Raw genomic sequence first — 144,179 nt, 5'->3', positions numbered from 1 at the left:
ATGTTCATATTTGTGCTATCTTCATATAAAGATGACTTACATTTTGTTTCCAGTCTTTGTGTTTTCTGATTCTTTTTCTTGTTTTATCGCATAGTCTAGCACCTCCAGTCAGTACAGCCATCCTGGCCTGCTACTGATCTCAAGGGAAAATACTACACTTTCATTATTATGCATGGTATAATAAAGGCTCCAGAGCTTTGTACTGAAATTTTTTTCTTTTCTTCCCAGGTTTTTACTACTTTCCATATTCTGTGTGTGCCAAATATTGTCCAATGATTTTATACAACTCTTAAAGCAATCATTATATGTTCCTTGGCTTCACTGGGAATATTGTGAAGAATGTTGACTGCTTTTTTGAGGACAAAAAAATCCTGCACCTTAGCAAAATCTCAGGAATGTTCCCAACATGACAGCACATTGTAACAATTTTACCTCCATTCATGACATAAACTGGCATGTATTTTCCTTATATTTTCTTTATGTCAGTTCACATCACATCATCACAGCAATAGTTCCTTTTTTCTGTCTCACAAAAACATTTACATGTTAGATATTTAATTGAATTTGCTCATTGAAACATTTAGGTATTAAGTTATGATTATTGATACTTTTAATTTCTTTACATCTATTCTAGCAAGTTATACATTTCAAATATTTTATCTATTTCATCTCAGTTATTTAAATTATTGGCATTAATGGGCTGGAGAGATGGCTCTACAGTTAAGAGCACTTGCTGTTCTTGCAGAGGACCCTGTTTTGGTTCCCAGCACCCATATGTTGACTCACAGCCATCTATAACTACAGTTCCAAGGAATCTGATACCTCCCCTGGTCTCCTAAGGTACCAGGCACACACACAGTATACACACATACACTCAGGCAAAACCTACATATAAAATACAAATATGTATTTTAGTTATTGGAACTAAGATTGTCAAGATAGTGTGTTAGTAGTTCTCACCACTCCTGTGGTATTTGGACCCGGATCCTCAAGTGCACAAGGCAAGCACACTACCTTAGCATATCCTGTTAATGATACCAATGCCTTTGTATTTTGAGGGAGAGCCTCAATTAGGTGGTCAAACAGTTCTTGAATGCTCCCTGTAGCCAGGCAGGCCTTGAACTTGGGGTCCTCCTGCCTCAGCCTACTGAGGAATTACAAACCAGGGCCACCTTTTGCACATCTACAGATCTTTTGTGGTGTCTTGTGACATTTGAGTGTCTGCAGGCTCTGGGGTAAGAGCTTCTCTTTGTTGACTCTCACTTGGGAGACAGTCCCAGGCACCTCTTTGACCAAGCAATGCAGGGGTCTCACACACCACATTGATGGAGAACAAACTGGTTTCCTTTCACTTCTACTTCACGGGTCTGTGTTTGCTGTCCTGTTGCCTGTTGCTCCTTTGATGGCCTTCTTTTTGCTTATTTAAGGTTTTAATTCATTTGTTCTTCTGCTTCTGTTTTTTTGCTCTTGTTCTGTTTAGTTTGAGGGGAGGGTGTAGAGTCTAGCTATGTACCAGGTTTGGTCTGGTGCTCCTGACTCAGCCTGAATGTTGGGATTTGAGGTGTACACCCCCATGCCCAGGTTCCGCTTTCTTAAGGTTGAGTCTTGGGGCTTTTATTTTATGTCTTTTCTTTAATAGAAATGCCTAAAAGCATTTACCTCCAAATACCTTAAAACTTAGACTTTTTATGTTTCCTTTCTATCCTATTTCCATTCAAAATATTGTTTCCTTTCTTTATGACTCCTCTTTGACCCATGAATTATTTGAACAGTTTTATTTTACCTCCAAACAGTAGCAGACTCCACACCTACACACACACACACACACACACACACACACACACACACACAGAGTTTCATCATCCTTTCCTCGTTTCTCATTATTGCAGCCACTTTTTCTTCATGTAGTTGGAAGGCGTGGTTAGGTTCACAGAACTGCTGTCATCTCAGCAAACCCACCATTGGAACCCTGCAATCTCAGGTGTCATCGGTTTCCTCCTCTGGCGAGATCACAGCCTCTGCATTCACTTGCCCTTGGCTTCCATGCTCTAACCTGTTCATCCTCCGATTTTGCCCATCTATTTCTTCTTGGAACACTGGGATCGCCACCTTTCAATTGGAGTGCCCTGCCCTCTTAGAACTGACAAAGGTGTGCTTGCATTTAAATCCACCCCATTGTAATTTCTTTCATATTGACTCCCTCTCTTCTTTGTTCTGTCCCCCTCTCTCCCACCTCCATCTGGGTTGATGAGTATTTTTCCTACAAGTCAGATATCCCTAATCAAAAAATCCAAAATGCTTCAAAAATCCACAGATCCTTGAGCCCAGTACCCTGAGTGGAGAATTACAGGCACATCACAAAGCTTGGTCTCACGAACAAAAGGTATTTTTTAAGATGTCGCCCAAGCCATATGTAAAATTCCTGTTCTGACTTGGATGACATCCCTGGGATATCTGACACACTTTACACAGATACACATCCTCTAGAACCCAATGACATCTTAAATACCAGCACTTCTAGTCCCAAATATTTCAGATAACCCAGCTATATCTGTTTCATCAGCAGACCACTCTTACTACCTCTGTTTCCTCAGTTTATTCCTGGTTATTTTCTTGGGACTTAGAGCATGGCTCTGTAAACTCCATGTAGCCTAGTGTAACTTTATACGCACCTTTCCCGGACTTCCCTCCCTGCATCATTTGTATTATCTTGCTGTATATTTCATTTCTACTGCTATCAGCCTTCCATAGATTGATATTTATCAGCCAATTATCACTTATCAGCAACGTAAATTGTATAGCAGATTTCTCCATGCTTGAAACATTCCCTCCCGCAGGGGAACTCCTTAAAGTAAAAAGTAAACAATTCAAAACAGGTTCAGGAAGTCCCTGAAACTGACCAGATTCAGTAGACTCCTCCCCGCACCCCGCTGCCCAGTAATAAACAGTAAAGTTTTCCGAGAGTCATATTCAGACCTTCAATCAAAGCAAGCTGAAAAGGAGACTCTCAGATGAGCCAAGCTGCCTGGAAAAAAGCAGGAATCAGATGAGTTGCCTGGAAAGGCTTCGGACTGGCCAAGCTGCTCAGAAAAGACGCTCTCCAACCTGTGCAGCTGTCTGCAGGCTGTGCAGGGTGCTCCAGGCTCCCAACCATGTGAGCCATCCATGCTAGGGTGGGCTTTGGTGATACAGCTGTCTTTGAGTTATTCTACTCCTGTAAGTGACCTCTCATCCACATTCCTATAAGTAATCCTAATAAAGCTTATTAGTTCACCAAGCTGAACTTCAGTGGTATCTGCTATGAACTCTCTACTTGGAGTGAATAGGTGTGTGTGTTTGTCTGTCTGTCTGTGTTTGTTTGACCCTCGTTAGCACAGGCCTGCTGGTGACAAATTTTCTTGTTTCTTGACAGATAGAAAAAGTCTTTATTTCACTTTTTGGAAGATTTCCTTTGGGATATAAAATTCTAAGTAGTCAAGATTAGATTTTCTATTTCCCCTTTCACACTTGACATGAACGGTTCCTGAGAGAAGCCAGAGACATTGTTCATCTGAACTCTCCCTTGTGGTCTCTCCTTCTCCATGGAAAGCATATAGGTTTTTTCTCTTTGTTGTTGGCTAATAAGAAAGATTCAGAATCACACATAGGCTGATGATCCGTACTGCAGATAGAATACTAAAACCCTAAACCTCCATGTGACTGCGTTTGGAGACAAATCCTGAGGAGATGGTGAAGATCAAATGAAGTGGGAAGGGTGAGGATGATACTCTCCTGAGGAGAGATATCCAAGGCTGAAGAAGTGACTCCACAGTTAAGAGCACTGGCTGCTCTTGCAGAGGACCCAGGTTCGAGTTTCAGCACCTACAATTGCAATTGTAGGATTACAATTACCTATAATTCCAGTTCCAAGTGATGCCTCCTTTTGGTCTCCACAGTTCCCAGGTTCACATGCAATACACAGACATGCATTCAGATGAAACATCCATGCACACGAGAAATGTTGAAATAATAATTTCTTTTTTTAAAAAAAAAGAGATATCAGTTATCTGTGTGTGTCTGTCTATGTCTCTCTGCATGTGTTGTATGTGTCTGTGTCATATTTATCATTATATATGTGCATGTCATTGTTTCTGTGCCTTTCTCTAAGTACATGGGTGTGTGTTTTTCTATCTAGCCATTTATCTCCTTTTTAGATTCATACAAAAGAAGCCATGTATTCACACAGTACAAAGGTGACATGCACAAACCCATCTTATTAGAAACCTCCCTGGACCGCTTCCACATTTCAATATTTCCAAATAAATGTACATGAGTATACCTCTCTGAGTTGAAATATTCCTACATTGTCTGGGTTTTTACATGTAAAGATTTCTTTATAACTCAGTTTTGTATATTTATTTTCCCTTATGATTTCCTCATTAGCCTGTGAAGTCTGCAAATTTTTCTTTTATATTTAATGTCTCCAAACAATGTGGAAGGGTTGTTGTTTACTATTAATATTTCAAGCTGTGCATGTGGTGAAAGGGTGTGGTTTATGTATTGACTACTCTTCTCATTGTTCTTAATGGTAAAGTACATTAAACTTACCTGTGAATAGTCAATGTATACTTAAGAATAATTATGTTCCTAAAGAACAGATTTCTATATGCATTCTTTCAGATTAGATTTGCTGTTTAGGTTTTTATTTGTTTAGGGCTGAGTTTTTGTTTTTGTTTTGTATTCTAATTTTTTGTTTTTCTCAAATAATCTTTCTCTGGAAGACTATGTAGCATAAAAACATCATTATTGCAGGTTTAATCAATTGCATCTGTCATTTTTGTCATAAATGCAAAGAGCTGTTGCTGCTCTTTGTATTTTAAAGTTCTATAGTTATCGCTTGTGTACACACTGGTGATTGGTATGTTCTTTTGGAGGGATTTTTTGAGACTGGGTTTCTCTGTGTAGTCCCAGCTATCCTGGAACTCACTCTGTAGACCAGGCTGGCCTCAAACTTGCAGAGATCCACCTGCCTCTACCTCCCAAGTGCAGGAATGAAAGGTGTGCACCACCACTCTATCTGAACACCACACTATCTGACCACCACACTTTTCATCAGTGTAAAACAGACCTTTCTAATTTAAATATTACTTGCAATGTTTTCATATTAAATTCTATATCTCCATCAATAAAGATATTAACTTCCTTTGGTTGGTAAATACCTTGTATATCCTCTTTACACTTCAATTTTCAAATATCATCATATACTTCTAAGATTTTAATGTAATCTGAAGTCTCTGTCTTTTAGTTGTGACTTTAACTTATTTACATTTATTCTATTTGCTAATATATATAGCTCTATCCCTTCATGATTCTTTTTTAGCTTTTTTGTATGCTTTTACTTATTATTTCTTTTGTTGATAAATTAAATTTTCTATATTAATTTGTTTTCTACTACTGATTTAAAAGTTATTCTTTGAGTTACTCCATATGTTTACATTTTAATTTTTATATTTTATTCCTTCTTTCTGGATTATTTTTGCTTGCTTGAGTATTTTATATAATCATTACATTAGGGATCGTATTGTGTAGTTTCTCTCCCATGTTCTGATTATCTAAAAATATTTTTTTGTTATTTTGGCCCTTAAACCATAGTTTTATTAGAATGTAATTGTATATTAATAGTTATTTTCTGTCAGCCACAAAGATGTATTTCTGTTTCTTTCTGGCATATGTTGCTGTTCTTGAGAAACTGGTTGGCAGTCTGACAGCTGTTTTGTGGAAAACAGTGTGTATTTCGTTCTCTGTGACCTGGCGACTTTCTCTTTACTCTTGATACTCTACAGTTTCACTAGGGGTGACTAGGTGTGAATCTTCACGGCCTTTGAAAAGTTCTCAGCTATTACAACTTTGCAGTTTACCTCACTGTCCACCACCCATCTTTCTTTATATATGTAAGAACTTATGCTACTTGATTTCTCTTTTGTATTTTCTTTTCTATTTAAATAATTTTCATCTTGTTAAGTTCATATGGGAGTTTTCATTTCGTATTCAACATCACTGGATTTTATTCAAAGTTGCTATTTCTGTTATCTTAACTGTCTATTCCACATAATAAAAGACCTCATTTTGACTTAAGTTCTGCTTTCTATTTTCTGTGTCTTTAATTATTTTTATTCTAGGGATTGAACTCAGAGCCTCATGCACATTAGGCTACAGCTCCACCGCTACACTGCACCTGAGAACTTTTTTTTAAAACAAGGTCTCATTGTGTGGTTTAGGTTGGCCTTGTGATTCTCCTGCCCCTGCTTCAGAAGTCATGTCTTGAACAATGTGTGCCTTCAAGTTTATCCTAGAGTTGGGAAGATTCACTATTTTAATTCATGTGGTCTTCTCCCAGTTGTGTCTGGTTGAACGCCTATGTTTACTGAAGTTATACTTCCTTTCTGTTTCGTTCTAGTTTGATTTCTATTGCTATAAAACACAATAACTCAAGGCAGCTTGGGAGGAAAGTGCTTATTTCAGCTTATGGGAAGGGAAGTTAAGCAGGAACCTAGAGGCTGGAACTGATACAGAGGCCATGGAGAAGCAGGACTTAGGCGTGCTCCCCAAAGTTTGCTCAAACTGCTTTCTTATACAGCTCAGGACCACCTTCCCAGGGATGGCACCACATCCATCACTAATCAAGAAAACGCCCCCACAGACTTGCTTACAAGCCAATAAGATAAAAGAGTTTTCTCAATCAAGTTCCTTCTTCCAAGGTGACCCAAAATGTGTGTCGAGTTCATAAAAAAATTAACCAGCACATATTTCAATGCCTATCATTACTCTTTCTCTTACCTAAAATGCAGGTACCTCTCATTACAATACTTCTTATTTTAAAGCACTTTTCTATTATATATGTATACAGTGCACTGTTTGTCTGTCTGACAGTCTGACACATGGTCTTGTTCTGCTATTCTGGCTAGCCTGGAACTTAATATGGAAACCAGGCTGTTCTCAAACTTGTAGGAATCCACCTGTCTTTGTCTCCTGAGCGTTGGGATTACAGGCACCACAACACCCAGTTATTTCTCTTTCTCTTTGTAAAATCTCATTGCTACTGTTCTCTGGCCCTTTGGTAGAACATATGATACATGGGATGTCATTTGCATGATTTACATTTATGGAGAAGAAGGCCACAGCAAAAGTTCCTGAAACATGATCTAACTTCTGCAAGGTGAGCACTTCTTCTTCTGGCCTCTTCTGCTAGGAGATTCAGGTCCATTGATGACTTTCAGGGGAAGGAATTCGAGGGAAAACTATGTGCATGGAAAAGGGTGTTGGGGTGCCAGGACGACACGCTCAAGGCTGCAGAGAGCATCCAACATGTGACTGTGGAAGAACTGTCAGCCAAAATGTCTGGTACCCCCTCATTCTAAAGCAGGACTCGTGTGTCATCTGCAGAGCCCAGAGCAAAAAGAAACCTTGCGGCCCCTTGCTCAAAATGGTTAAGAATTTCAATACTGAATGATCAGAGCATTGAACTTAAATCAGGCCCAGAGACAGAGCTTGGTGGTAAAGAACTTGCTGTGTGTGAAACCAGAGTTCAATTCCCAGCACTGAAAAAAGTTCTGGGGACCGTCTATGGGTTCACTTGTCTATTATTCAGGGTTCTGTAGAGTAACCGAACTTATAGAAAGAAGTGTGTGTGTGTGTGTGTGTGTGTGTGTGTGTGTGTGTGCGTGTGTGTGTGTGTTTGGGAATATATATAGGATTTATTAGACTGTTTTACAGGCTGTGGTTCATGTAGTCCAACAATGGATGTCTACCAACAGAAGGTTCAAGAATCCCTAGTTGTTCTGTCCACAAGTTAAATTCCTGAACAAGTCTTTAGTATACTCTGGAATCCCAAAGAAGTAGATCTAATGCAATGAAGGAGTGGACTCGCCAGTGAGCGCGAGAGCAAGCAGGCAAAGAGAGCAAGCTTTCTTCCGTGTCCTGATACAGGCTTCCCTCACACAGTGTGGCCTAGATTAAAGGTGGGTCTTCCCACCTCAAAGATCCCTATTTGAAGTGGGCCTTCCCATTTCAAATAATTTAATTAAGAAATACCCTTTGCAGGTCTGTCCAGCCATTTCGGTTTTACATCCCAGATGTAGTCAAGTTGATAAACAATAATAACAATACAACTTTATAATACCACCCAGGTCAGGCAACCCCTCCAAAAATATAAGATCTGATCACAGTGGCGTAGGATTGTGGGAACCCCATAACTTCTTTTGCCTAGAAGGACCCACTGGTCTCTGATACCCAAATCCCTCCTTCAGTTCCATCAGCCCTTGTTCTGGTTAATTTTGCTATCAACGGGATATAACTTAGCGTCACTTGGAAAGAGAAACCCTCAACTGAGGAATTTCCCAGGTCAAATTGACCTGTAGCCATGTCTCTAAGAGACTGTCTTGATTGATGATTGACATGAGAGGGCCCAGCCCACTGTTGGCAGCACCATTCCTAGGCAGAAGGTTGGGGGCTATGTGAGCCAAAGTCATTGAGCAAGCCAGAAAGCAGAGATTGCCCCCATGGCCTCAGCCTCAGTTCCTGCATCCGGGTTCCTGTGCTAGCTCCCTTAGTGATGGAATATGAGCTGTAAGGTGAAATAAACCCTTTCCTCTCCAAGTTGCTTTTGATCCAAATGTTCAATTGTAGAAACAGAAAAGCACTTTAGAAAGAGCCCGGCATCTTTGCCTGCCTCTGATGCCTTTGACATTTTGCATCAAGGCTCCTAAGAGAATCCATGAGTTGTCCCGTTGCAGAATCTCTGTGTTCCTCTGAAACCCAGGGTTCCTATGCACACCTCCAGGAACACAGCATTTAAAAGAGAAAAGGTGTGAAGAGCGTCATCCAAGCCCTGAGTACACGGTAAGCTTTAAATACAGTTTTTCTTCGCACGCAGTACAGAGGTCTGGCTGTGACCTTCACCGCCACGCAGGCAGGAGAACCACGGGTGTGTTTGCTGAGTTTGCAGTTCGCCTCCACCTGGAAGCAGATGGGCTGGAAGAGGGAGTCAGCTGTCCCTCAGTGTGGGCCCTGGAGTAGTTCCATGTAACATCTCCGGCTTCAGAAGCCAAAAGGCCCACAGTCCTTCTGGGGGAACCAAGATCTGCCCCCAGCTGATCAGCGCCCGTCTTGTAAGATTTGCCTCTTGAGTCAACACACGGCAGTGTTCCAGGCCATATTTCTGCTTCCTGCTTCCTGGACCACATCCCTTCTTGGGTTTTCCCTACTCCCTGGTATGATCTCCAGGGTTCTGCCTGTGTCAGGAGCCCCCCACTTGTCAACACAGACACATGAGGATGTCTTTCTACCACAGCTGCTATGCACACGGGAATGTCATTGACTCTTGTCTAGTAAGTCATTCCTTGAGCTGCTATGGGAAGAGAGACGGTGCCTTCCAGAAGAACAGGTCCTCAGGAGCCAAAATCAAGCGAAGCTTTCGAAAGAATAGAAGCCCAGCGTGAAAAAGGAAGCCAGAGTCAACGGCTGAGTGTGACCAGGTCGGCCCTAGCAGAAAAATCCTAAACTAGGTCAGCCCATTGAATCCCAGCTGGAGAGATTTAGGTTCTGTAGGTCCAAGAAATGGAGCCAGGACCTCACAGAACTACTCACACACCCAATGGATGGGGAAGCTAAGACTTAACCAACAACTGAAGGGCCCATATTTCCAAGTGAAAAGTAGTCCATATATTAAGTTTTAGCCACACTGCCCTTGGTACCTTTGAACAGTCACTGGATGTAATTACATTTCCTATCTACAGTTAAGACGCAGGATGCTCCAGGGCAGCAAGGGTCAGCGTGGACCAGGTCGTTGAGGATTTATTCTCCTGACACCTGTCACTGAAATAAAAGCTCAGCTCCCTGTGAGTCAGAGTTCATCTCGTAAACTCTTCGTAGGCGCTGCACCCACAGACAGGCTGTCCCTCGGGTCCTGCTCCGTGGACACGACCTCTGACCTAGGAAATAAGGACTGGCTTTGGGAGAGTGAGGAGACAGCTCAGTCAGTAAAGTACATGCTACACAAACAGACAGATCTGAGTTTAATCTCTAACGCTCATGTTGAAAATAAGCAAAAAGAAACCCATAGTCAGGCATGGCAGCCTGTTCTGTAAGCCAGTGCTAGGGGCGGGAGGAGGCAAGTGGTTCTCTGGGGCTAGCTGCCAACGACCTAGTCAATGGGTGACCTTCACGATGTGAGAGACCCTGTCTCAAAAAAAAACTGAGGATGACACCTTGCATGAAGCTATGTCTCATGTGCTCATGAGGGGAGAGAAAAGGGCAGGCAGGAGGCAGAGACCTGGAGCTCAGGGTCAAGTAGTAAGCTATGGAGCTGAATGAGCTGCCTCAGCCCAGAAATGTCAGGTTTCATCCAAGGGGTGATGAGCATCCCTCTTCTCAAGGTTCCTTTTTGCCTTTGACGGGACACTCAACACTCCTCCTGGGAAGGCATACTTTGCTGAAAGGAGCAGTAGCCTCAGGACCAAACCCAGAAGAACCAGGTTCAAGTCCCAGTTTCACTGATGACTGGAGATATGACATCATTTCAAGGTTCCCCACAGGTACCCATGCATACTGCCCCAGGGGCTAAGCTAAGAGACCACAGGCTAGGAAGCAAGTCTTAATGGGGGGGCACTAACAGAAGGTGGGGTTACCCTGAATATCAGCACCCATTTTCCACCTTCTGGAAGGTTCTGATGGCCACCATCTGGAGGAAGAGAGCTGGACCTGGGGCTGTGGGCCAAGAAGCACGCTCGTGTGGGAGCCTCCTGGGAGCCAGGCAGCAGCATGTGTCTGAGCAGTACCATTTACGCCCAGGAGCCCGCTATTTGGAAAACAGAGCTGGTACCAAGCCTGCCATCTGTGGCCAAGATTTCCCGGCCCGTCACACCATATTGTGGAAGGCGCTGGCTGAAGGAAACAACGTCCCCTGTCGCGCAGTGTTTGTTTGGTTTGGGGCTTTTGTTGGGTTTTTTTGTTTTGTTTTGTTTTTTGTTTTTTTTAACAAATTCAAATGTGGCTTCCTCAGTTAGTAAAGCAGGCTGACTGGCCCCATGGAGTTGCCGAAGGAAGAAGGGAGTTGACGCCATGTGTGATCTGTACACTGGCACTAGGTGCATTGTCGCACCCGACACACTCCGGGGGGTGTTCTGTCAGGCGCTTGGCTAAGCGTGGCATACTTCACACATATCCTATGTGTGCTCCCTGTCGTTTGCACCACCACCTTATGTGGCATCTACCATTGCTATTCCATTCTATAGAAGTGTAGACAGGGGCACAGAGAGACTGAAAAACTTGCTTGTGTCCACACAACAAGCAATAGCGGATGCCAATGGAGCTGCGTTCGGTCCATTACCACCTGGTTGGTATCTGGAACCTCTTGCTGACGTCATTTAGCCCCTCCCTTTCACCCATCCTTCTGTACTTTCTTCTCTGCGTATTGGTCGGCTATGAAATTGCCATCCTTATTAGTTTGGTTGTGGCTTGTGCTCCCCTCACCAGAATGCCATTTCCAAACGGGAAGGGCTCCTGTTTGCCTTGCCACCCAGGGATTCCTGGAGTCCAGCATGGAGCCTGGCGATCAGAGGGTATTTGTTGCCCATCCTAAGGTACTAGCATTCCAGCCTCGACGGTGGGCTTCAGACTGCATCTCCAGCAGACACAGATGTGAGCTGGAGCTGAGACTCAGCTCCCTGCACTGTGAAATGAGGTGAAAACACCCAGGTGACCCGACTTGGGAGCCCACAGTGGCCCTTGCCAAGCACATACCCTGTGGGAGAATTTTCTGTTCTTGGTTGGCCCAACCTCAAGATTAGGACAGAGCCATGTCCAACTCCTCCGCTGCTTGGCTCTCACAGGTACATTTTTTATCATTGAACATTAAAGGGAACCCCGTTTTCATTTCCTTCTCTCAGCCTCAGTTTCCCCATCTAGGACATGGCGTAGTATTCTGGAAAGCCCTACATAGCTCTAACACCATTTGACCTCATTCCTCCAGTCAAGGTAAGAACCCCAAGTGCTTGACAGTGGGACAGGTGACCAAAGAGCTCAAGGCAGTGACCAGTCATATAGGACCAGGCCCAAAGTGCTGAGCAGAATCACTGACCAGAATCAGTCTCCTGGCAGCTTCCCTGGGGAGAAGCCACACATCGGGGAGCCATGCGTTATTTCATTAAGTGACCTGCGAGGAAGGTTTTGGAGAGTTTTGGGCAGGCGGGTAGACTTTGCTTCGGGAGTTCACGGTAAATGTGGGGCAATTAGCAGTGAGGGAACACACATTACAACCACAATTACGTTTGCTTGGCACTCCTGCCCGGTTGTTACAGGCCACCTTCTTTCTTCAGTTCCCCCCTCCCCCATGAAGGAAAAAAACACGCTCTTTGGGAACCGAAGGAAAATAAAAATGCCAAGAATTAAAAATGCAAATTCATCCAAGATGTTTTCTGCCCAAGACAGCATTGGCCACATGGCTCGATAACATTTTAAATGTTAAAAAATGGGTAATTTTGAGTAAAAAAAAAAATCAAATTTGCCAGAGCCCGAGTCTAAAGAAGTCCCGTATAGCATTTGGGCACCCAACCAATATTAATGAACAAGTCCCCGCAGAAGGGTATGTACTGTTAAAATGGGGCAAAAACACAGACTTCACATATGTAACTCTGGTCCTTGGCTGTAAATACAGCTCACAAGCCACAGCTTTGGACAGGTGTGGTGCCCACCCTATACATGGCTGCCCATCTGTACTCTGCACATGCATGACACCCACCTAGGTTTCCTAGGAAGCTGAGACCAGCAGAAATGCCAGAACACGGTACCCGGGTCTGTAGCTGGTTTTCTGTAGCTAGAAAGAAATGCACGAGAGTGGACAAGGCAGAAAGAAAACCAGGTTTGACTCCCGCCTTTGGTGCATTGCCTGCTTGGCTGCAGGTGAGGCTCTCAATGCAGCTTCAGCTCTGCAGGAAGTAGACGCAAGAGCTGCTGCCTGCAGAAGAGCACAGCAGACTCTGCGAGGGATGCATCCACTGGATGAGCTGTGACAAAGTGCCCGACAGAAAGCAGCCTCAGGGTGGAGGAGTTTCCTTCGGCTCAAGTCCCAGAGAGTACCACCCACTGTGGTAGGGAAGGCTTGGCATGGGGGTGTGAATGAACTGGCCACGTGGCATCTGCATCCAGGAAGCAAAGAGATATGAGTCGAGTCCCTGTGCCTCCTCCCTTCTGTACAGTCTGGGACCCCAGCCCACATGCAATTAAGGTGGGTCTTCCTGCCTCCATTAGCCTGACCCAGAAGCTCCCTCACAGATTTAACCAAAGGTGACGCTAGATTTTTACCATATTAACAGCCAATATTGACTATATCATGCCCAAGTTCAAGTAATCTAGTTCCAAGAGAGCCACATTAATCCCTTTCAGTTTTCCCATCGACAACACTGACGACTAAATTTCTCCTCTTTTCCAGATGGGTCTATGCAGCCCTGGATAGCCTGGGAGTCCTTATCCTCCTGCCTCAACTTCCCAAATGCTGGGATTGCAGGTATGAGCTCCCATACAGGTGGCCAGATTTCAAGAGGAATTTTGATGGAGATAAACCACATCCACGTCATAGCATCAATAAACATTAATTAAACATGCTTGCTAAATGGAGATTTTAAAAGGCAGCCCAAATACAACTTTTGCTCTGGGACATCATTCCCTTTTCTCTCCACTGAGGCAGGAATTGCATGAAGGCCAGGTCTGGGTAATGTGAGTTTATCTTAAGACCCAAGTTTCCAGAGGAGAGAGGAAGCAGCCACCCTGGCACCAATGTGGGAGCCCTGGAATTAGGGGAACACATCTCACTCTATTCATGGGAGATCCTGCCTCAGAAAGGGTAAGATCTGCCAAGGTCAGTCAGGTCAAATATGAACCCACCTCCTCACCTTAACTTGGTCTGTGGTGTGTCACCTGATACACAGAGCTGGTTGGATTCATGAGTAAATTGCAGGTCCTTTATCCTGTCTCTGTCATTTTAAAATGTACCTGCCAGGAAGAGCTAATATGGGCTATCTCGTGCTATCTCAATGCATTCTACACTTCCTGACTTCCCCCCTCTGCCCCTTTCCAGAGGGTCATCTCATGGGTATCTATGGATTCCTCCGTCTGTCTCCTCTACACCTGTCTAGAGGGCATGTCACCTGTGCTGGGACTTCTCCATCTCTCTCCTCAACAAAGCAATGCCTCTTATTCTGCTGACCAACAAGCCAGTCAACCAGCCTGTCTACTAGTTAATGGGTGGGTGAACTAGTTAGTTTGGTGGACTGGTTATTGGTTAATTGGTCAGTTTAGTAATTGACAGATCAGTGGGTAAGTTCGTTGACTAATGAGTTAACAAGCTGGTTGGTTAATTGGGCAGTTTTGATTGTTGATAGTTGGTTATTGTGTTGATTAATTGGTTTCTTGAATGGTTGGCTTGTTGACTGGCCAGTCGTTCACTGGAAGGATGGTTAGTAACCTATCCAATGGACAGTTGTTTGGTTGATTGGTTGGTCATTCTATTGGCTAATTTGTTAGTTGATTACTATGTTGGTTAATCATTTAGCTGGTTGGTTTGCTGGGCCACTGGTTGTTTTACATGAAATCACCATGATTTAGCACAGTGTCACGTCCATAACAGGTGTATGACAAACATTCAGAGGTCACTCCCATATCATTTCTCTCCTTGACTTTTCAGCACTTCAGTGTTCTGGGCAGGGAACTAAAAACCTTGGCTCAGAGAAGGCTGATGTTCATACATAATACCATATTCAGGAAGGGGCCAGGCATTCCCTAGGCCCCTGTAGCTAATTTAGTGTTTTGTATCTATCTCTCTGGGCTTCCCATCCTGCTGTTCCGTGAGGCCCAGATGGCCATGGCCAGGAGAAGGTACCAGAGCCTCATGGCAGGGGCTGTGCACTTCCTGAGCGGTTCTAAATTCAGGACCTTTGGTTCAAGTAGGACGGCTGCCTACTGAGCTGTGGCTCTAGCCAATGTCCCCAAGACTCCTTTGTAAGGACTTCTGGGAGGTGTACAAACCATGAGCTCCCAAGGCAGGGGGAAAACAAACAGGACATAGAAAACTTGAGCGGAAGGCAGGCACCCTCCACATGGCGGGCAGAGCCTACTCCAGAGCTCAAACATGTACACAATAGCCATGGAGAATGAGGCCAGGAGAAACCTTGGGGCTCTACATGAAAAGTCTTAGCCCTGCCAAGAACTCTTTACCCACCAGGCCACAGTGCCTGACCCCTTCTGGAACCCTCTAGGGTATAGTTAGAGGGACAGAGTGCTATAATTCCCTATAAAGACCAGATTCAGCCTGAACAGCCAGAGTTCAAATCCAACAAGTCAGGCCCAGTGCCAGGCATGGAACTAGGGAGTCCCTGGGCCCCTGGCACCACCCCCAGCCCACCCCAGACAGCCAGCCAAGCTCCTGGAGACTGTCAGCAGGCTCTCGCCTCTGATGAATGAGAGGAAACCCTCCATGGCAATGTCAAGAAAAAAAAGAGGGAAAATAGCATGTTTGTTCTCTATTACTAATTGTGCGGCCTTTGGGTTTTCTTAGTCTGTATTTTTGGTCCACTGGTTTTACATAAGCACATTACTCTCACACCGCTTTACAAATTCAGTTAGCAGGCCCTGTCTCCCCCACGGCCTTGCACGCTGCCGCCATGCTGTACAGGGTGCGTGTTGCTGGAGGATCATCTGTTTCAAATGCACGTGGGCCTATTAATTGATTAGTGCCCACCGCAAGGAACTCCCTATCACATTACCAGATAGGGGAGTGCCCTCTGCCCCACCTCCTGTTTATATAAAGCCCAGTGATCTTCAAAAGGCCACTGGCCACTGCCCTGCTCCTGCTCCAACTGCAAGGCAATGGCAGTGAGGGACCTCAGGAAGTGACTCCCTGACTATCAAGGAGTTCACCGACATCATAGAGTTCTGACCCATGTTCATCCAGTTCCTGGCCGATGGCCTTAACCAAGTCCCTTAACACAAATGGCCTCTGTAGAAATATGCAGAAGTCCCTTCATAGCATTTTGCAGGAAAAATATCTAGAGAGGGCTTAGCAAAGAACTGAGTGTGTTGTGTTACGTTGTATTAAGAACAAAGATTTATTTATGTTGACCATACTTCCCATTCGGGACCCTGTAAGGCCCTGTCGGCCTTCGTCTGTGACCAGCTTCAGCGTTAGCATCCTTGCTTACAAAGGAAAAAACAACAGATTCTAAGGACTGAGGAACTGGTACCGATTTCACGGTTGATGGGTGGAGGGCCAGGAGCACCGACCCAAGCAAGTACTGGTGGAGTGCCTATCCTTTGCCACTGCTCTACAAGTCCAGGGAGACAAGCTGCATGTGGTTGGGGTCATCCCTACCTTGAAGGTGGCAGCTGACACAGATGTCAGTCCCACTTGGGCATTTTAGCCTGACTTTGATGGAGGAGTCGGGTTCTCCCTCCTGGGCAATAGAGGGTCCCCGCCTCTGGCGTATTGCCTTAATAATGCCATCAATACATGAGGAAGCCTGGAGTTTGCAAAATCAACCCCAAAGCACGCTGTCTCAGTGGGGAAACCGTCAACAAAGACCTCCAAAGATTAGCTGCAGCCACTGAAGGACCCTGCCAAACCCAGCCACGCAGTTTCTGGATGAATGCAGGCATGCACACGCTCAGGACCTTGCCAAAGCCAGCCACCCAGCTTTCTGGAGGGACACAGGCATGCACACGCTCGCTCACTGCCACGACTTGCTTCCCCACTGTCCCATCAGGACAGGAAACTAATCCTTCACCTCTTTCCCCCAAGCACGCAGGCCAGAAATTCCCAGGCTGCTCCAAGGAGGGGTAATTCGCTAACTCCAGCCTGTTCCAAGATCAACAGAAAGCTCGTACTGCCGGGCTCCTCCCAGAGCCTGTGAAACTTGATGCGCGTTTTCTCTCTCACACTATGTGTACTTGTGCATGTGTGTGCTTAAATCATGTCTGTGAGTATGTGGTACATGTGTGTAAGTTGGGGGTAGAATGCACTAAACCCACATAGCCTCCCCATGTAACAGCACTGCCGAGAAGCAGACACACTGAAGAAATGCTTTCTGGTTGAATTACCACCAAAACTTCCTTCCACCCTGTCTATCCCTAAAACCAACAGGCAGAAAAGTACTGAGCCTCCCATGGTTGTATTGTGCCCAAGAAATAAAGCCACACTGGAGAAGCCTGTAGGAGGCGAAGTTCTCAGTACGGTGATGAAGATGGTGCCCTGGTTCGAGATAAATGCATCTTGCATCCTCCTTGGGGTTCATGACACTGAACTGCACAGTGGGCCCGAGCTGTAGGCCCATGATGCCGAGTCCAGTCTGTTACGTGGGAGGACGCCTATGGGGAGAGGGGTAGGCAACCCCAGCAGGCTGGGGTCCTTCGAGCTGTGGAGCATCCTGTCCGTGTGACAAGAGACTATTGCGTGACACTCGGGAAAGTATCCGCTGCTCCTCCACAGTCCTAAGAGCTAGGCAAGTGAAGGGACAATCAGAACCGCAGCCACTAGTGTAATGGTCTTCCTCACTCTGCAAGGCTTGCCGATCGGTCTCTGTCTCTCACCCACCACACGGCTCCCTGCCTGGGACTTGCTGCTCCTTGTGGCCCGCTGCCCACTGCTGCCACTTGGGAACCTGCGGTGTTTTAGTTTTACCATAACGGCTAGCTCCAAGTCTGTGGCCCCGGGTAGATGGTGTGGCTTTCCCTTCAGTGTGTGGTAAGGTGTGTGGAGCATCAAGTAGAGCAGAGCTTTTCATGTGGTGTCGCTGTGCTGGGCCAGCTCTTCCGTCAGGGTTAAGTCTGGACAGAGGACAACCTGGGAAAGGGTGCCACTGTCCCCTTCTTTACAAATGGTCCTGGGACGGAGTTTCCGGCTCTGTTTGGACTGGGCAGCTGCCAGCGCCCAGGCCATCTATGGCCTGTTGAGACGAGAAGGCCCCTGTGCAGCCCCTGGAACTTCAGCTCCTTCTAGACCTGAGTTTGACTGACAACCTCCCTGGAAGGCCACAACATAGAAAAGTTGGGGTCCTTTAAAGGGACAGAAGTCTCCTGCAGGGGAATGGAGGCAGCTGAAGTGAGAACCGTGGGGCCTTCTGCAGGGTCTGGCCCTGCCTCTGACCTCCGCCCCCAGCACATCTTTTCACCCTTTCCCGCTGTCCCTGTGAAATCCCCCTGTCCTGCCCCCACCCCCACTCGTGCCTCTCAGTCGTCAAGGCAGCCTCCAGCTTCAGGCTCTTCTGATCTCTTCTAGTTTCCCGTCTTCCCTGCCCCTCCAGGCTCTCTTCCCCTTCCCTGGAGCAGCTCCCCTCAAGCGCCTTTCCTCATCCTCACCACACAAGGGCTGGAGGGCATCGGCCTCGGCTTCAGAGTCAGGCTCCACTTACCCAGGCTTAGGCTGCCAGTGATCGCTGATCTCTGACCTCTGAGAGACAGCTTCCCATGCTGTAAAATGTCTCAGCAGACGCAGGGGAGGGGGGGGGGTGAGCCTGCAAGGTAGCATTCAGGAATCAGAATTGCTGTGACACAGATGTGGGGACAGGCATGAGGACATTCCTGGGCCCCGCCCTGCTCTCCTCTCCAGCTCAGCCTCCCGTGCCAAACTGTCCCGGAATTGTTCTTAGTCCCTCTTCTCCAGAAGCAGCTAGGCTGGAGCCCATTTGGCAGAAGGACGAGCCGGTAGACAGTTCTAGAAACAGAGCCTTTGCTGGGGAACAGAGAGACCCTTCTTTGCCTACTTGCCTAAGAACGGACAAAATTAAATAGCCACAATCTAGGAAAGAGTGGGTGGCACGCAAGCTTCTGGGTGGCAGGTGGGGTGAGAAGGAGGAGACAAGGTTCTGAGCAGCACTGTATGCCAAGAAGAGAGGGCAATGCTGACAACAGAGGACACAGCAGCAATGGTTTAGAAAGCATAGCATGGAGTGTGTTGGCACACGCCTGGAATCCAGCACTCGGCAGGCTAAAGGAAGGAGGATCATGACTTCAAGACCATCTTAGGTTATATAGTCTCTCTCTCTCTCTCTCTCTCTCTCTCTCTCTCTCTCTGTCTCTGTCTCTATCTCTCTCTCTCTGTCTCTCTCTCTCTCTCACACACACACACACACACACATCTCAGTAGAACAAAATGAAAAAGACTAAATAAAGATTTTTGGCTTAAATTGAAATGAACATTATAAGAAGATCTTTGTAGGTGATGTGTAATTAATTTATATAATGCATGTAAATTTATATGACAACATAGAGTTTATAAAAGTACACAGCTTATACCATGAATCTATAAATACATTTAAAGCCTATATAAATTTACAAAAGAGAATATTGCAATAATAGGAACTGTCTAGATATGTCACTGGCTACCTTGAAAAGTCGCGAGCTCCCCATCGTGGGAACGGTCTGGGCAGAGGTCACAGTCTACGGTGGGAGCCACTACGAAGAGTAAAGCACACAACTATGTTCACAGCAGCTTTGTTTGCCATAGCCAGAACCTGGAAACAGCCTACATGCACCTCAGCGATGAATGGATAAGAAAAATGTGGTACATTTACACAATGGAGTACTGCACAGCAGAAGAAAAGTAATGAATCTTGAGATTTGCAGGCAAATGGATGGATCTAGAAAACATCATGTTGAGTGAGGTAACTCAGACCCAGGAAGACAAACATCCTATGTACTCACTCACAAGAGGCTTTTAGACATAAAGCAAAGAAAACCAGCCTACAATTCATAATCTCAGAGAACCTAGACAACAATGAGGACCCTAACAGAGATATATGTGGATCTAATCTACATGGGAAGTAGAAAAAGACAAGATCTCCTGAGTAAACTGGGAGCATGGGGACCTTGGGGGAGAGTTGAAGGGGAAGGGAAAGGAAGAGAGGGGAGCAGAGAGAAATATAGAGTTCAATAAAATCAGTAAAAAATTTTAAAAAAAAGAGAGAGCACACGTACCAGGGGTCTAGGGTCTCATGCTCTCCGGCTGCAATTGAGATGCCTGGCAGGGAGCCAGCTCAGGTCCACATTGCAGGGTGGGTGGACAGAGGTCAGAGGTGATGTTAAGAGCAGCCAGTTTCCCTCTCCAGCTTTAATATGGGGTTATCAGGTGGTCCAGGGAACACAGCCAGGAAGTATGTGGTGCTCCGTGGGGATAAGAGAGGGTTGAGCGGGAGTGGGGCTTGGGGAAATGGCCCTGGCAAGAGGATGGGACAGCTCCGCTGCAGTTTCAGCATGTAGGGAAGATGCTGCAGACTTTGGGTTCTCCCTCTGTACCACCCAGCCCCGGAATCTGAACCAGAGAGACATGGCTCTAAATCCCAGCACTGAGCCCTCAGAGACACTTGGCCTGTCCTTCCTTTCTCTCTATCAAATGGACTTACATTAAGCGTCCGGTGATGTGGCAGACAGGGAGAGGAAATACCATCTACAGAGGGGTCAGCTCTGAGCCCTGCCCACTTGCCTGGGGAGGCCAGCAGGACTGTGTGAACTCTGTCCATACCTGAGTCCTATGACAAACTGAATCAGGAGACACTCTGACCCTAGGGCTAGTTCTGTCTGCCTCACAAGGTCCCTTTGCTTCTCCTCTGACAAATGGGGTCTTAGACCCAAGACTGACCAAAGACTACCACATTGGAATAAGCCCGTGACAAAGGAGATGTGCCGGGCATTGGGTACACATCCTAGGCATCACAAGGACCCATGACAGACAGAGACTAAGGAAATAAACCTCTGCTCAGATGGCGGTTCCAGAACGCATTTGCTTTTGCTTGGACAGCAATCCTGAGAGCCTGGAGCCTTGTACTTCTTCCCAAGTAGGGGAAACAGAGGCCACGTCCACTCAGGGTAACAGACTGCCTAGTTGTTTTGGTTTCACCTTCACTTATTTTTTCTGAAAAGAGATAAATGAAATAATCATAAAAGGCCATTGTTCAGGCAGCCCTCCCCACACTATAGGACCCCCCCACCCTGGCAGCAGCCCTCCCCACACTATAGGACCCCCCCATCCTAGCGGCAACACTCTCCACACTGTAGGACCCCCTGCCCCGATCCTGGTGGCAGCCTTCCCCACACTATAAGACCCTTCACCGGATCCCGATGGTCTTGTGTTTACATTTTCCCCTTCTTTCTGAGAATGGCAGAGGAGGACAGAGCCCTGAAGCATTCATGACTCTCTCCCTTGCCCCAGTCAGAGCTGGAAATATCTGAAATGAACCAAAGGAAGGAGCCACAATCAGAAGGGACTGGGAGGCAGGGGCTGCAGGTTTGACGGGAGGGGGCAGTCGGCCATCAAAGGATGACGTGGCCCTCTGTTTCTTCCCAAAGCAGTTTCATGTCTAGAAGTCTTTGCCTTGACTCTGATTGGACCAGCATTAGGTGTCCTTGGGAGAGAAAAGGAACTTGTCGCATTTCTGCCATAAGAGCATGTTCACATCGAGAACAAGGTGAGCTTCCAGCAGCAGTCTGGCCATCACCACGGATGGCAGCTGAGCTGAAGACTCTTCTCTGGGCGCGTTTTCCTGGTCTCCTATGAAGCGGCTGCTCTCTAGGGAAGGCAGATCTCACTGTCAGCACCGCAGCCTTGCAGCCAGCTCTCTGCCCTGTGACTGCTGCAGGTTTACAAGGCCCTGTTTCAGGAACGACAGTCTCCCCTCTGAGGGAAGACAGGAGAGCCAGGGCCACCGTCTTACAGAGCAGACTTCTTGGAAGCTGGGGGTAGGGGTGGGAGGTGGCAAAGTGGGGGGGCCCACAGTCAAAGTAGGACAGCAGTCCCCAGGAGGAGCCCAGCAAGATTCCACATGATCTTAATCAGGGAAGGGCACGCAGATGTCAGGCCTCCAACTACCAACCAGAGCCAGGCTTCATGTCTACAAAACATCCTGCCTTCCAGGTGTCCTTCCTGCTCCCTCCCAGGAGCCTCTCCTTGCTCCCGAGAGCCCACCTGACATGTATTCCATCCCTCACCATTCTGTTTTCCAAGGCCAGTTGTTTTCCAGAACATTCACACCTGGGTACAGTTTACAGCATGTCTGGTAGGTCTCCCAGTGCTGAACATGGAGTAATAAAACAGCATAGGCCCTAAGCTACTCCTGGGCTGCTGTTCCTGGGGGAACATTTCAAAGAGCTACACAGAAAATGACATGGCCCTGTTTGTACTCAGTAGGATCATGTTTCCAACCAGAATTCCCAGCAAGAAATCAAAGAAAGGAATTCTTCTATCAAGGGAAGGGTTTAGACACTTCTGACAGGAGACTGCAGAAGCAAGCCTCCACACTTAGGGGCTGGTGCCCGCAGGGGTAAGAGGCCGGGGTGATAGCTGCACTCAGTCCTGTAGCCTCCATCTCCTTGTGCACAGGACAAAGCTACGAGGACTTAGGGACTTTGGGGCACAAAGCTAAGGTGTAGGTGGCACAGTCCCAGGCTCGTAGTTCAAGCCACTGCAGCAGGCGCTGCCCCGGCAGGACTAGAGGAGTCTCCCTAAGCCTCCTAAGCTCCATAGTAGGGTTGGCCATCCAGATTTTCTATCCACATGTATCTGGAGCCAGTAGGGCCTCCATAACCCTGGTTGTGATTCACATCACAATGAGCAAGGCCAGATGGACAGACCACCTAGAGAGGCCCAGCTGAGCAAGTATCTCCGTTGATATTTAATCAATACATTACCACATGCTCATCCACAAAGCCCCTGAGTGCAGCTGCTCATAGAGCACCCTCCCACAGGTTCAGAGGGGGGAGCTTGACCTGTGCTCTTTCTCATCTTCAAGATCTGCCCTCCCAGGCCCCATCCCTTTGGTCCACCCGTGGTCAAAAGCAGCTTGGCCAAACGCCGTCAAAGGATGCATTCCACTGTGTGGGCTGAGGGACTCTGAGCTCCGGATTTCAGCACTCCGTGAGGTCCACAGACACCAGGGCGGTGCAGGGGCAGAGTGGACCGTGAAGATGAAGAGGTCCCCCTGCACCATCCGGCAGAGGTGAAAGCCTGTACGCAGCGTGGCGCTTCCCCTCTGGCACCAGAGGCTTCGGCTCAGGATTCCTCAGATCCACTTGCCAGCCCCTGTCTGCTCCTTCCCATACTGGGGCCTCACTCTGCAGGGCCACAGCACAGTAGGGTCCCTTCCTCTTTGAAATAAGCAGTGCCTGAAAGGTCAAGAGATGTCAGCAGGGCCAAGGGGAGCCTGGGCACTTAGATCAAGACCCTTAATCTTAACCTCATAACTGAGGGTAAGGGGTTGTTAAAAGGGACAAGGGGCCACTTTCCTAGAGAGCACCGATCAAACTCTCAAACTGTTCTGCCCAGACTATAGAGGTGAGAGTAAGGTGAGGTGGTCGGGGGTGGAAGGGCTTGCTCTTTGGTTAGCTGACCCATCGTAGAGTGCTGTGGAAGGGGGGCTTGCTTGTACGAGGCTCGGGACAGTGTGTTGGGTATACAGTGGAAACTAAAACCTGTCCTGTGATGTTTACAGTCTCCAGGGTTGTGGGACTGCCCGCTATTAGACAGGTAAACATAAGCCAGCAGTACTGTCTGTTAGGGTGAGACGGGTAAAGGTCCCAGGCCCCAAATATGGACACATGACAGGATAAAGTTACGTCCAGGAAGCCGGGGTGGCACTTCCGCGTGTGACATGCAGATAGGCTGGTGTCAAGAGAGGTATGTGGTCTCTGGGAAGGCGAATAACCCACGGAGCCTGGCTGGGTCATTCCACTGAGGACATGAGAAGAACCGCTCAGGGTAGCGCCCTCTGGGGCACAGGAACCTCCAACGCCTGGTATCTCCTGGGGGAATTTGGAAGGGAACACTCCATAAACCAGAACCCCCCACGACCCTGGGGACCCTGGGGCCCTGCTTCCTCCAGCCACCACAGGAGAGCTGGGAGCTCTTGGGTGGGCTTTCATTACCAAAAGACCAGAGTACCAGATACTCGGTGGCCCATGGGTAGCTGCCAAGATAAAGAGGCCCATTGTTGAGGGAGGATGGCTATGGTAGCCCCATCAAAGTCCCCTGCTTACCTGAGGGCTGGCAGGAACAAGGGGCCAGGCTCTGCTTTTAGCCCCAGACATTGTTCTAGGACCATAGCACATAAGCCCGCCTGTCAACAGTCCACAGGTGGGAAACTGTGAACCACAGATGGGTTCCTGTGGCTGCTTCCAGCGGATAGAGCCAGGCCACAGCTTTGGGTTCAGAAGCCGCCACTCTCATTGGTCACCTGAGCCTGCACCCGCCGGAGCAACATTCCACCAGTTCCCTACTTTTGGCATGAGAAAATGAGCATCGAATGACACACTGGCCCAGAGCGGAGCAGGACCATGTGCGGGGACCGGCTGAGCTCCAGAGATCAGCTCAAGCTGGTGGGTGGTCCAGCCAGCTGGGACCAGGCCCTCCCACCCAAGCAGTTCTCTGCCCCCTCTGCCACTGTGCCCAAGGCTATAAAGGTCTGAGCTCTCACTCACGCAGCATGGCCGGCCCACTGCCTGGAATTCCACAGACATGGCTATATCCGGGCCTGGGAGAATAGAGGCCACACACAGTCTGTCTGGGGAGCATCAGGGATGCCACAAAGGAACAGGGACAGGGCTGGACTTGACCTACATAGCAAGCAAAGAGAATGCACAGCAAAGACAACTGACAAGGAGGGAAGGATGGGGATGGACAGAACACAGACAGGGGCAGCACGACAAGGAAGCCAGAGTAGGAAGGCAGAGCTAGACACAGAGGAGGTGTCCATGGCCACGTTGAATCAGGAAGGTCCCCCCTCCAGTCAGTGACGGGGCTCTGACCAGAGCTAGGACATGGCCGTACTAGACTTTGCAAAGGAAAGCAAGGCGGCATGCAGCTGGCCCCCACAGCTCCCAGCCTGCCTGGCGCCAATCAATTCCCAGACCCCTCCCCCTCAGGAAGCAGGCCTAGGCTAGCTTGGAACAATCCCAAATCAATAATACATCTTAATCAAATAGTAGCAAATCTTTAATTGAAACCAATCACGAAATTGCCTTCTCCTCCCTTCCCCAGAGCGTGCTTTTGATTAGGCAGACAGAGAGTGGCATAATTTCCCTCCCAGGGACTTGGGGTCCTACTCAGGCCCCCTTCTCTGCTCACAGCTGGGAAAGATAAGCTCCACAGGGGTGGGGAAGTGGCGGCTGTGGGATCCCAGATAGGCCTGGGTCTGGGTCTGGGCCGCAAGTGTGGGTTTCCCTGTGTGGTCCCTGGAGTGTAGGAAACACTTGGGGACACCTCCTGTGATACCAGAGAAGATTCTAGATGCTACAAGATAGGCTATTTTTACCGGGCTACTAAGAGCTCCACTTAGTAGGGTCTAAAGAATGGCAGAATTCATGGGTAGCTGAGGACTGGAAGGGCCAAGAGTAATTTGCCTACCAATGGAGGTGAGGACTCAGACACAGTGCCAGTTTTCAATTCCTGTCTCTAGGCCACTGTCTAAATATAACCAGTATAGCCACCTCTTGCCCTGTCACATACAGCCAGCTTTGAACACCTAGTAGACCCCACTTTGTCAGATGAGTGGGCTAGACCTCAGTCCACTACTCATAGCTAGAGCACATTGAGACCACCATGCCTTTCACTCTGACTCTGCAAGGTGACCTACATCTACAGTCCTAAGCCCTATCTAGCTGTGTGCTGTGTTTGCACACCCAACCATGCCTCTGGTCCCCAGGAACTTGTGCCTGGCCTTGTGCCTCCCCACACCACATCACTCTGCCCTGTGTCCCTGACGCCAGACTCTTGCCTCTAACCCTCAGTGGGGTTCACCCAGGCCTCTAGAGTAGGCAGTGGTAGTTGTAAGCTGGTGCCGTGTGAATATCACACTCCCTTTCTGCCCACTCCTCCGGTTCCTTCGAGGATGTTCCAGCTCCATATGGTCCTGTTAAGACAGTCAGATCCTGTCTTCCACCCATGGCAGCAGCCAAGCTGCCAATCAGAGTACCCCACCCTAGCCACAGCGGCTTGTCCGGAAATGGACAGAGGAGCCCATACAAGAACAGTCGGAGGCTCCTGCTGAGCTTGAGACACCAGAACCATTTTACCTGCCAGATGAAGCCAAGGGGAGGTCAATAGGACCATGAGCTTCAAGATACAACTGCTGTTCCATAACATCATTCAAGGCTCCAAATCCAGCTCGACTCAAAGGCTTCCAGGAAATAATGAAATCCCTTTCAGTCCAGACCCATTTGAGTTTAACTCTGCCATTGTCATCAAACAATCCCTAACCAGGCTGCCGTGGGGCGGGGGCGGGGAGGGGGGACTCTTAACCTGGTGTTGATGGAAATGTCACAAGATCTGTGAGCGTCCTAGTCAGTGTGGAAACATCTGGCTAAAGATGGACAGGCATCACCACACTGACAAGGAATTCCAGAGTCAGTGGGTCTCAACCCTGCCCTTTCTGACACCCTCAAAGTTCACAAGTCCCAGCAAAATGATCCCTGACCCTCTGGTGTCCCTTGAAACTTTTTAAATGACATCGTTGGCTTCCGCCACAACAGTATTGGCCAGATAAAGCAGAGCATCCTCGCTTGCTGTCTGTGTTCTGTGATAAATCATGATCAAACCCAGCCTGGGAGGTGTCCTGGCTAGTTTTGTGTCAGCTTAACACAAGCTAAAGTCATCTGAGAAGAAAGAGCCTCAACTGAAAAAAAAATATTTTCATATGATTGGGCTATAGGCAGGCAAGTCCATAGGACTTTTTCTTAAGCTGTGATTGATGGAGGAGGGTTCAGCCTACTGTGGGTGGTGCCAATCCTGGGCAGGCAGTCCCGAGTAACGCAAGAAAGCAGGCTGAGCAAGCCATAAGGAGCAAGCCAGTAAGCAGCACCCCTCCATGCCCTCTGCATCAGCTCCTGCCTCCAGGTTCCTGCCCTGTTTGAGTTTCTGTTCTGACTGCCTTTGATGGTGAACCATAATGTGGAAATATAAGCAGAATAAACCCTTTCCTCCCCTAGTTGTTTTTGGTCATGGTGTTTCATCACAGTAATGGCCACCCTAAGACAGGGAGGGAAGGGTGAATAACCATCCCAGTTATAGTCCATTATTGAGGGAAAAGTCACAGCAGGACGCTAGAGGCAGGAACTGAAGCTGAGGTCATGGAGATTTTATGTTTTCTACCTCATTGCCTTGCTCAACTACCTTTCTTACACAGCCCAGAACCTCCTAGGTTCTAACCTTCTATGCCACAATGGACTGGGCTCTCCCACGTCAATCATGAACCATGAAAATGTCCCACAGATGTGCCCATAGGTCAATCTGATAGAGACAATTCCTCAGTTGAGGGTTCCCTCCTCCCAGGTGTGCCAAGCTGTCAGGAAAAGCTAATAAAACACAAAGAACCCTCCAGACACACTGAAGAATTGATAATTCAGCCCTGACAACTGTGTTCTAGAGAGTGGACATTAGAGGGAACTCTGGGCAGCAATGGTTATGGTATTAGCTTTCATCACTGTTACAGAGCTCTTGCGGAAAACATTTAGGGGGAGAAGGGATTCTTTTGCCTAGGGGTTTTAGAGACTTTGGTCATGGTTAGTAGGTTCTATGGCTTTGTGGCGTCTGGGCTCATGCCAGAGCCCTCTGGACCAATAGTGTCTCAATTCTCAATGGCTAGGAATCAAGCATTTAATACATGAGCTTGTGCCATGGATGGGGTTGGGGAGTCACTTCATATACCTATAACAATATTCAACAAGGTAGAACCTTTGTCTCCAATCCTGGGGCAAGGAAGCCACTCTGAAACTCCAGGTCCTGCCCTCAGAAAGTAGTAGTCACTCCAGCTGGGGAGCCAGGAGGCCATTTGACTCTCATCTTACTGCGCTCTCTTTCCAAAACCTATTCACTTTCTCCAAGAGCTCTATGACACCCTTGAACCCTGGGTCTGACCCAATCACCACAGACTAGCCTTAGGGATGCTATCTCCTGATCCAGCAGGGACGTGGGTCTAAGACATGCCTTCATGATCCCTGTCTTCTGCTGGACTGCAGCATGGTTGCCTTCCTTCACTCAATGCTGCTGGGACCGGCACATAAAAGCAAATACTACAACCATGATACAAACCTGAGACTTGGTCTAGCAAGCCAAGGCTTTCCCTCAACTGTGCTGGGCTCTTCCCTGGGAAGTGGTGTTTATTGAAGTAGAATTTTGTAGTGGGCTCTTGGGCACCGGTCTGGCTCTAGATTTTCTTGCTGAAGACAGTATAAACTGGAGGAGTGGTTGTTGGGGACTGTGGACCCCCAGACCCTGAATACCTTGTAAACAATTTGTTTTCCTCTGTTCTGAGCAGTCTGCAGCTGCTCTGAGCAAGAGACCCTGATGACAGGGGAGTGGGTTCTGGTGGCCCTGCAGCTAAAAGATCCCAAGAACTGGGGCATGGCCAGAGCCCTGTATAAGCTGATAATAAAGGGGCATTCTTGATTCAAGAATGACACCCTGCCCTGTGTGTGTGTGTGTGTGTGTGTGTGTGTGTGTGTGTGTGTGTGTGTCAATCTCTAGTCCCTTGCCCAGCTCACAAACCATACCATAGCACACAGTGCATGAACAGGCAGAGGGCTTCACAAGGGGAGTGCAAAAGGAGCAGCAGGTTGTGTCCCGCCACCTGGGAGGAGTGTGGGCCCTTTATTCCATCTGCATACCGCCGTCTGGCTTCCAGCCACCTGGTTAGCTAGCTTATACCCCGAAATAACAACACACAAATTGTATTCATTTAAACACTGTCTGGCCCATTAGTTCTAACCTCTTATTGGCTAACTCTTACATATTCTTTTAACCCATTTCTAATAATCTGTATCGCCACTTGACTGTAGCTTACCGGCATGAGTTTAACCAGCATCCATCTTGGGCCGGAGCTTTATGGTGTCTGCCTGACTCTGCTTTTCTTTCTCCCAGCATTCTGTTCTGTCTACTCCGCCTATCTAAGCTGCTGTCCTATCAAAGGCCAGGGCAGTCTCTTTATTTGACCAATGAAAGTAACACATAGACAGAAGACCCACCTATTCCAGTAGAGGCCCTCAGCAAGATCGGGAACTAGGAACACGCTGAGAGATCGCCCCCAGGAATGGCAAGGGTGGATTGAAGATGGGTATGTGGTCTATATGTGCTTTTTCTTTCCCAGACTTTTGCCCAATAGCGATTTCAGGTGATGCAGGCATCACAGCAGGAGGCACCACTGAGATCGGGAACTAGGGGTTCTCTGAGTGGTGCCGGAGAAACTAGGGGCTCTCTGAGAGACACCCTCCGGAAGACTGGACAGCAGGAAAGTAATAAAGAGGAGGCGGGAGGGTGAATTGAAGGCCTAGAAAAGAACGGAAGAAAAGGAGTGAGTCTTTAAGAGAGACAGAGTATAGATGGTCAGATTGTAAGGAGTAAGAAAAAATAGTAAGCAGCAAAGAGATGGAATAAGTACAGAGAATCTGGACTAGGTGTCTATGTGTTTTTTCATCCCCAGAGACGCTCTGAGGCATGCCCTCCAGAAAGCTGGCCAACAGGAAAGTAATAAAGAGGAGGCAGGAGAGTGAATTGGAGGCCTCGGAAAGATGGAATGTGCATTTTGCTGTGTTCTCGTTTGGTTTTTTTGACTAGATATTATTATGTTTTCTTTTTTGACTGGAGAGAGACATTTGATTCTGGGGACTGCTAAAGATGTGTTGCTTTGGAGGGGAGGTTCTGCTTTTGTTTCCACAGAAGATGAGAGCAGACTCCCTGAAGGTTGGCACAAAAAACCCCCAAAGATACTTCACCCAATAAACAGCAGGAAGTAGTTAAGAGAAACGACTTCCAAATTCCCTACTGGAGGTTGTGGAGCTAAGGGTGGGACACCCTAGGCTGTGGTGGTAACACCAGGAGCATCAGCAACCTTGGCAATAGTGCTGGAGCTGAGGCGAGTCAGAGCGGCTCAGACCCCGCTGGGCTGCCTGTCTGTGCAGCCCTGTCTGGAGAAGGCTGCAGCGGTCTCTGGCTCTGCGCACCCAAGAGTTTGCGGCACAAGTTTGCGGCTTTCCTGCAGGACCCAAGGGACCTGTGCAGCAGCCGCGGAAGGTCCCCGAGCCCACCTGCTGCCCCAGCTCCCAGCGGCGGTGGCGGGAGGCGCATCACCCTGGCCCAGTTGGTGCCTGGCCTGCCTGGTGGAGTCACCCAACTGAGAGAGACTTCGGGATCACTGTGGCTTGTAGTGGCTGCTGCCACTGCGGCCTCTTCCACAGCAGCCAGAATTGTCATCAGCCAGACGGCTGCTGTGACTATCTTGTAGCCAGCACCAGCATTTAATATCATTCATGTGGAACGTAGAAGGAGCATGTTCACTGGGGCATTTTCCAACTTATTGCTATCATATTTGTGCTACACCCATGCCAGTCCAGAACCTTGGTTTAATTATATAGAAAAGGGGGAGATGTTGGGGACTGTGGACCCCCAGACCCTAAATTTTCTGTAAACAACTTGTTATGCTTGCAGCTGCTCTAAGCAAAACAGCTTTGTTTTCCTGTGTTTGCAGCTGCTCTGAGACAGGAGGAGTGGTTTCTGGTGGCTTGCAGCTGAAGGATCCTGAGAGCTAGGGCGTGGCCGCTGGTCATGGAAGGCACTTTGTAAGCTGCCCTGGAGCACAATAAAGTCGGCATTCTTGGCATTCTTGTTTCAAGGATGCTCCCTGACACTGTTTCTATGTGTACGTGTGTGTTTAAATCTCCAGCCCCTTGCCAGGCTTGTGAGCAAACCTGTCTCATAGTGCAGGCACCGCACTACTGGCGTCGTACCGTAGAACACGTAGAACAGGCAGACGGTACCAGTGGGGGTTTATTTCTCTCCTTGCTTTGGTAGCTGGGAAGCTCAGCGCCAGAGTTCTAGCAAGAATAAATGAGTATGTTGTCATTTCACGCAAGTTTTTTGTTTCTTTTTTCTCCTTTTCTTTCCCTGATGACCTCCCCCCCATAGTCTTTCCTCTTACGCTGCCTGTGGCATTCCTTTAGAGTTCAAGGAGAAGGAAAACCACCTTAACAGTGACATGAAAACTTCACTGGAACTGGGATTAGAGGCCACTTCTGACCTCCACCCCCACCTCAGTGCCCTTCCCATGCCCACAACCCTCCTTCAAAGGCGCTAAAAGTCATAGGGATCTTGGTTGGTTGGTTGGTTGGTTGGTTGGTTGGTTGGTTGGTTGGTTGGTTGGCTGGTTGGTTAGAAACGAGTCTCACTCTATATCCCAGCCTAGCCTTGAAAACATGGCAATCCCCTTGCCTCAGCCTCCCGAGTGCTAAGATTACAGACAGGAACCAATGTTCCCAGATGCAAAGTACTTTGGAAGCTGATCTCACCACCTTCATGTTCCCCAAGCTTTGTAAACCTCTACAAGTACCTGCTTACATGTTTTCCCAGCATGCAACGAACATAAATGCTCCAGCCCCCACATCGCTTCCCAGCTCAACAGGAAGCAGCACCAATGCCTTGTTATGGTGAAGACAGTAGTGTGGGAGTGGGAAGGAGCAGATGGAGGGGGACAGCCCGCAGAGGTCAATAGCTTCTGACCTATTTGTGTTCATGGTAAACAGCAGCACCTCCCACAAATACCCAAATGTTATGGAGGGTAGAAGCGGCCCACGGGGCTGTTCTCTGTCACTTTACAGGGTGGTGATTAACTCGGGGCAGAGGGCTTGTCTGTCATTTGGTACCCTGTATTTTTTTTTATTTCAGTCTTCCTGGTTCTCCCTCTACAGCAGCTTGGGGGAGGGGGTCACAGGCTCCTCTCCTCACACAGCCCCGCCCATCCTTTAGGAAGCCATGCTGACCTCCACTCCCTGAAGTGTCTCACTTCAACCATCCCCAGCAGAAATGAAAATTCTTTCTCTGACACCCCCAAGCACCAGAGCAGATCCAGGCGGAGAGGTCCAGCCCAGGGCAACCAAGATCAGACCCAACCTCAGAACTGGTTAGGAGCCACCTCTGCAGCCCTCTTGCACCAGCACCGCTAGTGCCAAATGACCTGGAAATGACCCCAGTGTGCACCCAGAAAGCAAAAGTTCAGGAGTATGTTCTACTTTTGTACTAGCTGTTCGGATTCCCTGTCAGAGTTTATTTAACACACACGTACACGCACGCATGCACGCACACATGCACGCGCGCGCGCACACACACACACACACACACACACACGTATTTGATATTAAGTCTCCTGAGTGGATGGACTTAAAAAAGACCTTCCAGGGGAAATCATTGTGTAAGTCTGCTTATTACACAGAGGTGACATTCCCAGCAGGGGATGGACCTGTGGAAGGACCTCCCTGACCCATGGGTCCCTGCATTGTCATCAGCTGCTCTCCTGCAGCCCCTGACTCCGTCACACTCCCTCAATCAGACACACATGGACAGGGCCGCTTACCACCACTGCCGGGGCACCTCGCCAGCCTCCTGTGTTTCCTTTCGTTCTACCCTTAAACCCTGTCCACCCCCTCCTTTCGAGCTTGTCTTCTGTGCCCCGATCTCTATCAAGCCTATAACCTTGGTTCATCGACCAGGCCCGGGAGAGGTTTCGGGTTTGTAGACGGCTGTCTCCAAGTGAGGTAGTGTGCCAGCACACTGACCTTTCCTGCAGAGCAACACCCATCTTTCTCTGCTTTGGGGTGTACTGCTGTTCATTCCTCCATCAAGACTGCAGATTTACAGGTGAGAAGGCGACTGTCACCGTTGCCACCTGTCAGTCCACCGAGCCCACGCAGCGTATCAAAACAGGCCAGTGGGCTGAAATCATTGTCTTCATCCTGCACACAAAGCTTGTAAAAATAAACAATTATACAGTGTAAGAACATGCTTGTATTCCAGCCCAGGGTCACCCGTCTTCTGAGCCAAGCAGCAGGAACTAAGAGGTTTTCATGTCTCGTGTTGAATCCCAAAGAGCCCTGTGGCATCCAAGAGGGAGTCTTCTCTAATCATGGGTATACTTGAGACCCACTGTGGGGCCGGAGAACACAGATGAACCTTCTGGGCAGGGTGAGGATTCTGCACGTTTGTCCCGTGGCAGAAGTGTCACAGGTGACTCCGTCCGTTCAGCACAGTGGGTGCGGCTACAGAAATAAATGGGGAAGAACTTGAAAATGATGGCTGGGTAGGTGGGAGAAGGCAACCACCAATGAGTGGAGCTGACAGCTCATGTCGATGAAGCAGGAATGCCGGGAATCATTCCCAGTTTCCAAGTTCTTCCAGCAGCGTGCTCAGCCTGTAGCGTGAATTCTGGAGAGGCTAAAATCACCTGGACTCTTGTAGATGGCTGCTTCTCTGAGATGTGTACCCCTCCTGCTTTCCCAGAAATGTGCCAAGTTCATTTTAGGAGTTCTTTTTGGTAACCGCCTTCAGGGAGGTCTATTCAGTGAAATTCACCAATTGCAAGCGCACACACAGTTAGGGAATTTTGTGGCATGTTTTCAGGCCTGTAGCCACCATTATATGTGTGTGTGTGTGTGTGTGTGTGTGTGTGTATGTATATGTGTATATAAGTATATATATACATGCATACATATACACACACATATCCATATATAATATTCACCACAGAACACATTTCCATCGCCTCCAGTGTCCTTCTGAAGTCAGACCCCGCGCCGTATCTATCGATCTGCTTTCCAGTGCTCAGCTTTGCCCTCACCAAAGTTCTAAATGAATCCGATGATGTCGTCAGCATCTCTCGTGTAACGTCAGTGACTTTGAGAGCCAGCCGTGCCCCTGCACGAGCAAAGGGTCCCTTGCTTTTCGTGCCGACCAGTATCCCACCCTGTTCTTCATACATTTAACCATGGCCGCCATGGAGGAACAGTTGGGACGTTCTTGGGATTGAGGTTCTGTTCTGTGTGGTTGGCTAATTTTGAATAAAATGTTTTGCTTTTACTACCCTTCAGCAAGTGCTAAGGAGCGCTATTGCTGGTTCCTATGGTAAGGGCATGCTCTTAACTTCCTAAGACTCCACCACGCCGTTTTCTAGAACTCTGCCATCTTGCATTGGCCAGCAACCCCTGGGCGTCCCTGTTGCTTCCTGTCCTCCTCAGAACCTGTTACTGCCAGTCTTTTAGGCTCAGCAGTCAGCAGCTTGCGACTTCACTTTCTTTTTGCAGGTTGCCTTTTGCTAATGCCCCGTGGTTGGGAGCATCCTTTCATCCATATATTAATATCCATGGAACATCTTCACTGTCCTGATTTTTCACACCTTTTACCTGGTCTTTATGTTATTGTCTTTTTATCATTGAGTAGTCGGGGTTCTTTTTCATAGACTGCATCTCCCAGCTTGTGCCGGCCTTCCTAGTACAACGGTACCTAGGTTTATAGATGAAGTCAGGCTTGCGGAGGCAAGGATGGCTACAGTTGGGAAGCCACCTCTGACCACACTGCATCTCCAAGGAGTTTGGCTACTGGGGGACGCCTTGTGAATTCTACCGGAATGATTCTCGGAGTCTGGAGTCGCAGCAAACATGACATTGTAATCTCGGTTATGTTTTATGTATGGGGAGTGTCGCTGCAGCCAGGGTGTGTTAACAAACAAAGATGATTGCATCTGAGCCACTCTCCCTTCCTGAGGTAATTAACACAAAGTAATGCACCAGTTGTGGGGTGCAAAGAGAAGGCAGCCTTTTTTTCTCCCATAAGAAAATGTGATCTTCGGAACCCAGGCCAAAAGGGTGGGGGCAAGGGAAGTGGGGACACGTTTTATCTTCGGGTAAAGGTGCGTCATTAAAAGGCACTGGCATAAATTATTCTCCCTCTTTTTAAAAAAATCCATACAACATTAAGAAAACTACGGAGTATAAAATGTCAGGGGCAGAGATGTGTGGATTTGCAGCTGTTAGCAGAGTGGGCCGGGGGTCCCTGTGTATCTCGAACAGCATAAATTAAAAATATTGACGGCAACCCAAATAGCATTTGCAATCAGCTCAGTGTTGCAATGTGTTATACACACCATTTGCTTTTAAAAAAATTAAAATATGAATCAAACCTAGATGACAAAGAAGTTCAGCTTCTGGGGGAAAATCAAATATATCATCCAAAGGCCACAATTCATGGACAAATTGCTGTTAAAATTTATTACTTGTTTGCAAAATGTACTCTTGATCATTGGTAACTGCTAAATGCTTGGGCGCCTCTGACTAAATAAATAAATAAATATCACTCTCTGCATTTGTTATGGGGAAAATGTATGAAAAATACCTGGAATGTCTCAGCCCAGGTGGAAGAGGCAGAAAAGAGGGCTGTCAGGTTGGGTGAGAAAGAGGCAGGAGCACCCGGGAACTCAGGATGAATAAAAAGGAAATAACCCTGGGTAGGGCAGGCTCCTTCCTGCCCATTTGCATAACCCAAGCTATCCATTAATCTGTGTATTGCCACAATGCTGTGGTCTACCCTGAAAAGTTCTGGCATCCGTCTCCAGTGAGACTACATAGCTTCTCTCTGACTCCACCTTCTTTCTCCCATCATTCAGTTTAGTTTTCCCCACCTGCCTCTATTCTGCCCTGCAGAGGCACAAGACAGTCCTTTATTAGTCAATGATATTCACAGCATACAAAGGAGAATCAATCCCACATCACCTCCCCTTTCCTGTTTAAATAAAAAAAGGTTTTAACTTTAACATAGTAAAATTACATATAGCAAAACAGGTATCAAGCAAGAATTATATTTACAATGTTTATTTCTATTTTATCTTTTATCATAACTAAGGAAAACTATAACTGTAACTATATATTCTTCAACTCCATCAAAAACTCCAGATGGATATACTATTACCTAAGTAAACAGAAAGTGTGTTGTAAGCAATTTTCAAAATTCTAGAATTGACAGAGACATCTCACTGCCTGAATCCAAAAGTTCTTTTGTATTGTTGGAGTATTCATCTTTAGCCTACAGGCCCATAGTATCCAGTAGACTTTTCTTTACAAAGCAGGAAATTTGAAGAACTGTTCTGCCTTGTAATGGCAAAGTCCATCAGTTGTTTCTTTTGTGTCCTGCAGAATGTTTGGCAGACTCTTTCATGAAGCAGGAACCCTGAAGGACTGACTCATCTTTAGGTAAGTTCAGCAATCATTTTTTGTGGGTCCTGCATATCCAGTTCATACAGCATAACATCAAACAGTTCAGGCAAAAGCAGTTTCCTGACCAAATGGCTAACAAACTCCATAAGGAGCCTCTTTGCTGCCCCCCATCCTCTTGAAGTAATTGGTGCTGCCCAGAGCAGATGTATCTCATTGTCATGAAAATTCTTAAAACATTTTAAATGCCATATTCTGAGGTCTCTGAACTATTTGAAGAAAATCTTTCTAATTGAAATATATCTCTATATACCTAGAAATCCTAACCAACATGACTACAAACTTGACGATTACAGATGACCATCTATTAACCTATATTTCTTAAATATACATTATATTTTAAATGATCTTGATAAACACAATACCTTAATCAAGATCAGAAATACATATATACGATATAACAAAATTTACCTTAAATTTTTGTCAATAAACCAAAATCCATATCAATGCAACTCTTTATAGCATATCCCCCTTTAAATGTAAACAAACATTTATAACCAATATTTGGGGATTTGGGCATAGTTCTCTCCAAATTACTTCCTGCTGTATATGTGGCGAAGTATTTTGGGGGGTGTTCACGGAGACCTTTCAGGGAATCTTGGTCCATCAAACCACATTAGTCTGGAAGAAATCCACAGGTTCTCATCTTCTGTGAAAACAAAAGCAGAACCTCTTTTCCAAAACAACATATCCTTAGATCCAAATTTTGTAGTCAAGATACCTTTAGAGTATATATGCTGGTTTAGTTTGACAGTCTATACAATGAAATGTCTCTCTGAACTTAGCTCATTCACGGTTTAAAAATTCAAAGAAAACACAATAGTATACATAATCGAAACTCTGTGTATTTTCCATCTTTAAATGGCTTATTTTTCTTTATTTTTTTAATCTATGAATATTTGTACTCTGTCTCTTTGAAGACTTTGTTTTATTTTTTTAAATGATTTACTTCTTTTCCAACTCTCTATACTCTTTTTTCTTCTCTCACCCAAGTCTACGTACATTTGTCCAACACTGTGACCCATTTAGAGGTCTTTTCCATCTGAATTTATCTTTATTGTGTGCCTGTAATCCTTTTCTGACCAGGACTGCTTCTTAAAATGCTAAGCACTTCTTAAAAACCTAAGAGGCAGCATTGCTAGGGCAAATATGGCCCTGCTTGCTTGCTCTGCCCAGTCCAACATGGCAGAAGTCCGTTCACTGCCTCTGAGAAGACTGCTGAGTGGAAGCCACAATCATCACCTCAACTCTGATAACCAGGTAGCCCATGCTGCCACCAAGTAACTTGCAGCATGCTGCCCACAAATCCCATTTAAATGTTTGACCTCCTGAAAAAGCCAGAGTTCATGCTGGCAGCACAGCCCAAAAAGCTGCTGTTTCAAGACTGCACAGCTTTTTTTCTGCTACCACTGAATCAGGAAGACCTCTCCTAAAGGAGCTGCAGTAGGCCACCATCCAGGAAAAAAAAATGTGGCTAAACTGCGTATTTTAGTGTCTAGAATTCCTTTCCAAGCCTCCTCAGGTTTTATGTGGATTTAGCAAGCACACGTTGGAGCACAATTTGATGTAGGAGGGCTGCTTGTTTGTTCCCAGCTGCTCGGACCCAAAATAATCACACAGAAACCACATTATTTGCAATACTGTTTGGCCAATAGCTTAAGCGTATTTCTGGCTAACTCATATCTTAAATTAACCCATCTCCATTAGTCTGTGTATCACTACAAGGGTGTAGATTACAGGGTAAAGTTCCAGTGTCTATCTCTGGCATGGCTACATGGCTTCTCTCTGACTCTACCATCTTTCTCCCAGCATTCAGTTTAGTTTTCCCCACCTACCTCTATTCTGTCCTGCACAGGCCCAAGACAGTCCTTTATTAGCCAATGGTATTCGCAGTAGACAGAGGGGACCCCACATCAGGTAGGTCCTATGATTCATCACAGTTTGCAGATAATTAAACTGAGGCATAGAATGGTCACAGCGATTGGTAGGGGCTTAATGGGATTCTAAATGGGTTGATCTGCCTCCATAACCTGCGCTCTTGAATACATCCAGAGGAGAAGCAGTAGGCATCAACCCCCAGAGAATTGTTACTTGAGGTCATCTCAAAAGTGGGTTCCATACTAAGGAGCCAGGCATCGAGCATAGTTTCAGGGGTGTTGTGTGATGTTTTACTCTTTTGACTTTTTTAGTTTTGGAGGGCCCACTACCCAGCTCCCCCCACCCAAAAGAATCATACATGGAGGCTTATTCTTAGTTAAGAATGCCTGGCCTTAGCTTGACTTGTTTCTTACCAGCTTTTCTTAAGTTATCCCAACTACCTTTTACCTCTGGCTTTTCCCTTTTCTTACTTCTGTATATCTTACTTTCACTTTTACTCCATGGCTGGCTGAGTGGTTGGGTGGCTGAGTGGCTGGGTGGCTGGCCCCTGATATCCTCTTCCCCTTGTTTGTTATTGCTCCTCTTCTCATTCTCCTTCTATTTATACTCTCTGCCTGCCAACACCTCCTATCCTTGCTCTTACCTCCCTATTGGCCATTCAGCTCTTTATTAGACCATCAGGTGTTTTAGCCAGGAGAAGAATCACAGCTTCACAGAGTTAAACAAATGCAGCATAAACAAAAGTCACACACCTGGAAATAATATTCCCCAACAAAGGGACTCTAACTTCCCATTGTTTCAGACCCTGTGCTGTTTCACTACCAGAAGACCTGATTGTCTCGGCTGCATTACCCCTCAGGCAGGTGTTCCTGCCACCAGGCACAGGAGAGCACCTCCTCACACACACAGGCCCTCCAGGACCTGCTGTGCTAAAGGATGCAGGATGCTGCACGAGGGAAAGGTCCCCTGCTAGGGAAGCACCACACAGCCTGAGTGCGGGGGTCCAGGAGCCAGGGCAAGGGCAGTATTAGACAACAGGAGCAGGAGTTGGGCAAAGCATTTCCAGAGGATGGGGTCAGTGAGGGAAACCTGTGGGGCTCCAGGAATATCAGGGTTCATCTAAGGAGTGGCTGGCGGCAAATGCAGAGGCATGGGATGGGGGCCACCATCAGGTGGGTGGTTTATTTAATGCACCATCATCTTCTAAAGTTGGTTTAAAGGCATGAACTCTTCAGCTTACTTAATTGTGCATGATGTCATCAGTCCTGCCCACTGACAGCTTGTCCCCTCGATGAATTTGAAGAAAAGGGGACAAACCAAGAAATAGGGGGACATGTCCAGGTCACCCACAGGACAGGAAAAACAGAGCTGGGATTCTGTGATGGACTGAGGATCCCAAGCTCCACGTTTCATTTGCTACTTTACAGCTACCCTTGGCCTGAGCTGCAGGCCCACCCAGTGCCTCCCATTCTCTTCAGCCTCTGCCTGGTTGTAAGCAAGAGTGAGGGAATACCAGATCATAGGCTAGGACAGGAAAGCCCTAAAGACTGCTAGATACCATGCTTCTTTCTCACAACCCTTGAAAATCCCCTTCCTCAGAACCTTACAGGATTCATGTTTGAGGATACAATTACTCTACCTTGGGTGCTTCTATTCCAAGCATGGAAACCAGGAGTCTGCATTTACACACAGTCCACAGAAGATCCCTCTAGTTCAAGTGTGAGAGGTGCAGGGTGAAATCTGTGTCCTCGTCTTGCACACTTAGGACACCAATAGGCTTTTTCCCAGTGGCAGTAGCGCATCCAGACAGGGGCATGACCTTTCCTGGGGCTCTGAAAATGACTGGGACTGGCATAGACGGAGGATCAGGCTGCTGCCAGGGAGAATCTCATGACGGTGTACAAGAATCTGAGAATCAGGCAGTCCAGAGGATGGAGGCAGAGAGGATCTGGAAGAGATGAGGCCAGAATGTCAGGAGTGGCCCAGAAAGAGTCAGGGAGACCAGCCAGAGTAGAGACTATGGAGTTCTCAATGAGGCATAACCAGGCTAAGTGGAGAAAAGAGTGAAGGGAGAGGGGGCAGGGAATATATGAGAGCCACCATATGATACACATGGGGCTGGAGGGGAGAGAGCTACAGACACCAAGGACACCAGCAGGTGTCCAGGGCCTCTGGTCCTCAACAGTGGACCAGACAGTGTGTGTGTGTGTGTGTGTGTGTGTGTGTGTGTGTGTGTGTAAAACAATGGAAAAAGAAGCTGCCTGGGAGATTTGGGGGGTCTTTCTAGGGACTAACAAGAAAAGGAAAGACAGTGGGGTGTTCGGGGGCACTTCTCATGTACCACCTGCCCTGTCTACACTGGTCAGAGCCTCACAGGCATTCTGTAGGGATCCTTGTTCTCACATTGTACACGGGGAAACAGAGGCAGAGAGATTCCAGCCCTCGGGCACTTAGCTCGCAGACAAGAGATAAAGTTCCTACAAAAGTCAGGGTTGCTTAATTCTCCATCCCTTATTCTTGGTACTGAAGTGATGGCTCTGTGGGTAACAGCACTTGCTGCACAAGCGTGAGGACATGGATCCTGGCAACAGGAAACAGAAGTAGGCATGAGAACATACGGGCATCTGGAACTCAGCGCTGTGGGGAGAGGAGACTGGAGGAGGATTGCTGGTTGCCAGCCTAGCTCCAGTGAGAGACCCTGCCTTGGGGGAATCATGACAGAGCAGGACACCCAACTCCTCTGACCTCCGTGAGCATGCAGAGGCATGCACACCAGAATACATGTGTGTGCCTGCACCACACGTCCCTCACGCCATACACACACACAACAAATAAATCCCAGTTCTATCCCGGCAGATGTGTCTAACATTTGGTACTAATGTTCACACTTGAGAACCACATAATCACGTGAAAAAAAAAAAAAAACCCTTGCAAAAAGGAATGTCGTAAAATTTTCAGTCAGTTTATGTTTTTGTGCTGAGCTGAATTCATGGCTTTCCTCAGCCACATGTGGCCCAGGGACCACAGTTGGGACATGTCTGCTTTCACATTTCTCAGGTCTTCAGAGCACAAAGAACAATGCATAGAGTTTGGAAGCTGTGCTATTAGCAGTAGCAGAGCCGTGGCCCACTATCGCCACAGAGGGTTAGGTGGTAGACACAGCAGGAGCCTGGATGGGAGCAGACAGTGCAGACAGCATCCTGGATGGCTCTGTGGGGCACTGGGCATCATCTCTTTATTTATTAATAGTTCTTTATAAGAGTGTCTTCAATATTCATGAGCTTGCAATAAAATTACATAAAGAACAATCTTATCAAAATGCTGCATCACAAAGACTATAGAAAGAGGAATTTTTTAAAACCCGATATGAATACTTCTGATATTTTGATTGAACGTTAAATTTAACACTGAGCTTCCTGACAGTGGTGGCAAGAAATGTAAACTGCAGTTAGTTGTGTGAATTTGAATACAAAATGAAACGTTAAGGTATTAAGGGAGCATTTAGTCCCTATTGCTAAGTTCTCCTGGTCCCTAATAGAGACTTGCAGAGGAATAAAATATCTCCAATACTTACTATCCTATTTTATTTATGTGTATGCATTTATAAAAAATATAAATGCATATCTGAGTGATATATCATACACATGCATATATATATATAAAAAACACAATACATCTGTGCACATATATTCAATTCATGAACTTTAGAATCCATGAAAGTTAGAAAAATGAAAGTCAAATTGCTAATTGACTCACAACTTAAGGGTTTCAGACCCAGAAAGTAACGTAGGGACATGAGTTCTAATGCCTGTGTGGCTATACATATGGAACCCTGGTGCAGAAGAATTGTCTGTATTCTGTCAATCATGTTTTAAATAAATGCTGATTGGCCAAGCAGGAAGTATAGGTGGGTCAACCAGACAGGAAGTATAGGCAGGGCGATGAGAACAGAAGTATTCTGGAAAGAAGGAAGCTCCCTCCCCATTCCTGCCCAGACCACTGAAGAAGCAACATATGACCTGCCCCGCTGAGAAAGGTACTGAGCCATGTGGCTAACATAGATAAGAACATAAGCTTGGGAGAAAGAAGAAAAAGAGCAAAAGAGTATAGAAAAATAAGCCTTGTGAAGATGAAAAGTACACAGAAAGTCTGGATTGTGTATATTATTATGTTTTCTTTAAATTTTTTGACAGTGGAAGAACTAAGTACGAGAAATATTTCATTGTACGGGCTGCTAAGCTAAACCAGCATAAAGATATCTCAACTTCAGAATTTGGGTCTAAGAATATGTTGCTTTGAAAAAGAGGTTCTTCTTTTGTGTCCACAGAAGATGAGAACCTATGGATTGCTTCCAAATTAATATGGTTTGATGGACCAAGACCACCTGAAAGATCTCCATGAAAACCCCCAAAAAACACTTTGCCCAACAAAAAGCAGGAAGTAGTCTGGAGAGAACTATGCCCAAAATTCCCTTAATAAACATATTCACCAGGGCATTTTGCAACTTAACCTACAGATGACCCTTTTACAAGAGCAGTTAGATTTCCTACGGGATTTGCATATGGTTAGTTGCTCCCCTTCCTTCCATCATATTTGTGGCACACCCAGGCCAGTCAATAACCTTAGTGATAATGTCATTCAGTTGACTCATGTTCCTCCCACTTCCATAGATTCTCTAACTAAGGACATTCTTTATGGCCAGCTGAAGAGCTGGTCTGGGACTGTTGCCCTAGGAACTCTTGTAGCTGGAGGATATTTAGTGCTCTGTCTTTATAACAGGCATCAGCAGCAATAGCCGCAGAAATTTAATATTTGCTGCTAAGCAGCTAATGCTTGCCCAAGTAAGAGGGCTTTCTTCAAGCACAGTATGGGTCAACATGCTACAAGAAGGCCAGTGAGCAAGAGACAGGCAAGACAGGACCCTGTCACAATCAACCTAAGACAGAGGCCTTGCATGCTGGGGCAAGTGTTCTTGATGATGGGTAAGAAGTGAATTTGTGCTTCTGCAACATAAGACAAGCCTGGTCTAAGTATATAGAAAAGGGGAGTTGTTGGGAACTGCAGACCCTCAGACCCTGAACTTCCTATGGTGCCATGCCTGCTGGAATACGCAACTTGTTTTTCTCTGCATGCAGTTGCTCTGAGCACAAAACCCTCATGAGTTCCTGATAACAAGGAAGCGGTTTCTGGTGGGCTTTCAGTAGGAAATCCTGAGAGCTAGGGTGTGGCCACTAGTCAAGGAGAGCACTATATAAGCTGCCTTGGAACACCATAAAATTGGCATTCTTGTTTCAAGAGTGACCCACATCACTGTGTGTTCTTTAATCTCTAGGCCCTTGCCTGACCTCAGTTCAAGGTGGTACAGGCACAACAGTAGCAAAGTTCCACGACAAGGCCCTCCCTGAGGTAAGAACCAAGTGTCCCAGCACAGGCACTCGCTGGGAATATTACCCATTCAAATCGCAATGTTTCACTACCAGCTAAGGCCCCTAGGCAGCCTCAGACATGGCCATGAAAAGCACTGAAGTTTCTAAGGTGGTTTTCATAGCCAGGACATTGCAGATGCACTGGGGAGGAAGTTGCAGAGATGAGCTCACAGTCTGAAATCACAAACCAAGGAGTCAGATGGACAAGAGTCCTCAGAAGACAAAACCCTCTGAGGGGATGTAGGTGATGGAATGCCCTGAGCAAGACTACAGAACTTCTATGTTCCCTGCACAGCCAACAACTTGGTAGAGAGCTCCAACAAGCTTTCTTCCTGTCCGCAGAGTCAAAAGAACTACTGGATGGCAAGAATTCTTCTGGAATGACCTGGAACCAGCAGATAAAAACCCTAACACTACAGTGTACCTTGTTTCAGATGCTGATATGGGCAGAGCAAAGATTACACAACCTGAATCCTCCTCAGATCCCTCAGATTGTCATTTCCCTATTGTACAAATGAGGAAACAGGCAAAACCAGGTTGCACAATTGAATTCTGAGCCAACACCCTGCAAGTCCAGGGCTATAAGCTAGGATAGCCAGTTCCCAGCATGGCTTTCGCTCCTAGCTTGTCTTTCATTTTAACAGCCCTCATGAACTGTTGTTTGGCAGATAGAGACTCCTGAATGCCCCCAAGCAAGTCTGGTGAGGATGGTTTGTCAGCCTTTAACTATAAAGCTTTTTAACTTCCTGAATCAGAGTGGGCTCTGGACCTCCTTCCCTGACTTCCCATCATCTCCAGGCTTCTCCTGGGTCCATGGCTGGCTCTTTACCCTGCTGTTTCTATCCTTCACTCCCACGCTGCTTCAGTCTGTTTCTCTGCTGCTGTGATAAAATGCCATGATCAAAAACAAGTTGGGGAGGAAAGGATTTACAGCTTCCAGTCCATCATGAAGGACATCATGAAGGGCAGGAACCTGGAGGCAGGAACTAAAGCAGACGCTATGGATAAATGCTGCTTACTAGCTTGCTTCTCATGGCTTGCTCAGCTGTATCCTAGGGTTTCTATTGCTGTGAAGAGACACCATGACCACAGTAACTCTTACATAGGAAACCATTTAGTAGGATGTCTTAACAGTTGCAGAAGTTTTCCAGGTGGTAGTGGCACATACCTTTAATCCCAGGACTGAGGAGGCAGATGCAGGCAGATCTCTGTGAGTTCAAGGCCAACCTGGTCTACAGAGCTAGTTCCAGTACAGACAGGGCTACACAGAGTGACCCTGTCTCAAAAAAAAAAAAAAAAAGAAAGAAAAAGAGAAGAAAAGAAAAGAAAGAGAAAGACAACAGTTTCAGAGGTTACATCATGGTGGGACATGGTGGCATGCAGGCAAACGTGGTGCTAGAGAAGGAGCCAAGAGTTCTACATCTTGCAGGCAACAGGAAGTGAATTGAGACACTGGGTGGTATCTTGAGCATAAATGAGACTTCAAAGCCTACATCCACAGTGACACTCTTCCTCCAACAAGATCATACCTACTCCATCAAAGCCACATTGCCTAATAGTGCCACCCCTTTTGGGAGTCATTTTCTTTCAAAATACCACATTCCCCTCCCTGGTCCCCAAAGGCTTATAGCCATATCATAATGCAAAAATGAATTCAATCTAACTTCAAAAGTCCTGTAGTTTTAAACTTATTTAAAAGTCTAAAGTTCAAAGTTTCTTCTGAGATTTAGGCATTCTCTTAACTGTAATCACCTGAAAATCAAAATTAAAAAACATATCACATACTTCCAACATATAATGGCACAGGGTATAATTAGCATTCCAAAATATAGGGAAGGAATATGGTGAGAAAATATTGGACCAGAGTAAGATTGAAAACCAGTTAGGCAAACTCCAAACTCTGCATCTCCATGAAGAAGGTCAAATCTTCAGGTCTCCCACTCCTTTCAGCTTTGCTGACTGCAGCACACTTCTTTCTCTTGGGCTGGTTCTACCCCGTTAGCAGCTTTTCTCAGCAGGTATCCCATGGCTTTGGCATCTCCAGCAGTTGGGATATCTAAGGTGATCCAGATTTCAATGTCACTTCAGCTTCACAAAATGACCTCTCTAGGCCTCCCATTCAGGAACATTCCTGACACATGCCTGACCTCTGCGGTTTTTCTTAGTCACAGACACAAATTCCATAACCCCTTTCTTCTATCCTTTATTGTAAAGCCAGACCACATGTCTGAAGTTGCCAAGTTCTGCTGTTTGCTGAGGCTGGAACATGGCTCCCTTGTTCTATTACATCGTCACCGGCTTTCTGTTTTCCATGGTTTACTTCAGCCCCTAAGCTTGGCTGTCCTGGAACTTGATCTATAAACCAAGATGGACTCAAACTCAGAGATCTGCCACCTTCTGGGTGCTGGGATTAAATGTGTGCCCCACCACACCTGGCTCCAAGTTTTCCTTAATTCTGTTTCATAAGTTAGAAATTAAGCCCTGTAGGATCTTGTCCCAAAGTCACCACTCCCTTTGGTCCATTTCTTAATCTGTTTATCCCTTGAACACAGGACTAATGTCCATTCCTCCTCCTGATGTTTCTTTTCTCCTCAGCTTGCTCCTTTTCATTATAAATCTTTATAAGTGTGAATATTAGTAACCATACGAAAGAGTCTATACTAGGATGCTTTGAGATTTCCTCTGCCAAAGGAATTAATCCAGATCTCTTCACTTTAGTTTCAGGCAGGCTCTTTGAACAGGGGTAAAAAGCGGCCACTATTTTCACCAAAATATCACAAAAATAATCTCTAGGCAACATATGAAAATTATTCTTCTCTGAAATTCTTGATTCACAAACCTACAGTTCAGATCATTATCAACACCATTGTCTTCCATGTTCCTGCTAGTATGTCCTATTAAGCAGCACTTAAAACTTTCCTAACCCCAAGTACCAAAGTCCAAGCTCTTCCCAACAAAAGTACATGGCTAGTCCTAATACAGCAATACCCAAGTCTCTGATACTGACTTATCTTAGTTAGGATTTCTATTGCTGTGAAAAAAAAACATCACAACCATGGCAACTCTTATAAAAGAAAATATTTAGTGGGGTAGCTTACAGTTTCAGGGGTTTAGTTCATTGTCATCATGGCAAGACATAACGACATGCAGGCAGACAGTGCTGGAGCTGAGAGTCCTACATCATGATCAGCAGGAAATAGGAAGTAGTCTGAAACACCGTGTATGGCTTGAGCATATATGAGACCTCAAAGCCCACCTCCACAGTGACACACTTCCTCCAACAAGGTCACACCTACTCTGGCAAAGCCACACCTCCCAATAGTGCCAAACCCTTTTGGAGGCCAATTTTCTTTAAAATCACCACAGCCTGCTTTCTTCTAGAACCCTGAGGATTGGAGAGATGGCTCAGTGGTTAAAAGCACCAATTACTCTTCCAGAGGACCTGGGTTCAATTCCCAACACCCACTTGGAAGCTTACAACTGTCTGTAATTCCAGTTCCAGGGGATCCAACACCTATGGCAAAGCACCAATACACACTAGATAGAGAGATAGAGAGATAGAGAGATAGAGAGATAGAGAGATAGAGAGATAGAGAGATAGAGAGATAGAGAGATAGAGAGATAGAGAGATAGAGAGATAGAGAGATAGATAGATAGATAGATAGATAGATAGATAGATAGATAGATAGATAGATTGAATAAGCCCAGGACCACCAGCCCAGGGATGGTACCACATAGCATGGGCTGGGTCCTCCCACATCAACCATAAATTAAGAAAACGCCTGACAGACTTGTCTACAAGCCAATAAGATGGAAGAATTTTCTCACTTGAGGATTCCCTTCCCAGGTAGCCCTAGTTGAGTCAAGTTAACAACAAAACAAAAACAAAACAAAACAAAAATATCACTACCCAGAGCACTTATGCAGTCCAGTGGCAGATCCTAGAAGTTGGTCACCTATACCCAAGGAGATCTTAAACTAGAAATGTTATCATCTCACCTCTTTTGATTTGAGTCCAAGACACCATCCTGTCCTCTCCCTCTTAAACAGCTTTGGTGAATAAGTGCATGACTAGATCTTTGACTGGACTGCAGCTGCTTCAGGATAGTTATCTAGAAGAGAAGTCGTTGCAGGGAGTAATGAGAAAAGATGAGATGGTTCCTACTGTGGCAGGTACAGGGGGCGGAAGGCATTTGCATACTATCCACTGATGTGGGAGAAACTTCCTTACGTGTCTCCTTCTCCCAACCATCTGTGCCCAATCTACAGTCACACATTAAACTAGGAATCTTGCAATCATAGCACCCAAACATTCTCTAGCCTTTTATGTTTGTAAGATTTGTTTTGTCTTTACTTGTGTGCATTTATGTGTATCTGTGTATGGCTATGTGCACAGGTGAGTGCAGTGCCTGCAGAGGCCAGAAGAGGGTGTTGGAGACCAAAGAGTCGGTGCTGGAGGCAACTGTCAATCCCTCAACATGAGTTCTGGGAACTGAACTCAGTCCTCTCCAAGTATAGTGTGTGTTCTTAACCACTGAGCCCTCTCTCAGTCCTCTTTTCTAGCCTTTAAAAAGTCAACATTATCCCATACAGAGCTCCCATGTTATTACCAAAGTCTCTAGTCCCCTCCTTTCAGGTAGATGGAAATATTTCTTCATGAAAAAGCTCTTCTTCATTCGTTTACTCTTTTGTTGCCAATCAGGAAAGCTGCTGTTAAAACTTCCAGCATACATGTCATGAACAATGAGCATTCTCTCCTCATGCATAGTAAAGGGCATGCTTCTGTTCCTTTTTTCCCTTTGGCTGCTGGGAAGCTTACCTTCCGTTTATGGTTTAAGTACACAGTTCTGTTTTTGTGAGTGTGCACATTTATTTTATTTTCTAGTCTCTCAGGTCCTGGTGTTCTGCTGCTTATTTATGTTTTATATGTTTCTTACTGGCCTACTCAGACCCTTGGGAATCAAGGACAAGCACCAATTATTAATAAAGCATTTAACGCAGTGCTGTGACCATCCAGGCACCTAGCTTTTACCTCTACCTGAGAATCCCTAATTAGTACACCTAACATAGTTTTCAAGAATGGAATTGCCATCACCATATCAAACACTCAGATTTTCACTTAGGCTTTATATCCACACTAGCCCAGAGCCTTCCAGAGAGAAGAGGAACACATGGTTGAAATATAATACAGATGATTAAACCAGACAGACCCTCAACCACACTCCCAACACAGGCAAAGCACAGGGCCGTGCTCATTGTGGAAGGTGTTGGTGGGGCATGAGACTTCCTGACTACCTCTAGGCTTCCTGGGTTTATGTGGAACCCAACCACTGGGCATCCTCCTCCATGCTGCATAGGACATGGAGCAGATGCATCTACGCTACACAGGACATGGAGCACGCTTGTCCATGCTGCACAGGGCATGGAGCAGATGCATCCATGTTGCAAAGGACATGGAGCAGACACATCCATGCTGCATAGAACATGGAGCAGGCGTGTCCACACGGCACAGGGCATGGAGTAAACATATCCACGCTGCACAGGACATGGAGCATGCATGTCCACACTGCACAGGACATGGAGCATGCATGTCCACACTGCACAGGGCATGGAGCAAGCACTTGGCAGGATCTTGCCGATAGAGTAGAAGAGGCAGGTGAGTGGTGCTTTCCCTACCCAAGGTCTAATTTTTTGGATGAGATGCTAGCCAAGCCTTTGGAGACTAAAGTCTCTAGTGAATCAAAAAGTCTTCCTTGGACTGGTGCAAGGGCTACACAACATCACTTGGGATTTGAACAGATATATATCCCTCTACTTGTTCTAAACAGGGCCCCTAGGATCACAACTGTACTATGGCCTAAACCAGACATCTCCTATTTTACTGCTTTTTAATTATAAGAGGTTACAAAAATACGATTACCTTTTTATTGTGGTCTGAAAAATAATCCATGGTAAAGGGAGACATAAGTATGGGGGACTCTTGCTCCAGCTTCCCACTGAACCCTGTCAGTCAACATGACCTTCCCAGCTAAGACGCAGTGACTCCACAGCAGGCTGCATTGTCTGGCCTAGAAGTGCGGGCCACCAGGTGGGGACTCAAGAGAGTGAAAGGAATAAATGAGCAGGTAGGTGGACGGGTAGTTGGATGAGTGGATATCTGGAGAACCTGATCTGCCTGCTGAATAATTCCTGAAAGGCTAGAATTTTATTTACCGCTAACTTCCCTTAGTATCTGACACGGCACAGGCCTTTGATGTTTATACAGTGAACAAACTTGTGGGTGGGGGGATGAGATGTTTGGATGAGTGAACCCAGGGAGGTGGGTAAATGGATGGATGGGTGATTCGGTTGGTGAGTGGGTAGTGGATGAATGTTTAGATGGATGGTTATGTGGATGAATGCATGCATATGTGGATGTATTCAAGAATCAACGACTGGACGAGAGGTACTTTGGAGCTTTGGAGGCGGTTCCTATTCCTGTGCTCACTAGGAACCTACTAAATGACTTCCAAGGAGTCCAGTCAACTCTAGGATTCTGCTTCCCTTTGAACTTGACTATGTTCTTCCGGCCGCCATGAAATTTCTCCCTCATCCCATCTACTGTGTAGTGTCTACCCTCCGCAGACGCACCTGCTCTCCCTCTCTTGTCTTCACTTTCCTGCGGAACCCTCAATTATCTTGGGAGGAGCAGCCCGATTTCCCCAGCTCCCTGCCCCCTGGTTCATCTGCTTCTCCCTCTTTGTCACCACTTCATCCGTGGCCCACACTACCGAGTCCTAAAACCCTCCGTATCCTGCTTCTCTTCTTGAGAGCGAGAGACAAGCCGGAGACCTCCTTGTGGTCCCACTTTTGACATACATCCAGCTCAGTCCCGGCTTTGGGAATTAAATTGGTTTCCAGGTTCAGCCTGCTTTGACGTCTTTTAAGCATCCTCGATGGTTTGCAATCAGAATCCAATGAAGCCGTTTTGAAGAATATTCAGGGCAGGCAATTAGTGGCTCAGGCTTCACCTGCACAGAGAGTCAGCGTTTTCATCCTCCCCGGCTTGAAAGTTACATGAGATTCATTATGTATTTCCATCACATTAACATAAAAAGTCCCATTCATCTAGTTTTATCTCCAAAGCAGACAAGGAAATTTTCTCATTTTAATTGCTGGACCTTGCAGCTCAGAATGGGGTGACTAGAGGTGCCCAGAAACTTCACAGATGCCCAAACCACAACAGGATGGTTGGAAATGGCAGAGACCCCATGATTTATACCATGGAGGAAGCCTTCAAATCACAACCAGCAAGTAGGGTGTTCTGTTCTCGAGGGAGGGCTTTCTCTCCCTCCCAGTGTTTGGAGCCCAGGCAGCCCGCATCACCCTTGGGGGCTTTCTGTCTGAAGACAAAAATGGTTCCTTCCTGTTGTCTTAGCCCTTTGCTATACAGATAAAGGAACAGAGACCCTATGAAGGGAAGGGACTGACCTGAGATCATAAAGCCAGGTATCAAGGAAACTGGTAGGAAACAGATCAAGCCCTTCCATTGCCCTACTCTGTTCTCAATTTGTCCGTGGAAGCCAGCTACTCGCGAGCATTAGTTAACTTACTCATCGGAGGAATCTCTGTGACTCAGCCTGATCATTTGTTTCCATGACTCAAGGAAGAGGGTGTCTCTCCAAAAAGAGCTCACTCCGTGAGTTATTGGAAGACATTGGAGCATTTCAGTTTGGCTACTCACAGAGGTCTCTGGGTAGGAACCTGTTTCTAAGCCAACTGGGGGAAAGGCTACGGAAAAGGAAAACCTCTTCTCTGGAAATTGTCCCCTAAGCTCTAGACCCGGTTCCCCAACCCTAGTCACCCTCCATGCCACGTCCAATGCAACAGTTCAAACTGTTCTTCTGGTCCAGTCGGGTGACAGGTTCTTGGGAGGATGTTGACTTGCGAGGGGTGAAGACAGGATGGAAAGAAGCACAGTACCCTGTTCTCCTGTCATCTCCGCAGGTGGAACCCCCAGCGTACCTTGGCGACAAGGCACATCTATTTCCCTTCATTGCTCCCTCCCAGTGAACGCTCAGCTCATGACAGCCTGAAGGCTTGCAGGGTGGTTTCAGGTGAAGGTCCCTTGTCCCTTTGAGATCAGGAAACTTGAGAACACATCAGGAACCCAGGGGGCCCTTCTTTCTTCCCATGTAGCTCAGATGGGCCCTGGTCCTTGCTTATGGAGAAAACTCTGTGTTCATCCATGTAAACATGCCTAGAACTCTGCCTTCATCCATGCAGCTGCTCTGTGCTCGACCTGGGAGAGCCAAGGTAAAGGATCATTCGCTGCACAAGGCTTGACTTTGGTGAACCCCAAAGAGAGTTTCTTTCACTGTACTAACAACTAGCCTAAGAGAAGGGAAGGGAGACGTCCTATGAGACAGACAAGAGAGGCTGCCTGGGGGCTGGAGAGATGGCTCAGCGGTTAAGAGCACTGACTGCTCTTCCAGAGGACACGGGTTCAATTCCCAGCACCCACATGGCAGCTCACAACTGTCTGAAAATGCAGTTCCACGAGATCTGATGCCTTCACACCAATGCACATAAAATAAAGTTAAATAAATCATTAAAAAAATTTAAAAAAAAGAGAGAGAGAGGCTGCCTGGCCCAGAACCCTCATTCTGCGCTTGGAAAGCCAAAAGTATCTGCACAGAACAGCTGGGGGGGGGGGTGTCCTGTACACTGGTGTCCAGCTCCTGAGTGCACCTACCTGCCTGCCTGCCCACTCTCCTTCCCTCTCCCCTCCCCCTTTCTCTTTACTTCTCTCTCACACATGATCTTGCTGTGTAGCCCAAGCTATCCTGGAGCTCATTATTGGAAGCCAGGTTGGCCTCAAACTTGAGACCCTGCTGCTGCTGCTGCTGCTTCCAGAATGTTGGGCTCACAAGACCCCACCAGCAATTTCCAGTCAAATCAAATATAAGCCATTTCATGTGGTTCGACCTGGAATTGAACTGAGCTCAAGAGTCTTCAGGTGACCGGAAGAAGCTGCATCTACTAACCCCACCACAGGGTCCTTGGCCATGACTGAATAGAACTCATGGTACGGACAGCCCATCAAGATCAAAATTATCTTTGGCTGTCTTAAACTATGCTTCATAGCCACTTCTGTTTCCTGTTTTGTTTTGTTTTGCTTCAGATAAGGTCTCACTATGTGCACGCATAGTGTATAGCCAGGGCTTAGAACCTGGTTCCCAAACCTCACCGCTTCGCAAACTCCTTCTGGCCACGGGCTTAAGGTGTGGGTCAGGAGGGAAATGGAGAAAGACCTTCAGTCCCCCCTTAGAAATCAGCGGACCATTCCCCACCTTTAAAAGACACAGAAAAGGACAAGTTTGGAGATCAAGTTAAATGTCCCAATTTATTTTCATAACTTGAAACCAGAACAAACTTGGTCTTGAACAAGCGTACAAATGAAATGGCAGACACATGCTGAACTCAACATTGTGACATTAAGGGAAAAAAAGAGGCCCAAAATCTTGTACAGAGAAGAAAAGGAACAATCAATATTTTACTAAGCCATATTGAAATGACCTCCTGTCATCTCAACATTTTATCCATAATTAAAAAAAACAAGTGCCTGTTTTTTAAAGCAGAGCACAAATACCAAGCAATAATAAATAGCTCCAAACTTGTTGTAAGAGACAAACCCTCTAGGCAAACAACAAAAGCTCATACGATAAGTAATAGAAAAGGTAATAAAAATATTTCGCCTCGCCAGTACAAAAGCAAACAGCTGGAATCAATGTGCCTTTGCTATGCAGGGCTGATAGAGAGAGCACCAAAATCACGGATTCACCTGCGTTCAACAAAACCTCGGACGGAAGGGTCAGGTGGAAGGCTGTTCACCTCGGGGTTCACATTTTGCTTAAAGTAAGCCAGTCTGCTCTCCCCTCCCCCTCCCATGACGACCCTCCAATGGCAAGTGGCAGGTTCGAATTGGGGGCAACTTTGGGTAAAGTTGTGGCAGTGTGGAACCCGACCTGAGGTCGGTTGGCTCACCCATGCTACAGCCCTTGACTGGGTCACCTGCTCCGGGGAGGTTGGTGGGTTGGTTTTCTCTTTGACAAGAGAAGCAAAATTCTCTTCTCTCTGCACTTGGCAGAGACTGACAATCCTTGTGCTTTAGGATGGCTTAGTCCTGGCATTCTGGTGACAGGTGAGCTGGTGAGCGCCGGCTAGCTTTTATGAGCACAGGAGAACCACACAGAGGCTCCCAGGCAGCTAACAGGGCAGCGCAGGGGCAGGGAGGCAGAAGGACTGGGCCTTGGGGCAAGCATACAGGACACTGAGACCTAGGCGTGGCACCCCACTTGGTCCCCCATCCTTGAGCTGTGCAAAGGTAAGTCCAATGGGAGACAGTGAGACAGACTTTGCATTTGAAGGACCAGCCTGGAAAGATGCACGGCCATGCTTTCATAAGCTGAAATGATGGTTTCTTACATTTCCTGAAATTAAAAAAAAATGGCTTCCTGATATAGATATTTGTGTGTGAAAAGTGTATTATTCCCTCATCCAATAAACAACTGCTACTGGACTTTAGAAAAAGGGGGAGATGGATGGGGAGGGGACAAAGAGGGGGAGGAAAATTAAAGAGGAAACGAACAGATTAGAGGATTGGTGGAGACTGGAGGAGGGTGGAGAGGGAACACGGAAGGGGAGAATGATGGAAAGGCACAGAATTCCTTCATCCCAGGCCCTCACCATTCTGAAACAGATGGAATTGCAGAGAAAAGCAGCGAAGCCGAGAAGGAAAGCGAGCAAGCGGACACTCTCCGTGGAACAGAAGGACCCGCGTTCAAGGCCCTTCTCAGTCCCTCCCGCACCAGTCTCAGTGGCAGAGGCTCCCCTGGGCCCAGCTGCTCCTTCCAGAGGCTTCGCTCCATCCAGGTCTGCTCAAGGGCAAAGGCAGCTGTGGATTCTCTCTCTGCTCTTGAGGGTGGTTAGGGGGCGGAAGGAGCAGCCACAGTAGTCATAGCCGAGTAGGGAGGTGACCCTGTTCTCTCAACCCCTACCCCTGCCATCCCTTTATCTGCTTGTGGCTGCACCAAGGAGGCCTGAAGCAAAGTTCGAGCATTCAGATCCTGAAGCCAATAGTTTGAGTAGGCCAATTCGGACAGAATCTACACAACTAATAAAATGACTCATGAACCAGATTTGACTCTTTCCTTTTGTGTCTTTTTTTTTTCTTGAAGGTTGTCAAACAACCCTTTTTTTCTCCTGTACAAGAGGACTCAACAGACAAATGTGGGTGAGGTTTTTTGTTTTTGTTTTTTTTGTTTTGCAATATTTTATCCTGCCAAATTAAAAAAATATATTATGGCAGCCTGTTTGTTTTTGTCTTTTTTTTTTTCTTTTTATTTCCAAATTCACTAACAAAAAGGTACATTAAATCCCTTTAAAAGGACAAGCTTACAGTTAAAAAATTACAAGCTCCGGTAAAAATACAGCGAGCGCCTACATCATATGAACCGACCGATATATCCATTCCAGAGGGGGGGAGAGAAAAATAAGCACAGGTCAGAAATGGGATTTGTTTTCTGCAAAGCAGTAACAATATTAAGCACTTTTTTTTTTCTACATACTTTTTCTACACGGTGTAGCAATCCCCTTTTAATCCCCAAATACAAGTTTCTATACATTTGTTTTCGAAATAAAAATTCAACACCCAAGGCAGAAAAAAAGGTCCTAAAACTCCGACTTTACAGTTACCGTGACGACAGATTTCATAGACCCACCATTTAAAACTTACTGCAACGGTTTCAAGGAAAAGAAAAAGGACTTTTTTTTTCTCATTTTGTAAAATGCCCAGGCATTCTCAATTATTACAAATACTGGTCCACTTTGACAGTAATCAAGAAATTTCAATATATATAATGTATACTAAAACCCCGTCACCAAAAGAAAACAATATACACGTAGCCATTGTGGCATTTCTGTATAACCTATTAAGCAAACTTTGAAAATAAAATAAAATAAAAAAGATCGCTCCAACACACATACACACGATTTCTTTTACCCTTGTATGTATCCAATACTGTAAACGTGTTTTTAAGACAGAGTGCACTAAATTTAAATTTAGGAAAAAAAAAATTAGCCATTGTTCCTGAATTGTTTTTGTTGTTTGTTTTTTCATTCAACGATATCGGCTTGTGTCACTTGAGTTTTAATTCAGCAGTAAATCACCTCCACTCCACATCTAAGCAGCGTTGTCCCAAAAAGAAAAGGGGCTGAAAACAATTCTGCTAATGGATGTCCAGGGCTGTGCTGGGGTTATTTCTTCATTTGATTGGGTCTTATGGCATTTTCACGTCCTCTATCTTCAACCGGGATTTTTTTTTTTAATTTAAAGTAAATGTGGCTTTGTTTCTAAAGAATGTACTTTTCTTGTTTGCTTTTTAAAGTCTTTTCATCTCAAAAAAAAAAAAAGAGTTTTGCATTTGTCTCAAGAGACTCAAATAGGAAGATCAGTTTTCAAGGCACGCACATCAAATTGAATGGCAGTAGAGAAACTGTCCAATAAATTATTTAATTTTGTTCTTTATAGTGCCAGTATTGTGAATGCCACGCTTAGCAATACTGACACTCCATCTCAGCTGTCCCTTACAGTTTAACCCACCTCTGGGCCAAAGACAAGAATATGCTGCAATTTCTTGTTTAGAAGCCATTTAATTTAAATGCAAACAAAAGCTTTAAAGTGCGGGTCAACAGAATTCAAACATCAAATCCGAACAAGTCCAATGTATAGGATGTCCCAACTAATTGGAGGAAGGAAAAAAACAAAAATCAAAAAATGGAAGCAGCGTGGAGCACCTTGGAGGGTACTCCTCCCAGCTTCTCCAGCAAGAAACCAACAGGCAAGATTCCCCTGCCCAACAGTGCGGCCAGCACTAGCCGAGAGACCCTGGAGGTAACTCCCCTAGGTCATCGTCAGGGCCAGTTGTCTGCTTGGGACACGGCCAATTACCAACCACTGTAGCAATGGACATCTGGGATTTAGCTGTAGGCTGGGTAGTGAAAGAGAGAGAAGCCTAAACGAACATTGTTAGTCGCTTCCTGCCACCGCAGGCCACCACTGTCTACCCAGTAGGTACCCTCAGCCCATTTTATACAGCCAAATCTACAGTAAAGGGCAGAGATACACCAAGTTCCCCAGAAAAGGACAGTATCTCCTGGGAACACACAATTGCAGGAGGCTGGGGCTGTTCCTAGAGCCACCTGGGAAAGTTTCTCCGGGTCCCGAGTGCAGGAGAAGCTCGCTTGCCACACACCCCTCCCTCCAAGTTTTCCTTCCTAACATGAAAGTTGAATTCCACACAGTTATCTCTGCGACTCAGGAGGACATCAGTGCTAAGTCTCCAATCGGATGCTAAAACAAAGTGCTACAACGTTAAAGATTGTAATCCGCTGTACATCCACCTCCCAGAAAAAAAAGTTTTTGAAAGTCACCCCCTCCCCGAAAAAAAAAAAAAAAACCCACATGCCACTTTTTTTTTTTTTAATTTCAGGACAAAAGTAAATGATGAAAAGGCAAACAACTTCAAAAGTCATTTAAGTGTTGGCTTCTTGACAAGAAATTACACATGCTTAGCTTAAATTTCAAAAAAGCAGCACCCCCCCACACACACAAAAATTATAATTTAAAAGATAGCTTCCCTCTACATCACTTGCGAGTCATTGCTCAAACTACTACTGGGTTATTAAAAAATGAAGGGATGGATACCCAACAAAATCTTTTAAAGGAATTTAAACAGAAATAATAATAATAATAAGTACCTGCACATACATGCCAAAAAATTACAAAACCCAATAAATACAGAAATTATTGCACAGTTAAAAGGCTCCACAATTTTTTTTTTTAATTTTTACTGCCTTAATCAACCCTCAGGTTTCCATAGGACTTCGCAGACACAGGTTAGGTTGGACTGCCGCCTCCCTGGGCCCCGGGGACACAGAGGCCAGTCCGGTCACGGGTCCCATTGGCGATGATTGGCAATGGTCACGCTGTACAGACGCACGCGGTGCCCCCCTGCACACGCGCTTAGCTCCTCTCGGCCTGCTCGATTTTGACATCATTAGTCAGCAAGTGTTCACCGTGCCACTTTTTCATGTGTTTCTCCAGGGTGCTGTAGACGCTGAAGGGCATCTGGCAGATGTCGCAGCGGTACACCTCCTTGCCGATCTGCCCATGCGTCTTCATGTGGCGCGTGAGCTTGCTGCTCTGCGCACACGCGTAGTTGCACAGCTCGCACTTGTAAGGCCGCTCTCCGGTGTGGCTCCTCCGGTGCACCGTCAGGTTGCTACAGTTCTTGAAGACCTTGCCGCAGTACTCGCACGTGTCGCTGCGGCGGCCCTCCTTGGAGCTCGGCCGCCCAGGACCCGGGCCACCCAGGTGAGGCGTGCTGCCCCCGCTCGCTGTGCCGCTGCGCCCCGACAGCCCACCATCCAGCAGGTCCCCCGGCGGTGTGGAGAAACGCAGGCTACCGTTCTCGGACGAGTGCTCGGACGATGTGGCGAAAGGTGACTGGCGCGCGTCCGTGAAGCCCAGGAACGGGTCCTTCATGAAGTGGCGTGAAGCGGCGTAGCCCACGAGCCACTGCGAGTACACGTTCTCGGATGGGATGAGAGCAGCGGGAGGCAGCTCTAGGTCCTTCTCCACCTTGATGCGCTTGGCCGCGTGAAGCGCAGGGCCACCAAGCCCAGGGCTGGGCAATGGTGCAGGCTTGCGTGGGAAGAGAGCAGGAAAGGGCTCTGTGCCTGGTGCAAAGGCCCCACCACGCCCGTTCACCGCACCCGGTGCACCTGCGTCCCCGCAGCCACCAGCACCCGTATCACCCGCATCACCTGCACGCTTTAGGAAGGCGCCACGCTTCTCCCCATACTGTGGCAGAGCGCCCAGCCCCGCGTCCTCCATCACCTTGCCCAGTGCCAGGGCTTTCTCATCCGCCAGCGCCGCGGCTGCGGCACCCGCACCTGCCACGCCGGGCACGCCGCCCCCGTTTTCACGGCCACGGCCCAGCTCCGAGTCCATGCTGAAGCTCGACTCAGGCCGGCTCTCATTCTCCAGCAGCAGTTCCTCTTCTTCCTCCTCCTCGTCCTCATCGTCCTCAGGCTCGGGGCCCAGTGATGGATCGCTCTCGTGGTGACGGAAATCGCCATCGGCCGCTTTGAGGTCGCCAGGCAGTTCGCTGGTGCCTGGCTCTGGGGAGCTGGCAGCCGACAGTCCGTCATCAGAGCGGCCGGCCAGCGAACCGGCCTTGTGCATGTGCGTCTTCATGTGGCGCTTGAGCTTGCTCGCCTGCGAGCACGCGTGGTCGCACAGCTGGCACTTGTAGGGCTTCTCGCCCGTGTGGCTGCGCCGGTGCACGATGAGATTGCTCTGGAATTTGAAGGTCTTGCCGCAGAACTCACACGACTTGCTCTTGGCGGGCGGCTGTGGCGGCGGCGTGCCCGCGGGCATGGGTGGCAGCGGTGGCGTGCTGAGAAACGGGGACTTGGGGCTGGGCTGGAAAGGGTTCAGCAGCCGGTGCATAGGGTTGCCACGGCCTGGGGACACAGGTGGCGGCGTGGAGCTGTTGCCAGCCAGTTCTCGCAGCCGCCGCGAGAAGTCCATGGCGGGAGAGTCTATGGCCATGGGGTTCAGGCGCATGACTCGGTCGAAGGCACTGGGGTGCTGGGCCACGAGCCCCATCTCCTCTGCACTGAGGCGGTGTGGGTCCAGGTGATGGCGCGGCGGTGGGCTGAAAAGCGGCGGCGTACCTGGCAGGCGGCCCTCGCCGAAGCCGGGGTGGTCCCGCAGAATGGGGCCCGTCATGCGCAGCAGGTTGAAGGGGTTGCTGTCCCCAAGAAAATTCATGAGTGGGGACTGCGCTACGGCCTCCGGCCCAAGCGGAGGCGGGATGGTGAGCCTGGGCGTGAGCGAGCTGCTGGCCGGCCCGGGCTCCAGGTAGATGCGGAAGCCGTGCGTGTTCTGTGCATGCTGCAGCAGAAACCAGGCGCTGTTGAAGGGCTGCTTGCATGTTGTGCAAATGTAGCTGGAAGGCTCATCTTTACCTGGGGAAACACAAAGGAGAAAAGCAGGGCGTGAGCAGCTTTTGGGAAGCTGGGGTAGCCACAGGGTGGGCAGGCCTCACTGCCTCCGCACACGGCTGAGGACAAGATCTATGAACAGACCCAGGAAAGCCTTGGAGTCATTCGTGCAGCAGAGGGGTAGACAGGCCTCACTCTGACCACCCAGCCGGCAGGAAACAATGGGATCTATGAGTAGTCCCCGGGACTCCAGGGGATCACTTTTGCAGCCTAGGAGTGGACAGGCCTCACTGTCTCTACCCAGACGGCAAGGGACAACAGGATCTATGAGCAAACCCCGGCTCACCAGGGAATGGTTTGCATTCAATAGGCCGGGCTTTGCTCCCCTTAAAAAATGTTCTTATTTTCATCATTTTGGGGACCAGAGAGGAGGGAATGACAATGGTTACAGTATGTAAAAGACAGCCAAGGTAATAAACCTCACCCCTGCACCATCTAGACCAGGATTTTTGACTCAGTCACTGTTGACATATAGACCCCACCCTCATAATTCACTGCTGGGTGAAAAGGAGGTAGAAGGCCTCACATAGTAAATGCTGATATCCCCCACCCTCTACTGATGCACACAGGAAGGTATACACGTCATCAAAAGTCTCCTGTGGGATTAAAAACTCCACCTTATCCTCCCCACGGGGACTACTGACTCCACTGCTTTGCAAACTTAACTTTTTTTTTTTTGAACAGAAATCACTATGAAGCTCTGTGGCAGAATTTATGGATGAGGCCTTACATTCAATTCCCAGCGCTGCTAGAGACCGACATCCAGATAGCGCTATGATACCTTGCCTGCATTTGAGATCTCAGCCACAGGAAATTTCTGTGTCATGGGCCAGTATCTGTGCAGGAAATACCGTCCAATAGAAACCCAGATATGTGAAGCAAGACTAACGCAGTTCAGAAGTCTGTTGTTCTGTGAAAGCCACCCTTACCTATGGCCTCGCACACACCCACAGTGTGGAAATCAGCTCCACAGTCCCTGAGGAGAGCAGAAGGTGAGGGGGGGGGGGGCTCCAGCCTAAAAGAGTGGTTTGATGTCTTCCGCCAGAAGACAAAGGAATGAGAAGAGGTCGCCAAACGTGACAGCAGTCAGGACGGACAGCCACATGTGTTGATTTGTTACAACTGGCTCGGGTGACATCAGTAACAAATGCTAGTGGACATTAGTGGCCCCGAGCCAAAATACCATGCACATGTCAGTTACCGGGGCAGTCGTAAGATGGAGGCTGGACCTTTCGTCTGGAGTGGTTGACCTCGATGTGAGGCCGCATTCTGCCTGCCAGAACCTTCCTAATGCTTTAGATGAGTAAGACAGGCGTGGACAGGCCTGTCTGCCTTCATCGGATGCAGCGGCTCAGAGGGGGTAAGAATAGGCCTCTCATTCCAGACCTGGCACAAAGGATGGCAACCTCAGTCTCGAAAAGCCCCTCTCCTCTGTTTAAACTTGCCTGTATCAAAAAAGACACCAAGTCAAGAGTTTCAAACTCCCCAGCAGAGCCAAACATGAACAGTTACCACGCCCCGCAGCAGACAGCGCGGGCCAGAATGGACCTGACAAGCCCCCATCTTTGCTTACCTCAGCCTACCCAGGGACTTCTATAACCCTGGGTAGATAACACCTTCACTTCCACGAGCTAATTACATTTCCTAGTCGGTTGTATCCCTTGCTGTGTATCTACATTCTAAAGTCTGTCTCGGCCTCAGTTCCCAGTGTGTACCTAAGTCAGGCCTCCACGGCCCACAGAAAAGTACTAATGTCATCGTGGGGCAGGACTGAGATACCCTCTGACCATGGCATCGGCAGACCCAGAGTAAGCAGCACTGGAATCAGAGACATGCTTTTGCAAGGCAGGGATTATCCCATAATCCCCTGATAGTGTATCTGTGGGTTTGGCGTGGTAGGAAGTAAAGCAGAGAGAAGGAGGGGAATAAAAGAATCCTAAAGTCCAGCCTCTTTCTGCTGTATATGTGTATTCCTGTGTGCAGAGAAGTATGCATGTGCATATACATGCTTGTGGAAGCTAGCGGACAACTTTGGGTGTCGTTCCTTACCAAGTACCATCTTAGGCAGGGTCTCTCCTGGGGACCTGAGGCTCACAGACTAGGCGAGACCGACTGGCCAGTATGCCCCAGAGATCTTCCTCTGCCCACCTCCCCAGCACTGAGAATATGAGTGAATGGCTCCACCCCTTGCTTTGTATGTGTATTCTAGGGATTGGACCACCTCTCCAGGCCTCACCCCATTTTTGTAAACTGCCTCAGGAGCACTGGGGATACAGCGCGATGGTAGAGTGCTGGCCTAGAGGACATGAGCTCCTACGTACAATCCTCAGCCCCAGCCCCTCCGGGGAAACAAAGTAGCAGAAAAACAAAAAACCAATCAGGGAAAGCAGAGGCTATTGCCTTCTTCAGGTGTCCTAGCCTGTGTAGACGGGTCTGCACTCCACACAGGACCCCAAGTGTCACAGGCCTGGGCAGCCAAGATGCTCACAATCAGGGCCTTCCTTCAACTAACAGAGAAGCAGTGCCTCCCAAAGTCCTGACACTCCCCCCCCCCCCCAACCCCAGTGCTCAGTTTATTCTCTAATGTGCTTCAGGGACAGGATGCCCTGCCTCAGACAGCTCACACGGAGCTGACCAGAAGACAGGTTTAGACTCCTCACACCGTGTGTGTGTGTGTGTGTCTGTGTGTGTGTGTGTTTCATAAGAATACACGTCCCTTTCAGACACTTTGGAGCTACTAACACAAACGAAATACCACGTCCTAGGAGGTCACAGTTGTTTCTGCAGCCTTCTCTGGGCCCCAGCCACTCTAAGTAATGGATTTATGGCACATGGCTGCTGAGGTCTGGGGTGCTCTTAAGCTGGGCCCCATTGCTTCTCAGTGTCTCCATTTCCTCAAGTAGCTGTGAAGCACTTCCTGCCGCTTTATCTGGTGGCCACACATTTTCTAGATTGTTCTAAGGATACCAGTCAAGCAAAGGGCTAGCCAACAGATACAAAAGCCCAAAGCCGATTAGGTAGCCAAAATAACTGATCACATGCCCACATGTTCCAAAACTCAGACACCTCTTGAAGGTATGTAGGGGTGGATGTCACCTAACTGTGAGGAGGGAAAGAGGGCTGCTTGCTTGTCAAGTCAGATCTTAGGGCCGTTTGTCACCCCAGGGTGAGAGTTATCTTTATCGGAACCCCTAAATGTCAGTACATAGAACTCCAAGATTCACTGTAGGCAGCAGCCTCCCCAGTACCTGAAGGAGGAAAAAAAGTCTCCCAGCATTTGAAGGCCCTCCCTAAGACAACTCCCTTTCCAGCCACCCCCTTCTTGTTTTAAAATAAAAATGTTCATTTCCATATGATGACCTCATGGCTCTCTCTCTTGCCTCGAAATAGCCCTGAGCACAAGACTGCTCACTGTAAGAACGGAACCATGTCAGAGAGACTTTGACGAGCCACTTGGAACATCTCTCTCTTCGAGAACTGAGTAATGTTCCAGATGCAGCGCACTCACAGACGGCTGGCTTTTAGACGTGACAGGAGAGCCTTAGACAGCAGGCTGCTCTGACTCAGGGCTGGCCTCGGCTCATCCCGAACTTTCCCTCATTGTCCCCTCCTCTCATACTCACAGCCACCTGCCCACAGGTGTTCTGGATGTCGTGCAGCAGGAGGTGGCTGCTTTGTTAAGGAACTGGACAGGGTCCCCTGGCCTCACATGGCTGCTGTGGTAGCTGCTAAAGATCCCAAGTGCTGGGTCCTGATTACTTCTGAAGCACCGGTCCTGGCCTACAGACCTAGAAATGCCACTAAACCACACAGAGCAACCCAGAACCCAGGGCCCCGCCATGTCTGTCCTTGCTTCCTCCCTCCCTATTTTCATAGATCTGGAAAGCACACATGAAGCCTTCTCTGTTCTTGCAGCTACCAAGAGGCCATCTTATCATTTTCAAATGCAGACTCTTCCCCCAGATCTGTGCTGACCAGAGGCCCCCACACTCAGGAGCATCACTCAACACGTATGCTTCGCTCGCTAACAGGTCCACCAAACAAATGATGTCACTTCATTGAGTCTTGATTCCCAGTTACTAAAACAGAAAAAGTGCACCTGCCTCCTGGGGGGGGGGGGGGCGGGAGGCAGTGAGGTCCTTCCTGCCTCTGTAAACTGTGCATTGTTGTATAGATGTGGCAGTAGGCATCTTAGATTTTGGGTTTTGTCACCCATCCTTGTATGTAGCTAAGGGTGTTTCGGGGATGCCTTTTGGTTTAACTGTTGGTAAAAAGGCCTGGATGAACTGCAATGCAGCTTGCCTTAAAAATAGCAACTCCATTGAGAAGTCTACAGATGTCGGGGGGTGGGGTACTTCTGTCCACGCAGGAGAACTGGCCCGGGCCTCCTGGACCTGTCAGTAGGCCACAGCACCGCACAGCAGTTTGGCATTTCCACTGCCTCGGCTCATGCCATCCCGCCTCTGAGGGAAGCTGGGTGAGGATCATAAGCACGCTAGATCATGAGGACTTTCAGTTTAAAGAATCGAAGACACAGCCAGGAAGTGGCAGGACCACACCCTCACCATCTTCCCAAGCCCTGTACAGGACCCCAGTGGACTCCGTGCACAACCTGCCAACCACGGGGTCTGTCACCCTTTCCATACGTGTAGAGGTCAGTTTCACAATAACAGTGCTGTCTCAGGGAGGGACACTGATTGTCCTTGGATGGCTGCCCCGTTAGGCCTACTTTCACCCTAACCTGGACAAGCGGAGCCATTTTTCAGAGGAGCCATTTTTCAGAGGAGCCATTTTTCAGAGTCAGAGAGCCTACTGGGAGGCACATGCTACTTGGGGGCCTAGTGAAGGGACCACATGGCACTAAAATGGCTGAACGTGGGGCATGAAGTTTTACCCCGGATGCCTCTCAATGATTGTCCTCACCCAGTACCCAAGCAGTAGGCCAGTTTAGCCTCTACCACCACCAACAACAACTGTTAAGTGCTGTCTCCCTAGCTTCACAATGGCATTAAGTACAACCATTTTTCAGGTGACATATAGGCCCCATGTTCATTTAAAAACTGCTTCCCAGCTAGGTGGTGGTGGCGCACACCTTTAATCCCAGCACTCAGGAGACAAGAGGCAGGAAGATCTCTGTGAGTTCAAGGTCATCCTGGTCTGCAGAGTGAGTTCCAGGACTGACTCCATAGCTACTGAGAAACGCTATCTCGAGTTGTACTCCGATGACGGTAGCACACTGGCCTAGCATGCATGGAGCACATCCTGCCGGTTGCCAAGTCGCTCAATCAGCCCTCAGTCCTGGGAGGTGGAAAGCAGAGTGGAGGAATGACAGAGGGAGCCTCGGACAGTAGGAAATCCGCACCGTGAGCCAGGGATGAGCTAAGAACACCAGGGGCCTCACGCAAGACTCTCCCGGCTCAGAAAGCACAACCTGCCATCAGTGCCACTTCACAGATGACGAAACCGAGGCCTGGAAGAGATAAAGGGATCTGCCTGATGTCCCACAGCTGGCAAGTGGCAGGGAGATATTGTCCTGATAAAAGCTGCTCAAGAGAGAAGTGTCCAGAGCTCAGGAACCTAGGGTGGGGGATAGGGCCCCTATGTCTTCCATCCCAGCTTATGTGCAAATAAGAAAAGTCAAGATCTGTAGGTTTAGGCTATAATTATGGTACATGCGTTCGGCTGATTGGCTCATGAGAATGGAGCAGATCCACAAGCGACCCACAAGCAGGGTGTGACGGCATGGTAGCTGTGACAGCGGCTGTGGGGGTGGGGTTATGATCGCTGACACTTTGTGATGCCCTCAGTGGAACAGACAGATTCTTCTATTGGAATCCTCTTTGGCCTGTGTTTCAGACAGTCTTGAGCAAACACAGGGAGCCTGGGCCTCTCTGCTGCCTGTGGGTCCCAGCACACAAGAGCTCGAGCAGTGGGAACCGGACGGGGCAGGGCTGAAAACAGTCAAGCATAGATAAACCTTTCACTCAATGACAGGCGGGGCTGGTCGCCCTGTGCATGCTTGGTGCTCTTCCGGCAGCTAGATACATTCAGCTCTCAGTCCAAGGGGAGCTGGCGGTTACCTTGTAACTATTTCCTGAAAAGTATGAGTGATGGAGGTGGGGAGATGGCTCAGTCAGGAAAGTGCTTGCCTCTAACAAAATATCCAGGCTCAACGAGGCATGTTAGGAATCCCAGTGTGGGGAAGCAGAGTCCGGAGGCTCCCAGACGTCCATTCACCAGTTAGCCAGTTAGCCTACCCAGGTCGGCAGTTTCTAGGCTTGTCAAGAAAGTTTGAGAAGTAGATAATATTTGAGGTTGTCCTCTGGCCTCTAACACATATGCACCCATACACATGAGCGTGTGCACGCACACATACAAACACGGGGTTGTATGAATGGTGCTGGGGGAAATTTTAGGGCACTAACAGAAGATGCACGGGCTTGACTGCATTGGGGGGGGGGCTATAGAATCTGTATTGCACTGGATTCTGTCCTACACTCCCGTAATAATTGCACACTGTGACCAAATACAGAGGAAAACAAAGGCAATACAGGCACGCGACTAGCTTTGGACTATCTATGTAGACTCCATCTTGTGGCTGGATTCCAAGCTGAGGGCCGGGACTGCAACCCCCACAGTGGTGACCATCATAGGTGTGATTTAGCGTCTGCGCCTTGTGGCCCTGCGGTTCGCTGCAGCCTGGGACATTTCCTTAGTCTTTGCAAACAGAGCTCCTTCAGATCTGCGTGCAGTCAAGTTGATGGACATCAATCATGGAGGTTCGGGGTTCTCATTGGGAAAGGGGAAGCCTTGCTGGGGTTGTTTATTGTAGTCAACCGCCAGGACAGGGTCCTCTGCCCTGTACTTCCTGGGTACAGTACACAGCAGGCGACTCCGAGACACGGAAAAGGCACAGCCTACACCAGCCACCATATTCTGTGTGTTTTCTGTGTGTTTTCCCATGGTATGTGACACAGAAAATGTCACCACCAGGTTTCACGGAGTACCTGTCTTCTGTTCCCAACTGTGATTCCTCACAGTCAGGCCCACTTCATGCTGGTCACCATGCCGGATCCACATTCTCTGAACTCAGCCTTGCTATCTCAGAATCGTCACACGAAGAAGAAGAGTTTTGACCCAAATTCCTTAGGAAAAAAAAAATCAAATCTCGTCACAGGCCAACGGGCCCTACAATCACACAGCTTGTTAACTGGAAAGCCGGAATTCGCACTCAGATCCGTCTGAGCTGGGATCGCTCCGGGTCTTTATTCACAGCTAGCTGCCGCCTCACAAAAGAAGTGCCAACTCTACGGTCTCCAGTCCTGAAGGGGGCCTGGACCACTCAGTGTAGTCACTCCACCTATGCCAGCAAACACCAGACAGCTGGGCAGGCAGGGAAGCCTAGCAGTAAGGGTTGAAGTGCAGAAAAAGGTCAAGAAGAAAGAGGTGTGCCATTGAAGAGACTCTTGCTCTCTCTCCCCCTGTGTGGAACCAGTGTAGCAGAGATGACCATGTGGCTTCATCTACCAGGTGTTAACACACCCTGGGAGAAAAAGCTCTGTGCTCACCACTCTCACCACAGCGGCAAACCAACTGCCACACAGTCGACTCAACAGCCAAGTCTTACTGGAAATGGGACTCTCGCTCCCCTCCCTTCCAGGAGGCCACGGGCTGGGGCATGGGCATAGTGGCCAGCAAAGCATCAGACCCAGAAGACTGTCAGGCTGAGCTGAAGCTGTGAAAGGACTTCAGAGATACTGAGGGAAGACACAGAAAGATTCGGGCTGGGGCTGGAGGTGATAATCCAGCCACACCCGAGAGGATCAGAGGTGCTGAGGTGAGGGAGATGGAACTGCAAGGTAGACTTTGGGAGGACAGGCAGCCGTGATGGAGGACACAGCTCTGCCTGCTGGAGAATGAGAGGGAAGTGGGAGATGCCACAGCCACCCCACAGAATCCAGAAGTTTTACATTCCAGAGCCTTGGACGCAGGGCTGGCCCCACCCACCCACTCAGCCTCCCAAACCACACTAAATACCAAATGTTAAGAATCCGTCTGTTCCCAGGAGTTCCGTATCCAAGGTGGCACTAGGTCTGGAAACCCAGAAACTGTACCTATGTCCCCAGCACCCTTTATCCTTGTGCTGGCCCCTCCCTCTTGCTCTCTTTGCACTCTGCAGGCGTATAAAGGTGAGCCAGGATCCCCGAGCATCCAGACATGGGCTGCTTCCATGGAGATACTGTCCAGCAAGACCTTGGTGCTTATGGGATTCCCAACAAGCGTTCAAGCCACTGGTCCCTAATAAAGAGTGAGTCCTGCAGCTTGGGAGCCCCAGGGAAGACCCTCTGGGGACACCCTAACATTGGCTTTAGACAAGGGAGAAAGAACAGGCTGACAGAGGAAAATAAGAGCATGGGTATGGTACCTTTGATACAAAGAGAGGAATCCCTGGAGGTGTTAGGAAACACTAGAAAGGTTTGGAGCCCATCTGAGGAGAGACTGAAAATGTGTGCAAGCAAAGAAAAAAAGAAACTTAGCCAGATATAGAGTAAACTCCAACTTCTAAAAATCTCAGTGAAAACAGTCAGAGTAAAAAAGAAAAATATTTTTTTCAAGTCCATATGCAAGGCCTTCACACATCAAGAACTGTCTTGTCTAGCAAAACCTCACTATAGCAAAGAATGCCGGTGACGCCCTCGGACAGTTTTCCACTGGATGCCCCTCTACCTTCCCGACTTTGGAGGCAACAATAGAAACACAACATGGGGCCAATCTCTGAAGACCTCTAATGTAGGAGGGGGCTCTCTATCTGTCTCTCAAAAGGTCGATTATCCCAGAAAACCTTTCACTTGACAGCTGAGGGCCCGGAATCCACACCTTCAGGACCAGCGTGGTCTAGGCTAGGCACAGCAGAACGTCAGCTGCAGGCACCATGCGGCCCTATGTCCCAAAACAGCCTGTACTTCAACCGTTCAATTTTGTGGTCGGACCAGGTGCGCGCCGTCAGACTCGGGAAACAGACACCCAGCTCCAAAACAAAGAGAGATCTCGGACGAAGAGGCACATCCGACCGAGGAGGGCGAAAAACACTGGTGTTTGTCACCGACAGGAAGACTGCGGAGGGCAGGATGCACAAGGCACGGGAGGCAGATCCCATGAAATCTGCATGTTGGAGGCGTCTCGGAACCACGCCAACACTCCTCCAGTGGGACTGTCTCTCAGTGTGTGTGTCCTTGTGTGGGCAAGTGCACATGTGTCGGGAGGAGGTGGCCAGAGTGTGTGTGGAGGCCACCTAGGACACTACTCCTCCGGAGCCGTCCATCTTGCATCTGCTCTGTTTTGTTTGGCGACGGGGCCTCTCACTGGCCTGCAGCTTATTCAACAGGCTGGACTAGCTGGTTAGAGAGTTCCAGGCCTGTTTTGGCCTCCCCAGCCCTGAGATCACAGGTTCATGGCACCATGTTTGACTTGGCTTTTTAAAACATAGGTTCTAGGGATCGAAGGCAGGTCCTCAGGCTTGCAAGCAAGAGTTTCACCAAGGGTGCTACCCTCAGCCCCCTCCTGTGAGATGCGAGGTGCCGACGGGCAAATTCATCTGAGCAGTGTGCCATCCCATGCCACCCCCGCCCAGGGAGGGTCTTTCAAAAGCTCTGGAGCAGGAGTTGCATAGAGAATGTGCCAGAAACTGGTAAACCATACTTATCACTTTAATGGCCAAAAGGCAATGAATTCAGGAAACAAACAGAAAAGGCAGGGAGCCACTGCAAGTGTGTGGGGGCGCCCACGTGTGCACCCTGTACTCCCTCACGGCAGCCGAACCTCGCCCAGTGGATGTCCTTCCCTCCTAGGTGACACAGGAGCTCATGTGTCATGGCTTCCTTCCCAGGAAACTCTCCATCCTTCCTCCCTTTCCTTACATCCACAAAAATTTCCACTTTCTACCCCAAGAAGTATGACCAGGGCAGTAAATCTCGTTTTAATGGAGTGTACGTTTAGCTCTGAGGAGATAATTGACGTTATGGAGAGCCTTGACGCCGAGTTATATAGGTTAGCTAATGCAGAGGGGACTCATTACCGACACACTACAAACAAGTCGTAATATATGTATATTGTTCTGAGTGGTGTTATAGCGAAAGTGTTCCGGTCCACGGGGATTGATGAAGCACAAGAAAACAGCAGATCCGCACTTGTAAATTTGTCTCATTTGTCTCTGAAGTTAAAGGTTATTCCCTTGTTCTGAATTTGTAATAAAAACATGCTAGCCCAGGGTTTGTGGAGAATGTTTGAATATTTAAATTGTGTATAATGATAGGCAATTATAGGGTAAAAACTGGACCTTATGAATGGGGGGAGTGCCATGTGCCCCAGAGTGCTTACCCCCATGACTCTTTTATCGTCGATGCATTTTGTACGCACCCCCACCCCCACTCCCACCCCCCCCCCCGCTCCTCCCCCAAGGGTTGAGGTACACACCACATTCCACAGCCACTGAGCAGGGACCAGCTAGAGTCACGTTAGCCTGAGTAGGTGCCCCCCTTTCTCCATTTTGTTTCCTTTGGTATGCAGTGTGTCTCTCTAACCCCAGATGGAAGCTGAGGCAAAAGACTCTTCCTCAGAGCTGGTGTCAGGGCTGCTGTGTGGCTGAGGAGAAGGCAGCCTGGGTGCAAGAAGGGGCCCAACACGGGACATGTATGAATTCCCTCTGGCCCCCTTCCTCCGTGTTCCCACCCCCCCCCAGGAGAGGTTAGCAGAGAACCCCAGCTGTGCCCACAGCCCGGGGCGGGGACAGGGGTGGCGTTGTGGCTCTTCACTGCGGGCCCAGGTGCCCACCTGGTCCCAGCCGCCAGTCTACCCAGGTTAACCAACTACACTGGAAGAGTAACTCCAGCCAGCTTGTCACCAAGCACAAAAGTCATCAGCCAGTGACTGCTCTTTTTTGCACCACAATTAAGACGAATCAATACGACGTGCCACAAATGGTATTTTACTCTCAATAAGAACTGGAGCTGAGTTTATTCAGAATATTTTAGCGCTTCCCCGGGGGATTTTGGGCCGACGCAGATGGCAAATAAAGTACTCAGCCTAAGGCTACAGCACATTATGGTAATTCTGATGTCAGATGTACTTTAATATACAGCTCTATTTAATCACCCCATTATTTCACATTTCCATATGAAAAACCTGCGGCTCTGCTGCACAGCTTTCCCTCCGCCACCGTGCCAAGCTTCCTCCAGCCCTCTGCCGGCAGCCGGGCTGTGGTCATCCTCATCAGGCACGGCCCTCCAGCACTGGAGTTTCCGGGTACCCAGATGAACGATCAGAAAATCAGAGGACTCGGATGCAGGCCAACATCGCCACCGTGGAAGACAGAAGTTAAGCACACGTTCGCACAGAAAACTGAGGAATATGGGGTGACACCACACACACACACACACACACACACACACACACACACACACACACATAGACACACATGGACACACACACACGGACACACGGACACTGACAAGGAAAGAAATGAGTGTCAAACAGTGGTTACACTATGTTTACAACATCTCCTCCTTCAAACACTGACAGCCCTAGCATGGTGACCGCATGGCCAAGCATCCCAGTCCACCACAGCCTGTGACCCACACCAGCTGGACCAACTGGTCCTTTCAGCATCTTGCCCACCACTCTAGGATAGAAGGAAGAACACACAGGCAGCCAGGAGAGCTGGCCCAGTGACAAAGACAGTGGAGATTGGAAGGGGTAGAGCTGGGGAAGCACAGCCCAGAACTGTAAGGTCTGGGGCCAGAAGGTCCCTGGACCTGGATGCTGTAACAGAGAACAGGAAACCATGAAGCTCAGACCCCGGGAGAGGAGGGGTCCTGCGAATTCCACATGTCTGCAGAGCCTCAAGGCTGGCTGCCTGGCCAGCTGGCTGAGAGCTGTCAGAGGAAGCCAGAGTTTTGGCTGGGCCCAGGAAATCACTCTTGTGTAGCCACATGGCGTTCCAAAGAAGCTGGGCACAAACCCCATTGACCACCCAATTCTAGATTTCTTGAAGATGAGTCTGCTGAGAGGCAGTGACACCTGACACCTGGCTCTATAGAACCTCACAATGATAAGTTAATTTCAAGCCATAGAACATGATTATTGGAAATGGTTACAGCACGGGTCATTAGAGCAGGCATTTGCCTGGGAGCAGGCTGAGTTCTAAGAATGGGGGTGCAGAGGGGGTGAAGGACCTCCAAGGAAGGAGGGAAGTGGGGAGGGAGGAGAGTGGGGAAGGAGCAGGAAAGAAAGGAAAGACGGCAAAACCAAGCAAGTCCCAGAGAACATTCCATAGTCACCAGAAAATTCCTAAAAAGACTCTCTCACCAAGACAACTGTCAGAGCCAGGTGCTGGCTCATAACTGTAATCCCAGCACTTGGGAGGCAGGAGAGCTACTCTGAGTTAAAGACCAGCTTGGGCTACATAGTAAGTACAAGGGTAGCCTGGGTTAAAGGGACTTTGTCTCAAAAACAAACAAACAAACAAACAAACAAAACCTCCCAGCATTGTCTTAGGGGCTCAGAATGGGGAAGACTGTAGAGAAAACCAGCTTGATTACTTGAAGTTTCAGGAGCTGGCCTACCTGACCACACAAGTTCTTTGGGTGGTGTCTGGGACAGCCAACTAGCCACCTGGGACCCCTGCTGCCTGCATGGGACACATCAAAGTTACCCTTAAATCCCAGCCAATCATGTAGCATTAAAATGTGCTTTGGGGTAAAATTTGACAGTGGAATTCAATCTCCATTTCTAAGGTCTTAGATTCCTTCCTGTTGTTATTTTGCAACATAAAAAATGAATCTTCACATTCCTGGGCCATTTTCTAGTCTTGGAAAACAGGCTGGACTACTGGTTCTCAATTTCACCCCTTTAGGGGCCTTTGTCTGGAGACATTTTGATTGACACATCTAGAAGGAATGGAGGGAAGCTTCTGGCATCTCTTGGGCAAAGGCCTGGAAAGCCATGATGATGCGCAAGCCATTCCTCCTACACACGCAGTGTGCCCCAACCCCAACTGTCCAGCCCAGGGATGGGAGCAGTTCTGGGCTGTACTCTTCAGCTTCTAGACTGCCCCTTCACCCCACCTGCTGCCCATCTACCAGAAGAGACTTCAGAAAAAAGTGAGAGTAGGGGTGAAGAGGAGAGAGAAGGGAAGGAGAGGTTAGAAGGGACAGCAAGAGGAAGACAGGGTGAAAGAGATTACATTATCTCCCTTTGGTTGACAAAAATCTCAGAGCTGATGGCAGCCTTGAAATCCCATGCCTTGGAAAGGGGGTGGAAGTTTGAAAAGTAAAAGCAGGCAGAGACCCTGTCCCGTAGCCTGCCACCAAGTATCCAGAGCTCGGCGGCCACCAGGGCAGGGCAGGGCAGGGCAGCAAAGGCTGTCCTAGATTCGGCAGCTCAGCTGTGAGCCTTGCAGCGGCTGCTGCATGAGACGAAAACCCAAATACACTTCCTGAAGTCGAAGAGATAAAAATATAGTTTCTGCTGCGTAGACCACTCTTCGCGTTTCTGTGTTACATATGGGGAGGTGGGGGATGACCACGCAAGCATAAGTGATTAAAAAAAAAAATCTAGAGAGATTACATAAAAAGCACAATTAAGGGGCGCTCACCATCGTGGGGCCTTCCAGAGTGTGCCGCTTCTGGGCTATTTTTAGAACAATCACTGAAGTGATTCTTCTTAGTTGTAAAAACACTCCAAATCAGAAAGTCAATTTTTCCTCTATTTGCAGAAGTGAGCTGGCTCCTCTGGACGGAGCGCGCGTGTTTTGCTTGGCGCCTGTTCATAAGACTGTCTTGGCAGCGTTTCCTTGGAGCGCGCACGGTGAACCTGGCTCGCACACACAGTAGCACTTTCATTTGAAGCGCCCCAGCCACGCTTCCCTAATAACAGCCTGGGAACTGCAAAAAAAACGCCCGTGAGCCCAGCCCTTCAAATGGAGAACAGAGCAGGACTCTGGGGCCGGCTCACCACAACAGGGACTTAGGCTCGGGCCTTCAGTCCCGAAATAAGGCTCCCATTAAAAGCGGGAAAACAACGCCAGTAAACTACTTTCTGGCGATACCCACATGCTAACTCTCACCTCCTTACAAACACACACACACACACACACACACATATACAGGCCCACCCTGGCTGGTTCCTTACAGCATCCCACTAGCCCGACGGATGCCTGTGTTTCCAATCACATGGGGCGGACAGACCTGGCTCTCCAGCTTTCCTGCCTTAGCTGCATTTGAACGAGTCTCCTCAACCATGATGTGATTAATACCCTGGACTGAAGATGTAAGAAAGATGCCAGAAAAGGCATGTAAGGGGGTTACGTCTGGTCAGTGCTCTGCAGACACAGCCCCTAAAAGGTAAGACTACAAAGAATAAATGAGTGAGTGATTATAAGGGAATGAATGAGTGACTGAGTGAATAAGGAATGCATGAGCCAATTAGTGATTGACTGGGTGAATGATTAAGTGGTGAATGAATGAATGAATGAATGATTGAATGAGTGAGTAAGTGAATGAATGAATGTAAACCAATAGGACAAGGCTACCAGGTCCCATCTCACAACTACTTGTGAGCAAATTCCTCTCCATCACAGATCTTTTCGTGCCACTTGGCCCTGCAACTGGGAGCTGCCATTCAAAGGAGAACTCGCAGGTACAATTTCCAGTTCCACAGCATCAAGAAATGTAGCTATTTGGGCCTCTCGGAGCTGGCTCGTCACTACCGGCTCTGTTTCACACATTCCCCTTTCTTTCTCTCTCTGTGTTGTTTACAAAGGTTTCATTATGTTTTCAACTAATCAGAAAGGCCCCGCTAATACACAATTAACATGTGATTATAAAAAAAAATTAAAATAGCTTCCAGAAGAAGGAAACGTAATTAAGTAGAGAATGCTTTTCAATAAGAGCTTGCTTTAACCCATTGTCAGAACACAGTCTCCGTTCGTCCACAATGCCTGGAACAGATGCCAAGGGCAGAATGTTAAAAGCAAGTGAAAAAAAAAAAAAAAAGGACATTATTCTGGGGGAATAATAACCACCACTTGGCACAATGCGCCAGGGAACTCAGATTCCGGCAGCAGAGGGGCAACCTCCCCCAATCCACTTAAATGCTGCAAAAATACTTCCCTTCCACAGATGTAAAGGGAATGTCTGTGGCCAAGCCCAGGACAATTGGAACAAGTGTCCAAGGTGTAAGGACAATAGGGCACACACAGTCTTCGGAGCCCACTGCAAGCAGTAGTTCTAGTTCCTGGGAGAAGGGTGTGACTGAGGCATCCCATGCTTACTGCTGGTGACTATTTCCTTTTAAATAAGCTGGGTTCGACTTCCAGAAAGGCTCTGTCTCTCAAGCCAGGATGGATTTGAACAGGATCTTCCTAAGGTCAGTGGGCCGATCATCTCACCCTCTTTCCCTTCATCGCCAGAAATAGTTCTCTATGCCCCCAGATTCACTGGTCCTGAGGCAGGTTGATGGAGCTTCAGACCAGGTTGATGGAGCTTCATGCATTGGAATGCAGGATGGTCTCTGCCCATCCACATGGCCCCAAAAGCAAACTGGAAATCTGAATCCGACAGTTCTCAAAAAGATGTGGGTTTGTGAAAGCTGAGTAATGCCTGACCCGTGATGCATCTGGGGCTCATGGTGGTTCTCCCAAAATGATGGAAAAGAAGGATGCCCAGGGACCTGTCTTCCTTCTATGGAGGCTCAGCCTAGGGCTAGATCCAGGCTTGACCCTCTAGTTCCCCTGTACTGGTCTGGAGGTGATACTGGTGACAGTACCACCAGGAAGAGGCCCGGGGTGTGGTCAGCATGCCATCGTCCTATGTCTGCGCTCTGAGCCTCTCAGAACCCCAGTTCACGTTACCTACATGCTCAGGCAAGGACCCTAACACCACAGTTAAGTGAATGGGCAAGGCACCTAACTTCTCTCAGTCTGTCCCTGGTTGTGAGATTCCCTGTCTATCAAAGAGCCTTGGAGAAAAAAAAAAGATTCAAAGGGTTTCTGGGGGTCTAGTCCCAGGAGGAGGGAAGGAGGCAGCCAGATCCAGGCCTGGAGAATGCACTCAAGAGTCAGCCTTTAATCAAGGGGCATACAGCCTTCCATGGCAACAGCCCAAGGAGGAAGCTAATAGCCAGACACGAGGACGGGCATCTCATCATGTTCACATGGCAATCCCATCTTACCATGGCTCCCAAGGGGTGCGGCAGAGCTAGAGCACAAGAGTACAGCGTATTTTCCCACAAAGCCCCATTGACAGAGGGAGGGCATCTGGAAGGATAGCGCCCCACCCTTCCCACCCTAGCTGGCCTTGGCTCAGAGCCTCGGATGTCCAAGTCTGAGATCCCAGGCTACTGCCACACTAAGGTGAAGGAAAAACCAATGTCTCCTGAAGGTGATGCTCTCTGAAGTGTGCTGAGTGAGCCAGCCTGTGCTCCCTGACCTACACTTGCGAGTACTGTCCAGCAAACCCACCTTAGGTACCCACTGCGGCCAACTCTGACCCACAGCGACTCCCCAACACTCCCCTGGCTTCCTCTGTGGTACATTCCATCACACTTCCATCTCCCACAGTGGACTCAAAGGACGAACGCATTCCTGGCATCCTAACCTGGTTCCACTCTATCCCAGGACACTTCTCTAGGCTCGATACCCTCAACCATATCCTGTTCTCCTGAGGCTTGCTGAGCAGTTCGGAATGCCTTTAGCAATCCCAAGTGAGATTCAGCCACTCTGAATGACTGTCTGAGAATCCAAAGCCCCAAGACATAAAGCAACCTTCCAGAGGCCACACAGTTCACTCCTGTCCCAGGACTTCCGGCATTGAAGCACGTGAAACACGACATGAATACCATCCCTTTGTCTGCACCCCAAGGAGACTCTCATGGGCAGGAGATTGCCCTGCTCACCCCACAATCCTATCACCACACCGCACATAGTAGGTACTCAAGCAATTCTTGCTGGACTCGTCTGAGATGCTCTCCTCCTACCTACCACCCAGAAGAACCTGTTAAAATTCTGCAGTCAGCACCCGCCCCGTGCATCCACACCAGGCAGCAAGAACTGACAATTCTTCCTAGATAAATATCTGGAAAGAAGTCGAGAAACAATTAAAACTAGAAGCTAATAAATGATGAAGAAGCCCAGGAGCCAAGTCCTGGCCCACTTCCCAGTCTTCATTCATGCATCAAAAAAGCCCCAGCGGTCCGAGGCTTTGAGAGGGCAGCTGGGCAGTGGGGCTGTCCAGTGTAATATAAATGGGATGTGATATGATCGAAGGTACTCATTGATTCCCACAGCAGACACTATCTCCCAGTGCCCCCCATCGCCTGCCACATCTCCCCCAGCCAAGTCCCCCTCTCTGGGAACACGTGACAGATGATCTTGTAACCAGGCAACCAGGGGGACGAAAGGTTCCCAAGTTCCTCTACACGACCGAGCAAGCATGGCTGTGCTCTTTGCATGACGGCTACTGGCTGCAAATATCTCTTCTGGGTCTTAAAAAGCAGAGCAGGGACAACATTTAAACACCTCAACCTCCCTGTCAGCACCAGGTGGGCTGACCCATTCTGAAAGTGGCAGCTCCTTGTCCTCTCCAAACAGCTAGACCCCAAAGAGCTGGCAGACACAAGCCCAGGACACTGTCTTTCCAAAACAGCTCTCGCTCTGCAGGAACCCCTCCCTTTCCTGACCATGCTGGGCCCCAGCAGTGACCACAGGCGAGCACCCATCCTCAACATGACTGGGAGGATGACACCTAGTCAGAGTGTATGTACACACCCAGTAAGATGGCAGGTTCTGAAAGGGTCTGGAGGGTCTTATATTACAAGTAAATGAGAGTCCTCTAGAGTCGTGGTGTGCACCCACAACCTCAGAAACCATGACACATCTCGGAGCAGAGGAGACATCCCTGACTTTGGTACCTCAGCTCACCTACTCGGTGTTTTGGGGGTGTTCAGGTTCCTACCTTCAGAGAAGAGAGCTCACTATACTAACCATGGTGCTACAGAGGCTCTGGCTGGAAGTTGTAGAAAGAAAAAGAGCCTACTGTGTGCTGGAACCTTCACTCCTATCCTTGGGGATTTACTCTTACACATGGCAGTTCCCCTATTGCTTTGTTGTTGTTCACAGCTGGAAGAACCGAGATCCGGAACCAGAGCCGGGAGCCCTGGGCCTGCTCTTTTGCCTCCCTGGTCCTTGAGTCCGTGGGTACACAGCCCAGCCTCTGCTCACGGACACCTAATGTAGAGCACATTCTGGATAGAAAGCTTCTGACAGAGTCAGAAGCAAGGAGCAGGGATGTGGGAAGAAAAAGAGCCCCTGAGCAGAGGACACAGCATCAGGGACCCGGCGAGTACCACGCGCCACCCTGGAGGCTAGAGACCCAGTGGCCCCTCCTGCCAATCAGCAGAAGCCGCTATGCAAAGCAGGGTCCCACGCTTTGAATTCGCGGCAGAAATGTCATTTTCTCTCTCTCTCTCTCTAATATCCATAGTTCACCTAATAAAGAAAATGAGAGAAGATGAGAAATTGAAAATTGGAAAGAGAATAATTTTTTCTTTATGTGACAAGACTCTAGCCCCTCTGGGTGTCAGGAGGTGTCGAGGGGCATTCAAGAAGGAAATGAAGACCTTGCTGGTGGGTGGGGGCGGGGGATCACCTGCACAGCCTGGGAACCTCTTCTGATAACATGGCGAGGCCCAGCCGCTCTGGCCCCCACCCAGCCACATGCACAGACTAGATTATTACTACATCTATCTGAGTGTCAGTGGCCAAAGCCAGAGGCTGGTGAAAACTTCCGGTGGAGGAGACTCGGAAGCCATCCTTCAATTTGCCAGCAGCATGAAGGAACCCATCCTTAGAGAGCCGTCTCTCATCTATCCCTGCCCTGGGATCCAGGGCTCTGAGGGACTCTGGGCTCCTGCCTCCCCATTTGGAGCCCCCAGGGGGGTATGGAAATAACACGGGTAAACAGAAGGCACCCCCCAGGACCCAGGGGTGTGGAGCGGTGTTGGGAATCAATCAATCACAGCCCGCTGACACTTAGTATCTTCAGTGCATCCCCATTACTTCTAAGGGCGGAATGGTTTTCTGGGAAGAGAAAAGCAGAGCTAATGAAACCACAAGCTTGGCACAGGCTGCTGGCACAGGGTGCCCAGCCAGAAACTTTCTTTTCCCATCAGCAAAAGTTACTGAAACTCTGGGGGTTGAGGTCACTGAGTTTTCTGCTTTTCAAAGGTCAAATTCGTCTTGAAGGAAACATGAAAGATACAGACAAGGGTACGGGAGAGAACGTAGATGCTAGCATATGTTCTGTTAGACCCAGGAGCGGCCATTAGCTCTGGTGTCAGAACTACACCAGCTACATCCTCACGTGGCAGAATTTGAACCTATTCTTGTCCCTCTTGGCATTTCCCCCATGCCTGGAAATGCCTGTGGTGTTGCCATTTTTAATTGCTGTGTAATGTTCCTTCCTGTGCCTGCTTCCACTGTTCTCTTCTTATGGGAATCTACTGCCTTCCAGTTTCCCACTATCACAAGGATGCCACCAGACTATGTGTACTGATGCACCTCTATGGTCAGTCTTCACAGTGTCCTTGGAGGAGCATCCCTAAGACAATGGCACTGAGTGCTCTTATCACATGCGTCCAACTCTAGTGTACAGCTCCAGACACCCACCCTCAGGCCCCAAGAATACTGGCTTCCCCTAGCAAGGATCAGAACATCAGGAAAAATTTCCCCCTATGTCATGAATTACCCTAGAGAAACATTGTTCACCTAAGACCAGGAGGAGGTGGTCTCTCATTGTTCCTGCCAGGTTCATCGCCGTCTCCCAGGCTGCACTCCAGAAGCGTGCTAGCCCCAGCGACAAGCCTATATACCTCGCCCAGGCTCCCAAGTCACAAAACAATGCTTTGTCCACAAACAATCATGCTTTGAAAAACAAACAGAAAGAGCGTGGCTGGTACTTTCCCAATACTTTTCACTTCCTGGAAATGTGAGATAATGAATAAAAATGTTCATTACTGAATTATTCACTTTTCCTCCCCGACTCACATCCTGGTAATTACCGTGACCAGCCTAATAAAAACTGCTACAAACCGAGGGTCAACTGGCAGTTAGAAGTGTTCATTTTCATTTCAATGTATTCATCTCTGGCTCCTAATGGCCTCATTTTCTCCCATGCTCCTTAATAAATACCACTGAATTACAGGTTAAATAGCTAAATTAAATTATTGCAATTATAGCGTGCAGAGCCCTGAATCCGGGTTTACCTTTCCTAGTTCAATTAGAGGCGAAGTTTCAGCAGCCGCAGAATCCTGATTGCTGTCAATAATCTCAACGCTGAGAGTCTCGCCCAGATATTTGGTGGGGTTTTATTCTCCCTTCTCGTGTCTAAGGGGCTGATTGGAGCGCTCTCCAATGCAACCAAATCACACAATCAAAAGTGGTTTTTGGAAATCGACCACAAGACATAATTGGTTCTTTTCTACTGAAAAGAGAGAAGACTTAGCAGGGTTCTGGCTAGATGCATCGTGAGCGTGTGCGTGTGCGTGCGTGCGTGTGTATGTGTGTGTGTGTGTGTGTGTGTGTGTGTGTATACACAAGCCCCATTTTCTGTAGGAGGAAGTCCATTTCAACACATACAGACAGACCCTCTCTTTCTTGTGCCACCAGCCCAGAGCAATTTTTCTGGTCCACACTAAAGAACTTCTTCATTATTTCAATATATTCTTTGAATGCTTGTTGCTTTTACCTCTCCGCAGGATTAATTATCCAGCATCCCCTATAAGACAGAGTATCTTAATAATACCAAGTGCCTGAGAAGGAAGAAGGGGAAAAAAAACCCTGCCAGTTCTGTTTCCCCAAACTGCTGGCTATGGCAGTCTATTTCTTGTGTAACAGCTCCCCCTGACTTCTCCATCCCTCGGCTTCGGAGGCAACGAATTCTACCACAGACAGGGACTCTTGTCTTTTTTAAACAACAGCACTATGTGCACAAAGCACAAGTAGGTGGCAAAACCTCAAGAGCCACCAACAAGAGTATAGAGAGATCCAAATGTGGTAGGAGTCTCCAGCAGGAGAAGAGCCCTCAGTCCAGGCACTGAAGGCCTGGTCTGGCCAGGGCTAAAGAGACAGCAGATTCCCTGGCCACAAGAGCAGGGGACCCAGTGGAAGAAGCCCATGCCCCCTACACACACACACTGCTGAGTGCCAAGAGCCAGGACCCACTACCCAAGCCAAGGGGCATGAGCAGTTAGCATGATCCTCAGCATATGTGAAAAGCTATAGAAGTCTTCATGCCTGCCGAAGCTCAAAGCCTGTACCACCACCAAGCAGAAGAGGACACCTCCACTTGAGGTCTAGGAGAGGCAAGGCAAGGAGATGGTGCCCAGCCGTCCATGTGTTTAGAGCCACAGCCACAGTCCCTGATCCCTGCAGATCTGCTCCAAAACCTAAACTGCAGTCCCTTCCACACCCTCAGGGTCATATGTCCCTGGCCTAGGGCAAGAGGTTGGTACAGCTGTTGCTGGCCTACCACAGAGCAGGGCAGAAACTGTCAATGGGCCTGGAGTGACCAGAAGGTGACGTCTGTTCTCCATCGACCTCGAGGCTGGGGCCTCCCAGACCAGCACAGAACATACCAGCTCAAATACTGGTAAAGCACTGGCTGCAGAAGGCGTGGCTCCCAGGTCTCTCCTGGATCACACAGGATCACACATGGGACCATGGGCTCAGCCACCCCCAGCAGGCAGGGAGAAGGCAGAACACTGTAGCAAGGCAAGCCAAAAGGGTACATGCTACCCCAGGTTCCCAAAGGGTAAGGCAAGTGGCCAAGGGTCTACGCCAATATGTCTACCGGGAAAGCGACTCTGGTCAGGGATTTCTACCCTAAAGCAAGAGCTGCGCTATCGCTGAAGAAGATGAGGGAATCACATCAGCCAGTAGTTAAAGAGCTGTTACATACCAGGTACCACACAAACACTGATGGAAATGTGGAGGAAAGCATGAAAACATCACACACACACACACACACACACACACACACACATGTGCACTCACATCTAGATTCAGTCATGGCCACAAGCTGAGGAATGTACCAGCACCACCATTATAATCTGTGTCATGGTCCATCTGAGATGTTTCCTCTCCATTTAGAGCTGAGGAACCTCTAGGGCTCAGAGAGGTGAAGCAACGAACCTAGGATCACACAGCAGTACACCACTGAGTCCTTACAAAACAGGTTGTTCTCTGGGAAAGGAGCAACCCATCCTTACCACAGAGCAGTGGTCCTCAGCCTTCCTAATGCTGTGACCCTTTAATACAACTCCTCATGCTGTGGGGACCCCGCAACCACAGAATAGTTCATTGCTACTTCATAACTGTAATTTTGCTACTGTCGTGAGCTGTAATGTAAACATCTGTGTTTTCTAATGGTTTTAAGTGAGCCTGTGAAAGGATCATTCAACCCCAAAGGGGCTGAACCCCACAGGTCGAGAGACACTGCCTTAGAGCAATGTGTTTGCCTTCAGATGCTGCCAGAGGCCCAGGGAACCTTCCCTCTGCATTCCATCCTGGGCACTCTAAGAATGAGCATCGCTGGCTGATGACAGGTCTCAGGAGTCCCTCCTCCCTTGAACCCTGTGCTCTGGGTCTCCTCCAGCTGCTTTGCAGGGTATGAGATGTCTCTGTCCCTGCGAATGTGGCTTGGCACAGCACACAGCTCACTGTCTGCTGGTACCCACACCAAGGTCTCCAGGCAGATGACAGGGAGAAGTGGCAGTCTCAACCACACCAGAGCCCCTTGCTTGGCCTTGCCTAGTAGATCCTTTCCTCATTCCTAGACAATGCCTGACATAGAAGTACAGCAAGATGAGCTCATTCTGGCTCAGTGTCAAAGGAAGACAGTCTGCCGTGGTAGAAAAACATGGTGACAATGCATTCACGGTCAGGCAGCAGAGATGGACGTGGTTCCCAGCTCCCTTCCCAGGTTTTATTCACTCCAGAAGCCCGGCCCATGGGATAGTGCTGCTGCATTCTAGATAGGTCTTCCCTCTTCACTCAACCCTCTCTGAAGACACTGTGGGACACACCCAGAGATGTGTCTCCCCTAGGTGATTAAAGACATGGTCAGGCTGACAGGTATAAACCTTCACACTTGGCAACTCCTTGGACCAAAGAGGGAACTCAGGGGGGATTCATATGATAATTTTTTCCTCTGCAATACACTCGTCTAAGACTGAGGGATGGTGATCTCTCTCTCTGCTGACCACCTGCTGGAGTTTCCATCAGAGAAGGGGTCAAGTGGTGATTTGAATAGCTTCCCAAGGCATACCCAAGAATAGAGAAGCAGACAGCCCAGGCCTGCATAGGGAAGACCCCAGTGCAAGCTCCCTTCTAGAAGGGAACCTAAGAGGATGTCAGGGGTTCATGATACAGGAGGGCAAGGGCTACTCTCTGCTAGACACACACAGCTCAAGAGGCCTGTGGAGAAGGAAGAGGTTACCTCTTAGCTACTGGAGCCCAAATCCAACAGCACTCATGGGTACAGGGAGACTGAACCTCCCCAACATAGAATAACTCAACGTTTAAGACAATGAGATAGGTCTAAAGCTGGCAGAACAAGCCTGAGTCTCAGAGCTTTGGCCTAGCTCTTGTCGGGGAGAAGGTAGACCAGAAGTCTCTATAGCACCACCAAGAGAGTACCTCCCACTCAAGTGCTCTGGGGAAGGGACAGCTACTGAGAAACTATTTCCATGCAGGGCCAGTTCCTGTCCTAACATCTCTACCCTCAGTGGCCAACGCCTATCCCTGTCTGGCAGAATAAACAGCAGTCTTCTGAAGCCCCTACCATGCCAGGGCCGGCACAAGGCTGACTTCAGCCATGCGTGAGCTCAATGAATCCCCTGGAATGAACCCCAGAAGAGGATCCTGGGGATGGAGATGGGAAAGAGCTTCCAGCAGTGACCACTCCACTCCCATGCCAGGCTCTGTTCTTATCTTCTGAGACCTTAGAGGGCACCACGAAAGGCAGAAAGGGCACCAGCTCAGCCTGAATAGAGAAGATTCTAGGATGAGACATCCCCAAATAATGAAGACCTTTCTAGCAGCTGATGACGTCAGTCTAGGACAAGAGATTGCAGAATCCATGTCTTTCCTTTCTTAAAGCTTGGTTGGTGAAGTTAATGGGACAGAGTGAACACACTGGAGCCCTAATGACCGAGGCAAGGAAGAGGGTTTCTTTGCCAGCCCATTGACAGGACATGTATTTCCTGAGTACCTACTCTGTGCTGGACTCTGGGGAGTCCAGCGAAAGACCCTGCCACAGCAGTTCATTCCCATTTGGTGTCCATTCACTATCTGCTCCCTGCACAAATAGGTGGGCTAAGTACATCTTCAGGTCAGGGGTAGGGAGGGACATTAGAAAAGGGACTCCCCACCCCTTCACCCAAGATACCTATAAGGTGTTAACATGGAAGGGATAGAAAGCTGTGAGGCAAGCAAGGAAGTAGGCTCAGCATGTCAAGTCCCTGGGCCAGTATCTCAACTGATGAGCCTCACCAGGCTCTGAGCAGTACCCAGAAAGCCTTACTGCCTCCCATCCTTAACCTCTACAGATGGAAAGACTTTCTTCCTTCCTTCCTTCATTCCTTCCTTCCTTCCTTTCTTCCTTCCTTCGGACTCCCAGCCATTTGCTCAGCCCCAAAGCTTGGATACTCTTAGACTTCCCTGATTAGGCACCTACCTGCCTTAGAATGTAAGAGGCTGTCTTTCATACAATGACTCAGGGTTTCAGCCAAGGGAGCAGAGTCCTGGACCCAGACAACAGTTGTCCAAGGTGTCTAGCCATTCCCAGGAGGTCTCAAATGAAGGGAGGTGGGAGGGAGGTAGGAGGGAGGCCAGAAAACTTGAGACCACCACCACCCCCGTTAGCTAGCCACATCTGAGCTCAACATGTCTGCAGAAGCCAACAGCTATGAGTGAGGTGGGCTAGCCAGAGGGAGGATGCCAGAACGGGACCTCAGAACTCCACCCCTTCACACTGAATGCACACTCCCAAGCCAGTACTCCTGTGACACTCTGCAGTGTAACACAGTGACCGGCCAGCTTCCTCCACCAGCTGCCTCCTCAACTGCCAGGACCAGTGCCAGAATGTGGCGAGGGTCTAGGAACTTCTCCTTTCCTGCCACACACAGGCAGAGACCAACGAGGAAAGGAACACTTTAGACAGATCTGAGGCTCTTCATTCTTGGGTCCCCAGTGATGGCCAGGAAGAACCGTCAGCGTTCCATGTACAAAATACCAAAGCCGTATGGAAAAGCCCTGAACTTTGTCACCTACAGCCACATAAAGCAATCACAGTTTCCTGGTACACAGCCTACAGAAAGCCCACTGTGTGTCACCACTGGGATACAGCCTGTAGCACCGCCCTCCATCAAGGGCATACTTGACCAGATCTGCTAGGCCCCAGATCACCCGCCCATGGACACATGACTTCTCCAGGCAGATAATATACCAGCTACTTCCCAGTTACACCCCTCAGGGCAGGGACAGAGCAGGTTTCAGGTGATCTAGAAAGTCCCTAAGGATCTTGCTGGTGGTCAAGGGAACCCTGAAACTAGTCATGATCATGTTTTAATCCTGGGCTATTTCTTCAGAGCAGAGTGTCTAGTGGATCTGAACCCCCTAACAATCAACCTCTGAGGATACCCCAACTGAGTTGTCCTCACTCTGGGGATCCCCATGTTCTAGCAGGCACATACAACCTAAGGCCCTCAGGCAGCATGGGACCAAGGGTACTTAGTTATGAATGCAGCCCAAACCAAATACAGAATTCTGAGCTTAAAATAGCAAGAGATTTTTGCGGGGCATGGTGGCACATGCCTTTAATCCCAGCACTTGGGAGTCAGAGGCAGGCAGATCTCTGAGTTTGAGGCCAACCTGGTCTACATAGTGAATTCCATAATAGTAAGGGCTATATAGTGAGATCCTGTCTCGAAAGAGAGAGAGAAAAAATTTTTATGAGTATGATTTTTCTTATAACTCAATTTTGCAACTCCCAGGAAATCTCTTTGCCTATGGGAATTTCATTTTGCAATGGCAAGACGTTGAACAGGTCTGTACGTTCAGAGACACTCTGTGCTCCACCCAATGGCTACACTTGTTGCCCACTTCCAGTGTCAGTCAAGTGCAGCTGACAGCCAGGCTGGCTATAGCAGCACCTAGGGAGAGGGAGCAGTGGTGTGAAGGCTCTCCTGCCTGTCTGGCTTGTCCTGGGGAGGCTCAAGGCTACCTGGGATGAGTTTCCTATCCTGAGGAGGAATGATGTCAGTTACACTGCTGTACATCTTCCAGCCAGCAAGGGAGGGCAGAAAGTGGAGTATGTGAACTGAGTGAGAACACGGAGCCAGTGACTTCCCACCCCACAGCCTCTCTCCTCCCCCACCCCCCACCCCCGCCACCAAAGCAAAGGAAGCAGCAGCTCTCGTATCTCTTCCCAGAGCAGCTCAGGTCCCCCTACCAGAGCACATCCCAGATACTACTGACAAATGCCACGAGGCCCAATGTAGAAGGTCCTGGGGGAAGGTAGTGAAGGTCTCCTAGAACTCACCAGAGAGGATAAGACATAGGGAAGGGACACTGAGCCAATGGGCTTACCTAGTGATGCTCAGGATCAGTTTCCTAATTGACCTCCAGGCCCACTCTCTGGGACAGCCATGGAAGAAGGGGCCAGGGTGCAGGACAAGAGAGCAAAGCCTTCCACTTCAGAATGACTCTCAACTGCTGTCAAGATAGGCGTGTGTGTGTGTGCGTGTGTGTGTGTGTGTGTCTGTGTGTGCCATGTGTGTGTGAGAGAGAACACCATAGTCATCTACCACAGCCATGGTCATTATTCTTTACATGCGATCCACAAAGCACAGGCTGTGGACAGGCTGCATGCTTTTGTGGTTTACTGAGGTCATGCCGTGCCCGGGCTGGAGTCTGGAGGCTCTTAACTACAGTCAGGGGTTGAGCAGTCTGGCCCCGCAGAGCCTGAAACACACACTATCTGGATCTTTGACAGCGGCCCTTCTTTCCTTATCTAAAAAAACCTTCGGATGAAACCTCCAGCACTTAAGGCTGATGCACAAATCTTGCTCTCCGCAGCTCATCATTGCCAGCCATGTTTCCCAGTTTTTGCCACGGTTGTCAATAAGAGTCTGTATTCTACTGCAGGGCAGGCTATGGGGACACAGCTTTCCATCCCTTGAGTGTGTGTGTGTGTGTGTGTGTGTGTGTGTGTGGTGTGTGTCTGTATGTGTGTGTGTGTGTGTGTGTGTGTGTTTCTTCCTCAAACATTCAATTGTATGTTTGGAGATGCCCCTCTCTGAAGCACAGTAATTCAACTAGGCTGTCTGGGCAGCAAATCCCAGTGATCATCTTGTCCAAAGATGCTGAAGGCTTGACCCTAAGCTCCAGTCAAAACAAGACTTTGTTTCCCACAGACCAGCAGGTATACCTCACCTTTGGTGAGCCAGGCACAATGTTGATGTAGGGACAGAGATCATGATCCCTGGCCCTCAGTCAGGGTCGGCTTAGAAGAGGACCTCACAGACAGCCACATACAGAACATACTGGACTGCAGCCAGGACAGACACACAGACTGAAGCCCTCAAAAGGACAATGTTCTATTCAGTGCTGAGACACAGGGGTGGCAGTGAGAAGCTCTGACCAGCCCTGCCAGAGGAGGCACTGGCTGGCAAAGCTGGCACCATACAACGCATCTCTCGGAGGGGGGCCTTGACCTTCTAAGTCTCAGTTTACCCATCTCTAAGACAGTGGCCATCACTTCTGCAGGACCCAAAGAGGAGAAGAAGAAAGGAAGCGACCGAACCACGGGTGGAAGGAGGAGGCTCCCGTCGCTCTCTCAGCCCACATTCCTAGTGCACCCTAAGACTCCTTGTTGACACACAGCCTCTGCTGAGATCAGCAGAGAATTCCTGGGTGACTGGAGAACAGGCCATGGCCCTGGGGTGGAAACCCACAGAGACCACAGAGACCATGTGACAGAACAAGGCACAGCCAGTGCTAGGGCAGGATGAGGATAGGCCCTGCCCTGGATGTCATTCCAACGGAGCACCCGGGGAGCACGTGGGACCCCAAGGGAGGAGCAAGCATTTTTGCCGGATCACCATCCCAGCAAGATGCCTGGGCGCCTAGCCCCAGGTTGGGGAGACTCAGCCTCAGTGAGCCAGTTGCTACTTTCGAAGCAGCCAAGAGCCACCTGGAGGGACCCTGGCATTGCTAGTACTGGTGAGATGAGAACCCTGGGGTGGTCCTGGCTGATCCGCCATGCTTCTGCTTCTAAGTCTGGATTCCCCGGGTCAAAGCCTCCCTCCTCTGAGCTCTAAAGTCAAAAGCAAGAAACTGCAATCTATGCAAGCCTGGGGGGTCTGACTTTAACACACACCAGCTCTCGCCAGGGAAGCTATTGTCTAATGTGTCCCTCCCTCCATTCAGGAAAGCCCTGTCAAAGCAAAAGTGAGGCTTCAACTTCTGGCCAGGATGACCAATTATCACTGGCTGCTTGCCTGTCCTCTTGAGCTATCCAGGTCATAGAAGGTGGTGGTCACCTAGTAATGTCTGCCATGGTGCAGGAGGGAGCCGCTCAGACACAAACGTTGGGTGCATGCCTAGCTCAAACGCATCCTCGGCATCCTAGCTCCTTTCAGGAGAAATAAAAAGAGGAGACCAGACCTGGGGGGAAAAAAGGAAGGCTATTGAGCTGTTCCAAAAGAATGCCTGAAACCACTGAAGAAGGAGGGTTGACTAGCTACCCAGATCCCTGGACTCTGAGGGCCCAGTGCAAGCATACAGCTTTCTTAGCCATCTTGTGGGCATTAAGACCTTTGCAGATATCTTCTCTGGAGAGAAACCATTTCAAGGTCTCATTGTCCATCCAGTCACCTCCTAGTACCTTGCCTAGCTTTGTCTAGGTCCAAGAGGCTCCCAGATGAGTACAAGCAGCTCACACGAGGATGGAGAAGCCTACTGTCCAAAGTCAGCCACGACAAGGATTCTCCCTGCTCTGGTTTGGACAAAGTCTGATAAAACTGAGCGGTGGCTTAGGGAGGGCCTCACCCTGGCTGGATGGAGAGGAGGGCAGGCCTTCCCACTCGAGCACAAGGATGTCACTGACGAAAGGGTTTCCAAACCTCAACAAGCCCAGGGTCCCAAGGTGGGGCGCAGCCTTCCCATCATCCCTCAGCGAGGAGGTTGCTGCAGACTCATCAGAATATTACACACAAAACATCTTTATCCCACATATATGGACATTTACCACACAACAAGGTCAATCGTAGCCAGCCTTCCTGGAACCTACCATGTAGCAGCCTTATCCTGAGCCCTGCACACACATGGACTGGCATAACCATTACTTTCTTTGAGCAGAGAAGGAAACTGAGGCTGGAAAATGAAGGTGAAGAGTCACCCAGATTATAACATAGCAAAGCTGGGTCGGGTCAAGGCCCACCTTGCTCCCCCACCACACCCCACCTCAGGCGGTACCATGAGAGCATCAAGAGGTATGGACACCCACCCTGAGCCAGCATCCACTGAACTCCACTGAACCAGAGCAGGGTTGTACACTCTGGTGCTGTTTCTATATCCCACTTCTTTCTGATGCTGTGCATTTACGGCTCTGGACCCCCACTTGAAGGACCACAGCAGGTCCTTGGAGAGGAGCAGAGACATTCCTCATATGGTACATATTGTGCAGAATACATATAAAGACATGCAAACACATAGACAGCCTACACTTGCATCTGAATGCACAGGAGCACACTCTGTGCATGTGTGTACAAGCACATATAAACACACGTGCATAGTCGCATGTGTACACGTGAGCACAGACGTATATCCATACCTATACACTTTTACATCTGCTCATGTGTACATGACATACATAAAAGCATGTCTCTGCATGTTCACATGTTGCAGGTTTATATATGAACTACTAGTGTACCCACATGCTTACACGCATGTATATATACACACACACATCCCTCCTGGACACGCAGGCCCATTGTTTTTCCTTCCAAGGCCCACACATGATCCTGGCCTGCTGGTCCATTTCTCACTCTGAGCTCACATTGAACTTGTCCCCTCCCACCAAAGCGCCCTGCAGCTGGGCCCTCTATCCTAAATCTTTGTTTATTTTATGGAAATTTTAATGAGTAAACGAACTGCCTTTCTAGACTGTGTTTCTCATCACTTTCTTGGGCTTTTTCTTCTAACTCGTGAAAAAGAGGAAACTTCAGCTTAATACAAGTAAATAAAGTTGAACCCCTGCCCACCCCCGCTCCCCACATCCCAAAGAGAAGTGTTATTCCAAACTCAGAAACCACACTCTATATCCCATTCCAAACCCAAAGCCTTTTCCAGGGCAGTCACGGGCTTCATTCACTCATCCTCCCCACCACCACACCCATCTGCCCAAGGTGCCAGAACCTCCTCCTAGCCAAGGGTTCATGTGAGCAGCAGGTGAGCTGCAGCAACTCTCGGAATGAAGAGAAATGGAAGCATGCTCCCCTCCAACCTACAAAACTCAAAGGCTGCACCCAAAGCTGCAGAGACACAATTCGGGTCCAGTTGACAGCTGCACTTGCGGGGGCCAGCATTCAACAACAAGCTGTCCTTGTTCTGGGACAGCCAACACCATAGGAACCAGGTTCCTGACTGCATCTGACCAGGGGTGTCTGTCACAATGGGCTTCTGCTTTGACCTGGGCTCAAGAAGGCCCCAGAAACAATCTACTGCAGTCAGACATCAGCCTGGACATATGGGTTCCCCAGACAAATGAAACAGACCACAACTGGCAGTAACAGGGACTCACAAGGAAGGGGTAGTAGAGGGGACACCAACCTAGTGCCAGGATCAGTGGGAACTTCACTACCACAATCTGTAGCAATGGGTGAGCTTGGACCTGAGAGGTCACAGTAAAAGAAACACACAATTCAGAAACGTTGACATCATGGCCACAATAGTCTCCACATCCTCAGCAGCCTGGCTACTTCTTCCCAAAGTAGATCCACTCACCAGCGCCCCCTCCCCGCTGCTACCAGTGACACTTCTCTGCCTAGGTCCCTCTCTTGATCATCAGGGATGCCTGGGTCCACCCCCACCTGAGCAGAAAACCCCTTAGGGGGAGCAAATCCCCCCTAGTTCTGAGACAGAGCTGGACTCCCATCTCCTTAGAATTCACGTGAGCAGCCAGACATGGAACCTTATCAACCAGACATTAATCATCCACAGCAATTAGATACCCAAGACCACGCGCAGGGAATGTGATGAGCCCAGAGCAGAGGCAGCCTGAAGCGCTACACAGGACCCCCGGGTAAGCGACAGCGAAAGAGGCGAAGGCACAGCATATCCACAGCAGAGGGCTAGGCTACCAAGCGTGGATTACCCAGCAGTGAGGTATAATTGCAAGGACGAGCATGAATGTGATGCTTCCCTTCCAAAACAATTCGAGGAACGTCAAAACTATTCTCCTCTGGGCTGGTGTGACTCATGTTTTTAATAGAAGAACTTAATTTTACTCAGGAGGAATTTGGGCTCAGAAAAACATTGTCTAAGAAACACTCATTTTTATACCCCGGACAACAGGAAGTGTCAGCACCGCCCTGAAAGTAAAAATAAAGATCCTGAGCCAGTCTCCCAGACCTTGCCATGAGCCACGGGGTGTGTTCCCCCCACCAAACACTGAAACTAAGGGCAGTGAAATTCAAAGAGAAAGTGGAGAGTTAAGTCAGACCGGTCCTAGCTCAGCCCAGTGGCCCCCCGGCAAGTCCTGTCACCTCTCGGGGACACATCAGAGCGATACCTGTGGAAGAGACTTGGCAGTGATGCACAGGGGCGCCTGGACCACTCCCCAGAGGGACAGCCTACATGACCAAGTACACAGGCACCCAGCTAAGGTGGATCTTTCTCCTGGTCTCCAAGGAGAGGATGACACAGCTCTCCACATCTACTGACTAGAGACAAGCTGCTCAGTGTGGCCATCTGGAATTGTTCCGTCTAGAAGGGCAGGGTGAACAGGAACAGCACCACAGAGAGACTGAGCCCAGGAGACTGGCCCAGTCAGCCTACTCTGATTCTTAGATTCCAAAGATAGCCTAGGGAACTTGGGATCATGGATCACCATAGATTAGCTGCCTCTCCGGCAAAGGCGATGCAACGGCCCTCCCCGTAGGTTCCCAGTTGGTATGTGCAGAGACCCCAGAATGCACAGACTCCTAGCCTACCTACCTCTCCTTACCGGGACTCCAGCAAGTGACAAGGTTTCCACAAGATCTGAAACTAGGGTATGTGGGCTACAAGCTTCCCACAGGATACTACGGCATTTTCTGTCCCCTTTCCTTCCCAGTGGACCTTCTTATTCACATAGACCCAGCAGGTCCTAGTTGGTACTACCTGTCATCCCGAAGGAGAGGAGGGATCACGGGAGCTGAGTGGACCTGCAGGAGCCCAGGCACCTACCTCCACATGTAAGAGGACTCAGCAGGGGAGTTTCCTGTCTGAGGGTGCTGGGATGAAGGGTGCTATCAGATGTTGGTGTCATACATGCTGGGACTGAGTGTTACTGACCAAGGTCTCTCTGTCCCTGTCCCTCAGTCTCCAGCCCAGTGATGCTACCCTCCCCGCCCCCACCCTGCAATTAAGAACAGATATGCAAATGTCCCTCCCCAAATCTTCCCCAGCCCTGCCCCAGTCAAGGGAGAGGCACTAATTTATAAGTTGCAGATAATGTCACCGACCATTCATCCAAATGTGTCACTAACATCCCATTAGACTGTAATTATTTTTTAATTAAAACTAAGAAAACTGGCATGCCTGAGCCGACTTTATGCATCTGTTATGGGTTAAAATAGCTTTTAAAAAATGTTTCAGAGACCACAGTCTATTGTGGCCGCGGCCTCTGCCAAAGAAAACGCAAGCTTGCTTATTTTCTCCATGGGGCGCAACAGTGCCTGTGTGTGCCGGCACAGAATCGGCTGGCCGTGAAAAGAATTCTAAATAAAACACAAACATGGAATTTGGCAACGCCACAGAAGCAAGCTTAAGACTAATTCCAGCATGCGGACGACACTCACATAGTAAGTCTGGCTCCAGCATAAATGAAACCAGGCACTGTAAAATACCGCGGCAAGTCGGAGCCTCAGTTTAAAGAGACAGGATGCTGACTGCAGGTATCCGAGCTTAGAGAGCCGGCTCGCATTGCCTCCATAAATCCATAGGCTATTAGCTGTCCGCATCCAGCCAATCCCTTCTTAAAGAGATGCATGTTAAGGGAGAAAGGAAGGGTAGATCAAGGAATGAAAACCATCACTTTGCACTTGACTTTCAGCGCTGAGATTTCTGGGGGGGGGGAGTGGGGAGACTGTGCTCTTTATCTCAATTAGAGCAGAAAGGCCCTGAGACCCCAGGCACACAGACCCAAAATGGAAGAGAGGCAGCACGAAATGGGTAGGTGGAAGAGAAGATGCCTAGAAAGGACGGACAGGGCTGGAAGTCAGGGCTGGCTGGAGCCGCACCAGAGGAATATCTCCACCCAGGAAACGGCTGCTGTGACGCTAATTACAGTTATAACAACAATAAAACGTAACAGTGACACCAGGCCAGCTGCTGCTTGAGGCGGTGAGCCGCGTATCAGAGCCAGGGAAGATTCAGCAGGAACATTTCTAAAGTTACCACACCTCAGTTTCCCCATCTGTAAAGTGGGCGTGATAACAAAGCCTTCCTCACAGAGCAGGGCGAGAAATGCTGACGTGAAGCTAGGGGTAAGCGTGGGTCCTGTGATGGCCGACCGGACTCAGTTGGCACCATTCCTATCTTCCAGATGAGGACACAGGCTTGCTCACCCACCCACAATCACAATTTGTCACAGCCAGGACGAGAACTCAACATCCACTTCAAAGTCTTAGGTCTCCCTGTACACATACAGCCATGGGTGGCTAGACTCTGGACTGACCACCGGGTCTTGGCCTAGGTATGGTGATCTCCCCAGTAGGTACTGGGAAGAGAATCTGTCTTCAGAGACACACTCACACCAAGGTCACGGCAGGTTGCAGTGCTAAGCCATGTCAGCATGCACCACAACCCAGGAAGAACACGCCTGTATCAGAGACACATCAGACAGATGGTGCTGTCGTGACAATGTACACTACATTCACATGCAGAATCACAGTACACCTACAAACACCAATATCAACACACATTGGCATGCACACACGCATACAAACACAGACACAGCTACACACCTGCCTACAGGCGCAGGTATGAGCATGCGCATACATACACACCACACAGACACACAGGGCTTTTTATTACAGCGACTACGCCAGGCCCAACAACCCTGGCAGAGGCAATGGGAAAAACAGGGAGATGACATGAAGCAATGTTTGGCTCCCAACAAGAAGACTTAGAGCCCTTTCCCTCAGGCCCCAGTTATCCCTGCAGGTCTGCGAAGGTAGCAGACTGGACTGGTCTCACCACAAGCCCCCACCCACCTTCCCAACCCAGAGCTGAGCCAGCTGTCAACTGGCCAATGCGAGAGCTACCTGTCCAGCTGTGACCAGGATGTCCCTGGCTGCATCACCCATAGAAGCCACAGTCTGACTCTGAAGAACTATTCTTCCAGAAAACACACTTGGGAAGGTAGGGCTGAGGACAGGGCTCCCCAACGTCAGACCCTGCTCCCCCAGAGGCTGTCACCCAACATGGTGACATCACTACATTCTGGTGGGCTCTGAGATCGTCTTCCTGAGATGATGCCTGGCGTCCTAGAAGACATGGGCTAAAAATACTCCTGGCTTCTCAGAGCTGGTTTGCAAAAATAATTATGCTTTCTTAAAAAAAAATAGTTTATAAGCAAATGTGTGTCCAGCTATTTTTAGCTTCTATTCAACTCAGTTAATTTTTTCCTTATAATCATTACAGGCTTTTTGAACCCCCAACTCCAAATACAGCCGCACTCTCTCTAAACTCTTGACTTGACATGAAACTGGTGGGGACAGATGTGACCACACAGCTTGTCATAGAGCCTGAGGAGTACGTGACATTCCTGTGGCCATCTTATCAGGGACCCACTCTGGAGTCCAGCAGGGGAATATCACACAGTGTCTAGAACTGCCCCGGCAGACCTCAGCATCTCCCCAAAGGAACCAAAGTGGGGTTCCTGGCCTGGAGAGGCCTATAGTCCAACAACAAGGGGAATGCGAGGGGATTTGCTAGTGAGACCCCAAATGTTCTACATGCAAGCTATGTGTGACCTTATTTAGAAAAGGGGTCTCTGTAAATAAAATTAAGGACTGTGATATGAGACCACCCTGGTTGGTCTAGGTGAACCCTTAGTCCATTGTCTAAAAGAGGAAGTGGCAGATTGCTGAGGGCAACACGTGGCTACAAAGGTAGGGATTAAGGCGATGTGACCAGAGGCCAAGGGTCTCTTGGAGTTTCTTTTTTTTTTAATATTTATTTATTTATTATGTATACAATATTCTGTTTACGTGCATGCCTGAAGAGGGCACCAGGCCTCATTACAGATGGTTGTGAGCCACCATGTGGTTGCTGGGAATTGAACTCGGGACCTTTGGAAGAGCAGGCAGTGCTCTTAACCGCTGAGCCATCTCTTCAACCCTTGGAGTTTCTTGAAGGTGGATGAAGAGAGGAAGAATCTTCAGCCATAGCCTCTAAAGAAAGCCAACACCTCGGCTTTGAATCTGTCACTTCCTCAACACCCAGCTTATGTTCATTTGCCACAGACAGGCGTGGGACACTCACAAAGGGTACCAGAGAGAAGGCGCAGCCCTGAGCAATCATCTATACAGAAGTATCATAACCACTGTGCCAGTCTACAAGGGACCCAAGGTCACTCACTGGATGCCCTTCCTCCAGTTGCGGGAGTGAGGCTGGCAAAAGGATCCTCTGTGAGTCAGGGAAATCCCTGAGGTTCAGAGAGGGCAATGTGTTACCCTTCTTAACACAGAACTTTTCTGTCACCCAATTTGTCTAGGTTTCACCCCCAAATCTTCATACTGGGTGAAAGTTTAGCTGACTGCTTAAAACCAGCTAACTGAGAAGACCAAGTTGTCATGAGGAGAGTTAAGGGGCCGAGACCCTCACAAAATATTAAATCAAGTAACTCAAAGCAATGCTAAGTCCAAGTCAGTGGGGCCTGGCTTCAAATCACACCCAGGGTGCACTGACTATGAACCTTCAGTCAGTTCCCATCTCTCTGAAGAACATCTTCCTTAGCTCTAAAACCCAACAACTGGAGCCTTGGGCAACATGAGCAGGGCTACAGAATGGGGCAGCCTCTGTCGAAAGGTTGGGCGACTGCCTTCAAACGAAACTCAGGGCCATCTATGATCCAACTGTACCACTTCTAGGTACACACTCCTAAACCTAAAGCAGATGTGTACACCCAGGGTCACAATGGTGGTGTTGACACCAGGCAAAAACGGAAGTTATCCAGTGCCCACTGATGGATGGGTGCAAGAGCAGATGTAATCCATACACACAAGGGATTAGTATACAGTCCTGAAAGGAAAGTCATGATGACGCCTGCTACACGATGAGCCGAGGAACATAGGCACACTCACACACATGCGGTACACTTCATCCCACCCATACAAAGGCCCTGGAGCTGTGGCATTCATACAAACAGGAAGTAGAACGGTGGCTGCCAGGAGCTGGGAGAGGAGAAGTGGAGTTTGATGGGAGACTGAATTCTGTTGGAGATGAGACCGTTCCAGAGATGGAAGAAGGTGACCGCCACATAACTGCAATATACTCCAAACAACTGGAGTGCATGCTTAAAAGCGGTAAATAAACAAATAAATATAAAATGTGGTTAGGATTACAGTTGAATGGTAGAGCATGTCCCCAGCAAGCTCAGGGCTCTAGATGTGGCCATCAGCACCTACCAGAATTGTAAATCTTACATATAGTTATCGACACTAAAAAATATTTCAGGCAGTATAGATGCACCACAAGAGGCGGGCGGATCTCTGAGTTCGAGGCCAGCCTGGTCTACCGAGAGAGTTCCAGGACAACCAGGGCTACACAGGGAAACCCTGTCTCGGGGGAGCAAAAAAGAAACTTCATGGCCCTGCCTTCGAACTACTGTGACCTGCAATCCATCAGGGGCTGAGAATGCCACTCATTTGATATGGTGCTTGTCTAGCGTGCACGAGACCCCAAGACTGATCTCCAGGACCACAGGAACTGGGTGTGGTAGCACAGACCTGCAATGCTAGCCCTGAGAGAGAGGCAGCAGGTTCAAGGCTGATCTAGGCTACCCGAGACCCTCTCTCAAACACAGAATTAAACAAAAGCCTGGGACGTACACACCATGGGCCACCAATCGATGGCTTCTCTTATGATTAAACACAGAATAAATGAGATGGCTAATAAAAACACAAGGAAAGCCAGAGTAACAGAACCAAGTCTAAATGTAACTAAGGCCAGGTTAGCCTCAGTTAGAGTCACAGACACATACACCCTCCCAGCAGAGCAGGCCTCACCCATCAGCCAGTCGTCACCTTATTAAGAGAGGCAATAATTAATGTCCGGTTTTATGAACTGATCCCATCTGCCTGTTTCTACAGATAGTAACTTCAGTTTTGCATTAACCTCCTTGGAGAGGGCCCGAGCCCTCCGACCCCTTCTACAGAAACCATAAAATATAAACGGTCTTATTATCCAGGGCCCATAGGAACACAATGATTCATGTCTGTGCCTCCCCCTACTTCTACCTGCCAGGTAGAAGCTGCAAGAAGCGCAGCAGTACCTGGACTCGGGAAACACCGTCCAGTACCAATCATGCCACATCTCAGATGCCAGAGTCTTCCTCGCTGTGCAATCTGGGAGAAGCCAACCCCCAAGAAGAGTCTGGATTCAAAACGCAGAGGGCCCTAGACAAGGATCTTGTGTGCACTGGGATTGTGAAGACCGCCTAACCGCCACCTGGTGGGACCACTGTTGGATATAAGGACCCCGAGGGAGAAAGAGAAGTCAAGGTTACTGCCTGTGACTACATACCGAGGTAATGTGCCACCTCCTGATATTAAATAATATCCAGAGAGGGAACCACAGAACTGGTCAGGACATGGATCCTCTAAGGTCTAATGGGGACTGGAAAACCTCACACAAAGGGACTTCCCATGACTTCTTCCCACTGCTGGATTAAATTGGTCAGTCTCGATTGTGTCTGGATAAACTGCATTTCATGGTTTCAACTACCGGGAGTTATTGTAACACACCTACAGTAGACAGCCTTTCTCCTTCTGCCCCTGCCAAAGACTGGGAAAACGGAAGTCATTTTATTCACCTTCGCAAGCTCAGGGCTCTGAGTTCAATCCCTAGCAATAGAAGAGTGAGAAAACAAAAAAGTCAAAATCGTAATTCTTATGTATACTTATAATTTTTTATAAAAATCCCATGATCACGTCCTTGTACCATTGCAACATCCAATGAGTCCTCCAACCCATCCCACAACAGCAAACTCGGCTTCTCCCTGAGTGCGGACTGAATTACAGAGTAGGAAGGAAGAAGGCAATCCTCCGCAGACTCCTTGACTATGGACCTGCCATGCATCTCGTCACCTTGTTGGGGCCCCTGAATGTCCAGCAGCATCCTGTGTACCTGCATGCAGACCCTGCCACAATCTCAGGAGAGGCAGATAGCACAAAGACAGCCAATGGAAGGCCGGATTCCCACCCAGACACCCGGTCTTAGGGCAATTTGCCAAACTAGTCCTGTGTGGGGCTCCACCTCTCTTCGCTATGTCCCTCTTAAGTGCAGTCATCCATGAAGGCCCAAGTCAAAGTGACCACTGTCCAAGCAGGATCGAAAGGCAGCCTTTCCCACCTCCTACTCAGGCATCTCCAGCACATTCTGGTTCGCTCACACCCCAGGGTTCCATTTCTAGGTGTGGTCAGTAAGACGAAGAACCCAGGGGATGCTCTGGAGGACGATGTCCGAGCATCAGTTGGTTTCTTACCAGCACGGTCCGTGGATGTCAGGCACGTCCAGCCCCTGCAGCCCAGCAGGAGTGGGGAGGTGACATGCAGAAGCACACCTTCGAGCCCAAGCAGAGGTCAGGCTGCCCCTCTGCGGGTTTGGTGCTGTGTGATCTCGAAAGGGTAGCCTGTGCTCCCTAAGCGGAGCCCACTCAGACAAGACATCAGGCAAGAGCCAGAGCTGGTGCATACTGGGTTTTATAGATCACAGTGCCGGGAGACTGGTCAGCACAGGGCCTCTGTACCCAAGGTCATCCAGCCTAACAGCTTAAGCCCTGGCAACACCCTGGCAGAAGTTTCTCAGTGCCCTCCCAAAGAGGGTATTTTTGCCCCGTTTAACAAGTGAGGAAACTGAGGCTCAGAGGAGAGTGAGCAGTCCCGGGGTCATGCATGCATACCCATTAGCACAGAGACTGGGACCAAGGATGTCCTAGGACTGAGGCTTCCTTTGTTAAAACATGTGAATCATGTCAGCATAATTCAAACAAGAGTCTATGTTGCAGTTCCCAGAGACTGGACAGCAGTCACAGAGGCACGGAGGTCTCAGAATGGGGACATGCACAGGGGAGTGCCCTACAGCAGAGGCAAAGAAAAAAGAAAAAAACTCATCAGAGTCCCAGGGCCACATACATGGCTCAATGTTGTCACAAAGTCCAGTGCACAGGGCATCAAGCCTGGTGGCAACATGGAAATTGGTTTGTAATCATCACCCTTGGCTAACAGGTGTCCTTCACTAGTTCTCAGTGTGAACTCAAGGGGGTCTCAGAACGCAGGCTGGGCATGTGGCACCATCGGAAGAGTGCTTGCCTCACACATATGAAGCCCTGGGTTCAGTCCTTAGCACAGTATAAAACAGGGCACAGTAGTATAGACCTGAAATTCCAGTACTCCCAGTTAAGACTGGAGATCCAAAGTTCAAGGTCATCCTCTGTTTCAAAGGGAGTTCAAGGTCAGTCTGGGATACACGAACTGCTGTCTCAAAATGAAAAGAGAGGCAGTATGGTCTGGTGAGCAGAGCCCGAGAGATGTAAAGTCATTCTTCATGCCAGCCATTCATATCTTACGGTGTCTTCCTCACTGCCTGGCTCACTTGCCCTGTCTAGATATTGAAGTGGTCAGAAGAGATGTCCAATCAGGACCGCTAATCCTGGTTCGTTAAGGGTTGATTTGAACCTCAGGTCACGCATAGCAAACTCCTCTCTGGATAGGATTCCCTCCACGTGGAGGGTGGTAGCCAGCCTCTCCCGCCACTGTCAAATCCCCTTTAGAGGAGCCTGTGGCTGCCTAGCGCTGAGGTCTGTGATGTCCACAGCCAGCGCTGGGTCTTCGCATCCACTAACTGCTTGGAAGTGCTGCATCCAGCGCTGCATTAAAAATTAATTACACATGCTATTTTATTGCCAGTCCATAATGTAATGAGCACCAGCTGTGCTAAACAGCCAAACTCCTTTTTAAGACAGCTATAAAAAAAAAAAAAGGAAGAAAGAAAGAAAAAGAAACTGCTCTTCCAAATGCCTCTCCTGTCAGAGCAGAAAAACAGCAACATCTTGTACAGATCTGAACAGAGTTCTTTGATTTAGCTTTGCCTTCCGAAGGGCCAGCAGAGGGTGACACGGTGTCTGTGGAGGGTGCAGTGGCGTTTGTGTGGCTGGGATGACCCCTTTCATCAGAGGGCAGTCGCCCCCATGAGTCCTGCCCTGATGGGCCAGCTGCAGTCCCTTCCTGACCCCACTGCCCAGAGTGCTGAAAGGTGCGATTTGCCAGTTACATGGACAGTGGCCTTTTTTTTGAGTCCAATAAATACTTGTCAACCTCGGCTACCTCCGCCAACAAGAAGACAAGCATCCTGAACACATCCTTGCAGCTCTCTATGGCCACTGCTGGAAAGCTTCCAGTCAGGGAGGATAGGGCACAGGTCTTGGGCAGGCCCTGGAAGACAGCAGTTACAGTGGGGCCACCCCAAGATGACACAGACACCGGAGTCCATCTAAGAAACTAGCCCCCAGGAACTGGCAACCATGCTGTAAATGTCAGTCATAGGGCAAGACCACCAATGTCTCTGTTGTATAGACATCGTGAAGGGATAAATGACTGAATGATTTTATTTGAGACAGAGACTCACATGGGCCAGGCTAATCTATAAACTTGATGTGTAGCTGGGGATAACCTTGAACTTCTAATCCTCCGGCTTTCATTTCCCAAGTGTGAGAATAACATGCTTGCCCCACATACCTGCTTTACACGATGTGGGACTAGGGATTGAACCCAGAGCTTCACGCCTGCTAGGCAAGCACTCCACCACCTGAACTACATCCCCATTGGGCCCTCTAAACTTTTAATAACTCCACCGAGCCAGCCCCATTGACAAAGGGACCGGGAGAGCTCAGAAAATGTCCCGCCCCCCAAAAGCATTACACCACAATCGAGCTCACAAGTGTGCTGTCACTTCTCCCCAAAGGTCATCACACACCTGCCTCACACTCAGTCCCTACTACATCCTCGTGGCCCTCCACCTTTGGTCCCCATGGAGGCTTGAACGCCACCCTCTCCCCCTGCACCCAGCACACCACACCCACCAGGCAGCGAAAACCAAGTAGAACTGCCAAGCTCTGTCCTCTGGGAGAGTGGCTGCCCTGTGAGCCCCTGCTGCTAATCAAACCCAGTCCAGAAAGAAACTCCAGCTCCATCTTCGTTTTGGTAAGAAATGTGCAGCGCGCAGACCATATCATTAACATAAAACTTCCCGAAATAAGGCCGCTTTCCAGACAGACTGTATTAATCGCATCAAGCCTCCACAGCTAGGGTGGTCTGATTCTAGGCATCCCATTGGAGGGCTCCGGTTATAAAACACACACACACACACACACACACACACACACACAAAACGAACGCTGGGATATAATTGAAGGAGGAGAAGACGATGATTCTACTGTTAAACCCTACTATTTACTTACAGGTATTCTTTTATCTTTATTGTCCCTTTAACCCATGCCAAGAAACCCCAGACTAGTTAAATAACACAGCAAGCACAATTTCAGTAGAAAAGTAAATTGAATTTAACTTTACAAGATTGCCCTGTGATTTCAGCATATACTAATGACTACAACTGACTCCCTCTATTAAATCCAAACACTTCCACTTCCCTGAGCCTGGATGCTGTGTGTTCTTGCGTGAGACCTTGAACTTCGCCAAGCACATGCATTAATCACTCTGGCTGATGACCACTTACAGCTTCTAAATATGCAATGAAGTTTCCCAGTTCCCGTTCCACCGCCTAACGCTGGTGCACCATGAAGCTAGCCAAGAGACTAAATGCTTTTAAGCATGGAAACCAGGGATGCGGTTTAAAGGAAGCTCTCGCCCAGTGCCAGATACGTAACGCCATCAGGTTGCGAAACCCCTTCTGCTAGCGTATGAATCATACCGTCTGCGGGGTTTGTTACATGCCGAGTGCTGTTCTGAATATCTGCCCTAAATGACCTCACGACAAGTCCTCCAAACAACTGTAGAGCATGTCCTATCCGTACGCCCATTTCACAGATGAGAGAAGAGAGAGGCCGAGGGGAGAGAGAATGACTTGGGTGTGGCCACATGGCTAGCTACGTACTTCACCTACTGAGGCAGCCTGATACGTTCTGAAGGCCACTTTTTGACCATGATGCTTCAGAGCAGGAAAAGATTGAGGACAAGATGGAGGCCAGTGGGTTTCAGCTGTCATTTGAGTGTCCTCAGATTCTGCCTTGAGACCCTCGCCAGGCCCAGACCCACAAAGGCCTGACTCGTTCTAGTCCACAGATCCACTCATGCACGGAACCTTGCTTTTCAATAGTACATTCATATACATGTGAGGGGGATTAGTTCTGGGTTTTTGTTTTTAACAGGAAAGGGAGGTGAGGCTTAAAGAGGGACAATGACGTGTTCAAGGTCTCTCTGCTCCTTAGATGGCACGGGATCAGCCAGTTGGCTGTGGCTCTTGCCTGCGCAGCCGCCTTGATAAATCCAGAAAGATCGTTCAGCTGCCAAGAGCACCTTGACTCAAGGCCACAGAGCATCTCTGTGGAATCCACAAAATAATGAGCCCCTGCGTCCCTTCTTCCGGCCAGAAGCATCTGAGGGAAGCGTGGGTGAGGGGTCCCAGCAGAGCCTGGGTGTATCTGGGTAGCTTTCTCTCCTATGAAATCACACCCTTCTATTAAAAAAAAAAAAAAAAACCCAGAGCGTGTTCGTGGGCACGCAATTAACCTGTGCGAAGCTCAGGCCTCCCGAGTTAATTTGAAGAGATAGGTTCAAAGCGCCCTGATCAGAAAAGGGACAGAGCGCACTGAGCAGTGCAGTGCTCCGTCTTTGCGGCCCCTCCTTCCTCGAGGGTTCCTGGCGATTTTATGCCTCCTCTGCAGCTACTAATTAAACAGGCACTAGAAACACTTCAGCAAACAGCCCAGTGCCAGAAACAGAACCAAAGGGACAAAACCCGCTGGAAGAGGACACTTGAATGTGTTGAAACGTATCAGAAAATACAGCACAGGGGTACCGAGCCTGATGCAGGCTAAGTCAACAAAGGCAGAACAAGGGCTAAGAACAGTGCTGGATATGGGGCAAAGGATGGGAAGAAAAACAGCAGGTCCCTTAGGAGCCAGCTCCTAGTGAGGTCCCAGGGCTCACCCTCGCTGCTCCTCCCCTCCCCAGCAGTGGAATCACCACACAAGGGCAGGACGACACAGAGCCCTGAAGTTCATGGTGGCCGCTGTACCACAGATGAAGCAGTCGTTTCCTCTCTGTGTTCCTCCCTTCCTTCCCATGGGCCTCAGGATAGATCTCCATGCCCATACTGTGAGCTGAAGGTAGGCAAGAGACCCACATACTTGACTCTGCCTGTGTCTGCACATGGCCTACAAACTACGTGCCTAAGAACCTACTGTAAACTAAGGCATGAGCAAATCTGAGCTGAGATCTCAGGGTGCTAAAGCTCACCTATAAAGTGGGAAAGAAAAACGTTGGTACAGGCACAGATGCCTCATACATGACAGACAGCTACACTAGGAGAACAAGTAGTGAGGACAGACTGACAGCAGACTCCCTTGGCTGCCAAGGCCCTACAGACCTTGTCTGTCCTCCACTGGGCCCAAGCAGAAGTCATGTGGATAAATGAGCTAATCCCAAGACTAAGGCCCCTTCTTGAATGGGGCTCAGTCGTGGCCTCCCAGTCTTTGTCCCTCCCACTCATTTGTAAAATGGGGACAGGAATGGCTCCTGCTTGCATTTGACACAAAGGCACCAGGAGACCCGGGTCAAATCAAAGGCAGCTCAAGCATCCACTCTGGCAGTTCCTAAGGAGAGCCAGCAGAGGGTTAAGCACACCCCAGTGGCACCCTGAGACAAAGAGATCATGTTTCTACATGCAGAACTTGATCAAGTCCAGCCACAAACACTCAGGCTGAAAGTGCAGCCCCCTAAGTGGGTGCGGGGCTGCGAGGCTACAACATGCATTACAAGGATCCGGGGAACAGGGCAGGTGCCAGACCAGCAGGCACCCCAAGTTGGTGAGCAGGGGCTCCCACAGATTCCCAAAACAGATCTTCCAAGCTACATGAAGCTTCAGTCACCTTGGGGAACAGGCTGGCCAGGAAGGAAGCCTTGTAAGTTGTTTTGGTCTCTGCTGTATGCATGCACTCAAGACATAAGCCCAGTAAGAAACCAGAACTCCTGGTCATGATGTCAGATCCAATGACATAACCACCTGTCAAGGCAGGAGTATGGGGCGAGGGTGGGGGGATGGAGGTGCTGAAGGCTGCCAACCACCCCACTGACAGAGAGACCAGGGAGGTCTTACCCTGGAGCAGGGGCTACTTGTGACCTTGTGCAAAACCAAATCTCCAACAAGAGAGGTCCCTGAGACAGGGTCAATGAAAAGCAAAGCCTGCCCACTCCAAATAGTTTTCTTTTCATAGCTCAACTCAAGAGAAAGCTTGCAACGTGCCTGGCAATGAAGCAGGGACAAATTGAATGTGTACCAGCACTGCAGCCACCCTCTCCCTTCCTGGCCCTGGCCACGGAAACCAGGCCACAGCTGCTCGCCACGTGAGTCTGTGTCAGCATCCTGGCTCCCGAAGCCACAGTGTGTTGCAAACCAGGCCCCGCCATGAGGTTGCAAGGAGGGCCTTCTCCCCTCGACCTCGTGGGGACCCCAGGCCACAGAAGTCTGTGTTTGTGGGGAGAAAGAGCAGGCCCTGTCTCCTGACCACCTGACTGTGGGTGCCCTTTGTGTGACCAGCAGCTTCATTGACCTCCAACAGCAGAGAGGGAACTGGAGCAGGTCTGGGGGGGCTGCCCAGGGCTACCAACCTTCTCAGTCTCCGCCCCAGACTCCACAATGTTTCACTGCTACCCGTGGCCACAGCTTTTTTAAAAGGCTCCTCTTTGGGACGACTTTTTTTTTTCCCCTTCCAAGTTAATGGGCAACACATTGTCCCAAAGAGAAAGTCAGCATTTTGAACAGCTTCAGCACTGTACGCAGACAAGCCAGGAATCCTCTCCTACCCTTGTCTGGGGTGGGTGGCAGAGCGGCAGAGGCAAGGGGTAGAAGAAAACTTCAGATGTTACGTGTTATCCAATTAAACTTGGCTAAACAGCCCAAAGAGATGAAACTTGGAAGTTGGGCAGAGCATTCTGGGAGCGGGACTCTCAGAATTTGGGGGTGGGAGGAATGCACGAAAGCAAAGCGACGGCCCCCTGACACCCTAGGAACTGTCGCGAGTTTACAGTTCAGTTGACATCCTTTGCCACTTCCGCTGCCACCCCCCCCCAAAAAAAAAGCTTTCTGAGAGAGGGAGGGGAGGTGCATCTCCCCTGGGACCCCAGCTTGGGCCACCAGCTCTGCCCGGGGCACAGCCCGCCATCCCAGGAGCCCGCCTCCCCCACCGCAGCGGCTCTGTTACCTGACAACTGACACTGGCATCCAAAGGGAGCCTCCATCTGACCCTCACCCTGAGTCCCGTCGCCCGAGACAGGGCGTGCGCCACAGCAAGGCAGCGGGAAGCAGGGTGGGAGAGCGCCCAGGGCACGCAGAGGTGAAGTAATCACGGATGTGGGAGGGTGGGAAGAGGAGGCAGCTATGGGGGCCATCGCTGGCAGCTGGGCAGGCCTGCACGGCCCTGGAGAAAAAACAATAGAAAAGACCGGTCAGTTGGGCCCTGGACTGTACAAGAGGCTTAGGGCATAGAGGGGGCTCGGGTCACAGGGCTACAGCACAGCCTCCAAGAGGGTTTGGCCTCGAGGACACCAGCCTTTTAGGGATGGCAACTGGCCCACGAGCAAGGGGCAAGGGGTCAAGGTGCACAGTAGAGGGGCTACACCTACAGCTGCCAGATAGTTTCTGAGGACCCTATCTTTCGGGGCCTAGTGCAGGGTGTTAGGGCACAGAAGGTCCGTGAGGGCAGTACTCCCAGTTAAGATTCCCTACGCGGGGTCTTCCGGAACAAACTAGAACAGGCTTCAATTGAGGATTTGTTCTCTCAAAAGATGAGCAACCCCTTTTCGTACAAGGTAGGAAGCTGTACTGTATCAGTATAGGTTCTTTGGACAGGCCCAAGTCACCTCAAGGCTGCTTCCAAGGCTCTGAACCCTGATGACTTCCTGCCTAGCTCATCACCTGAGGCCTCTCTCCGGGCCCTGACAAGCAACACCCAAGCCCCAACAGCTCACGAGATGCCTGACCTCCTCCTCCTCCCTCTACCACAAGAAGACCTAGCATGGCCCAGACCCCTCTTAATGTCTTCACCTCAGCTCAGGAGTTTCCCCACTCCCTCATGTGACAGCCAGTGACAGCAACGAATAGGAGGGCTAGGGAGCTGTTGCCTCGGCCCCACCCGGCCCCACAGTGAGTCTCCAATGCCAGCAAGGCCTGCGTTTGATTTGGCCGTTTATCTTACATGGTTAAGAGACCACCAGGGCAAAACATTTGTGTGAAGCCCTTGCCAAAACCACAAGTGAAGAAGCCCAAATTCCCTGGGTAAATAATCGAGCAGAGAGGCATCGGGGAGACAAGAAAACATCAACAAGAGGATGGGCAGCTAAGCCTCACCAGCCCCGCAGGGGAGGCCAGAGCCTCACCTCCTGGCACCTGCAGATCTGCGCAGGTGGGCATCTGCCTACTCCACAGCCACCACGGGAACTCCCTCCTCCCAGGAGAGCCACAGAACCAGGCGTGCCCAGTAGGAGCCCGAACCCTGTCAATCTACTCCAATCCAGTTTTCCAACATGCCCCTGAGCACAAGGAGGGAGGACACCCACTGCACAGACCCACACAGAGGCCACAGCTGCAGCAAACAGCAAGCCGGAGCCGTTGCGGGTCTCCTCAGAATCCCACTGCCAGCATGTGAGAGAGGCTAAAGGTACTCAGGGCATTTGAGGAGCGTCCCCAGCTTGGAGCTCACCGCTGCCCAGCCAAGAGGCCAGAGCCAGCAGTGACACTGTTGGACCCCACTGAGCATCTAGAGATATGCTCATACAAGGTCTCGGATGTTTCTGGGCTGGCACAGCCCTAGGAGGGTATGGTCAATAAGCCCAATAATGGTTCCAGTACCAAACAGAGAAGAAAGTCACACTGCCGTTTTCTTACGGGACTCAAGTCAAGACGGTCTGAGGCTGTATCATCTAGCTCTCCCAGAAGGCCAGTGCTTGCCTCAAAGTCCATTTGCATCAGACACTGTACTTCACCCTGTCCACTTACGGCCTTGAATTCCTGCGTGGGTCCTCCTTTTAGACCCTGGAGAGCCCAGGATCATCAGAAGCCATCATCGCCAAGTGACTTTGCACTAAGTATAAGACAGCCACCATGCTTAACAGGGAGTGTCACCTCCCACTCCACAGGGGGAAACTGAGGCTCGAGAGGGAGGACATGAACGCAACAGTGACTCCAAAGCTTGGCTATGCTCCATTCCACCTCTATGGTTGCAGCTAGGGTAGAGTGATCAGGATACCTTGCATCCTGAAGCCAAGGGCCACACGGGGTGGAGGAAGACCAAGCACCCTGCGCCTCACTCAGCATACCCATGAATAAAAACAAGAAGGCTTCTGGGTTCTTCACAGGACCGTAACTCAGCCGGCACCGTGTGCCACGGCTGAGATGCCAACAGGGACTCCTCTGAGTTGACTCTGACGGGAAGAATGGCCAAGGAGCAGACAGGAAATGTCATGCTGCTACAGCCTGGATGGATGTCACCGGAGCTGCACCAGAGTCTGTCAAGATGAAGTCACACACCTACATCAAGTGGCGACACTCTGGCTAGACAGGTGGCCACAGGGCCTCATCAGACATGACGACCTCGTTGAAGTCTACCTGCTCCAAGGGCAGGAGGGCGTGGGGCTGACAACCTCTGCCCCCACAGGAAGTCCCCTCAAGACACAGCGTACCTCAGAACTCTGCACACAGAGGCAGCTCTGAAATCCAGCTCCTACAATAGCTGAATGAGAAGCCACCATCCTATAATTCTCTGATGAGCTCCTGGGCAGGCAAATCCATGGAGACTGAGGGTCAATGGGTTACGGGTCTTGTTGTGCAGGGGAGGGGGTGATAATTGAACAGTGGTGATGGCTGTACAACATTGTACATAAACCCAAAGCCACAAATGGGACAAATTAAAGTAAGTTTCACAATATGTGAATCTTAATTTAAAAGAAAATTAACCGTGAGAACCATGTCTCTGGGCCTGTCCCTGCCCACTTTCCAGCCTCAGCCTTCCACTGAGAGGGACGTGATCCCTGGATCCGGGACACAGACGGCTCCTGAGACCTGCTGACAGACAGGACCTGATGCACAGGCACACAGAGGATGTCAGCCTGGGCAGGGGGCGGGGAGGGGGGAAGGGCAGGGGGATAAACAGTAACAGAGGCAAAGGCAGACAAATGAGTTCACATTCCTCCTCAATCATCTCCTAGCATGACCTAAGGTGGTCACTTTTTCTGTCTTCATGTTTTTAAACACAGCCACCACTATCCTTACTCCGAAACCTCATTGATCTCCAGGCCTGGAGCTTTCTGACTCTCCCTCTGCATCCTTCTCACAGCGCCCTGCCTGCCTAAAAGCCTCCACAGGACGCCTTTTTTTTTTTTTTAATCAATCTTTCTGGGCTGGAGCTTAGTGTTTCTTAGGACGCATGAGGTTTTGGGTTCCATTCCCAGCACTTCCAAAATAATGAATAGAAGATGTAGGCCCGTAAGATGGTTCAGCAGGTTAAGGTTTACCCCCCAGAACCCACATGGAGCTGAAATGGAGGACTAACCCACAAAACTGCCCTCCGAGCTTCACACGTGTGTCCACACAGCACACAAACCCACGCACATTCATCATGTACACGCAGGCACAGTAATAATATGCACACTACAATTTTTTAATTTTCTTGTACAAGTCACTTTCTTTTGCAGGCTAAGCCAGTCCAAACAGACCCATGTGCACCAAGGGATGTACAGGCAGAGGGATGCCGCCGCTATCTCAGATTCTAGGACGCCAGTAGCTTAATAATGAAACCCTAGCTGGCTCAAATTTTTATCATAAAAGTACGTTTTAATTAGGAAAGAAATAAAAAATTGATTCTTATATTATGCCATGGCGTAAAGCCTTCCTATGGAGTAAGGATATATTTACTGCCCCCCTCAAACACGTGGAAAGGAGGTTCCAAAGACAAGGTTAGATAGTCTTCTTGGTATCTGCGCCACCTACGAAGGGATATCCAAAAAATCTACCCAAAAGGCCTTTGGCATGTTTGCTAAAAACCCAAACAGGGGCCAAGATCACTGTTAACACCTTTCTGGGGGTAAAGAACTCAGAGGGGCCCTCAAGCCCACGTCTCTCGCAAGCAGTCCCTGCAGAAGCTGGGCTCCATGCCCTGCACATGCGCACTAACCAGCGACACGCCCACCGCCAGGAGCCTGTAGATACAAAAAAATGCCTGGAACCGCCCAGTCCGGGTTGAGGGAAACCAAGTCTTCCCAATGCTGCCTTCCTGGTAGAGTCCTCAGGACGACACTGCAAACGGGAGGTGGTAGAATCCATGTTCCTAGCCCGAGAGGTGGCCTGGCACACACCGTACAGAGAGGTCTATTTTTCTCCCTACTGGTGCCTTTCAACGGATACATTTTTTTAAAGGCGAGAACTCCTACTGATAGTGCAGAAATGAGTCAGAGATCAAAGGAGACAGACAGCCACGCCAGCGCGTGTGAGCGAGGGACTCTGGCGAGGGAACCTGACAATCCCCGCGCCCCTTCCCCCGCCCCCCCTCGTGCCAAGACATTAATTCTCACAAGTCGGAGAAAATTACTATGCATGAATGCAAAAAGCATGATCAGGAGTAATTAACATGGCTTCATATGCAAATTTTATTAATGCAGAAGTACAAAGTCATTATGCAAATGAAACTTACGTCAACTCTCTTGACAAATATTCATCTCTGAGGCTCAAGTTTCTCTTTTTTATTTATTTATTTAATTCTGTCTCCCCCCCCTTTCCTGTTTTTGGGTGGGTTATATTGTTGTTGCTGTTGTTGCTGTTGTTGCTAGCTTTCTGTTTTTGGGGGGGACTGGGTTGGACCAGGAGGACTGGGGAGGGAGGTATGCGGTCTAGTGTCCAGGGAAGAACCAGCAAGCGACAAGGGCTGTTTGACAAGTTTGCTCAGTTGTTTTCAACCAGAGAAATTTATTCTTGCATTGTTGATTTTTTTTTTTAAGTTGTTGGCAGGTATAAGACAGCTCATAGGAGAAGGGAAATTTCAAAAAAAAAAAAAAAAAAAAAAAAGCTATGGGCAGCAGGCAGCCAATCAAAACGCCAGAGCCAGTAATGAGGGCGATTGATGGCTGTTTGGCTTTTACTGCAGGGTAATGAACTAGAATCCAGTCTGAGGAGGGGGGAGAATATGAATATTCATGAGACTGTGCTCCTGCGTTTGATGATTAAAGAAATTTTTAATATTCAAATAAGCGCTTGCCAAGTGATTAACAAAGAACAAGCACGCAGAAATATGGAAATGGGAGCCGGGGAAGATTCGAGAGGCGAACATACTGTGCGGGAGAGGCAGCCCCAAATTTCATAAACAAGATAGGCAGATAACCCAATTCGCACGCAGGCAAATAAAAACATTTGTTTCTGATCACTTAAATATTTTGCCAGCTACTTTGTCTTAAGGATGATAAAAAATGCTGTGTATTAAGAGGGTAGAGAAAAATAACGTAACCAAACGCATTGCTCATATTTAAGAATCATTATCCTGACTCTAGCCCGCCTCCTCCCAGTCTGACAGGAAATTAGATTCTTTTTCCGGTTTAGTAGAGAGAGAGAAGATGGAGGTGAAGCCAGATTACACTTGAAAAGCCAGAGCGTGAGCTGTGGTGGTCCAGAGCCTAGACAGTCACAGGCTGGGCTAGTCCAGAGACCCACGGATTGGGGGGGGACCCTGGAGCCCACAGTCTGGACATCTTGGGGTCTCCGCTCCCTGGCCCCGATCTAAATACAGAGAGTGAGAAAACCAGCTGCCATGGAGAAGAACCTCAGAACCCAACTCCCCTAGCTGGCTGCTGAGGCTAAACTCATACTGTAGCAGCTCCACCGTGGGGCCAGAAGGAAGCACATAATAACGGTATTAGCTGGTAAAATGATCCTGCGGTTAAAAGTCATCTAATTAGCAGCCAATGCCATCCATTCTGGCAATTTCCTATTTCAAAGGGGTGGAGTGGCACCTTAATGGAAACAGGCCTGGTAACCCAGCAGACAAGGCCCGGGCCTGCCGTTGCCAGCCTCTCTCCCACTCCTTTTTGGGGGAAGAGGCAGTAACTGAGATGGGAAAAATAGAAATGATTCTAAGGAAACCTGTCTGTCACTCACTGTCACAGCTATGCAGGTCTGGGGAGCAAAGCTCAACAAGTGAAATAATCCTTTGTCCTTGCATCGTAAGAAATAAACTGTAGCAATAAGACAAAGCAGAAAAGACGAGGGAGAAGGCCAGGCCAGGCCTCCACAAGGGGGCAAGAAAGAAAGTCAGTGAGAGGGTGGCTGACCTCCACGAGGAGGGCGAGGGCTCCCCCACTCCCACCTCTCACTCCTAGCCCCTCAGTCTGAGTCGGAGCCCTCTCTTACCCATCAGTGTATAATGGGCGTCCCATCCTCGGTCTCCAGTCCCTGGCTGACAGGGACGTCGGGTGCATGTGTCCTTTGCAACCAGCGTATAAAGTGGGGTCTCACCAGGAAATGGGGCCACACAGCTGTGCTTACTGAGTTCCTTCCAGACCTTCACATGAGAGACATGAACACAAAATTCAAACCCACCCCTGCCCTTTCTTTACTTCTCAAGGGTTGGTGGCCTTGTAGGCGGCTGGAGGGGACAGAACGCTGGATGCAGGTGAAAGGGCCTGTCCCACTTCTCCATCCACCACCTGCTTAGGACTGAACTGAGAGAAGGCCGCTGTGGGTACCCACGGCAGGGAAGAAAATGGCTGGCCATGGCCTGAAAGAACTCAGGGAAACTGCTCGTGGCTGAGCCTAAAACTACTGTCTCTGCCTCTTCCTGAAATGACCACCCAGGGACACCACTCACAGCCAGTGTGCACAGCTGGACAGCTTTCCTACACCCAGCGTGAAAAGGCTCTGCTACCCTAGGAGAGAACAGCACATCTTTTGGATCCTGAGCCAGGCTGCCTTCCTCCAAGCTCCTCCCTCATCTGGCATCCCTGCATCTGCCAAAGAGCATCACTGTTTTCGCTCCCTGACAGCCATTCCAAGGAAGGGTTAAGAGAGGCACACCAAAACCTGCTGCCTGCCTCCTGCCGGCCTCGGAAAAGGGACCACCATCCCAGGCAGCTGCGTCCAGCCATCAGGTACACAGTGGCACTGCTTCCCAACGTCCAGAAACACTTTTCTCAACGGCTGCCAATCCTAACTTCCTCCAGACATGGGGCTGCTGAAATCCTCTGTACCCACAGCCAAAACAGGGGAGGCTACACCACTTGTTCCAGAATCTTCCAACAGCTTCCCCAAAGGCTCCAGAGGCAGAGGGGAGGGTAGTATGGGTGCCACCAAGGTATCAAGATGGCCCCGAAGCATCCCCTGGATCTACCCAGGGTAAGGTGGAGGAGCTGGCCAGTTGTTTGGACCTCACCATTGCAGCCCCAGATGGACACCTGCTGGGGAAACGTGAAGCCTGTAGGTCTCAGAAGTGCTGGAATGCAGGCCAGCCACAATCAGCTGCTGACAAAGCCTGAGTCTAGTGGCTTTAGCAGCAGCAAACAGGGTGCTCAATCGTGAACCTGGCAGGCACGAGCCCACCAAACTAGGGTCCAGGATTCTGGGAATGACAAGGCCTAGGAGCACCAGAGGAGGAGGCCATGTGTTTGACTAGCTAGAAAAATGTATGTGAGCACATCTATGACACCCAGAGAGAGGCTAGAGAAACAGGCATGCACCACTAGCACGCGTGCATGCACGCGCGCGCACACACACACCCACACACCTGTTTCAGGAACCTAGAAAGGTTAAGCCGTCTGCCTACCCGGAGTCTACAGGGGTCAGAACAAAGCTGGAGCTAAAAGATCCTCTAAATCTAACCCTAAGAAATAGCCAAGGCCTCGCAGAGGAAATCCCTGTTCCCCAGCGTAGGCCTTTTAGCCAAAAGCTAGGGAGCTGCATCAGCCCTTATCAGACTCTGCCCTCCAGTACAAGTCAGTCAATACTTGAGAAATTTTGTCTTGGTTTGCCCTCAGAACAAACGGTTTACCACATGTGTCCATGGAGATCACAGATCCACGGAGATACTACCCACACATGGAAATCAACAGCTGAATACATTGTTTGCATTCCAAGACTGAAAAATTTGAGACCTAGGGGTCAGCACTCTTCGGTACTTTAGCAGATAAAACTTAGGGCCGGACTCCTTCGGCAAGCTGTCACAAATCCCTCCCGTTTCTTTTATTTACAGCTCCAGGGTGGGGGTGGGGGGGGCATACTGAAAATAAGTCACATTACAAGCGAAAAGTCGCAGGAAATGAATTGTCAGGTTCGGGGCCTCCTGGGCGTTTTAAACTAAGGACTCCTTTATCCTCTCCAACAGCATCCACTGTGCCTGACACCGATAACCTGAAAACATTGAAGTTGACCCTTGTCCAAAATCTGATCCTGCAGAAAAGTCGTTCCGGTTAGCAGGTACCAGGAGCTCCCACCTGCTTGAGCCCCGTGGGGAAAACTCAAGAGAATAAACAGAAGCAAGACAGAAGTCAGGGGAAGAAAACAGCACAGATGAAAAGAACGGGGCGGGGGGGGGATGCAGTGCCAACACGGGTTAGTGCAGCGACTGCAGCTCGGGGCATGGAGCACAGCAAAGGCGCACACACGTGGAGCGGCCGGGGGAGGCAAGTCCGCACAGCTGCCCTTCTGCAGGCAGCACCATGAAACTCCACCAAGACAGAAGCAAACTGACAGCCTCTGGGTCAGCAGGAAGACAAGTAAACTTGGTAAAAAGAAAGTTCAAGAAAATCAGATATAAAAAAAAGGATCCCTGCTAGCCCTTAAATACATGTTTTGTTTTTATTGCATGCGCCAGTTAGAAGCAAGTGATCTCTCCTCTTATGATTTTTTTAACAAATTCAGCTCTCCTCAGATTCAGTTGATGACCGTCCCTCCCTTTGATCTCTTTGTACCTTTTTCAAATGGACATAGAATAGCAGGGTTGAACGCTGTGCCTCACGTAAGGACAGGATCTTTCTGTCTCTTTATGTTTCTAAGCTAAGTCTGAAATGTCACTGACTAAAGAACTGAACAGACCTGTAATTACCTTCAACCAAGTAGTCGCTTTACCTCAGTTTTCGGTATGTAGATGGCATTTAGCATACATATTATGAGCCTGCTTTTCAGTCTAGTAGCATTTGGTCGCAACAAAAAAAAAAAAAAAAGGAAGGAGAGAAAGAAAAAAAAATCACCCATTTCCTTTTAAGGGGGACCAAAGAGGACCAAGCACTGACTGTCCCCTTCTTACTTTCTTTCCTGTGAAATCCATTTGCAACTCCTAACACACCAGAGGTGACGTGGGGTATGTGCACAACAAAATATGTACAAACTAACACTTGGTGGGAGTCATTTAGGAAAGATGGTTATCACGTTAACACTGGCAACACTGATGCTTCCAAGTCAATCTAACAGAAACACAGCAGCGGCCATACCAGAGGTCTACATTCAACTAAGGCTTATATACCACTATTTAATGTAATTAAAGATGCTGGCAGCACAGTCCTCAATGGAAATATCTCTACTACAGAGTATTCCCATTAGAAATTGTGGAAAAATCATAGCACGCCTACTTTGATTTTATCGTAATTTATTTATTTTTTTTTTTTTTTTTTTTTTTTGCTGGACCATGGATAGAATTCGGAAAGGAATCCTTCAGAGAACACAGGTCTCAACTTCCTCCAGGAGCAATGTGTTCATCTACCATTCACTTGTTTTTGAAATCGTTTCTTCAATTTTTTTTTCTTTTAAATCTGAAAGTCTGCACTTGGCTGTAATTACCCAGGATGTCCTCTGCCTGACAGAGAGAACTCAACAGGAAAGTGACTTTTTCGGATGCCCCCAAAACATCCCGAGTGAACCGTAGAGGAGGGAAGGCCTGGGGGGCTCACACTGTACAGAAACAATGACAGTGTCAGTGGAGTCCCAAAAGTTCCCACCCTGGCCCAGGGTGAAATTCCTAACTGGTACTTCAGAGGAAGAAGGAAGCAAGTATCATGCAGGAGGACTCTAGAACTAAACAGACCCAAAAACTGAACAGACGGAAAGAAAAAAGAAAATAAAATAAAATCACTGCGCCATATCTCCAAATCTGAGAAAATGAAGTCTCGGGACTGAGAAGGAGGAGCTCGTTTCAGTTCTCAGGGCCCAGAACAGCCTCTGCACCTCCTACGGCCGCCTGCCGCCCTGAGAGAAGCCACCAGCAACAAAAACTCCAGACCGTTCAGCTCTAACCCTGCTTGCTATAAGCCCTGAGCAAAGGCAGCCAGGAAGCTTTTTCCCCCCTCTCCTTCTCTGCTTGCATTTTTAATACCCCTTATTCTACACCCTAATTTCTTTGAGGGGGGGGGGAGGAATCAGTGTCACTAAAAAAACGTCACTCTGTTTTGCAAAATCCAGCAGCTTCCTTGGCAGCAGAAAAGGCTGGCTGGCATTATCCCCTCATTTGACAAAACTACTATTTCTGGGCATGTACTCAAAAACAGGTAGGAAGCAAACGCTGAGAAATAAGGAAGTGGAAAGAGCCAACAGCTTTTTCACTACCAAGAACGCCAAGCGTAAACATGATTTATTTAGCTGTGTGTAACACGCCTGTCCTCCACTCAGCTCCAAGCCCACTTGAGTTTAAGGGAAGGGTGGGTAGGAGGAACAGGAAGGGAAAGCTGGGAAGACAAGACGGAGAGAAGAGGTCACAGTTCCCCAGGGAGGCTGCTGAGCTGAGCGACTCCGGTTGGAGTTTGAGGAGAGCAAGAATATTCTCCCCCAAAATATATGCACGTGTCAAAAGAAAGCAGCCCTAATCTGTGGGTTAATTAAGTAACTGCCACTAACAAAAAAAAAAAATGCAAGAGCCTGTCCGTGCGAACAGAATATGCACGGGCTTCTATGATCTCTGCTGCTCCCTAGCTTTTCCACGCACCATTTGGGCTCCATAGAATTTTGGATTCCAGGTTCAGCCGAGAGAGAGCGCACGGGGAACCTCGATACCTCCCTTGCCCATCTTTGCATGCCCACATGGAACTCACTCAGGTCTGTATTCAATTACAGAGTGCCACACACCTGGCTGAGAGCCTACACTACAATATAGGCCCCCTCTATCTGCAGTCCCACCCCTCTCCAGCTCAGAAGCTGGAACACGGGTTTTGCCTAGGTCCCCGGAGGGAAGATGAGAGTGCACACACCCACCCCGTCCCAAACCCAAGCTGGCAAACACTCGAGACACGCAGCAAGGTCGGTATTGCCTAAAGAGCAGGAGTAGCCTGGAGGCTTTGGGTCCAGTAAGAGGTTATTATTAAAACTCGATTTCAGGTCACCCAGCATTTGCGGAGGGAAAAGAAACCAAACCTCTCTGAGTACAAATTTACAACAAAAAAGGTAAAACGTTGGCTCCCCTGCAGGCCACTGGAGGTCTGAATCTCCCTAGTGAAGGTACCATTTCATAGCCACCAGCTGTGTGCTCGATGGGTACAGATGCCCATTTCAGTGAGCTTTGGTAGGGAGGTAGAGAAAGGAAAAGGAGAATTTCTCCCACAGGGCTGGCCAGAGTTCCTTCTTCACCTGCACTGAGCATGTGAAGGCAACCTGCTGTATGCTTCCCAGTCTATATCCCATCCCCCCACACCCACCCTCTTACCCACCCCCAACTTGCTCCCTGCCCTTCTGAGGCCAGAAGCTAGTATCAGGATAGGAAAGGGCCTTTTCTGGGGTGTTCAGGTCAAGGGCAACAGTAACACCACGAGGCATTAAGATCATGAATCACATGGTGTTCCCCAACAGTAAGGAGCTGGAGGTGGAGGCTGCAGAGAAGGACCTCTAACGTGAATGGGGATGGGTGAGGGGTGTTTTCTAGTGGTATATGCCGCAGCCTCTCCCAGAAGCCCCCAAACGCTTCCTCATTGCATTAAAGACAACACCCTATATATACAAGCAGCTGTTGGATGCCTTTCCTCTTTGCAAATTAGTCACCCCGCCCCCAGGGCCCAAACAATAACAGTCTCGCGGGTATGGTGTCTACGAAATCAGCCATAGCTTTGCTCACCACTGGCTTATGTTCGCTCCTGTGTAGATGGGAACTGTTAAGTAAAATAATACGTCCCCATTCTACAGATACAGGCACTGGCTGAGAGGCTGGCTGGACCTGGGTTCTTGGAGGACAGGACAGGCTCTGGGGCCAAGGGTGAACCCAGTGCCTAAGCCCTGAAGTGGCACCTGACACTCCATCAGCCACAAATACTTATCAAACGCCTAAGCGGGGTGCAGGTGCCCCCGAGGGAAGAAATGCTATAGGAAATCCTACAAAATACGTGGCTGCTTCTCCAAGCAGCAGAAGGGAAAGCGCTGGGCAGTGGTGCTGCAGCAGGCTTCCTCCGCCCCTTCAGCTACCAACCCGATGGTTGCACTGCCACAGGATCCAGCTGACAGAGGGCTCCGTTTCCATGCACACCTCCCACACACTGCTCCGGAACAAAGCCAAGCAAAGCCACCTGTGCCCTGAGGACGCAGCCCAGGGCTCAGAGCCACACAGTCAGGCAGCCCTCTGTCACTCCGGCACCCAGGCATGAAAGATCTAAACACCCTTCCCCCAAGGGATGGGGGTGGGGGGTGTCAGGCCCTGGAGGAAAACCTTCCACTATACAGCCTTAGCTCAAATCTAGAGGGGGAAAAAACCATGCATAATTTTTAAAATCACTTTCAAGTCGTCAAAGTAAAAAAAAAAAAAGTGAAAAAACCGGCTACTTCTTAGGGTGGTAACCTTTATGCCAGCCAACCCCAGGGAACTTGTCCCACAAGCAAAACGTGAACAGGACCCATCCTCTCTAATACCTAGCCTCCAAACACACTAAAATGTTCATTTCTTTTGACTACAAATTTGGGATGTGTACACACACACACACACACACACACACACACACACAGGGTATTTCATCTTTCATTGTATAAAAGAACCCAGGTACGTAAATATTAATCAAACACAGAACCCGCCTTTTCGTCGCAGCCCATTCTGAGGACAGGGTTGTGATCTTTACCCGGATTTACAATATCCAAAGGCAGCTTCTATCTTGTTGGAACTGACATCAACGGACGTCTGAGAAATCCAAGAGCAAGTTCAGGCAGAGAGAAACCCTTCTTGTCCAGGACGGGCAGGTTTCCGTTCCTGGGAACAACTTGCTGCTCCCCAAGGCCTTTCAACAAATAAATTGACAAGTACTTCAGACGCCACCAGAAAAGCCAGTTGCTCGAAGCTCAAATTAGCTAAACCTGGGGGGGGGGGGGTTTCCTTTTTCTTTTGAAGAGCAACTCTTTCTCAAAATGCTAGGAAGGCATGGTTGACACAGGACCCAGAGGTCAGAAAAGCAGTCTGCCGTGTCAAGCCCAAACCATAAGCACACACGAACACACATTTTTAAAACCACTTTGCCTGCTGTTCTAACTCTAGCTCACACCGATTTCTGAATGGTGAGTGGAGAGTTGGGCCCAATCCTAACTGGAAAAGATGCCCCAGTGAAGGCAAATGCTTCATCTTCCACAGGCAAGCAACACTCGCTTTTATTTCAGGAGTACCAGCTCCAGAAGGATGTTGGCCGGTTTTCTTATGAGCTTATTGATTGAGCCCGGCGTGGTGACGCACACCTTTAATCCCAGCACTAGAGAGGCAAGAGCAAGAGTTCGAGGCCAGCCTGGTCTACAGAGTGAGTTCCAAGACAGTCAGGGTAGTTACTCAGAGAAACCCTGTCTCAAAAAAAAAAAAAAAAAAAGAAAAACAAACAAAAAAAAAAACAAGAACAAAACGAACAAAACAAAAGCGTATTGGTTGATACTGAAATTCACCACTGATTGTAATGGCCTCTTGGAGAGCTCTAACAATGAGGTCAATTTTTAAGACGCAGCGTGAGTGCCGAAATTCTAGCAAGGTGATAATTTGCATGCAAATCTCTCTTCTAGAGGTATGGAAAGAGGAAGAGGAAGAGTGGAGGTTCAGAAGGGATCTTACTCCAGTCCCAGGAATCCCGTGCTTTCGTGCTTCTGCCTCATGCCACTGCAGGGTTCCATTCCCACACAATGGGGAAAACTTTTGTCCCGAGTGTTTCAAAGTCACAACCCCAACACCCCCCTTTTCCACTCTGGGGCAGGCCTAGCTGCCCTGCAGGAACTCAAGCATACAGAAGGAATCTCAAGACCTTTGCCTTCCGGTCTCACCTGGATCCTTAGGTGAGATCCAAGGTGAATTTAAGCTCCCTTCTGAGCAATAGCGGCAAAGGAGACAGGGTCCCTGGGCGGCCCCAGAACCCTAAGCAAAAGTCACACGGGCTGGGAGGTCTACCCCTTGCCATGGCAGCTTCCAAGGGGTTCTGAAATGCAATTCCCCAAGCCAGGGGTCACTCGATTCGGCACACATAGTCTGGGCAGAAAGGGGGCGAGCAGTGGGGGTGGGGCGTCCCGTGCACAAAGGGCTCCAAAGCCGGGCGGCCTCCCGCCGTTGACCTTGGGTCTCCGCCTCCATCCCTCTCTTACAGCCCGGGAAAGGGGCTGGCTTGGAGCCAGGAGCGTGCTTGCTGGACTGAGGCTGAGCTGGAGGTGGGGGAGGGTTCCAAGGTGCGGGGGTGGAGGTGGGGGGTCGAGGGAAAAGGGTACATAAAACAAAAGAATAGAATCTAGGGTTTCAGCTCGCTTCGCGGATACCCGGACTGCAACTCCTGCAGGAGCCGGCCCTGGCGGCTGCGACTCGGTGCGCAGTGCCCGAAACCCAAAAGAAAAGTTGCGTGAATCCTCCCCATGGAGTGGCCTTTCGGCTCACCCAGCCCCCACCTCTTTCTCCGACCCCGGCCAAAGCAGGCGGAGAAGAAAGGGGCGCGCCTGCCCCACGAGGCCAGACGCCGACAGGGTCAGCTGCGCCTCCGCCCGCCCTGCGCCCCGCGCGGGCAGCTGGTCTATTAAGCCCCCGAATTATGCATGGACCTGGCGCCCCTCGGCCTCCAGCCCAGGGCGCAATCAACGTGCATGGCGGGGAGGGCGGGCAGGAGTGGCCTGAGGAGGACCGGGCCCGCCCCAAGGCCCGGGAGTGGTGGGGTGGAGGCCCCCAGCAGACCCAGGCGAGCCTGGGGAGGGTCACCCGTAGCCAGAGAGGCCCGGGTGCAGTCACCGAGCAATTGGTGTCCATACCACACTGTGCACCCGGCCAAAACACTGTGCGACCGGCTCTGGGGGAAAGCCATTGTGCTCTCCTGCTGGGTGAGTTGGTGTCAATGGACCCAAACTTCAGAGTGACCTTCAAGGAGACAAGGTCTGAGGTGCACACCACGTGGACCAGGCCGGAGGAGCTCAGTTCCAGCCCCCCCCCAACACACACACACACACACACACACACACACTCTCAGGAGTCTAGGAGAGGGCCTGAGGCCGTGTGGGGGAGGGGCTGCTGGCCGAGAGGCGGGAAAGGATTCTTTCAAGTAGCACCGTCCGGGTGCCTGGAAAATTGCATTAGTGGTACCTTGAGCCAAGAGCCTGAGAAGAGATTCAGTGATGTCTACCCCCACCCTCCGATCCCCATCACAGGCCTCAAAACACCCTGAAACCTTACAGACCACCACCACAACCACGGGCCACTTTCCAGACCACTGTCCTGCGATATGCACACCCCGACCCGAAGCGCGGACCTCCTTTGCGGCTCTGAGAGACTCTGTTTACGAAAATGACTTTCTTTCCCATTTTCTCCCAAGCAAAGGCCAGGTTGGAAAAATTACATGCCTTTGTTGCCCCTTCCCAGCGAATAAAGTCGCCTGGTTTTCAGGGAAAGTTTTACAAGCCAGTGATGCAGAGAAGACCGCACTGTTTAGGTCTCTTAATTGGCTAGCTTTGAACTAAGGTGGGGGTGGGGGCAGACCCAGCTCGGGCTCCAAGAAAGAACTTAGTTCTGGTTTAGGACCCCACAACGGTTTTTCAGCCATTTGCTGGAGGTGGGAAAGGGTCAAGGGAGGATCATCCTGTTTATCTTTAAGGAAGAAGAATGCAGACCCTTGCTTTCACCCTAAACCTAGAATAGTCCCGTCATCCTCAGGAGCCTGTTCCTAAATGCACTCCTACCCTCTCCAGAAATCTGGCCTGCCTTGGAAAAGCTGAAAAGGGACCAATCAGACAGTTCAACGTTTATTCTTGCTGGACGCTAACTGGGATTCGTTTGTGCCTTCATTGGGGGCATGAACCAGGCACTGGGGCTGCAGCCATTTTACAAGGCCATTTAGCCGCTGATCCCTATATCGCGATTGGCCTGCCTCTTTAAGACTTTAAGATTGTGTCCACACTGACGCCCTAAAAGTCTTGGAAACTTCCCTCTGGCTCTAGCCTATGAGCGACAGCTATAATCACACATCTTTAGGTGTGGCTGTTTTGGAGGGGGGGGAGGGGGGGAGCGCGGAATGGTTGCCCTGCCTTGGGAGGTACAACTGAACAGCCTGTCTCGCGTCTACACACCGGGAGTGGGGTCTTTCACCCCAGGAATGAGGTCTAGGTATGCTGTATGGGAAGCCACAAACAGATGACATCCTGGACCTGTGCTTTCCCTCTCAGCACCCCCCTCCCCGGAACTCCGTTTGCCGCCCCCACCCATCAATGGTTTTCATTTTCAATAGAGCAAATTCTTCAGGGAAACTAAACCCCCAAATCCCATATGTAAATGAGTCAAATCCGGGTGGTTGGGTAGGAGGGGCTTAGATGAGACGCTGAGGGGCTTAACAACCTTCTCACATTTAGCTTAGAAGACAGGGAAAATAGAGAGGGAAGGGACCGATTCAAGGCCACACAGCAAGAATATACCTTCCAGGTCTCAGACCCCTGCCCCTCAGCCTGACTCTTTCTCCCTGGACCCAGGAAGCCATCCTACAGCTGCTGGTTACCATCCTACAGCTGGGGAAGCACAGTCAGCAATGGACACATAACCACAGATAAACACAGGACAGGTAGGGGCACTGTCTTCTCAGAATGGCTTCCAGGACACAGTACCCACTGCCCAGCTAGGAGCGGAAAGTCTGTGCCTACCACAGTAAAAACTGGGTCCCACGGAAGGATGGCCCAGTGAAGACCCCTTCGGGGCAGGCGGCAGGAGTCGGGTTCCAGTGAACCACCCACAGACTTAGACACTGCCCTGCCTGTGACTCAGTCGCCACTCCTACAAAACGAAAGTAGCAGCTGACCTACAGCTTTCAGAGGGTGGAGAGAGCAGATGGAACCAAGAACCAAACATGACCATATCTCGGTTTGTTTGCCCTTCTGTAAAGTGGGGTTTGGGTTAACACCTACCGCGCAAGGTTAAAAGATTAAATGGAGGGTTAATCTTTACAAGGCCTTGGACACAGGGCCACACAGCACATACTAAGCTCCAATAAGCATGCATTAAATTGAAACTCCAACAATGAAAACCTCAACCTCCAGTGAAAAGACAGCCCCAGGGGGACAGGAGTGAAGGCCAGGCTGTCTTCTTTGCATAGTCGTGGACACACATCTCCCTAGCTTTGCATGAGACTAACACCACCAGCAGCAACAAACCTTGTCCAACACACACACACACACACACACACACACACACACACATGCACACACATGCACACACACGCATATACAAAATTAAAAAAAAAACTCAAGTCAACTGCTAACTACTGTCAAACAAAAAACAATAACAGACTAAATGTGGCTAAATTCTCCCTCAGAGCCAGGATTCTTTCTTTCCCTCTTCCCTCTCCTCTTTTCTCAGCTGCTGCTGCAAGAATGGGCCAATATGTCATCTAGCAAATAAAGACACACGCCTAACAGGAGGTGGGGAGAAAACCCTTCTAGCTGACCAATGCTTTTTAAATCCATTAAGATTTTGGACTGCAGCTCAGAACTGAGGTCGTGTCTATCACTAGCACTGCCCTGGTCTGTATAGCTAGGGAGCCTCTGTCCCCTGCCATGCAGAAGCTCACCCCAGTAAAGTGGACCCTCTGGGGGAGATGAACGACCCCAAGACTCAGGGTTGGACAGTGATAGTTGGTGATGATGAAATACTTCCCAGGTCTCAGACCCCTGCCCCTCAGCCTGACTCTTTCTCCCTGGACCCAGGAAGCCATCCTACAGCTGCTGGTTACCATCCTACAGCTGGGGCAGCACAGTCAGCAATGGACACATAACCACAGACAGACACAGGACAGGTAGGGGCACTGGCCTCCAGTCAGTGCCCGTCCTGACTCGGGATCATGAGCGCTAACTTCACACAAGTCACCAAGTCGGTGGTGACATTGCCAGCTCCAGCTCTTCCATGTCATCTGTGAGGCCAGCCTTCCTCTGAGTGACCCCCGTAACCACAGCTCCTGGGCTAGGGAATGAGTGCACAGCCACACAACATCGAGTAAAAATTACAGTAAGCAGCCCGTCCTGGAAAGCAATAGACCATCGAGCTGTACAGGGGCTGAGACTCCGAGAATGAACAGCTAATACTTACTCAAACCCACAATTCCACAAAATAAAACAAATGGTTCGTATTTGTGGGTTACAAACAACGGCAACAAGGAGTATAAAATAAAGCAAATCATTTTCACGAGGGAGAAAAAAAAATTTCAACCCAGGCCCATGGAAATTTACATCTTAGAACTCACTCGGCTGCCACCTGTCTCCCCAAAGGCTTCACATGCCAGGGTCAAGTTTTGGGGGCCTGAGGATTCCTGGCTGCATCTAGACTCCAGCATGGGCTTCCAAACTCAGGTCAGATGGGGAATAGAGGTGTTTGGTGCCTGCTACCCCCAGATCTTCCAGGCAACTCACAGAATTCCTCTTGTTAAAAGCCTATGTCAGCTGGCCAGGCCAAGCAGGTCTCGCTCCCCTTTGCTAGGTGACTATGGGCAAGTTCCTTAACTTCCCCAAGAACCTCCCAAACCCGAATTCAAATAGGATTATAAGTATCTATTTGGAGGTTTAAAAATTAAGTAAGAAATCTGAGGACACCCCTCGAGGGCAATGATAAGAAGAATCCAGTGGCGCCTCTATCTGGACCTCCCGGCGGGCCACCCTGAGCCCTGAGGTCAGTCTGCCAACCAGTGTTCACCCAGGGCTATGGTTCCTCAGGCACAACACGGACCTGTTCCTCACTACAGGCAGGACTAATAATTAGTTGTCACGACTTAATAACAAAAAGAGATAATCCATACCACAACATACATGGATTTAACTAATCTTAATTTTGAAGGAAAATAGCAGCTCCCAGTAGATCAAATGCAAGGGTTCTGAGACGCCCTGCAAGTGGGGTTATCTCCAGCTTCCAGCACAAACCACTTAGTTACCTTCTCTCACATCCAGGGTAATGTTTCAGTTTTTCACATTGAATTTTCTATATAGCCTGCAGCAGATATTCTCAGAGCAGCATGGAAATCATGGGGCTCACCAGGACCCCTTTTCTCCAGCAGTGGGCTTCTGAAACCATAAATCAAACCCCTGTCTGTCCAAGGGCTCTCCAGACTCATCCTGGGCCCAGCTCAGGTTTTCCAATGAAGACACATACAGCAAGTACAGCCACTATGGTGATAGCCACCTGTCACCTCCAGGATAGGGATACAACCTCCCGCCATTACTATACTACAGCCTGCATTTCAGAAACCTGACATTTGGGCATTGGGAGTGTTAGGGCTCAAACCTGGGACAAATGACTGAGATGCCCAGTAACATCAAAGTAGAATCAGGTCGCCAGGTTCTCCCAGCATCCCTCAGTTCCTACCTTCCTACCTGTTACAGGGTCCTCCTGGCTGGCATACCTCCGCCCTCCACCCTAAACTATTCCTGCCCAGAGACTTGGCTGGGCTTCCCCTTCCTCCAGTTTCTCTGGCCCTTATATAACTCAGGCATTTTGGCTATGCCCGTCTCTTGGCCAGTTCCTTAGCCCAAGCACCCGTCTAAATGGCATCTCTCTTGCTCTCCTTCCCCCTCGCTCAAACGGGCTTCAGCTCAGCCTGGTCATGTTTACTCTGGACTTTCCCAGACGCTGCTGTCCCTGCCTGCTTTCTCCCTTATATCTGTAATTTTAAAAAGAAAAAGAAAAAAGAAAGAAAAAAGAAAACAAAAAGACCTCAACCCCTTAGGAACAGTCATATTCTTCTTTTGTTTCTTTTTTTAATTCAGGGAAAGAAAAAGATGGCGGCAGCAGATTCCTCCCCGTTGGATCGACCCCCTTTTGAGTATGGACAGGGTGATAACATGAAGAAACAAATTTCCTTTGAAGGCCATCTTAGGAGAAAGCAGAGGGCCAGACTCAGCTCCGAGCCTTTGGGTTCAGTCCGGGGCACACCAAAGTCCCCATCCCCTTCCCAGAATGAGGCACTGTGTGGGACATAACAACATGGCATTAGTGTGATAAAAGATAGAAGGGTGGACTTGAACCCTTGCCCATCTCACCCTGCCGTTGTTCCTCATGTGTGAGTCTCAGAACCCAGTGGAAGCTTCCACAGTTCTCACTAAGCCTTACCCACATGCAGGCCTGAGTCATCGTTAGCACACTGGGAGCAGGGTGGCCTCACGTCCTGTCTTTCCTACACAGCTTCAGACCCCAAATAACTGAAATCCTTTCTCTCCGTCCCCACCCTAGACAACCCCTCAGCAAACCCTGTATCTCCTCATCCCCCACCCGGGTCAGCCTGGGTGCATGGACCTAGCGTCTGAGCAGAGCATTTCTGCTAGAGGCAGAGAGAGGCCATAGGGAGAGGCATCACAAGCTGCACCCAGGACCTCCACGGGTGGGTATTACCGTCCACACCCCTTGCACGCTTGACTCAGACCTCAGTCAAAGGCTTTACTTCCAACCAATCACCATTGTCCCTAGGTGGGCCTTGACAGCCACCAGGAACTTCCTCTACCACAGCAGGTGAGCATGGAGGAGGCCAGCGTCAAGAACAGGGCTGCTATCTCCTCACACAGTCCTCTTGAGAGTAGGTGTTGAATGAATGAATGAATGAATGAATGATGCCCTCCAGGAGCTGAACTTCATAAATTCCTCTCTGTACCTTCCTAATCCTCCATCATTTAAAACAACAAAGAGATTGCAGACTGTTTATAGCCATCTCCAGAATGATATTGCCAAAGAAGGAGCAGGGACAGAGTTCACACCTGGGTTGGATGACTAGTCAAATCTCAGCTCAATTCTCACACTGGGGACACAGTTAAGGACAGGAAAAAAAAAATCTCAACACCTCCATCCATCTCTGGGGCCCTGCTTCTAGAAGTTTCTGGTAGAAAGGAAAGGCTACGGGAAACAAGGGAAGGCTCCAGAACGTGATACACTCTCATTACCACCCCATCATGGACTCAGTCACCCCAGCCAGCCAGAAGCAGTCCTGAGAATCAACAGCCACCTGCTCACCAGCTACTGGCAGGGACCAGCAAGGCCAGTGAAGATGGCCGCAGGACATGGAGCAGCTGGGAAGTGCCCCTGAAGCCACAGCCAGGAGGCAGGAGCAGGGGGCCCACTGAGGCCAGTGTGCCTGCGGCGTGGACAGCAGCTGTAAGGTTTTCCGGAAGCCTGGATATAGAAGACTCCACGATTCCTAGCTCCCCTCTTAAAATATAAAGACTCAATTATCTTTGAGCAGCTTGCTTTACACATGAATTGACACATTTATTTTACAATAAATAACTGAAAGTTATCTGTGTTTCCTTTACTGTTAATCTACACAGAGAAATAATAAACAGGCCTTGTCGACCAAGCTGCAAGGACTGCAGAGTCCTCAGAATTCAATTAAGCTAAAATAATTAATGCTCTCACCATATTAAATTACTTTATACATTTGAGCCACTGATGTTTTATTCTTTAATCTTTCCTTTCTATTAAACGAAGAAAAAAAAAGAAGGAAAGAAAGAAAAGAAAAGTTGGTACCCAAGTAGGGAGGGGCCAGGAGACCCAGGCGTGGAAAAGAAGGATGGATTGGGTCGCAAGAATAAAATGGTCAGTTGCAGCTGACACAGCAGGCAGAGTTCTGTGTGTCTTTGATTAGAAAAACATTTTAAATACTTTGAACAAACGTATCTCTTTAGGCTGCTAAGGGCTTATTCTACCTATGGAAGAAATCCATTCCCCACCTCGCTTCTCTTCCGTGCCACTAAACAGAAGGGCTGAGGACATCTCCCGTCACACATAAATAAAAATACTATGGGCCATTAACAGGGGACGCAGGGCATGTGGGGAGCTGGAGGATAAGGACGAAGCTGCCAGGAGATGAACCGCTTTTTGAAAAAAATCACATTTAGTTGCTTTCTTAAGCAAACTTCCCCACGGTGATCCACAGGCTCTTCTTGGGAAAGACTTCAACACAAAATGAGGATTTGGAGCCTGGGCTCAGGAGATGAAAGTAAATAAAGGCCAGGCACCCCTCAATGTCTGCTGTGCGCTGCTGACACCAGATGTCCCCCCACTTTTGAAATCCACCCCAAGTGGTATGTCTGACAACAACAAGGGACCAGACGCCCTTCTTGCCTTAATGGTGAAGTGTCGTGCTGGCCGTGTTTTTGTGCCTGGTTATGCTGGCATTGTCTTCATACCTGATTCCCACTAAGACACCCACCAGAAAGCAAAGTCTAGGCCAAGATCGTCCATAGGCTCCCCTGCTCCCCACGGGCCAGACTGTGCCTTCAGACATTTGCGGACTGTGCAGTTACTCCCAGCGAACAGATGATTAGCTGGGGGCCAAAGACATGCAACCGGCATGTTTTGGAGGTGGGCTGGCCATGACAATGACTGTCTCTAATGTGAAATCCTGGCCTATGCTGTGTTACCTCCTCAGAACATGCAGTGCCCCAGTGTCCTTGGGGTTCGTGACCCAAACACCACAGGACTGTCTTTATGTTTCCCCATCTGGCTACCTACTTGCATGAGGCCAAGCCAGAAGGAAACTCCGAGAGCAAGTTCCACTGCCGAAGCACCTGTGGAGCCCCTTCTTTCTCTGTTCCCATACCAGGTCTGCTAGGATTACTCACTCCCTATTGACAAAAGAGGAAACTGAGATTCAAACGCATGAAGCAGTCGGCCCAAAGTCCAAAGGCAGAACTTGAACCCTCATCTGCACAAACCCTAAAGCCTGTCTTGCTGTCTCTTTGGGGAAACACAGTAGAACAAGTCTCTCATATTCCCCAGAAGCAAGACCTTTGGTTTGCACAACACACAGAGGATCCCTGGGAGACTCTAGCATGTCACAGTATGGCCAAGAAGGAAAGTCACCAAATGGGTCCATCCCACTGAAAGACACCACTGGTACCTGGGGCTGAGGCTCCATACCTGGTTGTCAGGGTGACAGAACAGCCATCTAGGTAGAACCAAATAGCTAGCCAAAAAAGAATGTCCGTTCTCCCCTAAGGGATCAGAGTTCAGACAGGTTTCCACAAATGGAGGGCCAGGCAAAACAGGAAGCAGGCTTATGGATCAGATGGCCTACCTACTTCCTCTTTTCACAGCTGGGGAAACTGAGTTCCAAGAAAGGAGAGGAGACAAATGTCACATGTAAGTGCCTCGCAGGTACCTTTTGAGTCCTTACAGCAACTGACAGACACCAGGAAGGTCTCCTGAACTCCCTCTTAGAGATGAGAAAAACACTGTTTCCACGTTGGGAATAACAGAGTCCAAACCAAGCCTGGCTTCAAAGCCAGGGACTGAGCCAAGATTACCGACAAAAAGAGGGCCAAGACAACCTCCAAATTTCCATCTTGCAATCCAGGCCACGTCTGGGTTAAGCTCAAGATAAGGTTCCCTCACCAAAAGCAAAGTACCCAACATGCAGCAGTCGGGGCCTCCCTCAGCTGTCTTCCCCAGAGGGCCACAGCCCCAGATAGTGTGACCCAGAGGCCAACTTGAAAGGCCCTGCATCTCCCTAGGAATCAAGGCTCCAAGGTCAGGGGGCAGGACCAGCCGGGGAGGCGGTTTCCGCAGCCACCAGGCGAGCAAATGTCATACCTGCAATGTTCTCCTGCTTGGGACAGATGCCTTTCGTGGGTGACAGTAGGTGGTCATCTTCATCAGGGGTGACCTGGATCCCGATCTCCACTGGCTCCGCCACTCTCCTGAGCTCAGAGCGAGAGGAGGGTGGAGGACTGCCCTTGTCCAGGCCCTTGTCGTAGCAGGCCCCCAGGCCCCCACACTGTTTCTTCTTGTGCTCTATAAAAACCAGGATGTCCCCCAGCGGGAAGTTCATCTGACACTGGCCACAGGTGAGTAGGTCAGGGTCGGGGCCACCCACCATCAGCCCCAGGCTGCTAGGTTCCTCTATCTCCAGACCCTCGTCTTCCTCGAGGATGGCAGCCTCCACATGGTCAGCCTCTGCTGGAGACAGAAAGGAGACAGGGGAGGGGCAGAGAAGACAAAGATGGGCTTAGGTGATCACAGGCACCAACTCCCGCCATCCCTTCCCACTTAAGAAGCAGGCCCCTTTGCTGCCAGTTACTGTGGCTCCCCAAATCCTCCCAGAATTGGAGTTCACCATTCCATCCCATCATAGCCCTGAGGTCATCACAGCAGCACTGATTCTCAGCTCCCTGGAGCACACCTTGCCAATCTCTCCCAACACGCACACCCCGCTGCCAGCAGCATGGGCTGGAAGGCAAGGCTCTCACACTTCAGGGTATCTGAGCATCACTCGGAGAGCGAGCGCCTCACTCCAGATCAATGACTCTGGAAGCCAAACATCGGCATTCTTTAAGCTGCCCCGTTTATTCCAATGGGTGACAAGGGTGAGAAGCAAGGCAGTAGCGCTGGGCCCCAACCCCTCTCTCCATCTGGAGCCGGGCTCTCTCCCCACCAGCTTTCATTCATGTTCTTAGCTTCCCCATTCATGAGCTTCCTACTCGCATTCTTCCACCTGAGTCCTGGCCAGGCACCAAACTGGAAAACAGAAACCCAGAAACCCAGACAGGCGTTAGAAAGCCAGTCCTGCCCGGAGAAAGAAGCAGCCGCGCTCAGAGGGAAGAGTCAGATTCCAGAATGTGAAAGGGAATGCAAACTGACAGGGAGCCGGCTGCCCCACAGGCTGGGCTCCTGCTCAGACCTCCATACCCTCAAAAACTCTCAGGGCTCATCAGTTCACACCGTCCTTTCCTATCGGTCGGTTTTCTTTTCATTTCAAGACAGGGAAAAAAGAAGGGAAAAAAAAAAGGCCTCTTCAGACTCCAAAATCATTGCTTGGCAGATCTCAAACTGCGCTTTCCATGGGTCTGTAGCAGTCAGAGCACTTCCTTTTGCTGTTTGCGTTATTATTTTGGAAGGGGCACAGGACCTAAATATTTTGAAGTCAATAAATGCTTCAAGAATCAGCCACTCCCTCAAGGGACCCTTGGAAAGCCGTACAGCGAGGTAGCCTAATAAATCAAAGGCAGTGGACGGGAGGTTCCCTGTTCCCCTTGGGGTCTGGGCAACCCTGGCTGGAATTCTTCCCTGTCAGCTGGAAAGAAGGCACAAGTAGCCAGGTCTTCACGGGATCTGGGAACAGCCACAGGTCTGACACCGAGGAGGAAGGTAAATCATAAACTATACAGCAATTAGAAAAGGGTAGTGATTGGCACAGCGGAGCTGGAGGGGTGAAGAGGAGGAAGAGGCACTCCATGACAGTGAGGCTATTAACGGGCCAGAGCAAGAGTGGAAACCTGGAGGGAAACAGTCTGTGGCATCTCCAGTGCTACACGGAAGTGGCTGTTTGTGTTTTCTGGGCATAAGCTTGCTCGGGGCCTGTGTGAGTCCGTGTGCAAAACTGACTGCCGCGTCTGAGGCCGGTGACGTAGAAGGTGCCCCTGGAGCCACGCGTGATACAGGGAGAGGAGCAGGTACCGTCAACGGAAATCACACCTTGAGTCTCTGCCCGTGGTCACCAGGAGGCACGCGGGCCCTCTGTGAATTAAATGTTGACAAGCACCCGAAAACGTGGCAGTTCAGAAACACTCCGCAGATATGGAAATCCTAAATCTGTTGTCCGCAGCTGAACAATAATAACAACAACAAAAAAATAATAGGTAAAGGGACAATCCTCACCACACCGCCCAGAAACCATTAATTATACTTGAAAAAGAAATCGGAGGTTTCTTAAAAGGGAGCTTGAAGACAATGCTACGTAATTAATTTACCGATTTATCTTATGAAAAGCTGCCTTGCCATGGTTAAAATGTAATCACAACCTTCAAGCGGAAGGTTTGAGGGAAAGACTGGATTCCTGTAAATCGTTTGTCGGGACGTAAAAGGTAATTATTCGTTGCCTCCTTTCCCTTTAATAATCTAACATTGAGCAATACTGTTTATATTGAAAAGCTTGTACCTTTAATTACCAATTACATATACATAATTTCAGAGCCAAACGAGAGGGCTGTGCGAACAGTCCTTTAGAAATATAAGGCTGGGTTGTGCTTGTCTGCAGAAAGGAAACACTAATAAATGGGAGAAGAAGGCTGTCGAAGTATTATTTGGTCCAAAAAAAGGGGGGGCACAAAGGAAATGGGCTGAAAAGAAAAGAGAAAAAGGAGGGCAAAATAAAATTGAGAATTCAAACGAAGCAAGGTGAGGTGTATCTGTGGTGTGGTTTTTTTCAATGCTCGCCTTGAGCCGGCATGGCAGTGCACCTGGTCCTTACAGCCTTTGATAAAAACAATAAACCCACATCCCCGACCCAATGGTGTGCTCCACAGCCCTTTAATTGAGTCTACCATCAATAATAATAATAATAATAATAATAATAATAATAAAAGTTTTTTTCAACTAAGCCGGACAATTCTCTAGAGTTTGAGTTATGCCCTCTCTGCTAGGAGGGTTCAAGTCACAAAATTTCAACCCGATTCTCTAATTCCAAAGAAACACAGGCTTATATAAAAATTAGTAAATGTCATATATGTCTGCGCAGTATCCCTTCCCTGTCCACATTTTCTTTGACCAAGACACCAAACTGGTATCGTCTTTTGTAATATATAGGTATAGGTCTGTCCATCTGTGTTCAGTCTGTCTTCTCACTTTCCTCATACAGCAAGGCCGTGAGCCCCAGTCATTGGTGTAGTCTCCCCAATTCTGTTTACTAAGCTGTAGTTCTGAATTCTGTGTCTCCCCCTTACAGGCAGCCAACCTGGAGCACCAGAGCCCTACAGACAGGCTAGGCTGTGCCGGCACAGGCTCAGCTCAGAACTCAGGCCTTGCCTTTAGAACTGGGACCCAACCCACTGCCACGACTCAAGGAGTTGGGAGGAGAAGGAACCAGGAAAAAAAATAAAAACTACCTCCCCTCCCACTTCCAGTGTTGAAAGGAAAACTCCCAAGGTGACAGCATGCTCGCCCTGCGAATGCCAAGGAGTGGGGATTCCTCTCCCCACCTCCAGTCTATGGGAGTGGGTCTCTGAACTGAGGCCTGTAGCTAGTGATTCTTTCCTGAGGAAGGCGGCAAGATCATCCCCCAGCATTCAGGCAGCAGAGTCCCACTGAACCCCAACTTCTGGGTAAACCAGGCAGCTGATTGGGCCTGAAAGCTCAGGCAGAGGCTCTGAGAGACACCCCAAAGGCTGTGGTTTCATTTCCGCTAGCAGGCGGATATGGGCTGGGCATGTAGTGTGTGTGTGTGTGTGTGTGTGTGTGTGTGTGTGTGTGTGTGCGTGTCCCTTCTAAGAACTGTATCAATAACAGAGGAAAGAAAAGGGAAAAGAGCCTCTTGGCCAAGTCCTGAGAGAAAGGAGGCTGGCCCTCTGGGAACCCTCCTCGGCAGCCCTGCACTGAAGGCGTAGGTCTGGCCCAGACACTTGCATATCCCAGCCTCCACTTCCATAGGCAGAGAGCCCCACTTGCCACAGGAGAGACAGACCGGTCTTCCAGCCCCAGACTCAACAAACCAGCCCCTCCCTCAGCCTCATCCCACAAACTTGGGCCTTAACAAGCAAGGCACAGGTAAAGCGTTTCTCTGAAAAGATACTTTCAGAGAAAGCCGCGCTTTCCTGAGAAACTCCCGAGTGTCAGGCAGCCTGCAAAATATTACTGCTCTCCATACACCATGAGCCGAAAGCCGAATAAGAACAGCGGTTGCTAAAATGTTTGACTCATTAAAGAGGAAAATGAATGGACGGATGCAGCCAGCAACTTGCTTGAATATGATACCACAGGATTGGAGAGAGTTCTGAAATATTAAATCTAAAGCACGTGAACAAATATATATTTACACACGCGGGGGTGGGGGGGGGAGTTAGATTTTCTTTTACAACAAAACCACATTTTATTTACAAGGCTGGGCCTTCTCCCAGCTGGTAAACGCATTTAGAGGCAATGAAATCAGGCTTCACAAATAATAATGGGCATCATTGTTAAGTGGAAGGGGAAACCCTTGATCCTAAGGCAAACTTCCCATGTCTCAGCCCCACTGGGAAGGAATCTGGGACAGAAGACAGAAGGGGAGAGGAGCTGTTCACACTGGCCCAGTCAAGCAGCCATCAAACCTCCAGTGGGGTTCAGAAGGCCTCCCCTGGCCTGAGAGTTCTCTATGTGCACACAGATCCTAGGGCCCTGCCCGTCCTGGTCCATCAACAACCGCCCTACACCTGCCCTTCAGGGAATTCCAGCCAGAAAATCAGCTACCTGCTATGCTCAGGCCACAGGGTGTGTGCACTGCTACACACACACACACACACTATTGTGCACATGGGCTCATGTTCCCCTTTGCTTCTGTTCAACTCCGAGTCTCTATCCTTAAAGGCTAACCCACAGTCGGTACTGTTTCAATAAGGTAGGTGGAGACAGTAAGGAAGGACGGGGAGAGGGGCTGGCTGTTAAAACAGTGTGCTGCCAACGTCACAGCCCACAGCCGCCATCACAATGCATATGTATGTTTACAAGAAACGTTCAGCATCCAGCGAGCTCTGCCTCCTCTGACTGAAGACTTTCCGCCTGCTTCCGAGGAAGCCAGAGTCTCAGACAGCTAGCCTGTGCCTACCAACAGTCTGCAAAGGGCGCTTCTCACACTGGGCCGGGTGGACACTCTGGAGAGGCCGAGACACCAAGAGCCGCACACAGCCACAGGAAACCCCACCTACACTCACACCTGGCAGAGCCCAACACTTTCTGAACTCCCATCAAATTTTAATTTATTGGATCACAGGGAAAATAACAACCCCAGGGAGGGGAAGGAGGGGGCTGGGTGGGAGAAAGCAGGAATCAATTCTTGGGGGAGAAAGTGATCTATGACTGGATGACGCAAGGCACACCCCGAGGTTTGATGGAGTTCTGCAGCCGAGGGAATATTGATGTGCCCAAAGAGGGCGAGGTGGAGGAGAAACACACACTGGGAGCAAGGCCCACGCTGGGCCACAAAGGGTTAGGCCCCCAACAGCGTTCTGGCAGCTCCCAACTACCAGGATCCAAAGCAGGAACTACACATCTACCCCACTCCCTCTGCCCTGACCGCTGTCCCTCAGTGGGTTTAGAAGAGCAGCAGGTCCCAAGTGTCAGTTCCCAGCATCTCCCTAAGATTCTCCAAGAACCACCTCCCCAGAAGGACAGGGCCATAACACACACATCGGGTTGCCCTCCCCCACTCCCAGCCGCCTGTTTCATTGCCAGCCACAGCACACGACTCAAACTGAAATTTGAAAATTTCACCATTTCTTTTCTTTTGCCTTTTCTCTTTCTTTCTTTCTTTCTTTCTTTCTTTCTTTTGTTGTTTTGTTTTTCAAGACAGGGTTTCTCTGCGTAGTCCTGGCTATCTTAGAACTAGCTCTGTAGACCTGGCTGACCTTGAACTCGGAGATCCGCCTGCCTCTGCCTCTGTGCTAGGATTAAATGCACATGCCACCACACCTGGCCTGAATTTTCATCATTTCTGACAAGTGGGATAAAGACAGACAGAAATCCGTCGTCACAGAATGTGAGGATGGAGTGGGTTTCTCCTCCTGGGAAGCTGGCCGGGATTAGGGCTGATATGACCGCCTAGGGGCACAATGGAGCCTGGACAGCATGCCAGGAAGGTAGGGAGTTTCTGATCCATGAAGACATTGGCTGCAGGGAGAACCCCACTTATACAGCCTTGTTTGACAGACTCTAGGTAGGGAAATTATATGGTGGGGGCAGGGGACCCTTATCTGTGCAGACCGCCCTCTAGCAGCCTGGCCTGGGGGAAAGGTGGGTAGATTAAGATCAGCCCCTAAACACGTCCTAAAGTGCTCAGCGGGCTTAGTCCTTGTCCTCTCTCTCACAGCGCATGGCTCTCCAGAACCCCCAAATCAGGAGGCTGGATCCCCTCAAAACTAAGAACAGACTAAAGAAATTAATACTCAGACATTCTCATAGACCCTCATCATACCAAAAAGTCCAAATGAAAAGCTAAGCCCATGACAAATGAGAATGAATTGACATACGCTTTGATAAATAAAACATCTGCCTATAAAAGAAGAAGAAAAAAAAAATCTATCAACAACAGAACAGCTTCTAAACACATTTGCCCATGAAACTGCAAGTGCCTTCGATCTTCAAGACACAGCGGGGCTAGGAATGATTTGATATAAGACTGTTCACTGCAGCCAAATGAGAGCATTTGTTTTGTTTAATATTTGGGTTTTCAAAGACACAGGGGGAGGATGTCCATGGGTACAATGCACATAAGACTGTCTCCAGGGGGATCCAGATCCTCAGAGGGTACAAGAAGCCCACAAGGGCAGTAGTTTCTTCCCATGTCTCCAAGGTAGAAATTTAAATATGGCTCCGACCCCATCTTCTTCGGTCTGAAGCAATGCCTCCATCTGAGGCACTTGCTAATCGCGGAAATACTGGCTCTCAGCTTTCTTCAGTCTCTCGGCACGCTTTTCTAGAAGGCCCCTTGGAGTGGTTCGCAAATGTATTTGTATTTTAGCAGTTCAGTGAAACAAGGTCGTAAAAAGTTATAGCAAAACAGGATTTTTTTTTTTTACTCTGTTTTTACTTTGAAGTTACTTAATTTTGTGTGGTCTGGCATTTCATTGCAGTAAATAGCTTGAGCCGGCTAATTCCACACCCAAGCAAATTATCAGCTGCCACAGAGAAAGCGAGGGGGAAAAAAAAAAAAGAAAGAAATTCTGGAATTTCAGCGGCTACACAAAAGACTTGCATGTGTCAAAAACGCCAGCACGGGTCCCCGGAACACAACACTGCTCACCATCTAGTGCGCTCTTTCTGCCAGTAAACAAGAGATCGCTATGCCCACCTCTCACCAGCTCCTGAGGAGGGCACAAGATGTATGTCCCCCTGACAGCCTGCTCCCAGCAATCTTTAGGCACATCCTGGGAAAGCTAAGCATTCAAAGGAGGCAGTCCACAAACCAGAGACACGGGGAACTGAATGTGAGCAGATCTCACTGGCCGGTATCTAGCTTCAGTTCGGGAAAGCAGATTTATGAGGTCGGAGAACTGAGGGAGGGCAGAGCACTCAAGACATCCCCCTCCCCCCGCCCAGGCAGGATCATACGAGTCAACTGAGTGCTGAGACAGGACAAAGCCATGATTGGAACAGCTGTATGATGCGGGACCACCATCCCCAGCCTTCTTCTGTCTCCTCCCGACTAAGCAGAAAACAAGTATGCCTAAGGCTAATGAAGTCTTCAGGGCAGGATGCTCAGCCGGCATCAATACCTTGACCATTCAGGGCAGGGTACAGTCTCCCAAAAGAGTCTATTTTCACCTATCCTCCCCAGATGTGACATCAGCATTAACCTAGGGACAAAATCCTTGGAGAGTTTAAGCTAAAAAGAATGCCAACCAGGCAGCCAAAAAGCCCTGGCTCCATGAAAGAGAGAGCTTCTCACAGCCACCACCTGCCCCATCGCCCAACAGATATATCTATTCCCATGAATTGAAAGTCTCTTGGTGTGTAGTCACCGGTCAAGAAGGTCCTCAACTTCCAGGGCAAATGATTGGGGGTCCCTGTAGACTGGATTTAAAAAAAAAATAGTTTTCTGCAGGCCAAAAAGCCACTGCCCAGACCCAAAACTGAAAGGTACTGCATTCTTCAGTTCAGAGCTACCCTCCGTGCTGGCCTCCACCGTGTGCTTACCACTGGCCGGGCTCAGACGTTAAACGAAGTAGAGAAATCATCAGATAAATGGCTGGCCCTCTTCCCCCAGCTGATGACAGCGAAGGCTTTTGTCTGACCTAATTTATTTCTCTTTCAGGTTAGAATAAAAGCATTTTCCCGTGTCAGGGCAAGCTCTTCAGCTCACCCACCGAACTCATGCATAGGACTCCAGCCCGCTGGGCTGGACCTCTAAAGCGAAGACGTTATAGACCTAGCAATCCCACCACCAACACCGCACATATATCCCCCAGTACTAAATCACATGTTTGGGGAGCAATGCAGCCCCATGATACGAAGGGTACTGTTTGGGGTGAAAGGCTGCTGCTGGCCCTGGCAAGCACACACTCCATGCAAACAGGATTGTCCACATGATTTGAGCTATGTTAGGTCTTTAGGGAAAGAGCTGATTCCGCTCAGTTCTGTGGGCTCACTATGGGACGGATGGCACGGAGGGGGCTACGGATCGGACCTGGAAGGATTGCCATTCATCAAGTTGTCTTGGGTCCAGGACTCCCTTAAGCAGCAATTCACAGTGGTATGTTCCCCCCTCCCCACCCCAGGTAACATGCACCAAGATGGACCACCCCTAAAATGGTATTCACTGTTCCCAGACTCCCCAAATGGATTCTGAATACCTTACCAACAAAACAAAATGTTCAGAACGTCAAGACCATGGACAGATCAGGGGACATGTGCTCATTCAGATATAGCAATTTTAATTGTTTAAAAAGAAAAGGAAATTGAAGGAAAAGAAAATACCTCCCCACCTGCCAGGTAAGGGCTTACAAATCGATGGCGATAGCTTGAAAATAGATTTCTCAAACTTATATTCTCATTTTATCCTGCACGAATCTCTGCCGGAAAATCAATATTACAACTTCACGCTTAAGACATTTTGCAGCGACACAAACTGCAGCCGCTGCTGCTGCCGCCGGCCGATGCTGCTGATGGACACGGGTTCCCAGGAATAGCGGAGCCACCACAACCATGACACGGGCACCGAGCGCCCCCTAGCTGACGAGAGGCGCTAGGCGAGGCTTGAAGCATCAGGGTTGCCGTTAATCAAAGCCAATTCCACCGAAAGTTTACTTTGTGAAGTATTTTATCACAACAAGCAACAAAGAGTGCACGGCAATGAGATAGGAGGTGCAAAATGGATACGTAAAGGTTAGGAGGACCGGTCAGGAGTTAGAGTCTGATTAGGTGCTGAAAACCTGCTGGCTGGCTGGCTGGCTGGCTGCTGTAGGAAAACCGGAGTCTGTAACTAGACTGTTTTACATGCATCTATTTCACCTGAGACATAGCTCCAATTATTGCCAAACATGCCGAAAGTCGCCCTTTCTTCCGGCCAAGGAAGACCCGCTGAGACCTTTGGTGGTAAGGAGAAAAGTGCATCCAGTCATCTAATCCTGACCCTCCCAAGTCTCAGTTCCCCAGGAGCAACCATATTCACTCCAGGACTAAAGAATCAACTCGCTTTTCTGTTATGAAGGATCTTGAAGACCAGACAAAAATCTACCAAAGCCCAGGCTCCAAACAATAAACATGCATCTATACAAAAATCTTCAAATAAGAGCGGAGGGAATACCCTTTAAAAAATATTGGGGTTGTTAAAATATGCATATGGCTGCTTTCTCTCCGGTGTGAATTACAGATGAATAAAATCAACCTGGCATAACACCTTTGACAAACACACTTTTATTCTCCCATGGAACCCAAGCTGCTGACATATCACACTTCTAATGACATGGGGTTCCCTTCTGTGCAAAAGGCAGACAAACTTCATTGCCCCTACCTGACTACCAAAAAGACGAAAATAAAAGAGGGCCCAAGTCCTACGAAATTTACCAGGGACACGATTTAGTAAGATAAGTGGGCCATTATAGACATACTGCACTCTAGGGTTCAGGTCATTGTGAATGTAGCCACCTTTAAAACATGCAACAATCACAAACCCTATTTGAAGAGGCTGGTATGAAATTAATACAGCTAGCCTAACTTCTGCAGCTAATTTGAGGTGTCTGGTTGTTGTGCAAAATTATGAAGGCATACAAAAATTACTAGTCTTCCTTGGAAACCTGTTGGTGGGTTATTGAAAAGTTGGCTTAATTAGGGTTCTGTAGTTGACCACTCCGTTTTACCTCCCTTATTTCTTCAGAAAGCCTCGAGCTTCCCCACCGACTGCAAAGTACATTTCCTTCTGCCTGACCCTGCCTGGCGGCATGGCCCTTCCCTCTGCCTGGTAAGAGAGGTTGCCTCTCCTACCCCGCTTCTACCACTGTCCCTGTGTTTTTTTGTGTTTGTTTTTATTAGTGGCTGTCTGTATCTGTCCTCTTGTTTGAAAAGCCGAATCCATCTGGGTCAAACCTTCTGAAACCAGAAGGCCAGGTTTTCCTCTCCAGCTGCCTGCCACTCTGAGCTTCCCCGTCCCCCTTCTTACCTGCCCTGCCTTTAAAATGTAACTAACTCATTATGGGGTCCTTCTCCTACCCCCACACCCAACACACCAAGATCATGGATGCTATGTTTGTGTTTTTCTGGTTTCCTTGGCCATCGGTGATTCTAAGTTGCATCACCCTCAAAGAACGTTAAGCTGCTGCCCCACAGGCCCAAGGCTGTCACCCAACTGAAAACGATACACTACATTTTAGATGGTTCCCTTCACATCTGAAATCTCACATGTGAGCGCCTGTAGGGGCCGTGACAACATCTGCTTACCTGGCCAGGGCTTCAGAGCCCTTGCAACCAGGGCTCCTGCATCCCACAGCTTACTAGCCACATTCCCTGGGCCACGATGGATCTCCTGCATCTCTGTCTTACCACCTCCCGGGTGATGGAGCACAGAAAGGAAAGCAGCGTTTTCTGAGCACTGGCTGGACCACTCTTCTTGCTTAAACCCCTTAAACAATACCCGGGCTCCCAGGGCCCCCGGAAGGCAGGTAGAATTGCTTAGCAGCCTAGTCTCCTGGCCCTCTTTTCTTCCCAACACTTTGCCTTCTCTGCTTCTGCTACAACGTCAGCTGGCTTTTCCCAGCTGCCCTGAGCAAGGGTGAGACAGTGAACCAATGCAGAATGGAAGGGTGTCACACCGAGCACCCCTCACCCCCAGGCCCAGCTGCCACCCGTCCCTCTGGCCCGAGCTTGCTCAGGATGTCCCAGGGATGCCCAGAGAGGGACAGCAAACCTACTTGCCTTTTCCAGAATACCCAACAGCAGATGCTCCTGTGCCGGGCTACCAGCTTCTCCCCCCTTCCCATCGACTCTCTCCCCTCCCCAAAAACAATCTTTACAATTATACAGGGGGTTCCCAGGGGCAAACCGCCTCCTGGACAAATTAAGCTCTGGGAGTATGGATATTTTAACAACTACCTCACCTAAAGGTAGGAAGGGGCTGTGAAATAACCCTTGGCTGTAGCTTACTAAAAGCAAGGAAATAAATGTCAAGTGGTCAAATGCCTCTTGATGAGACTAGGCTCAAATCTGATTGCAAAACATTTTGTTTTAAATACAACCAGCAAGTCTCCTTTGACATTACAACATTGAAAAAATAAAGGCGACTCCTCTTCCCTCCTCCCTTAAAAGGCATCCCTCTCCCAAGAACCTCACTTTAATAAATATATATATATATACCCCCCCAAAATAATAATAGTAAATGCACAAATTCTTACTAACGTGTCTGCGGTAACAAAGGAGAGATGGGAACAGCAATAGCTTCGAGCAGATGGCTCCTGTGCTGGGTTGGAGGGGAGGGGAGAGCCCCTTTATATATTTATTTATTTATTTAAATTCTTTAAAATATAACATAAATATTCGGCTCTCGACCGCAGGGCAGCCAGTCCTAGGCGGCAGCCGTCGCTCACAGCCTTCTACAGCTCCAGCGCGGGGAGCCCGGCCCCGGCGCAGCGAGGTGAGCGAAGGATTGCAAGATTACAACCTGCCTGGGGTCTCGATGGCACCCAGAGGAAATTTTATTTCTATTGCAATAAAAAAATAATAATAAATAAAAAGCAACCGCGACCAAAAGAACGCAGGGAGAGGCTCGAGCAGGCTGTGGCGGCTGGGGCCGGCCCGGAGCTCTCCAAGCCGACCTCGCTGGTACCAGCGCGGAGACCCGGCGGGCTCCGGGAGAACTGCGTACCTGCGCGGCTCGCGCTGGCGTTTTCTTTTCTAAATGAACCCAGCTGGGGCGTTGGAAGCTGCTGCGTGTCTGCCCTGCTGCCTGACTTCGCGTGCCCCGCCACTTGCTTGAAATCCAGCGGATTTGTACCGCGACCTGCCTGTTTATTTAGATGGGGAAGATGAAAGATATTGAGATAGAGAGATGGATAAGAGGTCGATAGGTATTTTTCTCCCCTTCCGTTTTTTTCCTCTTCATTTTTACTGTTATAAGCGCATCCCTCTTTTCCCACTCCTGACAATCTTTTTTTTTTTTTAATTCGTGGCAGGGATTTTTTTTTCACCAACCCAAATCCTCCCCCCACACCTTTTTTTTTCCTTTTAGAGTTGGGGGGGAAGACAAGACCGTCCCAGGAGACGGAGGTGGGGAAATGGGGAGGGGGTGCTCCAGCCCAGCAAACAGCTGCGCAGCTGGATTCTTTTGCAAATAGCGAGAGGAGGGGAGGGGACGGCGGCTTCGGAATCCTAGCACCAGCGCGGCCGGCGCCCGGCCTGGCGGGGCGCAGAAACCGGGTACCCGGAGCCCGCGGCCACCCCCTTGCCCTGCCGGTCCCCGGGTCCGGGGCGCACTTGGGGCTTGGTCAGCCCGCTCCTCCGAGCGCAGACCCACGCGCTCGCCAACTTTTCCCGGCTCCCCCTCCCCCTCCGCTCCTCGGCTCCCTCCCCCTCCTCTCCAAACCCTGCCACCAGCGCGCCGCCGCCACACACGCCGTTTGGAGGGCCGAGCGTCCAGCCGGGCTCGGCGCGCATAGCCGCCTGCAAACCCGCGTCCCCTCCTCGACCCGGAGCCCGCAGCGGCTACCCCAGGCTGCAGAGAAACTTTCCCAGGGCCCCGCGCCCAGCCGCTGCGTCCGGTTTGGTGTCCCCAGCCCCGGGCGCCCGAAGCCCCGGCCGCCGGCCCCTCACGCGCGCCGCAAACACTTACGCGTGATGAGTTCCCTCTGGGACAAGTGCTGCGGGTTGCCCTGTTTGCGGCGGGACATTGCCCCGGCATCTATTCTGGCATCGCCCGGAGAGCTGCACAGATGCGGGTCGGGGAGGGGGTCCGAGCCGCCGCCGCCGCCGCCGCCGCGCCTCCTCCTCTGCCCGGGTTGGTGCCTCTGCCCTTCCTCGCTTCCTCCTCCTCCTCCTCTTCTTCTTCTTCGTCTTTATTTTGCTCTTTCTTCTGGGCTGTGTTTTTGTTTTTGTTTTTGAAAAAAAGAAAAAGCCAGGAAGATGGTTTGGTCTAAAATAGAAAAGGCAAAAATAAATGATAAAACTGCTGTTGCTCGCCGCGGACTGGCTGGTTTCTTTAAAAATATATTCTTTTGGAGGAAAAATATCTCTCACACTTCTTCAAAGTGCTTGGCCTCTTAGACTTGTAAATGTCTTCTTGAAGTTACGCCGGATTTTGCACCGGCCTCTGACACTTTTCTTTCGGGGTCTGGTAGGTGGAACGCGCACTTCCACCCAAGGGGAGGGGGGAGAAAAAATGCAAACAAATTTCAAAAAAGAAGAAAAAAAAAACAAGCAAAGAAAACTTGGGGACTTGTCTCGTACCCCCTCACCCCGCCCCCTCAAAAGCCCAAAAGCAATAAAAAAACTGCCTTGGTTCGGCTCTTTCTGGGTTGTCTGCGCGCTGCCTGCTTTTTTCTTTCTCGGAGGCTGACCCCTCCGAGGCTCTGGGGGACTCCGGGAGCGGCTCCTTCCCGGGTCACCTGGCAGGCTGGCGCCGGCCGGAGGGGCTGCGGTCCCCGCGCGCGCTCCCCAGCACTGCCCGGCTCCGCGGGCCCAGGGGGAGCGGGGCTGCGGGGCGGCTCGCCCAGTGCGCCCGGGTCGGTGCGGGCGTGGACGGGAGCTATAGATTGCAACGTGAAGATGGCGGAGTCCGGGTTCTCCGGGAGCTCTCGGTCTCTCTGTGGCTGGGGCTGCCTCTGTACAATGGGATAAAATTCAAGTTCAAGTGCGGACGTGACGTTTAATCTGCTCTAGAGACAAAAAGACCCAGAGAGTCGGAGCACTGGGGGCGACTAGCGGTGGCTTTTTAACATTGTACCCTGCAAGAGAACAAGAAAGCACACACCGAGACACGCGCGCGCGCACTCACACACACTCGCCAGTGCGCACACCCGCAACCCAGGCCGGCCACACGTGCAAACTGCTGTTTTTGTGAGCTGGTCTTATCCCCAAGCACCGGCTGCGCGAAAGGGGGAGGGGGGAGGAAGCAAATAAAATGAAACCTTTGCCCTCCCCCACTCTCCCTCCCTCAGGAGCAAGACCCCCTGAGAAAGGGGGCGGGGTGCTGTGTGAATGACTGAGGTACACTGAGTCCAAGCGAGTCCAAACCCACCCACTCAGGAAGAGGGGATGGAAATGAAGGGGGGTGTGAATGTACTGGGGAAATATATACCACTGCTTAACTTCCGTGGAAAAGTAGTTACAGTAGGCTTTACTTGGGGGAGGGGGCACGTTTTGTAGAAACTTCCCAAAAAGTGTCTCCATATAAACCGTGGGGATTTGGTCTTCTTAGAGAACAAAATAAAAGATACTAAGAGGGCACAGTGGGGGTCCCATTTTGTTTGACTCTCAGTCCTGAAAGGATCTTTGC

The 144,179-nt window shown here is 49.2% G+C and overlaps 1 protein-coding gene across 6 annotated transcripts; it reads right to left on the bottom strand.

Annotated features, from left to right (window-relative positions):
• Nucleotides 1-52,760: 52,760 nt before the first annotated feature.
• Bcl11b (BCL11 transcription factor B) lies at nt 52,761-143,619 on the bottom strand. Of its 6 annotated transcripts, XM_087911518.1 has the most exons (5): nt 142,518-143,617; nt 131,207-131,336; nt 129,326-129,691; nt 105,551-105,766; nt 52,761-59,471 (listed from the first exon to the last, which is right to left on the bottom strand). In XM_087911518.1, the coding sequence occupies exons 3-5, from the start codon at nt 129,609-129,611 to the stop codon at nt 57,460-57,462; spliced, it is 2,514 nt and encodes an 837-aa protein (XP_087767644.1). In that variant the 5' UTR covers nt 129,612-129,691; nt 131,207-131,336; nt 142,518-143,617; the 3' UTR covers nt 52,761-57,459. The 6 variants fall into 6 exon arrangements, with proteins under 6 accessions (XP_087767644.1, XP_048287203.2, XP_048287202.2 ...); XM_048431246.3 differs by lacking the exon at nt 131,207-131,336 and having other exon boundaries at nt 129,326-129,688; nt 142,518-143,616; XM_048431245.3 differs by lacking the exon at nt 131,207-131,336 and having other exon boundaries at nt 142,518-143,613.
• Nucleotides 143,620-144,179: the final 560 nt, after the last annotated feature.

Source organism: Myodes glareolus, chromosome 11 (assembly GCF_982192425.1).
Source record: "Myodes glareolus chromosome 11, mMyoGla1.1, whole genome shotgun sequence".
Lineage (NCBI taxonomy): Eukaryota > Metazoa > Chordata > Mammalia > Rodentia > Cricetidae > Myodes > Myodes glareolus.
Note: the sequence above shows the minus strand (reverse complement) of the source record. Positions and strands in the feature narration are given on the sequence as shown.

Coding starts and splice junctions, on each gene's coding strand:
- Bcl11b (XM_048431245.3), bottom strand. CDS start 142,575: ATGTCCCGCCGCAAACAGGGCAACCCGCAGCACTTGTCCCAGAGGGAA. Junction 129,692..142,517: donor CCAGAGGGAACTCATCACGC/GTAAGTGTTTGC, acceptor TTCTGTCTCCAG/CAGAGGCTGACCATGTGGAG. Junction 105,767..129,325: donor CAAGCAGGAGAACATTGCAG/GTATGACATTTG, acceptor TTTTTTCTCCAG/GGCCGTGCAGGCCTGCCCAG.